This window comes from Dipodomys spectabilis, unplaced genomic scaffold (genome assembly GCF_019054845.1).
Source record: "Dipodomys spectabilis isolate Male_0828 unplaced genomic scaffold, ASM1905484v1 ptg000073l, whole genome shotgun sequence".
Classification (NCBI taxonomy): Eukaryota; Metazoa; Chordata; class Mammalia; order Rodentia; family Heteromyidae; genus Dipodomys; species Dipodomys spectabilis.
The window spans coordinates 8,328,355-8,471,312 of NW_024870750.1; the positions used below are offsets into that span (position 1 = coordinate 8,328,355).

General features: G+C 43.6%; 4 protein-coding genes across 11 annotated transcripts; 3 read left to right on the plus strand and 1 right to left on the minus strand.

The window, feature by feature from the left end:
- Nucleotides 1-17,693: 17,693 nt before the first annotated feature.
- On the minus strand, nt 17,694-40,018 carry Zbtb25 (zinc finger and BTB domain containing 25). Of its 2 annotated transcripts, XM_042682501.1 has the most exons (4): nt 38,953-39,055; nt 37,285-37,317; nt 22,531-22,710; nt 17,694-19,220 (listed from the first exon to the last, which is right to left on the minus strand). In XM_042682501.1, exons 3-4 carry the CDS (start codon nt 22,701-22,703, stop codon nt 18,086-18,088), a joined length of 1,308 nt encoding a protein of 435 aa, XP_042538435.1. In that variant the 5' UTR covers nt 22,704-22,710; nt 37,285-37,317; nt 38,953-39,055; the 3' UTR covers nt 17,694-18,085. The 2 variants fall into 2 exon arrangements, with proteins under 2 accessions (XP_042538435.1, XP_042538434.1); XM_042682500.1 differs by lacking the exons at nt 37,285-37,317; nt 38,953-39,055 and adding an exon at nt 39,906-40,018 and having other exon boundaries at nt 17,718-19,220.
- A 318-nt stretch (nt 40,019-40,336) lies between these two features.
- Zbtb1 (zinc finger and BTB domain containing 1) lies at nt 40,337-72,900 on the plus strand. Of its 5 annotated transcripts, XM_042682498.1 has the most exons (4): nt 41,058-41,154; nt 57,203-57,260; nt 59,957-61,872; nt 71,204-72,900. In XM_042682498.1, exons 3-4 carry the CDS (start codon nt 59,975-59,977, stop codon nt 71,238-71,240), a joined length of 1,935 nt encoding a protein of 644 aa, XP_042538432.1. In that variant the 5' UTR covers nt 41,058-41,154; nt 57,203-57,260; nt 59,957-59,974; the 3' UTR covers nt 71,241-72,900. The 5 variants fall into 5 exon arrangements, with proteins under 5 accessions (XP_042538429.1, XP_042538431.1, XP_042538432.1 ...); XM_042682495.1 differs by lacking the exons at nt 41,058-41,154; nt 71,204-72,900 and adding an exon at nt 40,337-40,360 and having other exon boundaries at nt 59,957-63,107; XM_042682494.1 differs by lacking the exon at nt 71,204-72,900 and having other exon boundaries at nt 41,059-41,154; nt 59,957-63,107.
- A 9,011-nt stretch (nt 72,901-81,911) lies between these two features.
- Hspa2 (heat shock protein family A (Hsp70) member 2) lies at nt 81,912-84,483 on the plus strand. Its single transcript, XM_042682543.1, has one exon. It carries the CDS (start codon nt 82,087-82,089, stop codon nt 83,989-83,991), a length of 1,905 nt encoding a protein of 634 aa, XP_042538477.1. The 5' UTR covers nt 81,912-82,086; the 3' UTR covers nt 83,992-84,483.
- A 5,247-nt stretch (nt 84,484-89,730) lies between these two features.
- Ppp1r36 (protein phosphatase 1 regulatory subunit 36) lies at nt 89,731-107,815 on the plus strand. 3 transcript variants are annotated; one of them, XM_042682568.1, is made up of 11 exons: nt 89,731-89,907; nt 90,439-90,503; nt 92,794-92,880; nt 93,952-94,049; nt 94,152-94,218; nt 97,022-97,120; nt 101,470-101,604; nt 104,524-104,566; nt 105,384-105,562; nt 106,034-106,222; nt 107,519-107,815. In XM_042682568.1, exons 1-11 carry the CDS (start codon nt 89,848-89,850, stop codon nt 107,697-107,699), a joined length of 1,203 nt encoding a protein of 400 aa, XP_042538502.1. In that variant the 5' UTR covers nt 89,731-89,847; the 3' UTR covers nt 107,700-107,815. The 3 variants fall into 3 exon arrangements, with proteins under 3 accessions (XP_042538502.1, XP_042538504.1, XP_042538505.1); XM_042682570.1 differs by lacking the exon at nt 101,470-101,604; XM_042682571.1 differs by lacking the exons at nt 97,022-97,120; nt 101,470-101,604.
- Nucleotides 107,816-142,958: the final 35,143 nt, after the last annotated feature.

The following is a 142,958-nucleotide window of genomic DNA, read 5'->3' on the forward strand; positions in this document are numbered from 1 at the left end:
GCCCAGTGTCTCCTCTTTTTTCGACCAATTCCCCCTACCAACCTGCCTCAACGACGGTCTCGACCTTATCAGGGACAGAGGAAAGGCTTCTTGACCTTGTAAAGGGAGCATATACTGCTTTAAACTATTCTGATCCCAGTCGCACCGAGAGCTGTTGGCTTTGCCTGGCCTCCAACCCTCCCTATTATGAGGGCATTGCTGTAAAAGCTAATTTTTCCATTCACTCCAATCCCCCTTCCATCTGCAGCTCCCTGCCTACTCACCAGCTGACTCTCCCAGAAGTGTCCGAAAGTGGAACGTGTTTGGGTAAAATTCCCACCTCCCACCAAGTTCTGTGTAATAACATTCAAGCCGTACCCGCTGGATCCCATTATTTGGTCCCCCAGACTGGGCTCTATTGGGCTTGCAATACGGGCCTAACCCCCTGTGTATCGGCAGCTATTTTTAATCAGAGTAAGGATTATTGTGTATTAGTGCAGATCTGGCCTCGCATTACTTACCATCCTGACAGCTTCGTCCTCCAATACTTTGACCGGCCCACTCATAAAGGCAAAAGGGAACTCGTGTCTATTACATTGGCTGTCCTTCTAGGTATAGGAGGAATATCGGCTGGGATTGCTACGGGAGCCACCGCCCTAACAAGAGTGGATCACTATTCGTCTCTCCAACAAGCCATAAATAATGACTTAAAGACCCTGGCAAACTCCGTCCAAACACTAACGGACTCTGTAAACTCCTTAGCCGAAGTAGTCCTTCAAAATCGAAGGGGGCTGGATTTACTGTTTTTAAAGGAAGGGGGCTTATGCGTAGCCTTAAGGGAAGAATGTTGTTTTTATGTCAATAAGACAGGAGTAATAATCAAGTCCCTAGATAAACTTAAGGAAAGACTAAACAACAGACAGCGGGAATTTGAGTCTCAACTAACTTGGTATGAAGGGTTGTGGAACAAGTCTCCGTGGTTTACTACCCTAATATCCTCATTAATGGGACCATTAATACTCCTCATGTTAATCCTTACTGTGGGCCCCTGCATCATAAATCGCCTAATGCAATTTGTAAAAGACCGCCTATCGGTCGTACAGGCCCTAGTATTAACCCAACAATATCATCAACTTAAATTGACGGAGGAATCTCCAGCTGAATGAAGGATTTCATTCAGGCAATAAGAAAATGGGGGAATGAAAGACCCCAGCCGTGCTTGCCCATTAGGTACCCCAAGAAAGACTGCTGCCCCTCACCCTACATACCTAAGAGAATGGGGCAGGATACGTGCAGGCCGCTAACCAGGAAACGACACCTCGGGCCTCTGAGTCACTGCCTGCAGACCCTAGCATGACCCCAGTACATGCCCTAAAACCAGGCATTCCGGTAAAATAGCCGACCACCACATTCCTTCCTGTAAAACTTAGCCTAAATACTAGGGTGAGGCAGGATGTGATAAATCACTTGTCAAAACTAGGGAACGAACAGTTTCGGTGCATAACGACCAGCACGGGCATGTCAGGGCAAGTACCGACACGTCAGCTTTCCCCCAACCCCACCTACCCCATCTGGCCAGCTTAACCTGACCAATCCTCACCCTGAGCGTAATTTGAACTTAACCAATCATCCCCCTGTAACCACGCATCTCGCTTCTGTAACCTCGCTTCTGCTGTCCATAAAAAGAGGGTGCTTTCAAGCACTCGGCGCGCAAGTCTCCCGATAGACTTTGTCGCCCCGGGTACCCGTGTAACCGGTTCTCAGACACTCAACCCGAACCTTGTGGATCTCGAGGTTGAGTGCACCTGGGAGCCGAAGGGCTTGCCCGAATAAACCTCTTGCTGATTGCATCCGCACAAGTGGTCTCGTTGTTCCTTGGGAGAGGGTCTCTCTAGATTGAAAGGTACCCCACCCTGCCGGGGGGGTCTTTCACTGTAGCTCAAGTGGTAGAGCACTAGCCTTGAGCACAAAGCAGCTCAGGGACAGTGCGTAGGCCCTGAGTTCAATCTTCAGGACTGGCAAATACATAAGTAAATAAATAAGCAAATAAATGTCTCACACACTTTCTGTCTGGGCTGTCTTGGAACCCTGATCTTCACACCTCTGATTCCAGAGTAGCTAGGATTGTAGGCATGAGCCACTTGACTTGGCTGGGCCTCTCCTTTCCCAGAAGAGCCAAGGCAGTGCAGTGGGAAAGTATCCTCCCATAACACTTATCATTCCTTCAGACTGATGGGACAGATCCAGCTGTTCTTATAGCCCGAGGGACACTTATTTCTGCTGTAGTGGGGAGGGGCAGTGAAGATGTAAAGATTTTGTTGAGTGAAAAGTGCTGATGCGCTAGGACTGCACCTGGAGTTGGGATCCCAGGAAACAGCCCGAGTGCCAGCAATTTGGACTAATATGGGGAAAGGGGGAGGCTGGGTGTTGGTTTTAGCCAATGATTGTTACAAGAAATACATACCTTAAGTTTAAATTTCCTGCTAAGGTTTTGCTGGTGGGAAGCAAGGGAATAGAACGAAGGGTGGTGATGGCCCGCTGGGTTAGGGCTCCCATTGCTCAGAAAACAGCAGAAGCAGAGTTACAGAGTTACAGGGTTAGGGAGTTACAGAGTTACAATTACAGTTACTAGCTAAAGCAATGAGTTACCAGGGAAGTCTTATCCACAGCACACTTACATTTACATCTTAAAAATCATTCATTATCCATTTTATACAATCCAAGTCAAATATCATATTCCACCTTTACATCCTCTACCATATCACGGCTATTTTAATATAACACTCAATTATTTCAATAGGAAGAGTTTTAATACTGTATAACCATTAGAAAATGGACTATTTCCCAAATTGGTTGTCAGCTATAAAATACACCTATGAAAGGCAATTGATGATTAGGTACTAAGTACTTGGGAAGTAGGTACTAAGTACTCAGAACAGGAAGACAAGAAAGTTTCAGGTAAGAGAACTCTTACAGTGGTGGCTGTGGCGAAAAGAAAAGAAAAAGCAAGAAATAGCAGATTTGGTATTTGATTCTAAGAGTTTGTAGGATTGGTTTAAAACTTCATGATATTAATGACTTGCAAAAATCCTCAGAAATGCTCCTCAGTGCTATAAATGTAATAAATATCTTCAAAAGTTATCTAAAATGTTTACATGTAAATCAGAGGCAATCGTTAAAATTTAGATAATCATTAAAATTTAGTGTGTTCAGAGTAACACTAAATTTGGATATAATGTACATTGTTAAAAGGTACATTGGTGCCACCTTTTGGCCAGATTAAAATATACACAAACTATAACTCCAAAATCTCATTTTATCTAGGCCCCAGTTGGGCACACATTTGGAATCCTAGTTCCTAAGACGGCTGAAATCTGGAGGATAGAGCCCAGATAGAAAAGTTAGCTAGGCTCTATTTCCAAAATAACCAGCAAAAAAAGCAGAGCTGGAGGTATAGATCAAGTGGTAAAGTGTCAGCAAGCACAAGGCCCTGATTTCAAATTCTAGTACTCTAATTTTTGTGTGCGTATGTGTAAAAATACCATACAGAGGGATTACAATTATATGGGAAAGGTAATGAGTGCATTTCTTATCAAGCACTGTTGCCTCCTCCTTTGTTTCCCCTTACCAACCTTTCCCATCTCTTCCCCAACCCCCCACCAAAGTTGTAAAGTTCGTTTTCAACATAATGTCTTGTACATCTCATTGTTTTTTCCCTTCCCCTCCACAAATTATACCAACATCAAGTACAGTGAAAACAGGGGTTATACAGAGGGGGAGGGACATACAAAGCAACTAAGAAATATCTTATAAATATATTAGAAACAATAGCAAGAAAGAAAAACCATTTGAATCCTTATCTTGGGGTTCATTTCGCCTAATAGCAACTTATCTGACCATTTCTGCTTGTCTCAGACATATGCTAGTTATTGCAAATAAGGGAAACCATGGGACCTATGTTTCTTTGGGCTTGGCTTACTTCACTTAATATAATTTTTTCCAAGTCTTTCCATTTCCTAACAAATGGGGCAATGTCATTCTTTCAAATGGAGGGATAGAACTCTAAATGAAAAAAATAATGATCTTAAGCCATCACATTAAAAAAATTTGTGTGTGTGTGTGTATACGTGTGTGTGTGTATATATATATATATATATATATATATATACATGTGTGTGTGTGTATACGTGTGTGTGCTGGTTCTGGGGCTTGAACTTAGGCTTTGGCACCATCCCTGAGCTTCTTCCCCCCCCTCCCCCAAACCCCCCCTCTCCCACAAAGTTAGCACTCTACCACTGAGCCACAGCTCCACTTTCAGCTTCTTGGTAGTTTATTGGAGATAACGGTTGTTAGGTTTTTAAAAAGAGGTAGCTGAATAAGAACAGCACTACGCACGTGGTATTCAGGTAAGGGATAGGTTTATTCATGGTTCTGGCAGGCACCGGGCCATGTTGGCCCTCCACGCGGCTGGGAAAGACCTAGGAAAGAGCTGGGAAAGAGAACTGAGAAAGAGAGCTGGGAAAGAGAGAGCTGGGAAAGAGCTTCTGGGCCTGGGCTAGGCCTTATCTAGGGTATGGATAGAGAAAGGTGTGGCCACATCAAATTCAGATGTGACCTCTTCCAGGTGTGCCAGCTGCCTAAGTAACGCAGGTACTGGGTGAAGACTTTGCTGTGAGGAGGGTGGAGTCTGCTCACCATCCAGGAGCGGACCTTACAAGGTTTCATGCACTTTCCTGCTGACTGACTTTGAACCACAATCCTCAGATCTGTCTCCAGGGTAGCTAGGACTACAGATATAAGCCACTAGTCCCTGGATCACTTTTTAATTTTTTTTTTGGTCGTGGGGCTTGAACTCTGGGCTTGGGCGATGTCTCTGTGCTCTTCAGCTCAAGGCGAGCACTCTACCACTTGAGCTACAGTGCCACTTCCGGTTTTCTGGTGGTTTATTGGAGATAAGAGTCTCACAGGACTTTCCTGCTCGGGCTGTCTTTGACCCTCAGATCTCAGCCTCCTGAGCAACTAGGATTACAGGCGTGAGCCACCGGTGCCCAGCTTTTTTAAACTTTAAAAAGCTGAAATATGAGCCTTTCTTTACTCTCATTTCATGAATGGAGAACATGAACATGAAGTATTTCTTTCTTTGTCCCTTTCCCCATTTCTTCCTGCTTTTATCCTGTTATAGTAAAATAAATCTGTAAGGTATATTAAGTAGGTAGGTTTCATTAGTTAGCCCATGAAGAGAACACCATGTGATATTCAGGCAGGAAAAGAAATTTATTTACCAAACTGCTGATCGCACCTTGCATGGTGGAGTGGCATGGCTGAAAAGGGAGACCCACCCCAGGCCAGGACTTATCTAGGCCAGGGACAGGAAGAGGTATGGCCAGGTGAGGGAAAGGTGTGGCCACACTGGATCCAGATGTGACCTCAAGACCTAGGACTCTCATGTAGTCAAATGGGAGGCATGTGAGCAGAGGTGGCCCAGGATGTGACCTAGCAGGAGGGGAAGGTGACTGCTTCCAGGTGTGCCAGTTACCTAGGTAACAGATACTGGGTGGAAATTTAGCCAAAAGGTAGGGAGGTGTTCCTGTGCAGACCTTACAAAATCCATGCTAAAACATACATTCTGTGGCTTTTTTATGTATGACATTCCTGGAGCTTGGGGCCTGGGTGCTGTCCCTGAGTCTTTTCACATAAGGTTAACACTCTATTTCTAGAGCCATAGCTCCTCTTCTGGCTTTTTGGAGGTGAATAATTGGAGATAAGAGTCTCATGGAGAGCTGGGCACTGGTTGCTTACATCTGTAATTCTAGCTACTCAGGAAGCTGAGATCTAAGGATTGCAGTTCAAAGCTAGTAGGGGCAGGAAAGTCTTTGAGACTCTTATTTCCAATTAACCACCAGAAAACCAGAAGTAGAGCTGTGACTCAAAGTGATAGAGTACTAGCCTTAAGCAAAAGAGCTCAGGGACACAGCCGAGGGCCTGAATTCAAGCCCCACAACCAACCAATAAAAAAAAAAAGTCTCATGGACTTTCCTGCCCAGGCTTTGAACTGTAATCCTCAGATCTCAGTCTCCCAAGTAGCTAGGCTTACAGGCATCATCACCAGCACTCAGCTTTGAGACTCTTATGAGACATCTTGAAACGCTTTTCAGATGTGGATTCAAGTTCTTGTGATTGTGGATAGAAACAGGAAAGCTGAAGAAACCCTTTTTCCCTCATATGGTAAAAGAAGATTGGTGAACCAGGGCCAGAGCTCAAGTCTCACAAATAAAAGAACAATATTGTCTTCTGGGGCTAAATCACAGCAGCCTGTCAACTGAATTTCCTGCCAACCAAATTCCCCTGAAATTTTTGCTAGGTAGGCCCAGCACTCAATTTCAGCTCAGAAACAGCTACAGAAAATGAACTATCAACCCTCTGAACCCCTTCAAGATTAAAAGGGACAAAAGTTGTTTAGGATAAATTAGAAATAGAAATAAATCAGAAATTAGAAATAGACAGTAAACTGAAAAAAGAAAGGAAATGCAGTTGTTTTTTCACCACTTCCTTTTAGGTTAACTCACAAGAATAAGGATAGAGAAGCTGCTCTTATCCTAGTCTTTGATAATTTAATTTGGAAAGAAGATACCACATATTCCATTGTATAACATTAATTCCAAAATCATGAGCTAGAAATCCTCAAATTACTGGCAACCACCATAAAGTATATTTGAGTTTTCAGATCAGGTTAAACACCTGCCACTACTGGTATTTTAGGTTGGACAATTCTTCATTGTGGGACTGTCCTCTGCATTGTAAGATGTTTAACAGTATCATTGACCTCTATCCACTAGATACCAGTAGCAACCTCCTTGTGCTTCATCCAACAATCAAAAACAGCTCACCCAATTTAAATAATTGTTGATGTGTGTGTGTGTGTGTGTGTGTGTGTGTGTGTGTGTATGCACATGCTGGTCCTCGGACTTGAACTCAGGGCCTAGGCACTGTCCTGAGCATTTTGCTTATGGCTAGCACTCTACTGCTTCAGCCACAGCTTCACTTCTGGTTTTTTGGTGATTAATTGGCAATGTCTCATAGACTTTGCTGCCCCAGTTGAGATCTTCAGATCTCAGCCTCCTGAGTAACTAGGATTATAGGGATGAGCCACCAGTGCCTAGCTCTGTTCCTTTATTTGTCTGGCACTGCAACTCGAACTCAGGGGCTCATGCTCTCATGCTTGACTTTATGGCAGAAGGCTGACACTCTACCATTGAGCACACTTCCATTTCTGGTTGTGTGTGCGTGTGTGGCGGGGGAGGGTACCCAACCTGGCGCTTGAACTCAGGGAGTGGGCACTGTCCCTGAGCGCTGTGGTCAAGGCTAACACTTTACCACTTTAGCTACAGTTCCACATCTGTTTTTTTTCATAGTTTATTTGTGAGAAGATTTTACCAGCCGGGGCTGGCTTCCAACTGCAATCCTCAGATCTCAGTCTCTTCTGAGTTGTTAGGATTAGAGGTATGAGCAACTAGGACCCAGCCACTTCTGACGTTTGGGTGGTTAAGGGGAGTTAATAATCTCATTGACTTGCTCAAGTTGGCTTCAAACTGCAATCCTCTGATCTCAGTCTCCTGATGCTGGTTCTTTTTTTCCTGGAGACCTCTGGCTATAATATACCCTGGTTAGGGACCACTGCAATAGATTGTTACTGGAGGCAGGAGATGCAGCAGAGTATAAACAGGTAAAACAAAAGAACAAAGCAAAAAACTTCTAGGAAATGACATCACTTTTCTTTCCAGAGAAGTTGGTTGGAAAACATTTACTATGACACTACTCTTGTATCACTGCAGATTATGGTTGTCAAGAATTGCCCACTGATGCTTTGTTGTTGTTGAGGGGCTTGAACTTAGGGCCTGAGTGCTGTCCCTGAGCTCTTTTTGCTCAAGGCTAGTGCTCTACCATTTTGAGCCACAGCTCTACCTTCTGTTTTCTGGTGGTTTATTGAAGTTAAGAGTCTCACAGACTTTCCTGACTGGGCTAGCTTTGAACCATGATCCTCAGATGTCAGCTTCCTTAGTGCTAGGATTACAGGCATGAACCACCAGCACCAGGCTCATCACTGATGCTCTTCCTCCTCCTCCTTTTCCTCCTCCTTTTTTTTTTGGTCAGTTGTAGGGCTTGAACTCTGGGTTTGGGCACAGTCCTTGAGCTCTTCAGCTCAAGGCTGGCGCTCCACCCCTTGAGCCAGAGCACCACTTCCTGTTTTCTGGTGTTTAATTGGAGATAAGAGTCTCATGAACTTTCCCTGCCCAGGCTGGCTTTGAACTGTGATCCCAGATCTCAGCCTTCTGAGCAGCTAGGATTACAGGCGGGAGCCACTGGGGCCGCCTCATTGATGCTTTCTTGTATCACACCTCCAAAATATTATCCATCAGATTCTTTACTGTAACACAAGAAAGACAATATTTGGCAGACGTTGTAAAATAAGAACACAATCTATAAGTTGAGCTACTAAAAAGATTTTGTTTTGATTAAATCACATTTTATTTGACTTGATAAAATACATGAACTCCACTTTTCCATTTCAACTAGAGGATACAAACTTTCTAAATTCACAAAGCAGTGTATCATACATTTGGTGGAAAAGCTCAACCATACAGAGTATTATTGATTTCTGTCTCTACTTTTTGTTATGTATTATTTTGAAATTTAAAGATTGCTTCATTGAGTCATTTATATTATACAAGATTTTGTAATACAAGTTCTTTTGAAGCATTTTTAGTTTATACTTTGATCTATTCTGACATTAAGTGACTTTATTTGGCACAGAAGAATTGATGACTTGGATGTCAATTGCACTGGAACAATATCTACTAAGTAATTAAATGTGGCACAGACACATATTGAAACACAATGATTTTTTCCAAGTCTGGAAAGTAACAATCACAATTTGGGATTACTTGTATTTCAGACATATAGGCTTGGGATTGTGTAACTTTACCGTAGTTTTCAAAAGACCACTATACAAGGACAGTTCAGCAGAGAATAGTCATTTACAGCAATATTACTCTTACACATTATGATAAAACACCACAGACACATTTGGTGTAAAACACACAAGGACACCAATTACATTATGAAAACTTTAAATGACCTGTTTTTATCTTAATTACTATAAAAAATGATACTTATTAGCAAAGATCCAAGTTTCAACATTAAGGATTTTTCTATACAAGCTGAGGCATCACTCAAGTAGTAGAACTCCAGCCTACCAAGCATGAGGCCTGAGTTTAAATCCTAGTACCATAAAAAATAACAATAAAAATGAATGTCTATATAAACAAATTTTAATGGAGTTATATATTTTATATATTTTTCAATTATTTATTTTGGTGGTACTGAAGTTTGAACTCAGGGCCTCAATTTTGCTTGGTTTGCTTTCTTGAATGGAGCTCTAGCACTTGAGCCAGGACTCCAGTTCTATTTGCGAGGGTTCTTTTGGAGACAGAGCTTCATGGACTTTTCTGTCCTCACTATCATCTTCTTAGATCCTCTAGTTCTCAGTCTCTTTAATAGCTAGTGTGAGCCACTGGCACTTGGCTTGAATATATATATATATATTCATATTTCTAGTTTATCTTTTTAAACCGCTGTGGGGCTTGAACTCAGGGTCTGGGCACTGTCTCTGCACTCTTCTGCTCAAGGTTAGTGCTCTACCACTTTGAGCCACAAATCCACTTCCAGCTTTTGAGTGATTAATTGGAGATAAGAGTCTCACTATGGGCTGGGAAGTTGGCTCAGTGGTAGAGCGCTTGCCTTGCATGCCTGAGGCCCTGGGTTTGATTCCTCAGCACCACATAAGCAAAAAAAGAAAAAACCTGGAAGTGGCACTATGACTCAAGTGGTAGAGCGCTAGCCTTGAGCTAAAGAGCTGAGGGACAGCGCCCAGGCCTAGAGTTCAGGCCCCATGACCGGACCCCCCCCCCCCCAAAAAAAAAAAAAAAAAGAGTCTCACAGGGACTTTTCTGTCCAGGATGGCCTTGAACCTCGATCCTCAGGTCTCAGCCTCATGAGTAGCTAGGATTATGGGCGTGAGCCACCAGCACCTGGCTATTTCTAGATTATCTTTTACCATGACTCATAGGCATTTCCTTCAGCTTTCAGTGAAAACATATCTAATACTATTTTCAAAGAACATTGTGGGTCTGGGAATGTGGTTTAGTGTTAGAGTGTTTGCCTAACATGCATGAAGCCCCGAGTTTGATTCCTCAGTACCACATACACAGAAAGATCTGGAAGTGGTGCTGTGGCTCAATTGGTAGCGTGCTAGCCTTGAGCAAAAGCAGCTCAGGGACAATGCCCAGGCCCTGAGTTCTAGCAAAAAGAAAAAAGAAAGAAAAAACATTATGTATTATACTTGCTCCATTTCCTGTCCCTACTATTTATCTTCAGCAAATAAATAAAATGATATTGATTCATTGCCTTTTCTTTTCTCTTTTTCTTTTTTTTTTTTTTGGGGTGGGGGGTCCAGTTGTGGGGCCTGAACTCTGGGCCTGGGCGCTGTCCCTCAGCTCTTCAGCTCAAGGCTTGCACTCTACCACTTGAGCCACAGCGCCACTTCTGGCTTTCTTTTTGCTTATGTGGTGCTGAGGAATCGAACCCAGGGCCTCATGCATGCAAGGCAAGCGCTCTACCACTGAGCCACCTTCCTAGCCCCTCATTGCCTTTTCTTTTTTGGTGCTGGTAACAGGATTTGAACTCAGGGTTTAGGTGCTGTCCCTTAGCTTTTTCACTCAAGGCTGGTACTTTACCATTTGAGCCACAGTGCCACTTCCAGATTTTTGTTGGTTCATTGGAAATAAAGAGTCATCGATATTTCTACCTGAGGTGGCTTAGAATTGAGATCCTAAGATCGCAGCCTCCTAAGTAGGATTATAGGCATGAGCTACCAGCACCCAGCTCTCAACTGCTTTTTGTTTCTTTTGTTATATAAAAACAATTAATTTGGGAAAACTTTCAATAACACTGAAACTGGCAAGGTTTCATTTCCAAAAATGCCAAAAACCTAATATATCCTTGATAAAGGCTTAAGAGAAATAAGGATAAATTGCAGAATAGAAATAATTCAACTTCTGCTGGGCACTGGTGGCTCACGCCTGTAATCCTAGCTACTCAGGAGGCTGAGATCTGAGGATCACGGTTCAAAACCAGCCCGGGTAGGAAAGTCCATAAGACTCTTATCTCCAATAAACCACTAGAAAACCGGAAGTGGCGCTATGGCTCAAGTTGCAGAGCGCTTGCCTTGAGCTGAAGAGTGCAGGGACAGCGCCCAAGCCCAGAGTTCAAGCCCCACCACCGACCAAAAAAAAAAAAAGAAAGAATGAAAGAATTCAACTTCTTGGGGCTGGGAAGGTGGCTCAGTGGTAGAGTGCTTGCCTTGCATGCATGAGGCCCTGGGTTTGATTCCTCAGCACCACATAAGCAGAAAAAGCCGGAAGTGGCGCTGTGGCTCAAGTGGTAGAGTGCTAGCCTTGAGCTGAAGAGCTGAGGGACAGCACCTAGGCCAAGAGTTCAGGCCCCACTACCGACCAAAAAAAAAGAAAAAAGAAAGAATTCAACTTCTGAAAGATTTGTAAAAAGGAATTATTGAATTGTCATTTAGTTAAATACTGCTGCATGCCTACTTTTATGGTTTTATTTATGTTTTGCTTTGTTTTTGTTGGTCCTCGTGTTTGAACTCAGGCCTTGCACTTGCTAAGCAGATACTCTACCACTTAAATCACAACCTCAGTCCCTAATATTTTAAAATTTATAAAATGGAATTCTGAAGTCAATAGTTTAGCTACAGAATAAGTGTTTTCTCTCTTTTATTCTTGCTTTCCTTTTTTTTTTTTTTTTGTGCTGGTCCTGGGGCTTGAACTCAGGACCTAGATTACTCTAACACTTGGGTCACAGCTCTACTTCTGGCTTAACTGGATGGAGATAAAGAGTCTCATGGATTTTTCTGCCCAGGCTGACTTTGAACCACAACCCTCAGATCTCAGCCTCCTGAATAGCTAGGGATTACAGATGTGAGCCACCAGCATATGGCTAATAAGTATTCTTTATATGGTTAGTTTTTGTCTTTAATGTTGACAAAAAATACTGGCTTTATCAGTATTTTCATATAAACCCTCACACCATTCTGTGATGAAGGTATTACTCATTCATGTTACAGTTAGGAAGGCAGAGCAAGACGTTACAATCACAAAAGTTATACAGCAAGACATTTCTGTTTTAAGACAGATTGTCCTTATTTCATAATGAGTTCTGATAATATAAACAAATCCTGAAACTTCCTGTAGTTTTCTCAAGCAATCAAGTATATGTAAAAACTGGACAGAAGGGAAAACCTATGAGCTGATACACTGAGAAAAGTATGTATGGCAATCCCAGCTTCAAGCTTGCTAATCAATATGTGAGCCAGAGTATATTGTTAAGATTCTAGCTAAGGGCTGGGAAGGTGGCTCAGTGGAAGAGTGCTTGCCTTGCATGCATGAGGCCCTGGGTTCGATCCTCAGCACCACATAAGCAGAGAAAAAAAAAAAAAGCTGGAAGTGGCACTGTGGCTCAAGTGGTAGAGCTCTAGCCTTGAGCTGAAGAGCTGAGGGACAGCGCCTAGGCCCAGAGTTCAGGCCCCACGACCAGACCAAAAAAAAAAAGATTCTAGCTAAGACTATAGCTCCATTGTCCAGATGAGATGGTCAGAAGTAAAGGTTTTACTTACATAAAAAGTAGGGGTTTATTTTGATTTAAAGTTAGGAATTGTGCCGGGCACTGGTGGCTCACACCTGTAATCCTAGCTACTCAGGAGGCTGAGATCTGAGGATCGCGGTTCAAAGCCAGCCCGGGCAGGAGAGAGCGTGAGACTCCTATCTCCAATAAACCACCAGAAAACCGGAAGTGGCGCTGTAGCTCAAGTGGTAGAGCGCTCGCCTTGAGCTGAAGAGCTGAGGAACAGTGCCCAGGCCCAGAGTTCAAGCCCCAGGACCGACAAAAACACACACACACACACAAAGTTAGGAATTGTATCTTAATAATAATAATACACAGAAGCTGACTATGGTGTTATTCCTGCATATAATCCCAGCACTTGGGAGGAGAGAGAGGATCACCAGTTCAAGGCCACATAGTGAGACCATCTTAAAAACCTAAATAAAATTAAAACTAAAAAGCTGATAGCTCATAACTATAATCCTAACTACTCAACAAGCTGAGATCTGAGGATCCAAGTTCTAAATCGGCCTGAACAGGGAAGTCCAGAAGACTCTTATCTCCAATTAACCAGCAAAAGCTAAAAGTGGAGTAATGGATCAAGTGGTAAAGTGCTAGCCTTGAACAAGAAAGGTTAGGGACAATGCCCAGGCCAATTTCAAGCCCTGCTAAAGAAAAAAAACAAAAAAGACAAAAATTAATCTTACTATTTTGTATATATCTAAATCATTGTTTACCCGGAGAAAATCTTTGTTTTAGAATTCGGTTCATTACACTTTACATTCTGAGCTTGACTGTGTTATGTTTTCAAAAGTGTGCATGGTCAAGGAGGGAGCCCAAAGATGTACATGTGGCTAAATGTCAGAAATCAAATTCATTAGATGTATTTAAACATCTCTGAGGCCAGATCTGGTGTACATGCCGATGGTGCTGGTTATTCAGTAGGCTGAGGCAGGAATATTGTTTGAGGACAAGATTTTGATGCTAGCCTGGGTAATACTGTAAGATCCTTTTTGAAAAGAAAGAAAGCAGAGAAAAAGAGAGAGAGAGAGAGAAAGAGAAAGAGAGACAGAGAGACAGAGACACAGAGAGATATTCTTAAATGTTCTTGCTTAGAATAGGGTGGCACAGAGAAAAAAAAGACTATTGTAGAAGCCTCTCCTATTTTCTTCTCCTCCTCCTCCTTCTTTTCTTCTGCTTCCTCCTCCTCTTCTTCCTCCTCCTCTTCTTCCTCCTCCTCCTCCTTTTTTGCCAGTCCTGGAGCTTGAACTCAGGGCCTGGGCACTGTCCCTGAGCTTCTTTTTGCTCAAGGCTAGCACTCTACCACTTGAGCCACAGAACCACTTCTGGCTTTTTCTTTTTTTTGTTTTTGGGTCCGGTCGTGGGGCCTGAACTCTGGGCCTGGGTGCTGTCCCTCAGCTCTTCAGCTCAAGGCTAGCGCTCTACCACTTGAGCTACAGGGCCACTTCCAGCTTTTTTTCTTTTTGCTTATGTAGTGCTGGGGAATTGAACCCAGGGCCTCAGCATGCAAGGCAAGCGCTCTACCACTAAGCAGCATTCCCAGACCTCTCCTATGTTATTCTTGACTATCTGTAAATGAAATTCCAATACTTCAGAAAAAATTCAGATCTATTTTTTGTGGTGAATTTTGTGGCTATTTTTAGGTACAGAGAATAAGAGAATCTGGCACTTATTCCTTCAATTTTTTTTTTTTCTGGAATTTTATTTATTTATTTATTTAGTCGGTTGTGGGGCCTGAATTCTGGGCCTGGGTGCTATTCCTCAGCTCTTCAGCTCAAGGTTAGCGCTCTACTACTTGAGCTTTTTCTGCTTATTTGGTGCTGAGGAACTGAACCCAGGACCTCATGCATACAAGGCAAGCACTTTACACACTGAGCCACCTTCCCAGCCCGAAGGGATTTTGGCTAAGCTAAGTCTAACCATTAAAAAGCAAAGTAGGTTTATTCAGAGAGAATGTTACCATCATGGATTTTAAATACATTTCTAAACACTGAATGTATCTATTTTGCTGGATTTATGGGAAAGAAAAGGTGAAAACTATGCTACTAAAAAAAAAATTACATTTTCAAGTGATTTTTTTGAAAACTAAGATCAACTCAAGCAGCCTGGAAAATCACTGGGGATAGAAAAGCATTTTCTTTTTTTATTTTTGGTTATGGTCTTAGGGCTTGAATGCAGGTCTTGGGTGCTATCCCTGAGCTTTTTTGCTAAAGGCTGGCACTCTACCATTTAGGCCACAGCTCCACTTCCAGCCTTTTGGTTAATTAGAGGTAAGAATCTCACGGACTTTCTTGCCTGGGCTGGCTTTAAGCAATGATCCTTAGATTTCAGCTCCTGAGTAGCTATGATTACAGGCACCTAGCTTATTTTCTTCTTTAAACTTAAGTAAACCTCAAATTGAGGCCAATAGGGAGAGGGCCATAGCTCAAGTGGCAGAAAGACTGCCTGGCAAGTATAAGCTCCTGAGTTCAAACCCCAGTACCACCCCAAAAAATAAAATCTCAAACTGTTCTTAAGGTTACTAGGAAAAGTTCTAGATTAAGGTGATGATCCTGAGTGTTAGGCGTTAGTGAATGTAGATACATCTGAATCCCCATCTCTATTCATTTTAAAATCTTTTTCTATCTGACTCTTGTCAAGATTTTCTTTTTTGGTCAGTTGTTGAGCTAGAACTCAGGGTCTGGGCACTGTCCCTGAGCTCCATCAGCTCATGGCTAGTGCTCTACCACTTTGAGCCACAGATCTACTTCTGGTTTCCTGGTTGTTAATTGGAGATAATTCGCAAGGATTTTCCTGGCTTTGAACAGTGATCCTCAAAGTAGCTAGGATTATAAGCATGAGCCACTAGTGCCCAGAAAGATTTTTTTTGCTAGTACTATAGCTTGAACTCTGTGCCTCAAAGGTTTTTACTAGGCTTTCTTGCTCATGGCTGTTGCTTTACCAATTGAGACATGCATCCATCATTTTCCTGGTTAAATGAAGACAGTCTTATAGACAATGATACTTGGGGTCTTAGACTTCTGAGTATGTGTGTGTGTGTGAGAGAGAGAGACAGAGAGAGAGAGAGAGAGAGAGAGAGAGAGAGAGATTAGTGGGGATTGAACTCTGAGCTGGCACTCCCTTTTCTGCTCAAAGCTGGCAGTTTGCCACGTGAGCCACACCACTTCTGGCTTTTTGCTGGTTAACTGTGTAAGAGTCTCATGGACTTTTCTACCTAGGCTGGCTTCAAACATGATCCTCAGGTCTCAGTCTTCTGAGTAGCTAGAATTATAGTGTGAGCAACTAGAACCCAGCAGTCTTCTTTTTTTTTTTTTGGTCGGTCATGGGGCCTGAACTCTGGGCCTGGGCACTGTCCCTCAGTTCTAGGCTCTACCACTTGAGCCACAGTGCCACTTCCGGCTTTTTCTGTTTATGTGGTGCTGAGGAATCGAACACAGGGCCTCATGTATGCAAGGCAAGCGCTCTACCACTAAGCCACTTTCCAAGCCCAGCAGTACTCTCTTTTAACTTAAAAAGTGGTTTTTGTTTTGCTGGTCTGAGGACTTGAACTTAGGGCCTGGGTGCTGTTGCCTCCTAAGTAGCTAGGATTGTACGCATAAGCCCTGCCACCTAGCTTAAATTTTCTTCTTAAAAAGGAGACATACTCAATGCTAAGTAAATAAAAGCTATGTAAGATGTTGCAGAGCTAGTAAATAAAAAGTTGAAACTACTTGTGATTTTGGTATAGCATAACCATGTCTTAAAATTCCCTTTTTTCTTTGGTCATGGGGCTTGAACTCTGGGCCTGGGTGCTGTCCCTGAGCTCTTCAGTTCAAGGGAAGCACTCTACTACTTGAGCCATGACACCACTTCCAGTTTTCTGGTAGTTAGCTGGAGATAAGTCGCATCGTCTTTCCTACCTAGGCTGGCTTTGAATCATGATCCTCAGATCTCAGCCTCCTGATTAGCTAGGATTACAGGTGTGAGCCACTGGCACTTGGCTAAAATTCACTTTTAAAAGTATAACACACACATAATAATTACCAATCTCCTCTGACAGAACATATTTATAAATAATCCTCATAAGAACTTAATTTATGTAAAATATGTCAATGGTGATATTTTAAGATATATTTATTTACTTATTTATTTATTCTCCCTTCCCCCATCCTATTTGGAAAGTGGACACCGGAGGATCACAATTTGAAGCTAGGTAAAAATTACGTGAGGCTAGGCAAAAAAAAAAAAGGTGAGAGCCTCTCAGTAGTAAGTATGGTGGGACATACCTGTAACCCCAGGTATTTAGGAGGCAGAGACAGGAGGACTATGGTCTGAATTTGGCTGCATGCAAAATTTGAGATCATTCCTAAAAAACACTAAAGCAAAAAAACGTGGGAGGGTGGTTGAAATGTTGGCTAACAAGTGCAATGTGCCAAGTATCAAGTACAAAACTCAGTACTGCCAAAAGAAAAAATAATATCTATGTATGGTTAATTAAAGGTTTGTTTTTTTAGTACTGGGTATTGAACTGAGGCCTCCAAACATGCTTACCGAACTACTACTGAGCTACATCCCCAGTCTCTAGAATATTGTCTAATTTTTTTCATATTTTCATCATATTCAAATTTACTGATTCTGCAACCTGGAAAACTTAATTACTCTGAAGTTTCCATATTTCTACTACTCCTGTTTTTTTCTCTTTTTTTTTTTTTTTTTTGTTACTTCATCAGCCCCTTTTTGTAGTATTTTCAAGACAGAATCCCTTTATGCTTGGACTGCGATCTTCTTTTTTTTTTTTTTGGGTCCGGTTGTGGGGCCTGAACTCTGGGCCTGGGCGCTGTCCCTCAGCTCTTCAGCTCAAGGCTAGCGCTCTACCACTTGAGCCACAGCGCCACTTCCAGCTTTTTTCTTTTTGCTTTTGTGGTGCTGAGGAATTGAACCCAGGGCCTCATGCATGCAAAGCAAGCGCTCTACCACTGAGCCACCTTCCCAGCCCCCTGCGATCTTCTTATTTGTACTTTCTTTTGATGCTTGGATGACAGGTATGCACTGCAGTGTCACTACAACCAGCTATTGACTGGAATGAGAATTGATATGCCCTGACTGACCTTGAACCACCATCCCCCAATCTCTATCTCCCAAGCTGTTAGGAGTAAAGGCTTCAGTTACTAGGACCAGCTTGAACCTCTGATTTCTAACATATGATTTAATTATAAGAAGTTTATAAGACTAGACTAAATGAAAGTTAATTTAATTAGCCATAGACTACTACTTAAAACCATGGATACATTGTTCTTAAAAGTCAATAGAATCTGAGGAAAATAATTTATGAATAAAAAAATGCCTTGGTGTAAAAATTCTGAAGAAGCTGCTACTCAACTAGGATAGTGTCCACATTTTCTTGTGTGAGTTCTGACTCTAAGGCGCAAGGCAAATCTAAATGTTCTTGTGATAAGCGAGCACTTTTCAGGGGGACATCAGACCAGTTGTCCCAATATGGCTGAAATCTCTGAGCCAATGCGTTACCCAACCTTTGGCATCGGTTGTATCGGTAAGATTTACCTTTGTGTATATACATGTGTTCTAGTAACTGACTCTTTCGAGGAAATTTATGACCACAGATGGTACAGCTGATTTTTCTTTTCCTTGAAAATGAAAAATTACAGTTCAATTCTACTGGCTCTGTGTCTTTGGAGATCAAAGACACCTGACTGATCTGCAAAGGCTCTGCAGAACCTCGATTTGAGTGATCAGGCTGATGTTCGTTCTCCTTCACAATGAAGGAGCTGAGCCTATGGCATTCAAGAGCCTCACTGTTTTCATTTAGTGGATGGACTTCACCAAGGTCATTACTTTCCAAAATGGAAGCAGGAACACCAAATGGGAGTGATCCAGACACGTGGGTATGGAGATGTTGTCTTAGGTTATTACGGGACTCGAAACGCTCCCCACAGTAATGACATATGTGGACTTTGATACTGTTTTCTGTAAAAGAAGGGCCTGTTACCTCTGGTGAGGGGGAGGGGCGGCCCTGGGAGATCAGAGACTCTGGATCACATCTTTCCTGCTTGACGGACACTGGAGGCTTCTGGGACTCCTCTAAAGCCTGAGTGGAAGGATGGGTCCTCTGCTGGTCTGCAGTACCATCATCCAGCCCAATAGCAAGAGAGAGTTGCAGCTGGGGGTGGTCACCCTGGACAGAACCTCTGTTTCCACTGTTATTGGCAGGAGTGTCTTTGACCTCCAGCCCTTGTTTGACAGCTGTTTTATGGGTTGTTGAAATCTGAATGCCATACAGATTTGAAGACTGCACCGTCTCTGGTGAGAACACTTGATTCATTTCAGTTGCAATATGAGAAAGATAGTCTGCGTGAAGAAATCGAATCCCTTCTTCCAAACGACTATGATCCACAATCTGTTTTGGGCCTTTCCCCGTGTACATAATATGCAACAAATAGCTGAATATGTCAGGTTGGATGTCAGTTGGTTGTATTTTTATGCATTCACTGTTAAAACAAAAACAGACCCACACAATATGAATCATAACCTATTGGCTGTTTAGTTAACAGCAGAATATTAAGTTAAAGCAATTTTTTGAAACACAGTTAACAGAAGCATACTGTTTCATTTTATGCCACTTTTATGATCTACCAACAAGCCTTCATGTATTCAATTCACTGACGACAGAAAGAAACTTAGATTCCTAAGCCATATGCTTTATACTAGGTACATGGGGTAGAAAAATTATGATAAAAATAGATACCCTGCTCTTAAGGATATAATCTATTAAGTACATAATTAAAAGAACTGACCACAGGGACCCCAACAGATGACAATGTTCAGTGAAGCATTATTACTACAGCCAACAGGTAGAAACAATCTAAATTCCATCAAAAGATGAATGGGTAAGCAAGATGTGGCTTATATATACAATAGAATATTATTCAGCCATCAAAAAGAATGAACTTCTGCTGGTGTTGGTAGCTCACATCTATAATATAGCTCACATCTATAATTCTAGCAAATCAGGAGGCTGAGATCTTAGTTAGAGGATCTTAGTTGGAGAAGGTAAGTCCTGAGACTCTTATCTCCAATTAACCAGAGAAAAGCAGGAAGTGGAGGTGTGGATCAAGTGGTTAGAGCACCAGTCATGAGAAAAAAGCCAAGTAGGGGAACTAGACCCTGAATTCAAGCCCAAGAAATGGGGTATGTGTGCATGCACACAAATGTGTGCACACAAGACACAGAATAAAGTTCTGATACATATCATCCTTATTGGATGAACCCCTAGAAACATTATATTATGTAAAATCAGCCAGCCATAAAAGGAGAAATATTGTTAAGATTCTACTTATATCCAGGCACTGGTGGCTCAGGCCGGTGATTCTAGCTAATCAGGAGGCTGAAATCTGAGGATCATGGTTCCAAGCCAGCCTGGGAAGGAAAGTCCATGATTCTCCTATCTCCAATCAACCACTAGAAAAACAGAAGTGGCTCTGTTTCTCAAAGTTGTAGAGCACTAGCCTTGAGCGAGAGTTCAGGGACAGCACCCAAGCCTGGAGTTCAAGCCCTATGACCAACAACAACAACAACAAAAGATTCTACTTATGTAAAATATTTAGAGTACAGAAATTCTTTTTTTTTTTTTTGGTTGGTCGTGGGGCTTGAACTCTGGGCTTGGGCGCTGTCCCTCAGCTCTTCAGCTCAAGGCGAGTGCTCTACCACTTGAGCTACAGCGCCACTTCCGGTTTTCTGGTGGTTTATTGGAGATAGGAGTCTCACAGTCTTTCCTGCCCAGGCTGGCTTTGAACCGTGATCCTCAGATCTCAGCCTCCTGAGTAGCTAGGATTACAGGCATGAGCCACCAGCACCTGGCTTAGAGTACAGAAATTCTAAGAGACAGGGCTGGGAAGGTGGCTCAGTGGTAGAGTACTTGCCTTACATGCCTGAGACCCTGGGTTCTATTCCCTAGCACCACATAAGCAAAAAGGAAAAAGCCGGAAGTGGTGCTGTGGCTCAAGTGGTAGAGCGTTAGCCTTGAGCTGAAGAGCTGAGGGACAGCGCCCAGGCCCAGAGTTCAGGTCCCACGACCGGACTCCCCCCCCCCCCCCAAAAAAAAAAAAAAAAAGAAAGAAATTCTAAGAGACAGGAATTAGATTATAGGGTATTCAGGGAGAGCACTGCTTAATGGGTACAGAGTTTCTCAAAACTGTGAATAGTAGTTGGGTGCCAGTGGCTCATGCCTGTAATCCTAGCTACTCAGGAGGCTGAGATCTGAGGATCGTGGTTCAAAGCAGAAAAGTTCATGAGACTCTTATCTCCAAGAAAAAGCCAGAAGTGGTGCTGTGGCTCAAGTGGTAGAGTGCTCACCTTGAGCTGAAGAGCTCAGGGAGAGTGGCCAGGACCAAAGTTCAAGCCTTACAACTGACAAAAACAACAACAAAACCTGTGAATGTAATTACTGCCAATGAATTTTGTTAAAAATGGTTGAGTCAGGTGGTGGTGGCTCATGCTTGCAAATCAGGTAGCTGAGATCTGAGGATCATAGTTCAAAGCTAGCCTGGACAGAAAAGACTGTAAAACTCTTTTTTTTTTTTTTTGTCGGTCGTGGGGCTTGAACTCTGGGTCTGGGCGCTGTCCCTCAGCTCTTCAGCTCAAGGCGAGCACTCTACCACTTGAGCTACAGCGCCACTTCCGGTTTTCTGGTGGTTTATTGGAGATAGGAGTCTCACGATCTCTCCTGCCCAGGCTGGCTTTGAACCGCGATCCTCAGATCTCAGCCTCCTGAGTAGCTAGGATTACAGGTGTGAGCCACCAGCACCCGGCAAGACTGTAAAACTCTTATCTCTACTTAACCAGTAAAAAGCCTGGAGTAGAGGTATGGGTACGGCTCAAATGGTAGATTGTCAGCCTTGAGCAAAAAATCCAAGGGCTTTGAGTTCAAACTCTAGTATGGGCACAAAAAAAAAAAAAAAAGGTTGAAGTGAGTGGGGTGCTGTAATCCTAGCGACTTTGGAAGTGGAGGTAAGAAGGACTGTGGCTCCTTCCAGGCCAGCCTAGGCATAAACAAGAGAGCCTGTCTCAAGTGGTAGCTGGATGCAGTACCATGTGCCTGTCATCCTAGCTACATGGGAAGTATAAATAGATGAATTACAGACCAGACTGGCAGGGCATACATGTGAGACCCAATTCAAAAAATGATGAAGGATCTGGGTGCTGGTGGCTTATGCCTATAATCCTAGCTACTTAGAAGGCTGAGGTATGAGAATTGAGGTTCAGAGCCAGACTGGCCAGGAAAGTCCACGAGACTTATCTCCAAATAACTACCCCCAAAAGCCAGAAATAGAGTGTGACACAAGTGGTAGAGTGTTAGCCTTGAGCACAAAGGCTCAGAGATAGTACGACAGCATGTAGGTCCTGAGTACAAGCCCCAGGAGCAATGCCCAAAAAAAAGGCAGGGGGGCCAGGCGCTGGTGGCTCACACCTGTAATCCTAGCTACTCAGGAGGCTGAGATCTGAGGATCATGGTTCAAAGCCAGCCCGGGCAGGAAAGTCCATGAGACTCTCATCTCCAATAAAACTACTAGAAAACCAGGAGTGGCACTGTGGCTCAAGCGGTAGAACACTCGCCTTGAGCTGAAGAGCTGGACAGTGCCCAAGCCCAGAGTTCAAGCCCCACGACCGACAAAAAAAAAAGGGAGGGGGCTCGGAGTGGGGAGTGTGGTTCAAGAGGTATAAAAATATATGTGCACATGTGCACACATACGTATCACAAGATTTAAAAAATTCTTATTTACAAAAATAATATACCCTTACCTTGTTTGGTGAATAAATATCATCTTAAAATAGTTAGAAAAAGCAGCAAGCACGGCTCTGTGGGCTTTGAAGTACACATCTCCAATAGCAACTGTGCAATCACAGAGAAAACCAAATTCTCGCTGCATGTTCAACTGCTGTAGAAGGACAAGGCTATGGCTGGTATTATCCATTGTGACTCTGAAAAAAAGAGCAACATAAACATACATGTTTGGATATATCTATATAATTTTATATAAAATTCATTATAAACCAAGAATACCTAAGTACCATAAACCAAGGAGACCTAAATTTAAATGAAATTATTCAATAATTTTAATATTGTTAATTTACCTCAAACTTAGCTAACATTACATTTTCCCCCTTATGACAACTGATACAAACTGCTAAGCCGTCAATTACGGACTGTTTCAGCATAGTAAGAAGGTAGCTTAATATAAGTGAAACACTAATGAAAGGAAGGCCTGTTCTTTTTTTTTTGGGGTCCAGTCGTGGGGCCTGAACTCTGAACTCTGGGCCTGGGCGCTGTCCCTCAGCTCTTCAGCTCAAGGCTAGCGCTCTACCACTGAGCCACCTTCCCAGCCCAGGCCTGTTCTTTTTCATCTATGTAATAATGTTTCTTTTTCTTTTCCTTCCTTCCTCCTCCTTTTCTTCCTCCTTTTTTAGTGTTGGGATCAAACCCAGAGCTTTGTACACACTACCACTGAGCTACAGCCCCCAGCTCAGGACCAGGCTTTTAATAATGTTTCCTAATTTAAAAAATGAAAATGAGGTAATGATTCCTGCCTCAGAGTCAAATGAGGTAACTCAGGTGGAAATCATGTTGTAATGGAAACTATGACTGAAATGCTAGCTATAAATGAGCGTAACATGACAGGGATCCTGTCCCAACTAGAGCTAGGACTAGATCTTAGTCCTCTCTAAGCTAGAGCTGTCACTGTTCTTAGGGAGGACAGACTTCCCAACTATTAGAAAATGTTTGTGGGAGCCGGGCACCAGTGGCTCACTCCTGTAATCCTAGCTACTTAGGAGATTGAGATCTGAGGATCAAGGCTCAAAGCCAGCCTGAGCAAGGAGTCTGTGAGACTCATATCTCCAATTAGCCACCAGAAAATGGGAAGTGATGCTGTGGCTCAAGTGATAGAGTACTAACCTTGATCTGAAGAGCAGAGGGAGACAACATGCAAGGCCAGCGTTCAAGCCCCATGACTGACCAAAAAAAAAAAAAGTTTGTGGGAACTTATCACTTATCACAGGAAGTTCAGGAACCCTTAATATATGAAGCCCAGGAATCCTACAAGGGAGGATCTAAACCCTGACCTCAACTATGATACGCACATAGGTTCCTGAAAGAGAAGGCAGAAGAGGCAAATAAGGGAGGGCAGGAAAGAATTTTGCATGCGGAAGAAAACGCAGAAGGATTCTGGCCACGATGCCCATTGTGAACAGCAAGGGCATTCCAGGCAGGTGAGAGGCCACACTGTACTACCTTTACTATGCTAGTTGGCAGAGAGCTTTGGATAGTTGGGAGAAGAACCTTTGGAGGGCTGAAGCTTTAAAAAGGGAATGAGGTTTCTCACCTAGCCAGACAGATCAAGGTCCCAGCATGGTGCAGGATAGGTTTAAGTGTCTGGAGACAGAAGCATGTGCAGCAGACGGATTGGCAATGGTATAATAAAAGTAGCTAATATTTAATTATACTTTTCACTTATTTTTTAAACTCAGCTTCTTCCCACCCCCATTTACCAAGCAAACACTCCACCACTTGGTCCATGCCCCCAGTCCCACTCATTTAACTCTACAAACAAGAAGAAAGGGAATACTGTCTCTCTTAGCCTCTCACAGGAGCTGAATGGACAGAGTTAGAAGTAATTTGCTTTCTGCTGGTAAAGTGGGAGAGCAAAGAATTCAAACCCAGGCTCGAGAGGCCAAACATGCTTCCTTCTTAGTACTTCCGGTTTGTTGTGGTATAATGAGCAGAGGGTTATCGACAAAATACCCCCTGGCTATAAATGCTTACTAGCAAGTCCAGAATATCTACTAGTAAAGACAATAATTTTACTGAGAAAAAGTAGAATATGTTTCTATTAAAACTACATATTTATTGATATATCTCTAAGATACACTATCAAGTAAAAAGCATAGTATAAAATTGAATAGGGAATACTCTATATAAAAGGACAGAGGGCTGGGAATGTGGCTTAGTTGGTAGAGTGCTCACCTAGCATGCATGAAGCCCTGGGTTTGATTCCTCCGTACCACATAAACAGAAAAAGCTGGAAGTGTCTCTGAAGCTCAAGGGGTAGAGTGCTAGCCTTGAGCAAAAGAAGCTTAGGGACAGAGCCCAGGCCCTGAGGTCAAGCCTCAAAACTGGCAAAAAAAGAAAGAAAGAAAGAAAGAAAGAAAGAAAGAAAGAAAGAAAGAAAGAAAGAAAGAAAGAAAGAAAGAAAGAAAGACAGACAGACAGACAGACAGACAGACAGAAAGAAAGAAAGAAAGAAAAGGAAGGAAGGAAGGAACGAACGAAGGAAGGAAGGAAGGGAAGGAAGGAAGAAAGAAAGGGAAGAAGGAAGGAAGGAAGGAAGGAAGGAAGGAAGGAAGGAAGGAAAGAAAGAAAGAAAGAATTAATTTATTTACTTAGTGCTGGTACTGGGGCTTGAACTCAGGGCCTGAGTGCTATTCTTTAGCTATTTTGCTCAATGCTGGCACTCTGCCACCTGAGCTACACCTCCATTTCTGGCTTTTTAGTGGTTAATCTCATGTACTCATGTACTTTCCTGCCTGGGTTGGCTCTAAACTGAGATCCTCAGATCTCAGCCTCCTGAGTAGTTAGGATTATAGACATGAGCTATCAGAAAAGGCTGGTTATTTTTACATTTGTCTATTCTTTTTTTTTTTTTGTCGGTTGTGGGGCTTGAACTCTGGGCCTGAGCGCTGACCCTGTGCTCTTCAGCTCAAGGCGAGCACTCTAACTCTTGAGCCACAGTGCCACTTCTGGTTTTCTGGTGGTTTATTGGAGATCAGAGTCTCACGGACTTTTTTTTTTTTTTGTCAGTCATGGGGCTTGAACTCTGAGCCTGGGTGCTGTCCTTAAGCTCTTCAGCTCAAGGTGAGCACTCTACCACTTGAGCTACAGCACCACTTCCGGTTTTCTGGTGGTTTATTGGAGATAGGAGTCTCATGATCTTTCCTGCCCTGGCTGGCTTTGAACCGCGATCCTCAGATCTCAGCCTCCTGAGTAGCTAGGATTACAGGCATGAGCCATTGGCGCCCGGCTTTGTCTATTCTTTTTTTTTTTTTTTTTTGGGTCCGGTCATGGGGCCTGAACTCTGGGCCTGGGCGCTGTCCCTCAGCTCTTCAGCTCAAGGCTAGCGCTCTACCACTTGAGCCACAGCGCCACTTCCGGCTTTTTTTTTTTTTTCTGCTTATATGGTACTGAGGAATCGAACCCAGGGCTTAAGCATGCAAGGCGAGCACTCTACCACTGAGCCAATTTCCCAGCCCCGGCTTTGTCTATTCTTAATAGTTGTACCAAGGAGTTTCAATTTCAGAAGTCAGGATGACTATAATGTATCTTGATCAATGTCATCCCCTTCCTTGTTCTCCCCATCTCTTCTTGTCCCATAGTTCAATTTTTATATAATAAATGACTTCATTTGTTCACCCTTCCTCCCTCCATTCATGTTCTTCCTCTTAGCCCCAGAACATGTTTCAACTTCTGGTATTCATTGTGATACAGTTTGTTACTTGAACAGAGCAGTTACATAATTGGATTCCTCCCTATAGTCAAGTTGTGTATATATACATATGATGACATAAATGTCATCATGTATGTTTGTATTCCACATATGAGAGAAACTGTGGTTTTGTCTCTCAGAATTTGACTTACTTCATTTAATGTTTTCTAGGTCCATCTATTTCCCTGCAAATGACATACTATGATAGATGAGTAAAATTCCATTGAATACATTCATGTTCCATATTTTGATTATTTTATTTTAAAAGTGGGATAATTTATAAATAAGCATGTTGCGGCTGGGAAGGTGGCTCAGTGGTAGAGCACTTGCCTTGCATGCATGAGGCCCTGGGTTTGATTCCTCAGCACCAAATAAGCAGAAAAAAAAAAAAGCCGGAATTGGTGCTGTGGCTCAAGTGGTGAGTGTTAGCCTTGAGCTGAAGAGCTGAGGGACAGCGCCCAGGCCCAGAATTCAGGGCCCCCAACCGGACCCTTTCCCCTCCCCCCCAAAAAAATAGAAGTAGATACTGAAAGCAATGAAAAATCCCCAAGTCCCCACTACTTGGAGAAGAAAACAAACATCACAAACTTGATGGTTACTCTTTAGTGTCTCTCCTTCATTTTATTCCCTGATCTATGTTACCCTCAAAGGTAGCCACCGTGCCAAACTTGGTGTTTATGATTTTTATATAGTATATCAAAATGCTCTTATTGGTTACATATACAATAATTTTTTGTTTTGTTTTTGCCAATCCTGGGGATTGAACTCAGGGCCTGAACCTCTCTGTGCTCAAGGCTAGTGCTCTCCCACTTGAGCCACAACATCACTTCTGGTTTTTTCTGAGTAGTTTATTGGAGATTAGAGTCTCATGGGATGCCTTTGAACTGTGATCCTCAGATCTCAGGTGTAAGCCACTGGCGCCAGGCAAGCATTTTTTTCTTTTGTTGGTCATGGGGTCTGAACTCTAGGCCTGGGTGCTCTCCCTCAGCTCTTCAGCTCACAGCAAGTACTCTACCACTTGAGCCAAAATGTCACTTCTGGCTTTTTCTGCTATGTGGTGCTGAGGAATCAAACCCAGGGCCTCATGCATGCAAGGCAAGCGCTCCACCACTGTGCTACCTTCCCAGCTTGAGGCAAGCATTTCTTTAATGACATGGCTCAAACTGAAGTTTCTTTCTTTTTTTTTTGTTGGTCATGGAGCTTGAACTCTTGGCCTGAGCGCTGTCCTTCAGCTCTTCAGCTCAAGGCCAGCACTCTACCACTTGAGCTACAGCACCACTTCTGGTTTTCTGGTAGTTTTTATTGGAGATAAGAGTTTCACGGACTTTCCTGCCTGGGCTGGCTTTGAACCGTGATCCTCAGATCCCAGCCTCCTGAGTAGCTAGGATTACAGGCGTGAGCCACCGGTGCCTAGCTGAAGTATATTTCTATAGTACTGAGAATTGAACCCAAGGCCTCATAGCATGCTAAACATTCTACCATTGAGCCCTAACCCTCAAATAGAAGTATCTTTACCCAGCTTTACAAACAAACAACCAACCATGTATCATAAACATTTTCACCAGTACTTCCTATCTAAATTGTGAATTGGTATAATGAACCACTGAGTAATATGGGAAAAAGTGCCACACACACAAAAAAAAATCTTGTAGTTAATGGTCTGAGTTAACAGTTACTTTTTTTTTTTTTTTTGCCTGGGTCAGTTCTGGGGCTTGAATTCTGGGACTGGGTCCCTGAACTTTTGTGCTCAAGGCTAGTGCTCCACTTGAGCAACAGCTCCACTTTTTGTGGTTAATTGGAGATCAGTGTCTCATGAGTGACATTCCAGCTTTTCCTGGTTAATTGAAGATAAGCCTCATAGATTTTCTTGCCTGGGATGGTTTCAAACCTCGATCCATAGATCTCAGCAACCTGAGTAGCAAGGATTACAGGCGTGAACCACTGGTGCCTGGCGCAGCTACTCTGTATGTGTGTGTATGCTGGTACTAAAGACTGAACACAGGGCCTTGAGCTTAGCTTTGTCATCAAAGGCTGGCACTCTACTACTTGAGTCACACCTTCACTTCTGGCTTTTGGTAGTTAACTGAAGATAAGAGTGTCATGGAGGGCTGGGAAGGTGGCTCAGTGGTAGAGCACTTGCCTTGCATGCCTGGGTTCGATTCCTCAGCACCACATCAGCAAAAGGAAAAAAGCTGGAGGACAGCGCCCAGGCCCAGAGTACAGGCCCCCACGACTGGACCCCGCCCCCCCAAAAAAGATGCAGGACTCTGAAGGGAAAATAAATGCAGAGAGTGATAAATATATGTGAGAAAATAAAAACAGTCATAAATACATAATTTAATAAATAAATGGGGAGTAAAGAACTTTAAAAAAAAAAAAGAATGTCATGGACTTTTCTGCCCAGACTGGTTGGAACCAAGATACTCAGATTTCAGCCTAACAGTTTTTGTTTTGTTTTGCTTTTTAGTTTACTCGACAAATACTCCTGAACAAATGTAACACAAATATTGAATGCATAACACTGTACAAGGCTTGTAGCAAGGAAAAAAATGACACAGATGCTAAAGTCGAGAAGATTACAGATCATGGAGATAAAACTTATTAAGGAATATGAAACAATAGTCAATAGGAAATAGAAGTGTTCTATGCCACCATCAGAGCAGTTCAGAGAGCATGTGAAGAAGGGGGGATAAGATAACTCAGAAAGAGAATAAAACATTCAAACTAATCTTACTTGAACAGACAAAAATGAATAAAATGAATGGAAGGAATGTGATTATTTAGGTAACAGAAGAATTCAGTTCGGCACAGAAAAACCAGTAAACAAAAGCTAGGTTTAGCTCAAGGGGATACTGAGTTAAGATTAAAATGTAGTTGTTTGCAATGAGAACAGCAGATGTTTGTATAAAAACAGCATCAGTTACTTATTGTGTACAAAGGTGAAAATCACAGTAGTGAAAGCTTGGACCTTGCAATCTGACAGCTTAAAATTTCCAGCTCTGCAACTCATTTAGCTGTGTGATCCAGGCAGGACATTCACTATTCCGTCTGAGCCTGTTTCACTTACAAAACATGGTAGTGACAGTATCTACTTTAAGGTGTTATGAGTGTAATCAGATGATGCATATAATAACTTAGAAACAGTGGAGCCCTTATTAGTAGTATTCAGTATGCTATCATCCAAAAGCCAATGAATTGATATTGCTCTAGTGGCAACACATAAAAGATTAGCAAAGTAAACCCATTTGCCTTTTCCTCAAATTTCTGTCTTCAGTAAAGTCGAAACACACACACACACACACACACACACACACACACGCAGGAACGCACGCACACACACATCACACACCACTGGTGGCTCTTGCCTGTTATTCTAGCTTCTGGGGAGGCCAAAACATAGAGGATCAAAGTTCATTTTTTTTTTTTTGGGTCCGGTCATGGGGCCTGAACTCTGGGCCTGGGCACTGTCCCTCAGCTCTTCAGCTCAAGGCTAGCGCTCTACCACTTGAGCCACAGCGCCACTTCCGGCTTTTTTTTTTCTTTTTGCTTATGTGGTGCTGAGGAATCGAACCCAGGGCCTCGAGCATGCAAGGCAAGCGCTCTACCACTGAGCCACCTTCCCAGCCCCAGAGGATCAAAGTTCAAAGTCAGTGAAGGGAGGGAGGGAATCTGGAAGACTCTATCTCCAATTAACCAGCCAAAGACACAGACTAGAGGTATATTTCTAGTGTACAGCACAAGCTATAAGCAAAAAAGGCCCAACTGAGGAACTTGAGGCCAAAAAAAAAAAAAAAGAATAATCAGGAGCCTACTACAATAGCCAAGTGAAAGCAGTTGGGAATAAAGGAATACATAATACAAGAGGTATATTTGACAGCAGACTAGATGAGGTCAGCCAGAAACTGAGTTGAAGGCAGGGTAAATGGGAGAATTCATCCATTTCTTCAGAATGTATTTCCAGAGTAGCTGTCACTTTGTTGACATAAAGGCGAAGCCCCACCAGAGCTAAAGCACAGAAACTGACTTTAGTAAAGGTTTCATTTTGGATACAGTGAGTTCAAAGTATATACTCCAGGACATAGAAGTAGAAATGCCTGATGATCAGTAGAAGGAATAGGTGGGACAAAGCTCATGTGAGAAAAACTAGACGGAATGACACAATAACACACAATGAGGGGCTGGGAAGGTGGCTCAGTGGTAGAGCGCTTGCCTTGCATGCCTGAGGCCCTGGGTTCACGATTCCTCAGCACCACATAAGCAAAAAGAAAAAAGCCGGAAGTGGTGCTGTGGCTCAAGTGGTAGCGCTCTAGGCTTGAGTTGAAGAGCTGAGGGACAACTCCCAGGCCTAGAGTTCAGGCCCCATGACCGGACCCAAAAAAAAAACAAAAAAACACACACACAATGAAATTAAGAGGGGAAAAAAATGGAAGCCCAGTGCTGGGGTAGCTCATGCCTATAATCCTAGCTGCTCAGGAACTGAGATCTGAGGATCTCGGTTCAAAGCCAGCCCTGGCAGGAAACTTTGTGAGACTCTCCAATTAACCACCAAAAAGTTGGAAGAGGCACTGTGGCTCAAATGGTAGAGTGCTAGCCTTGAGCACAAAGAAGCTCAGGAATAATGTCCAGGCCCTGAGTTCAAGCCCCATGGTGGGAAAAAAAAAATGAAATCTAAATAGGAATCTTTGCATAGAAAAGATACAATAAAACAGGGGCTAGGAAGATAGCTCAGCAGTAGAGTGCATGCCTTGCAAGCATGAGGCCCTGGTTTCGATTCCTCAGCACCACATAAACAGAAAAAGCCAGAAGTGGCACTGTGGCTCCAGTGGTAGAGCACTAGCCTTGAGCTGAAGAGCTGAGGGACAGCGCCTAGACCCAGAGTTCAGGCCCCATGACCAGCAAAAAAAAAAAAAAAAAGAAAAGATACAATAAAACAGAGGGAGAAATAAGAAAACACTATCATTGAGGGAAGAGAAGGAAGGTGAGAAGAGGCAAGAACTTCAGAGGCAGGAGGTGGCAATGAAACAAAGTATTGAAGAAAAATGCGGGTGAGGCCCACTAAAAACACCTCTAAGTGTGGGGACACAGAGATAACTGGTAGCCTCTGACAAGTTCAGGAAAGACAAACTATTTGACTCAAGGGGACTTTAGAAAGCAGATGGGCACAGATAGGATGGGATGTTGAAGGAGCTGCAGATCTAAGGAAGACCTGTGGGCTGAAGGAAGCAGTCTAAGAGCCACAAGTGAGGAGACCTGGTGCAGTAGTTATCTGTGGAGAAAAGAAACATCTATTTCTTATAGAAGAAAAGGACTAGGGTGAGTACAGCATGTAACAGGAAGAGTCTAGGACTTTAGGAAACCTGGAATAACAAACTTGACACCAATATAAAGCACTGATCTTTAGAGTTCATAAAAATTTCAGATTAATTTCTATTAATCTACCCTCAAATTCATACTCTTTGTCATTTATAACTGACTAAAGCCAATAACTGACTAAAGTAATACTTTATGATTTCAGATATTCTAATTTCAGGGCTAAATTTTCATTTCATTTCCTTTTTAAGATTTTACTTCTCTGCTACAAATTCCTATTCATTCATGTTTATTTTGCTTTCTCTTCTTATGCATTGCCATAATAACTGTTTTAAATCTTCTGTGTTAACCTTTTGGTCACTGTGGCATTAATCGCTATCATAGGTGATTTTTTTTTTTGTCATGTCTAGTCATTTTAGATTAAATCCTAAAAAGTGTGATTATGGACTATGGACTTTGTAAGAGTCCTCCAAAGAGTACTATTTTCATTTTTGTTAACTAACTTAGGCTGGATTTATACTGTTATGTGCTCTTCATGTGGGCAGCAGCTAGCATCTCTGTTCAGCTTTTTTAGCCTTAGATGTGCTACGTGGACACTGATCTACAGTATACATATAGGATGTCCCCTTCACTTCCCAAATGGTATTCTGAATTCTGGTTCCTTTTCAAGCAAGAGTCTGTTAGTTCTATTTTAGCCATTTCATGCCACCAACTGAGGGACTTTCTCTTAGACTAGAAGCCATAGAAATGGAAACATCTATGGCTAGCCAGTCCTGGAATTTGAACTCAGGGCCTGAACTTTTTTGGACATGGCTAGCACTCTACCACTTGAGCCACAGCTCCACTTCCAGCTTTGTGTGGTTAACTGGAGAGTCTCACAGACTTTCCTGCCAGGGCTAGCTTTGAACCATGATCCTCAGATCTCAGCTTCCTGAGTAGGTAGGATTACAGGCATGAGCCATTAGCACCCAGCTCATGTACTCATTTTTTAAAAAAATCTTTTCTTCAAGTTTATTGTTTTAGTCTGTGGAACTACTTCAATAGGAATTAATCATCTATCATTCTTTATCAACTGTCCTAAAGAGTTTTAGTTTCAGGATCCATTCACATTGTAATAAAAAGTATTGTCTAGTTGGTGGGAGGTAGCTCAGTAGTAGAGTACTTGCATAACATGAGCAAGGTCCTGGGTTTGATACTAAGCATTATTAAAAAAAGATTATGAAAATCTGAATAGCTGGATTACAGGCTAAGCATATTGAGAAGTTGGATTTACAAAAGGTAGATCCTAGTCAGGCACCAGCAGCTCACACCTGTAATTCTAGCTACTCAAGACACTGGTATCAAGATTGAGAAGTGAGCCTGGGCAGGAAAGTCCATGAGACTCTTATCTCCAATTAACCAACAAGCTAAAAATGGTGGTGTGGCTCAAGTGGTAGCATACTAGTCCTAGAGAAAAAGTTAAAAAAACAGCTCCCAGGCCAAGTTCAAGCTCCAGTAATGGCTCAACAAAAACAAAAAACCTTTTGCCATTTTAACACATAATCATTTTGTCTCAGCCTACAGTTTCGATCCACTGCAAAGCTATTAGACTTTTGTTTTCTTTTTTGTACCAGGACTTGAAGCCTCATATTCTCACTTGGCTTGCTTGCTCACTCAGATGGCACTCTACCACTTGAGCTATGCTTCCAACCTGGCTTTTTGTTGGTTAATTGGAATGAAATCTCTCCAACTTCTCTGCTGGAGTAAAAACCACAGGGGCTTTGAACCTGGTCCTTCTAGGTCTCAGTCTTCTGGGTAGTTAGAATTATAGGCATGTGCCACTACTGCCTAGCTTAGAATATTTTCTAATAAACCTATTTTGCAAATTATTAGATAAGTTTTTTCTTCCTTTCTTTTCCTTCCCCTCCTTTCTTTCTGCTGGGGAATTAACCCAAGCCTTTATGGTGCATGTTCTCTACTACTGAAAAAACTTCTAGAGGCTGGGAAGGTGGCTCAGTGGTAGAGCGCTTGCCTTGCATGCCTGAGGCCTTGGGTTCGATTCCTCAGCACCACATAAGCAAAAAGAAAAAAAAAGCCAGAAGTGGTGCTGTGGCTCAAGTGGTAGAGCGCTAGCCTTGACCTGAAGAGCTGAGGGACAGTGTCCAAGCCCAGAGCTCAGGCCCCATGACCGGACCACCCCCCCAAAAAAAAAAAACCTTCTAGCCCTATCTAGGATTTTTCTATAACCTTTGCTAATCATTTGACCATTCATGTTAGTTTTTGTGCCATGTGGAATGGCCAAAATTTCCCACACATATAGAAAGATCTTAAAAATTACATTTAAGAAATTTTGGTAGAAATTCTAAGATGCGAAAGAGATTACAGGAAAACTTACAAGAAACAAAACTTATTTAAACTTTATCTGTCATCAAAGCAACATTAATAACAACAGGCTTAGTACTAGTATTTAAAAGACAAAAAAACCTTATTTACCTTTTTTTTTTTTTTTTTTGGTTGTGGGGCTTGAACTCTTGGCCTGGGCGCTATTGCAGAGCTCTTCGTCTCAAAGAGAGAACTCTACAACTTGAGCCACAGCACCACTTCTGATTTTCTGAGTGGTTTATTGGAGATAAGAGTCTCACTGACTTCCCTGCCTGGGCTGGCTTTGAACCGGGATCCTCAGATCTCAGCCTCCTGAGTAACTTGGATTACAGGCCTGAGCCACTGGAACCTGGCTTTATTTACCTTCTAAAGTGTAGTAACTCTTGATCAGTTCAAACTAAGTAAGATGAAATAAGCTTATACTAATCTTTATGTTTAATTGGTTATTTGCTTGACAATCAACATCATTGGTTTTGTTTAAAAAAATCCACTGCATTGGACTGTACTCTCAGATCTAAGTAGCCAGAATGATATTCTGGATCACACTGCTCTTCATTCTGTCAGGATGTTAAGAATCCTTGTAAAAAATAAACAAAAAAGAATAAAGGGATTAAAGTGCTCTTTTTGAGGAAAAACTTATTTTCTTTGTGTCACTGAGATTTGATGGTTAATTAAGACGAGAAAATTGTCAGAGAAATGTTTCATGATTTCTAACCTACTTACTATGGCTATAAAATAAAAACTATTCCAAGTGCTATATTATAAAAGACATAATTTGCCAGGCGTTGGTAGCTCACACCTGTAATCCTAGCTACTCAGGAAGGCTGAGATCTGAGGATCACAGTTCAAAGCCAGCCCAGGCAAAAAAGTCCATGAGACTCTTATCTCCAATAAACCACTAGAAAAAACAGAAAGTGGTTCTCTGGCTCAAGTGGTAGAGCACTCGCCTTGAGCTGAAAAGTGCAGGGACAGAACCCAAGCCCAGAGTTCAAAGGCCCACGACCGATCAAATACTTTTTTTTGTCAGTCCTGGTGCTTTAACTGGGGGCCTTGCTACTGCCTCTGAGCTTTTTTTGCTCAATGTTAGTGCTCTACCACTTTGAGCCACAGCACCACTTCTGGTTTTCTGGTGGGTAATTGTACATAAGAGTCTCACAGACTTTTCTACTTCGGCTGGCTTTGAACCATGATCCTCAGATCTCAGCCTCCTGACTAGCTAGGATTACAGGCGTGAGCCACCCACACCCAGCTACACATATATTTTCTTGTGAGTGCTGGTTTTAGGGCTTGAACTCAGGGCCTAAGTGTTGTCTTTGAGCTTTTTTCTTTCTTTTTTTTCAAGGCTAGCACTCTACCACTTGAGCCACAGCTCCCCTTCCAACTCTTGAAGTTCACTGGAAGTAAAAGTCTCATGGATTTTCCTGCCTGGGCTGGCTTTGAACCTTAATCCTTATATCTCAGCCGCCTACATAGTGAAAATTATAGGCATGAGCAACTGGCATCTGGCTGAAAAAAAAATTAAGAAAAAGAATTATGTCCATATTCCTTTATACTTACTTCCATAATATCTAAAAATGATATAGCAACCCCATATCTGAAACTAGGACCTGAGGTAGAATTGGTCCTATATTCTAGACATATATTTATGAAAATGTACAAATGTTAGAGAAGTAGCTGTAGATGATACAGGAAGAGCAGTTACGCTCTAGCAACTTTTAACTGAATAAGGAAATGTTAGTATGGGCCTCCTGTCTGTTGACAGACACCAACAGCTTTCTCTGTCTCCAACTCTGCTGTGGAAAGCCTGATAAAGCCATAGCACCAGGTCAACAAAGGGTAACACAGAGTATAAACTATAAGAACTTAAAGCAAAACAAAACAAAAAATACAGAACCCTGTGAAGAAGATTCTTCTTAGCCCATAGATAGATAGATAGACAGACAGACAGACAGACGGATAGATGGATGTAGGTATTTCTAACAGAAAAAAAAAATTAGGTACTCACGCTAGTAAACCTGGAGAGCATAGTGAGCAAGAGCAATGATTATTTATGGGAGTAAGTCAAACAACACTTCTTTTGGCAGAGAATCACAGTTCCATGAACATATTACCCACGAAGACTAATGAAACCCTTTGCTTAAAGGGCCTACCTTTTTCAGAAGAAATGAAACATCTGTGTATAACTTATTTATAACCAGGGAAGAAATGAATTAGAAAAATTTAAAAAACTTAACACTATGAACACTTTTCCTCCAAATTGGAAAAAATATTTTTCAAAATGGGGGGTGGGGAGAGCTAGGAGCCAGTGGCTCACACCTATAATCCTAGCTACTCAGGAGGCTACTCAGATTTGAGAATCATAGTTCAAAACCAGCCTGGGCAGGAAGGTCTGTGAGACCCCCACCCCCTTTTTTTTTTGGTCGGTCATGGGGCTTGAACTCTGAGCTTGGGCGCTGTCCCTGTGCTCTTCATCTCAAGGCAAGCGCTCTACCGCTTGAGCCACAGTGACACTACCAGTTTTCTAGTGGTTTTTATTGGAGATAAGAGTCTCACAGACTTTCCTACCCGGGCTGGCTTTGAACTGTGATCCTCAGATCTCAGCCTCCTGAGTATCTAGGATTACAGGCGTGAGCCACCCAGTGAGACTTTTCTCCAATTAACCACCAGAAAACCAGAAGTGGCACTATGGCTCAAAGTTATAGAGCACTAACCTTGAGCAAAAAAGCTCAGGGATAGGGTCCAGGCCTTGAGTTCAAGCCCCAAGACCAGAGGGCAGTGTATATGGGAGAAACAAGTATAAATAAGACCAAGTAATAATCCTCAAATTTATGATTGCTTTACTTCTTCCACTCTTTTTCAAAAGTTCAAGTAGCAGTATCTTTCCTATGGTAGGGGAATATAGTAGTATTTCCAATATTTACTATTATGAAGAGTAATACTATATCCAAAGCCTTGTGATAAATGCCTTACATAGTCTTTTTTTTTTGCCAGTCCTAGGCCTTGAACTCAGGGTCTAGACACTGATCCTGAGCTTCTTTTGCTTAAGGATAATACTCTACCACTTGATCCACAGCACCACTTACAGCCTTTTCTCTTTATGTGGCATTAAGGAATTGAACCAATGGCTTCATGCATGCCAGGCAAGCACTCTACCACTGAGCCATATTCCCAGCCCATACAATTTCTTTCAACCCCCATGGTACTAATGTATTATTTTCACTATTTGTATTTTGCAGATAAGGATGAAATTTATATTTAGGACACACAACTAAAAATGCCATGAAGCAGAGATCAAAAAACCCCATCTAACTCCATTGCTTGTGCTGGTAACTAGCAAAAAGAACACCTTTTCCTCTCAAAGGGCTGGAGTTTGCAAGTTCTGTGGATTAAATAAACAGAAATGAGTGGTGTAAAAGTATTTTACATTTTCAAGGTCAGAGCACCTGCATTGTTTTTTGTTTGGTTGTGAGGCTTTAACTCTGGGCCTGGGCACTGTCCCTGAGCTCTTCAGCTCAAGGCTAGTGCTCTACCACTTGAGCTACAGCGCCACTTCCAGTTTTCTGGTGGTTAATTGGAGATAAGAGTCTCATGGAGGCCTGCCGCTGGTGGCTCATGCCTGTAATCTTAGCTACTCAGGAGGCTGAGATCTGAGGATCTCGGTTCAAAACCAGCCCGGGGAAGGAGAGAACGTGAGACTCCTATCTCCAATAAACCACCAGAAAACTGGAAGTGGCGCTGTAGCTCAAGTGGTAGAGCACTCGCCTTGAGCTGAAGAGCTGAGGGACAGTGCCCAGGCCCAGAGTTCAAGCCCCATGACCGACAAAAAAAAAAAGAGTCTCATGGACTTTCCTGCCCAGGCTGGCTTTGAAGCACAATCCTCAGATCTCAGACTCCTTAGTAGCTAGGATTACAGGCATGAGCCACCAGCACCAGGCTTGCACTTTAACTTTAAAAAAAGAGGGGGAGGGGGAATCTACAATATGAAATTTCCAACTCTTTTCTGGCCATTACTACTGAAATGGACAAGTTGGCGAAACACTACCTACAGATTATAGCGAATAAATCACTTTGGTTCAGTAGTAGGAGGGCATTATGCAATACTTCCCAGCACTGCCCTGGCTAGGATATTTTATGGCCAAGGCCCTTGGGCCCCTCCTCCCCAGCTAGACAGCCTGGCTCCTTAGCATTCCCCTCAGGAGATAGGGTGGAAGCACATAGCTCCACTTTCTAAACGTAGAGGGCAGCTGAAAGTCCTAGTTGGCCTCTCTGGGCAACCACAGGCGCCAATAAATCAGCCACAGGCGATTCTCTCACTCCCTTCCTGGTTTGAAGTGGGAGCTCGATATAATGCATAAGGGCACTGACTAGACTTGAAAGATAAGTGATCTAGGCTTAAATTCCTCTGCAAATGATTACATCAGCACAGTCAGGTAAATCTCTCTGACCTCATTTCCTCAGGCTCCTAACATTATTTGTAACACAGAGACAACAAGACCTTCTCTTTTTAGTAAGGCTTCAAAATTCACCCATGAAAGCAGCGGGAATGGAAGTTGGCCCACTGATGGTACTTAATAAATATGAACCAAACTTGAGAAATCATCTTTACTATATCCAAAAAGACGTCTAGGGTGGGTCTGGGCAAAAAAGGTAGGGTGGGTCTTGTGGACTCCCTTCCTGTTTTCTTGCTATCCCCTTATGCATTATGATTTCCTGATGGCATCTCTAGCCATCAAATTGAATTTATGTCTAGCACACCAGCATAATGGGTAAAGGAGTCTTCCTTTACCCTTAAGTCAAACACATCCAGACTACTAAGAGAATGTGATGCCTTAACCTAAAGGAACAACCAACTATCTGTGACAACTGTCTATGATTCTTGCAGACACCAGGAATGAAGAGATGTGTGGTATGGGCTCCAAAATCATTACCGTCTATCCTAGACACTGGGCCATTTCAACTGGCCGAGCCCGATTTCTCAATGAACTTGAGAAATTTTCAAGGCAACTGTAATCACCGCTGGTGAATACACTGCCCAGAGCAGGTTAAACTGGCAGTTTCATTCTTGGTACAGAGGTGAATGACACAACAAAAGTGACTGCAGGTGTCACGTTCAGCAATTGAGAGGTAAGACCCAGACTAAGCAACGAAGTGCTCATCAGGTCTGAAAAGGAAAAGGATGAACTGGATTTTATATGAGGTCTAAAGTTTGGCGAGATTCTAAAGTTGACAGAATATATGAGAGAATCAACAGCCCCTTCAAAAGCACTTGAGTTTCAAAGGAAAGAATGCCAAATTGGATCCCTTTGCAATGGAGGAAGAACACCGGTGTTAATTTATAAAACACGTTTGTTAGCTGCGGTCAGTTCCCAGATACTTTGCTAGGCGTTGCCAAAGCAACTGATAACAGCTTGATTTCTTCAAATAATGACGGCGATGATAAGATGGTTCAGGCTTCAAAACGAAACACTGGGTTTGCATGGGAGCCAAACATTTAAAAAAGAATAGTCGGAGTAGGTGGGCCTCCTCCCCTTGAATCTGGGAGCTCACACACTGGAGGGGGAGGAAGGGAGGTGGTCGCTCCGTCCCCGTAGCCCAGCCAGCAAATCCGCGCAGGCCCGGCGCCCAGGGGAAGCAGCCTCGGGCCTCGCCCGTGCGGGGTCGCAGCAGGCCCCGCAGCCAACAGGACTCCATGCCTCTGCGAAGGCCCCGCGCGCCATCCCCGCCAGCGTCAGGCCCCGGCGGCCCGCAGCGAAGGTAGGTCAGGGCATCCACTGCGCCCCGAGCTCTGCCGCGGTTGCCATTTTCCTCCTGCGCCCAGACTGACATCTCAAACGGACCAGAAACACCCTTCACCCCGGCTACTTGCATCGGTCCCCGCGACCCGTGCAGCAGCCGCCGCCCCGAGTGGTTCGCGGCGGGAGGGACTGAGCCCGGAGCAGCCCACAGGGGCTGGGCCGGGACGCTTACCCAGACTCCGCCGCGGCGGCGGGCCGGCTCCTCCGTGCGGGAGGGGCGGGCTCCCGCGCGGCGCACAGCACGCAAAGGCGCCGTTCACGCACCCCGGGGCCCGCTCTCGCGCGGCTTCCCGCGCCAGCCGCCGTGCGGTGGAACCACGTGACCGTGCGCCTGGTAGCCGAAGAACCCGCGGCGCCGGAGCTGGTGTGCGTGCGTACGTGCGTGCGTACGTGCGCGCCAGCCCGCCGGAGTGGCCGGGCGGGGGTCGGCCCGCGCGCAGAGTACCGCCGCCACAAGTCCCCTGTCGTGACTCTGGGCGGAAGCGTGGGGACGAGCCTGAGCGTCACGGGCTCCCCACACACAGCCGCGTGACCCGGGGACTTTCCCCGGGGTGTGCAAAAACACGGGCGCCCCTTCAGTCCGGGCGGGGGCGGGGAGAATGCGCCCGCGTGTTCGGCGGGACCGGGGTGAGGGCGCGGGGCCAGCGAGGCCGAGCGGCGGGGTGGGGAGGCGGGCTGGGCGGGGTGGGGCATGGCGGGGGAAGTGACTCAGGCCCCGAGGCGGACGGGCCCACGGAAGGCGGGTTGGGGGGGGGAGAGCGTGGGGCATGGGCGGCCCGGGGCGGGCGAGGGCGCCCCCAGAACACCCGGGGAGGGGGGGTACGGCGGGGGCGGGCCCAGCTGCGGAGCGGTGCGGGGCCGGGGTCCGACATCTGGGCGGGGTGGGGCCGCGGCCTCGAGCCCTTGGGGAGTCGGGAGGAGCCCCGCGCTTTCCAGCTGTGCAAACAGGAGGAGGTCCCCAGCCTAGCCTCGGGAGAGGAGAGAGAGGGGTGGTCAGGCCGCCCCGCGCCGGCCCCCGCCGTGCGGGCCGTGCCAGCCTCCCCCGCGCCCGACGCTGAAACTTGTTGCAACAAACAGGCGGCTGCGGGTGCCCCTAGCCGCCAGCGGCGGAGTGGGTGGGCGGGCGAGAGGGAGGGGAAGGCTGGCGGACGCCGCGGCGAGCTGGTGGGCAGACCCGGAGTCGCCGCGTAAGCGGGGCCGGCTCAGTGCGGTGCGGCAGGCGCGGCTGTGCGGCAGCGGAAGTCCTTTGTTGCAGCGCAGTCCCTGGCAGAGCCGGAGCGTCTCCGCGCCGCCCAGCCCGAGCGCCGCGCGCCGCCGCCGCCTCGGCCGCTCGCCGTCCCCGCGCCGCCGCCCGCCTCGCCCGCGGCCGAGTTGCCTTAAACTCCCTAAAATCTCCACAGCCCGGGTTCCTGCTGCGGCCGGTGAGTATTTGCCCGCCGTGGTGTTCATTTGCGCAACTTTAGCCCGGTCGGGAGGACGACGGGCCGCGCGGGCCTGACAGGAGTGCGGAGCCGGAGCGGCGCCGGACCCGTGCGGGGAGCCGGAGCGCGGCGGCGGACGCCTGGTGGGGACCCGGCGTCGGGCCGGCTGAGGGCCGCCTGCTCCACCGCGGCGTCCAGGTCCTGAGCGCGCGGCCTGCGCGGGTCGGAGGCGAAGCCCGGGTACCCACGACTTGGCAAATTAGTTACTGTCCTCCCCCACCCCCGCTCCCACCGCCGGTATTTTATTTTTTTGGAGGGGGGGGAGGGGAGGTGTAGCCGGGAGGCGGGAGGACTCGGGTGATTGACGGGCCCGGAGCCCGCTTCTCTCAACTTACAGCTGCGGCGGGTGGGAGGGGAAGCGTCCCGGAGCCCGAGGCCGCAGACTTGGGCGAGCTCCGAGGGTGGAGGCGTCCGAGCCGCGCGAATTCTGGCGACGCGCTTTCCCACCCTCTTCCTCCCCCTCCCCCCCCTCTCTGCTGGCCGGCACACTTGGGGTTTTGTTCCGTTAAAAAGTCGTAGGTCTGGGCAAGTTCGGGGGCTTCTCTCTGTGGGAAGAAAGTGCGCTGGCTTCCTCCAGCGGTGGCGCTCACTAGAGTTGAGCTGGAGTGTCGGGGAGCGCGGCGGTGGCTGCGGATCCGGCGGCGGTGGCGCTCCAGTGTGCGGGCCGGAGCCGGGCGCAGCCCCTTCCCGGCCTGTCCAGCTCACCGAGTGTGCACGCGGTGCAAGTTAGGAAGAGGTTAATGGCAGTCCGGGGCTGCTGGGGGTAGGGCGTGTGTACGTGTGAGGGTGTTCCCTAAGTGCGGAAGGAAGGTGCGCGCGGGTCTCCACGGGTTGCCATCCCTACGTTAAGCCTCGAGACAGGAACAACTTTTCCTTCCGACTTTCGAACCCGCACAGTGTTCCGAGTCCCTCGCCACCTACTTACGTTATCCACCCCCCCCCCCCGCCCCCGTATTGCTGTGTAGCCCAGGCTTCGAACTCGTCATCCTCTTCCCGGCCTGAGCGCCCCTCTCCAATCCCTCTTCCTAGGATTACAGGCGTGCACCATGACACCCCGATTTGTATTCGGATGACACGTGATACATTTAGAATTTTGGGGGGCGACCTCGAGGCACTTTGAAGCAGATTCGGGGAAAGAGTGCAAATCGGATGACAGCTTTAACTACAGTCTTCTTTGGAGAACGGAGACATTTAGATTCTATAAAATTTTGTCAGTGTAAACCACATGATGAAGAGCATTCACGCAAACTTCATTTTTGAGTCACTTTCTGATACTTAATGTCTCAGTAATAACTGAATGGCTTTGGGAACTACAGGTCACATCCTCCTCTTAAAGAAACAGTAAACAAGCATTTCTCATTAAGACTAAATTTCCACCAGGTGTAATCCCAGTACTTGGGAGACCAAGGTAGGATTGCATTTCCTAGTCAAGCCTGAGCTACAGAACTAGACTGTATCTCAAGCAAACAAAAAGAGACCAAAATTTCATGATCTTAACTCAGATTGAACAGTCATTGCCAAAGACTTTCTGTTCTTTCCATCTCTAACTAGTCTACTTACCACTGCTTGTGGGGGGGAGTGAAAGGAGATGGCAGATTGTTGTCAGAGAAAAAAGAGAAATCGTGTTTTAACAAGACCTAATGTGAACGACCACATGCTTTTGACCTTGTGTTTTCTCTTCCTGTTGATTTATTTAGGGACTAAACTTCACTATGTAGCTCTGATTGGCCTTGAACTTGCTTCTCTTTCTGCCTCTTGTCTCCCTAGGGCTGGGATTATAGGTCTGCTGCCACCACACTCAGCTTCTGACCTTGTATTTCGATTTCATTGTAACTTCTAAGTTTTTACTGCTTCCTGCTTCTTCTTTTTCTTCTTTTTTTTTTTTTTTGCCAAGCTCTTAAGACGGTGCATCAAAGGGATCTTTTTCAAAATGTGTCTGTTCTTTGCAATCCCGTTTCTCTGTCTAAAGTGCCTACTTTCACACTTGTCCTCTGGTCTGGAGAGGCATGAAGGCTTAAAGTTCACCTGCCTAGAGGGAAGGATACTATGTGTGATAGAAATTTACAAAAAAGTCAATACATTTATATTCTTAAGCTATAATCTGTTGGTATCAATGTATATTTGTGAAATTTCTGCTTGAGAGTTCACTTTGGTCTCTATAGAATGTTTCTTGCTGACATTTCTTCATGCTAGAATTTCTGGTGATAAAGTAATGAGATTAGCTTTCTTCTTTGTTCTTAAAGTCTACTGGAACCAAATTAAGTTACTTATGCCTATTCTCAAAGTAGAAACAGTTTTAAAATAATAAAATCCATGCTTATTGTAAAAATTCAACCTACACTAATACATGAAGTACAAAAAATGAAGCCTGACACGAGTAGCTCACCCCAGTAATCCTAGTTATCCAGGAAGTTGAGGTCTGAGGATTGTGGTTCAAAGCCAGCTCGGGCAGGAAGGCCTGTGAGAATCTTCTCTCCAATTAACCCCCCAAAAGCCAGAAGAGGAGCACAGGTGGTAGAGTACTAACCTTGAGCAAAAAAGCTCTGGGACTAGCTGGGTGTCAGTTGCTCATGCCTGTTCATGGTAGCAACTCAGGAGGCTGAGCTCTGAGGATAACAGTTCAAAGCCAGCCTAGGCAGGAACATCTGTGAGACTCCTATCTCTAATTTAAAAAAAAAGCTGTAAGTGGAGCTGTGGCTCAAGGGGTAGAATACTAGCCTTGAGCAACAAAGCTGTGAGTTCAAGCCCCAGATCTGTGCACACAGGCACACATACAAAAATGAAAGTCATTCTAACTCCCACTCCCCAGAGCTAATCACTGAACAGTTAGTTCCTTGTTTTAAGAGTGAGAGAAGCACCACTTGAACATAGCTGTGCTGCGGTGTGCCTACTCTTGGACTGACATGTTTCTAGGCTGATGTTCCTTTTTTTTTTGGTGGGGGGGGGGGGGCGGTCCGGTCGTGGGGCCTGAACTCTGGGCCTGGGCGCTGTCCCTCAGCTCTTCAGCTCAAGGCTAGCACTCTACCACTTGAGCCATAGCTCCACTTCTGGCTTTTTTCTTTTTGCCTATGTGGTGCTAGGGAATCGAACCCAGGGCCTCAGGCATGCAAGGCAAGTGCTCTACCACTGAGCCACCTTCCCAGCCCTCTAGGCTGATGTTCCGTATTACTACTTGGTTGGTGACAGTAGCCAGGTACATTGTTTTGCACTGGGCTGATATTTCTCTTGTTAGCTAACAGACATGAGAGTTATGTGTAATAGGGCTACTATTTTACGTTTGTTCTCATGCAGTATCCCTTGGTGGGCTGGTCCTCACATTTAATGTTAATACCCAGGCTCTAATGTATTGATTTATACCTTACATCAGCCAGACTGGCTAATAACCCCTTACATATGAAAAGTTCCCTAATTCATAATTGGGAATAAATATGAACACTTGTTACAGAGACCTTGTACATGATGTCCCTGTGCTGATAACAGATGGTGGGTCTCCTCCTGATGAGTATCCATAAGTAGCAAGCTAAATGTTGTGACAAAAAAATTAGAGGAAAGAGAGGCATGAGTGACTGTTGTTTCCAGATGTTGCACAGGAATGACTGGGATTGAGGAAGCGCGCAGGGACTCTGGACTGAATGCCACTTATAATAGGCATATATTTAAGGTAGATTCTGAATATATTAGGTATACTTGTGTATTAATGGCAAGAGACTAACATATAGAATTACTTATTCCTTAGGTTGTCACATTCAAGAAGAATGAACAGTGAAGTAAAGCCCCCAAATAGTCATAACATTTAGCCATAACATTATTTGAGGTGAAGATGATGTGGGTGTTGTATATACATTACTCTGTCTTTAAGTTGTTTTCAAATAAAATTTGAAGCCTAATGCCAGTGCTCACATTTGTGAGCTGTTCAGGAGGCTGAGATATGAGAATCTAGGATCAAAGCCAAGCCCGTGCAGAAAAGTCTGAGATTCATAGTCTCCAAGTAAGCACCCAAAAAGCATGAAGTGGAGCTGAGGAACAAGTGGTAGAGCACTACCCTTGAGCTTTAGAAAAGCTCAGGAACAACACCCAGAACCTGAGTCAAGTCCCAGGACTGGCATAATAAGTACTGAAGGCTGAAGCATAGTTCTATAGTAGAGCCCTTGGCTACCTTGTGGGTGGTCCTAGGTTCCATCCTCAACACTGTAGGAAAAAAGCACGTGTGCTAAAAGAATGAGATCAGCTAGATCTTTCTGGTAGCTGTCTATGTGAGATGTATGTAATCCTTTTTAGAGATAACTGACAAACTTTAGCTCTCCCCCTCCCCCTTTTTTAAATCTAGTATTAGAGGCAGGCATTTTCTGGTGGGCCTTAGAAGTCAGCAGATAGAGGAGGAGATAGAAAAAGACAGAGCACTCTGCCTTCCTGCAAAATGGGGCATTAAGAATGCTAAGTGTTGCCAGGTGCTGGTGGCTCACGCCTGTAATCCTAGCTACTCAAGAGGCTAAGATCTAAGGATCGAGGTTCAAAGCCAACCTGGGCAGGAAAGTCCGTAAGATTCTTATCTCCAATAAACCACTAGAAAACTGGAAGTGGCTCAAGTGGAAGAGCGCTTGCCCTCAGCTGAAGAGCTCAGGGACAGCTCCCAAACCCAGAGTTCAAGTCCCATGACCCTCCCCTCCCCCCCAAAAAAAGATGAGTGTTAAGATTTGTGGAAAAAGGTGACTAGACAGCTAAAAGATAGCTCAGTTAATCATCATGACCAAAAAGAGTGAGTGTTACACACTTTAAAAAGCTAAAACCTAGGACTTTGAGTCAAAAGACAGAGTTTTGACTCCTATCCTCTACTTGGACTCAATGATCAATTAACTAGTGGACCTATTTCTTCACTCACAAAATGAATATAATTTAAAAAATGCCTATCAAGGGTGATTCTGAGAGTCAGTTGAATAATGTATGAAAAATACTGTGACTTTTCAACTACTATATGAAAGTTGTAACTGAAAAAATGCCAAAAAATTGATTAGTAAAATAAAACTTAAACCTTGATTCATTCAAAACCTATCAACTAAGGGTTAAGCAACTATTAGAGGTTTCAAAGGTGACAGTAATGACTAAGACAGTGCTTTGGTCTCAAAACCTTACAGTAAAATGGAGGAGCCAAATAATTACAGTATTTGTCTTTAATGTAGCATCCCTGCTTGGATGATGCAGTCTTTGTCACCATATAGTTGCATGTATAATAGGCTACACAGAAGAAAGGCATCTGCCTCCTCTCTGGGACCAGAAAGAATTTCCCAAAGAGAATGAGTTAGATATGGAAAACATTCTAAAGAAAGGAAACAGGAAGAAGGAAAGTTTTCATTGTTAGGTAATATGGGATCAAGGGAAATCTTTTTTTTTTAAATTTTGTATTGAGATTAAGTGATTATATAAATTTCACAAATTTGGGGCTGGGAAGGTGGCTCAGTGGTAGAGTGCTTGCCTTGCATGCATGAGGCCCTGGGTTCGATTCCTCAGCACCACATAAGCAGAAAAAGCTGGAAGTGGCGCTTTGGCTTAAGTGGTAGGGTGCTAGCCTTGAGCTGAAGAGCTGAGGGACAGTGCTCAGGCCCAGAGCTCAGGCCCCATGTCCGACAAAAAAAAAAAAAAAAACATAAATAAATTTCACAAATTTCACAGTGAGATTTCATTGTGAGATAGTGATACTTAAAGTCACAAACACATTTTAACTTTCACGAGGCAAATTGTCATTATCATGGTCTGGTCTATGTTTGTGAATTCTATGAGCTTTGACAATACAACTGTTTCTTCCACACTGGGTGATATGTACATTTCTTTCCTTTTGCTTAGTGTGAGCTGTTCCTCTTTCCCTCTCATTCCCTCCCTCCCATCGCTGCCCTTGAGTTGCTTAGTTTGTTTTCATCAATGTCCAGTGCAGCTCTTGGCCCCTCTGTTGTATGTTTTCCCCTGTTTCCCTTGGATTCTGTGTCCTCCTCTTAGCTTCAAGGGAAATCTTAAAGGAGATTTAAAGCTTAAACATTGAGCTAGGATTCTTAAGATGAACACATTTTATGATCTTGTTTATTGGCTTCATTTCATTAAATTTTAAATTAAGTGAAATTTTCAAGATTTTGGTTAAGATTAAACACAAAAATTCCTGGGAGCCACAATATTGGGCATAATACTCTTTCCTCTTTTTTTTTTTTTTTGCCAGTCCAAGGGCTTGGACTCAGGGCCTAGATGCTGTCCTTGTACTTTTTTGTTCAAGCCTAGCACTCTACTACATGAGCCACAGCTCCAATTCTGGCTTTTTGGTGGTTAATTGGAGATAAGATTCTCATGACTTTCCTGTCTGGACTAGCTTTGAACCAGGATCCAACTTCCTAAGGAGCTAGGATTACAGACGTGAGCTACTGGTGCCCAGCAGCAATACAGTTTCTTTTTAAGTTTGTTATTATAAATATGTTTAGAGAGATTACTATTTCATAAGTCAGGTAATGAGTGCATTTCTTTTTAGGCAATGTCATCCCTTGCAATACAGTTTTCTAAAAGATGTATAGGGTCTGCTGAAATAAGGATAGTTTGTAACCAATGACTGACTAACAAACTCAAAATACCAAGAAAAGTTTCTACCCTCTCTTAGGTAGGGATTGAAACACAAATTGGTGGAGCAACCTACTCAAGGCCACATATCTAATAAGTGGAAGAACCAAAATTTGAACCGTGGTGCTTAGTCTAGTTAGTCTGTGCTTGCCGATTTTACATTGGTGTTTTGGTTATTAAGTGAAAAATGAAGAGATGTTACATGTTAATTCTTAAACAGTAGGAAAGGAAGTTGCTACAGAGGCTTTTAGGAGGAGGTAGTATACTGGTTCTTAGCTGATTCCTGGGAGGTTCAGCCAGAAGAACCAGTCAGCATGGGTAACACCAGAGATAAGAAAGTTTGATGCTGAAAGTAGAAGTAGCACTATAAGAATAGAGGGTGGCAAACCAGACACTGGTGGCTCACACCTGTATTCCTAGCTACTCAGGAGGTAGAGATCTGAGGATCACAGTTGCAAAGCCAGCCCCGGCTGGAAAAGTCTGTGAAACTTATTTCCAGTAAACCACCAGGAAACCAGAAGTGGTGCTGTGGCTCTAGTAGTAGAGCACTCGCCTTGAGCTGAAGAGCTCAGGGACAGTGCGCTGGCCCAGAGTTCAAGCCCCATGACCGACAAAAAAAAGGGGGAGGGCTAGGAAGGTGGCTCAGTGGTAGAGTGCTTGCCTTGCATACATGAGGCCCTGGGTTCAATTCCTCTAGCACCACATAAGCAGAAAAAGCCTGAAGTGGCCTATGGCTCAAGTGGTAGAGTGCTAGCCTTGAGCTGAAGAGCTGAGGGACAGCGCCCAGGCCCAGAGTTCAGGCCCCATGACCGAGCAAAAAAAAATTAGATGGGTGGGCACTGCTCATCTATGTCTGGACTAAGGAGTTTATACTTTAGCTTGAAGATATATGAAAAGGGAATTGTAGCAGGAGAACTGACTTGGCCTAATTTGTTTGTGTGTGTGTGCATGCCAGTCTTAGGACTTCAACTTTCAGGGCCTGGTACTATGCTGTCTGAGTTTTTTGCTCATGACTAGCACTCTACTACTTGAGCCACAGTTCCATTTGCAGTTTTTTTTGTGTGTGTGGGCAGGGTGGTGGTGGTAGTGAATTGGAGATAAGAGTCTCATGGACTGCTGGGCCTGGCTTTAAACCATAATCCTCAGATCTCGGCCTACTGAGTTAACTAGCATTATAGATGTGAGCCACTGGTGCCAGGTCTACTTTTTTGTTCTTTATCAGTCTCCAGATAATGAGTGGTAGATTGGTGTCAGTCCTGAGTTACGGGACTGATTTGAGGTTTTATGGGAGTTGGATAGGTAGGAGAGGAGAGGACAGAATAAAGAGCAAGTTTGGGAAATACTGAGTGGGAAAATTGTCAGGACTTAATAGTTATGAAGTTAAGTCCCAATCAGCCTGGGTATTTGCTGAGACAGGATGTAGAGAGCGAAGTGGTTTTCCGTGGGCCCCAGTCTGGGTACACAGAATGAGAAAGGGGTACTTTGAAATAGATAGTACTACAGAATGAACCCTAAAAATACAAATGCCACGTGCAAAAAGTCACTTCCTGGTGAACCTGCTTTTCGCTCAGAGGCCTGAGCTGTTTACGGAGTGCCCTCTGGTGGTTGAAGACACTATTCTACTTCTCTTTAGAATGTATGGCTAAAATACTAATTTTGAGGGAAAGATTATTCCAAGATTCTTCCCTCTGCTTTTTGTGTGGATGAATTCACTTCCTAGATTATAATTCAGGCTAACTAACGAGCCATCTTACTTATTCATAAGTTATCTGTTAGGCAACTTTAGCTATCCATTGCCCTGACATGAAGCAAAAGAGGGCAATTTGATTTCCTGCTAACGAAGTACAGGAATTAAAATCTTACGTCTTCCTCATAGAGTTCTCCCCTGAGTCCTCACAGAAAATTAAAACATGTAGATTTACCTTCAATGAGTTTTGCTTGGTTCCACAGTCCATAACATATTGAAATGGTGAGCAGCAGATTAGTATACCTTTTAGAAGTAATTTGTGGGCTGGGAAGGTGGCTCAATGGTAGAGCGCTTGCCTTGCATGCCTGAGGCCCTGGGTTCGATTCCTCAGCACCACATAAGCAAAAAAGAAGAAAGCCGGAAGTAGCGTTGTGGCTCAAGTGGTAGAGCACTAGCCTGGAGCTGAAGAGCTGAGGGACAGCGCCCAGGCCCAGAGTTCAGGCCCCATGGCCAGACCCAAAAAAAAAAAAAAAGAAGTAATTTGTCAGCTTGACAAAGAGACAAAAATATCAACAAACCAGAGTCTCAAAAGCATGACAAGTTTGAGGACCTTTCATGTGGTAGCAAACAGTTCTTGCAAGTTGGAGCAGCTTCTGCATGTCCAGCAAAAAAGCCTGATACAGAGAACAGAAACAAGTTGTACTATACAGAGGAGCTGCATTTACCCTGGAGCTGGAGAGCCCTAGGCCAGCATTAGAAAGACAAGGACTTGGGGCTGGGAAGGTGGCTCAGTAGTAGAGTGCTTGTCTCACATGCTTGAGGCCCTGGGTTCAATTCCTCAGCGCCACATAAACAGAAAAAGCCAGAAGTGGCACTGTTGGCTCAAGTGGTAGAGTGCTAGCCTTGAACTGAAGAGCAGCGGGACAGCGCCCAGGCCCACGACTGACCAAAAAAAAAGGAAGACAAGATCTTACTCGACAGCCATTAAAATTAGATGTGACTTCAAGCATGTCACTGAACATTAAAGAGCCTCAGTTTGCTGTCTGGTTTACAAAACACAAGAAGTGATGATGTGGTTCAAATTGTAGCAAAAACACTAAGGGACAGCCTCAGGCTCTTAGTTCAAGCCCTACTACTAGCGTGCATACACACACTCATATAACAACGGTGGACTGAACCTGGTCATTTCATATAGTTACATAAATCATGTCACAAGGACAATATTTAAAAAAAATTATAGTACTTGAAAAGGCAAAAAAAAAGTCTTAATTTATGAAAGAATCCTTTTTTTTGGTGGGGGGTCGGGTCATGGGGCCTGAACTCTGGGCCTGGGCGCTGTCCCTCAGCTCTTCAGCTCAAGGCCAGCACTCTACCATTTGAGCCACAGGGCCATTTCCAGCTTTTTTCTTTTTTGCTTATGTGGTGCTGAGGAATCGAACCCAGGGCCTTATGCATACAAGGCAAGCGCTCTACCACTGAGCCACCTTCCCAGCCCCCCAGCCCTACTTTTTTAGGCTCCAACTAATTATACTCCTCAAAGGATTCTTTCACGGAGCTGGGAAGGTGGCTCAGTGGTAGAGTGCTTGCCTTGCATGCATGAGGCCCTGGGTTCGATTCCTCAGCGCCACATAAGCAAAAAGAAAAAAGCCAGAAGTGGCGCTGTGGCTCAAGTGGTAGAGTGTTAACCTGGAGCTGAAGAGCTGAGGGACAGCGCCCAGGCCCAGAGTTCAGGCCCCATGACCAGACCCCCCCCCCCAAAAAAGTAGGGCTGGGAATGTGTAGTGGTAGAGCTTGCCTAGCATGCATGAAGCCTTGGGTTTGATTCTTCAGTACTGCATAAACAGAAAAGGCCAGGAGTGGTGCTGTGGCTCAAATGGTAGAGTGCTAGCCTTGAGCAAAAGCAGCTCGGGGACAGTGCCCGGGCCCTGAATCCAAGCCCAAGTCTGGGTCCCCCCAAAAAAAGATTAAAAAAAAAAGTTTGCTGATAAGTGGTAGAACTGGTATTTACATCTAGCAGTGCCTGTTTCCTATCATGGCTTTTAATTCTTTCATTTAACAAACTTGTACTAAGTGCCAACTGTGTGGGAAGAATGTGCTAGGCACAAGGAACACTAAGGCTATTAAGCCTCATCCCTATCCCCCTGTCCTTGAAGGCTCAGTATAGTAGGCAGTACTGTACACTATTGCTCCTTGGAGTCTTGTCAGTACTAACAACACAAGTCATAATATAGCATTGTCAGGATTAATACATAGCTACAGTATGTTTTAACAGATTTAGGGTAGGAGCATGAAACTGAGCCACCATTTACAGGATTGTTTCTATGGGAATATGTGTTTCAGCTTCCAAATAACTTAAAAATAAGCTTTGGAACATAATTATAATTTCAGGACTTCCTGTACTAAGTACTGAATCTGAAATCTAATAACTAGCCTGAATGCTAGGTTGAATAGTGAATAAAATTTTCTACATTTTATTGAATGTCACTTAAGTAGCTTACAATAATATCTTTTTATCTTCAGGAGTCTATACAACTGGTTATTCTCAGAAATTTCAAGGAGAGGGCTGGGAAGGTGGCTCAGTGGTAGAGCGCTTGCCTTGTATGCATGAGGCCCTGGGTTTGATTCCCCAGCACCACATAAGCAAAAAGGAAAAAAGCCAGAAGTGGCGCTGTGGCTCAAGTGGTAGAGCACTAGCCTTGAGCTGAAGAGCTGAGGGACAGCGCCTAGGCCCAGAGTTCAGGCCCACGACCGGACCCCCCAAAAAAAAGAAACTTCAAGGAGAAAACCTCTGGAGAATTTAGTTTCAGATATTGGTGTATACTCTGACAAATGGTATTCAAGGAAAAAAGTTTTGCTGATGTGATATCTTTTTTTGTTTTTGGGTCCGGTCGTGGGCCTGAACTCTGGGCCTGGGCGCTGTCCCTCAGCTCTTCAGCTCAAGGCTAGCACTACCACTTGAGCCACAGCGCCACTAACAGCTTTTTTCGTTTTGCTTATGTGGTGCTGAGGAATCGAACCCAGGGCCTCATGCATGCAAGGCAAGCGCTCTACCACTGAGCCACCTTTCCAGCCCGTGATGTGATATCTTTATAGGTGGTGAAAGCTTGAGAAATGTTGCTTGTATTCTGATCCCAAGAATTCCTCTTTGGGGCGTACATTTAACACTGTATACCTCTGTTTTGGTCAGTTTTTCATTTCTACAATAAGATACCTAAGGATGAGTAACTTACAAAGAAAAGCAATGTATGTCATAATTTTGGTGGCTGAAAGCCCAAGCAGCATGGTTCTGGCCTTACTGAGGGCTTCCTTGGTTGTGTTACCTTATGGCAGATAGGTTCCAACACCTCTTAAAATTGCCATGCTGAGGATGAAGTTTCTGACATATTAAACTTAGAGAGTGCACTTAAACCATATCTAAACCAAACTCTGCTTTTTAGTCTGCAAAATGGGTCTTATAGCCAGGTCTGGTGGTGCACATCTAATCCCAACTACTCAGGAGGCTGAGATCCAGAGTATTGTGGTTCAAATCTAATTGGGAAGAAAAATCCACAAGACTCCTATTTCCAAAAGTAATCAGCAAAAAGTCAGTGGTTCAAGAAGTAGAGTGATAGGTAGGCGAGCAGGCTGAGAAAGTTTGAAGCCTTAGGTTCAAGTTCTGGAGCTGGCAAAAAAAAAAATCATCTTAGGATAGTATACACTTTGTACAGTTTATTATAAGGATTGATTAAATGCTAAGTAGAGATACATGTATACATGTATGAACAATTACAGATGTATATGTACATGTATTTTATTTATTTTTTTGTAGGTCATGGGGCTTTGAACTCTGGGCTTTGGTGCTGTGCTTGCTCTTTTCAGCTCAAGGCGAGTGCTCTACCACTTGAGCCACAGCGCCATTTTCTGTTTTTTCTAGTGGTTTATTGGAGATAAGAGTCTCACAGACTTTTTTGCCTGGGCTGGCTTTGAACTGTGATCCTCAGATCTCAGCCTTCTGAGTAGCTAGATTACAGACATGAGCCACTGGCGCCCGGCTTGTACATGTATTTTATATATATTGTCCCTAGAATAATGCATGATATACAAGTGCTGGCTAATGTATTATAGTTGTCATTTATCCTAGTAAAGCAAAATCTACCTTTTCTTACTTTCCTTTTAAAAATCTTTTATCTATTTTTATTATTTTAGTTTGTACAAAGGTGTTTCAGTTTAATATCAGTCTATGAGTACAATGCATCTTGATCAGTGTTAGCCCTTTCCATTATTTTCTAGCCAACCTGTTGCATAGTCCTCCCTATTACCTACATATCTGTACAGATACCTGAAATGTCTTTCTCATTGCTTTCTGTTCTCTAACTCTATTTATGTATGTATGTGTGTATGTATTGGTCCGTTCGTGGGGCCTTAACTCTGGGCCTGGGCGCTGTACCTCAACTCTTCAACTCAAGGCTAGCGCTCTACCACTTGAGCCACAGTGCCACTTCCGGTTTTTTCCTTTTTGCTTATGTGGTGCTGAGGAATCAAACCCAGGGCCTCATGCATGCAAGGCAAGCGCTCTACCACTGAGCTACCTTCCCAGCCCCTCTAATCCTATTTATTTACCAATATCTCACCACAAACCTGTTCTGTTCTGGTATATAATTCATTGTTTTCTTTCAAACTTTTACTGAGCTTCATCCAACATAAGTTAGCATTCAGTTCTCAAATTGTTTCATGGTTTGAAATTTAACCCCTCATGTTTAAGTAGCTCTACTGTACTCTACCCTTGGCCTTTCACCCCACTGGTTTGTCTAGTGTTAGGCTGTTCAATACATTCTTTACTCTGATTTAAAACAAGGGAAAGCTTTCATTCCATTTCAGCCTTTTCAAGAAGATTGTATCTTCAAATTAAGTCCATGCATACATTCAGTCATATAAAACAGAAAAGTACTTGAAATTAGTGTATGTACAGGTCAAATATCCTTTATCTGAAATGCTTAAGACCAGATATATTTGAGATTTTTAGATGGAGTTTCCTTAGATTTCTGAATGTTTAGATAGTCTTTAATGGTTGAGCATCCCTAATCTGAAAAAAAAATTCTAAATTTGAAACTTTGGAGTTTTTTTAGTGCCAGTACTAGGGCTTAAACTCAAGTCCTGAGCATGTCCCTGACTTCTTTTGCTCAAGGCTAGTGCTCTACCACTTGAGACATAGCTCTGCTTCCAGCTTTTTGTGTCTAATTAGAGATTAAGAGTCTCAGACTTTTTTGCCCAGACTGGCTTTGAACTGCAATTCTCAGATCTCAGCATCCTGAGTAGATAAGATTACAGGTGTGAGCCACTGGCACCCAGCTCAAAATTCTAAACTTTTAAAATGACACGCTGGCATTAAAAACGTTGGGATTTTTTTTTTTTCTTAATGGGAGATAAGAGTCTTACTTTTCTGCCTGGACTGGCTTCAAACTGTGATCCTCAGATATCAGCTTCCTAAGTAGCTAGGATTACAGATATGAGCCACTGGTTCCTGGCTAGATCTCCCTTTTGACAGTCCAAATTCTCAGTATACTCAGCTTGTAATACCAGCTACTCAGCTCCTCATAATTTTTTTTTTTAAATAGTGCTTTAGGGTTTTAGAGTAGTTGGAATTCAGATTTTCATGTTATTGTGCTCACCCTACACTTTAATCCTCTTTGAGGTTCTGATGGTAACTATAAATGGTGCAGAAGGGGGTACTAAATTGGGAGTTCTCTGCTAGCTCTCCTCCAGACTATACAAATTACCTTGAGCCTGAAATATAATGCAAGCCTCACACAATTTGCAATGATTATTTATTTCTCTGGAGTCTCTTAAAAATTTTGTTACTTACTCATTCACGTTACATCCTTATAGACCTTGTCATTTTTCCCAGATAGTGTTATTTCCAACTTAAGAGATTTAGCCATAGAGGAAATTATTTCTGAAATCTTACTATGGGTAGAAATTTTCTGAAATGGCTTACTCAGTATGTTTTGGGAACATGACTGTTTAGTAAGTTTACATGGATATGTATGGATGAAACCACATCCGTAGTATTCAGTTGGGATAGATAGCAGCACCTGGCCAGTGACCACTGAATTAAGAACCCACACCTAGTACTTGAGTTTTCTTTGAGAACACCCACCTCACCTTATGAAAGAAGTGGTTGTTAGTACCCTGTAGGTGGACATAAGTCTCTTCTGTAGTCCTAGTACCTACTTTACCACATCTAACCATTCTGATATATTGATTATACTGTCCTATGAAATTAAGAATGTTGGATTAAGATCTAAGCTCTAAAAGTCTTATTACTAATAAATTACTTCATCTGTTGAGTGTGCTTGGCTTTGACTTTGAGATAAGCAGATAAAAGTTTTTCCAACTTTTTTTTTTTTTCACAGTTGCAGGGCTTGAACTCAGGGCTGGGAATGCCGTCCCTGAGCCTCTTTGTGTTCAAGGCTAGTTCTCTACCACTTGAGCAGTAGCACCACTTCAGGTTTTTGAGTGGTTAAGTGGAGATGAGTCTCATGGGGACTTTTCTGTCAGGGCTAGTTTCTAACCATGATTCTCAGAACTCAGCCTCTTGAGTAGCTAGGATAATAGGCATGAGCCACCATTACGTGTTTAATAAGTTTTTAAGAGGGGTTTTTTTTTTTGTAGTTTTATTAAGGATGTCAAGAAATTGAGAAAGCAAACTTGAAGTTTGAAATTACTTAATAAAAGTAAATGAATTATAAAAATTCTCTTCAAGAGATCAGCTTTTAAAATCTCTCAAGAATTTAGATGCTTATTTTTCCATGCCTCCTGGGTGAAACGATACAGTAGCATAATGACATTGTCTAGAAGTTATAGGTTAACCTTTAAAATGAAGTCTAGCTCTTGTTTAGCTTCCTATGCTATGATGGGAAGATAGAAATACTGGTAGACATCTGGAGGATTGATATCCAGCTCCATGGGACATAGACTGTTCTTTACAGCATGATTCTGTTTTTGGTAGGGTGGGCACTTATGTGCATGTTGAATGAAATCACTAGTCTGGAAAAAGTATTCATAGTATCCTGGAGATTATGCCCATGCTACTGCTGATTCTCAGTAGTTTAAACGTGCTTAATAATAAATATTTGTTGAGGCTGGATGCTGTGGTTCATGTTGTAATCTCAGCTTCTGTTCTCTGTGTAGAGATCAGAAGGATCATGGTTCAAGGCCAACCCAGGCAAAATATGAGATTCCCAAACCAATAAGGCTTCAAATGTGCACAGGGAATCATAGGAAGTTCACCACCCAAGGCTGATCCTAGGCATAAGCAAGAAACCCTATCTGGAAAAATAACTCAAGCCAAAAATAAGGTATGCCACCTGCTTAGCAAGTGTGTATCCGTCAAGTTCAAATCCCAGGACAGCCAATAAAAAAGTTTGTTTAGTATTCTATTTTTACTAATTTGAGTAGTGAATATAGCTTCAGATGTGCCTATATAGTTGGCATTCTATGTATTTTTGTTTAACTGTTATGTGACAAGCATTACATTTTACTCATCTGTGAAATACTATGTTTGATGTTATTTGAGGTCGTATTCTCACCTTGAAACTTGGGGTCAGTGAGGATACTCCAGTTGCGTAATTAGATTTGAACCCAGGTATGTTGGGTGTAAATGAGGCCTGTGCTCTTTGCACTGGGCTGTGTACTATACTGTTCTTAATAACATTTCCTTCTTGGCTTTAGTGTGATCATTCAGAATCCTCCAAGTTTGTTTCAGCTTTGAACAACTCATAACTAGAAAGTAAGTCTTTTCGTTTCCTTTTTCTTTTCTTTCTTCTTTCTTTCTTTGGAAAGGGTTGCTGGGGGGAGCTTGAACTAAGAACCTTGAGCTCAATCAAGGCTTGGTGCTTAATCACTTGACCCATACCTCCACTTCTGACTTTTTCCTGGTTAACTGTAGATAAAAGTCTCATATTTGTCTGCCTGTCTGGCTTCAAACCTGGATCCTCAGATCTCAGCCTCCAGAGTACCTGGGATTAAAGGAGTGAGCCACCAGCACTGTGCTTGGTTTTATATAATTTTAATTGTAACTAGTTTGTATTTATGCTTGAACCTCCATCCTGAATCATCTTTCTTCTGTTGTCTTCATAAATATTTTTGAAGGTTAGTGAATGTTAAAAGATGTATTCTAGGAAGATTTACTTTAACAGGCACTCATAAAAAAAAACACATTGATGAGTATGTGTGCATACATTGTTCTGAAGTTAGATGCATGGTGAACAGACTTCTTCACAGTTTGGGTACAGATATCCAAGATACAGAGGTTTGAAAAAATGTACCAACTTTAAGTCTTTCTTGTTGTTGAGGTCCAGGGGTTTAAACTCAGGGTCTGGATAGTATTCCTGGGCTTTTTTTTTTTTTTTTTTTGCTGGTCCTGGGGCTTGAACTCAGCCTGGGCACTATCCCTGAGCTTCTTTTGCTCAAGGCTAGCACTCTGCCACTTGATCCACAGTGCCATGTCTGACTTTTTCTGTTAATGTGGTACTGAGGATTGAACCCTGGGCCGCATGCATGCTAGGCAAGCATTCTAAGCCACATTCCCAGCCCATTCCTGAGCTTTTTTGCTCAAGACTAGTGCTCTTCCAGATGAGCCTCAGTTGCAGTTTCAACTTTTTGATGGTTAATTGGAGCTGAGTCTCCTGGACTTACCTCAGATCTCAGCCTCCTGAGTAGCTAGGCTTACAGGTGTGAGTCATTGGCACTGGGCCAGAATAAGAGGTGGTTTTTTTTTTTTTTGGTTGGTCGTGGGGCTTGAACTCTGGGCCTGGGCGCTGTCCCTCAGCTCTTCAGCTCAAGGCGAGCACTCTACCACTTGAGCTACAGCGCCACTTCCGGTTTTCTGGTGGTTTATTGGAGATAGGAGTCTCACGGTCTCTCCTGCCCGGGTTGGCTTTGAACCACGATCCTCAGATCTCAGCCTCCTGAGTAGCTAGGATTACAGGCGTGAGCCACCAGCGCCCGGCTGAGAATAAGAGGTGTTTTTTAGTCTGGATACTTTGCTTGAAGTTTTTCATTTGAAGTTTTTGTCGTATGCATGTGTTCTTTTGTACTTTTTTCTTTTGTGAACCAGTAAAAAGTAGGGCTTTTGAATTTAAGGCCTCCTGTTTACACTTGACTTTTTCACTCACGGCTGGCATTCTACCACTTGAGCCAGACCTCTACTTCTGTCTTTTTGCTAGTTAATTGTAGAAAAGAATCTTTGGGATTTTTTTTCTCCACGGGCTGACTTTGAGCCATAGTCTTCAGATCTCAGCCTCCTGAGTAGCTAGTATTACAGCCCTGAGTCACCTAGCTTGTGTTTTTTTTTTTTTTTTAAATAATTAAAAAAATAAAAGAAGCCAGGCACCAGTGGCTCACACCTGTAATTGTAACTATTCAGGAGGCGAGATCCAAAGATCGCAGTTCAAAGACAGCCCAGGCAGGAAAGTTCATGAGAGACTTATCTCCAATAAACCACCAGAAAACCAGAAGTGGTGCTGTGGCTCAATAGAGCATTAGCTTTGAGCTGAAGAGCTCAAGGACAGTGCCCAGGCCCAGAGTTCAAGCTCCACGTCGACATAATAATAATAGCCAGGTGCTGGTGGCTCCCACCTATAATCCTAGGTACTGAGGGTACCTAGTTCTGAGGGTTGCAGTTCAATGTCAGCCTATGCAGGAAAGTCCATGAGAGTGTTGTCTCCAGTTAACCAGAAAATTGCAAGTGGTGCTGTGAAGCAAAGTGGTTGAGCACTAGTTTTGAGGAAAAGAGCCCAGGAACAGCTCCCAGTTCCTGAGTTCAAGTGCCACAACCAAATGTATATCAAGAAAAACTTATAATCTAAGGATGGATACTTTCTTTCTAATAAACTCCTTTACTCCTTTATGTCTCAAGTTTAATGCTAATCAATATAATATTTGTTCTAATTACAGGATTATTGCTTCTCCAGTAATTCAAGAAAAGCATTAATCAAACCTATTTGGTGCAGTTTTTCTTTTTTTTTTTTTGGTCCGGTCGTGGGGCCTGAACTCTAGGCCTGGGCGCTGTCTCTCAGCTCTTCAGCTCAAGGCTAGCGCTCTACCACTTGAGCCACAGAGCCACTTCCGGCTTTTTTCTTTTTGCTTATGTGGTGCTAGGGAATCGAACTCAGGGCCTCATGCATGCAAGGCAAGCGCTCTGTCACTGAGCCACCTTCCCAGCCCCTTGGTACAGTTTTTCTAAATGGAACTATTTACATATACTTTCTTGAGTATATGTAAAAATAGAATTCTTACCTCCCAATAGTTACCACCAAAATGAAAAAGAGAAAATTCAGGTACATATTATTGGGTTTACATTAGGATGGAAATCCTACCTAATTATATAATAGAAAGTTAAACAAGTCACAATTGCTAATAAAGTTGTTCTCTTTTAAGTGTTTTAGATATCTTGTCTGACATCAATATTTTTGTTTTATATAGGTCTCTAATTAATAGAAGATGGCAAAGCCTACTCACAGCAGCTACGTCCTTCAGCAGCTAAACAACCAAAGAGAATGGGGTTTTCTCTGTGACTGTTGTATTGCAATTGATGACATTTACTTTCAAGCACACAAAGCAGTTTTAGCTGCTTGTAGCTCCTATTTTAGAATGTTTTTCATGAACCATCAGCATAGTACTGCACAATTGAATCTCAGCAACATGAAAATTAGTGCTGAGTGTTTTGATCTCATTTTGCAGTTTATGTACCTAGGAAAGATTATGACAGCACCATCTAGTTTTGAGCAGTTCAAAGTGGCAATGAACTACCTACAGCTGTACAATGTTCCTGACTGCTTAGAAGACATACAGGATGCAGATTGTTCTAGTTCAAAATGTTCGTCTTCTGCTTCCAGCAAGCAGAACAACAAAATGATTTTTGGGGTAAGAATGTATGAAGACACTGTGGCTAGAAATGGCAGTGAAACGAACCGGTGGTATACGGAACCAAGTTCAACAGTAAATACGCCACATATTAGAGAGCCGGAGGAAGAATCTATACCATTAGGTAATTTTCCTGAACCACTATTTGATGTGTGTAAAAAGAGTTCTGTGTCCAAATTATCTACTCCAAAAGAACGTGTGTCACGACGCTTTGGACGGAGTTTTACCTGTGATAGCTGTGGCTTTGGCTTCAGCTGTGAGAAACTACTAGATGAACACGTGCTGACCTGTACTAATAGGCATTCATACCAAAACTCAAGATCCTACCACCGAATAGTAGACATTAGAGAGGGGAAAGACAGTAACATCAAAGCTGAATTTGGTGACAAGGATTCTTCTAAACCATTTTCTGCACAGACAGACAAGTATAGAGGAGACACAAGCCAGGCTCCTGATGATTCCGCTTCAACCACTGGCACCAGAAAAAGTAGCACAGTGGAGTCTGAAGTAGTCAGTGAAGAAAAAAGCAGAGCAGCTGAAAGGAAAAGAATCATTATCAAGATGGAACCTGAAGATATTCCTACTGATGAACTGAAAGACTATAACATTATTAAAGTTAATGATAAAGACTGTAATGAATCCACTGACAATGATGAATTAGAAGATGAACCTGAGGAGCCATTTTATAGATACTATGTTGAAGAAGATGTCAGCATTAAAAAAAGTGGTAGGAAAGCCCTAAAACCTCGGATGTCTATAAATGTTGAGGAAAGAGGTGGTTTAGAAAATATGAGGCCTCCTACCAACAGCAGTCCAGCACAAGAGGATACTGAAAATGCATCTTGTGAGCTGTGTGGACTCACGATAACGGAGGAGGACTTGTCCTCTCATTACTTAGCCAAACACATTGAAAATATCTGCGCATGTGGTAAATGTGGACAAATCCTTGTAAAGGGCAGACAGCTTCAGGAACATGCTCAAAGATGTGGAGAGCCTCAAGATCTGACAATGAATGGGTTAGGAAATACTGAGGAGAAAATGGACATGGAAGAAAATCCTGATGAGCAATCTGAAATAAGAGATATGTTTGTTGAAATGTTGGATGACTTTAGGGACAATCACTACCAGATAAGCAGTATCCAAAAAAAGCAGTTGTTTAAACATTCTACCTGTCCTTTTCGATGTCCTAATTGTGGCCAGCGTTTCGAAACTGAAAATCTAGTGGTTGAACATATGTCTAGTTGCCTAGACCAAGATATGTTTAAGAGTGCCATCATGGAAGAAAACGAAAGAGATCACAGGCGAAAGCATTTTTGTAATCTGTGTGGAAAAGGATTTTACCAGCGGTGTCATTTAAGAGAACACTACACTGTTCATACTAAGGAAAAACAGTTTGTTTGTCAAACATGTGGAAAGCAGTTTTTAAGAGAACGTCAGTTGCGTCTGCACAATGATATGCACAAAGGCATGGCCAGGTATGTCTGTTCCATTTGTGATCAAGGAAACTTCCGAAAACATGACCATGTACGGCATATGATTTCTCATTTATCTGCTGGTGAGACTATATGCCAGGTCTGCTTTCAGATATTCCCAAATAATGAACAGTTGGAGCAGCACATGGATGTTCATCTGTATACATGTGGAATATGTGGAGCAAAATTTAATTTGAGGAAAGATATGAGATCACATTATAATGCCAAGCATTTGAAAAGAACCTAAGTGGTTTTCTACTGTACTAATGTCTAGTTGATAGCAGATGAAAACACCAAAGCCAACAGGATATGAGCTATTTAGAAATTGATTTTATAAGATGAATTGTTGCAAAAAAAATTTCAAGGCCCTTTTACCTTCAATATTTTTGTTTAGGACCTTAAGTATCCATATTTTAGGTGTTAAATGTTTTATCACTTTTGTTGTTTCTTAATAGCATTGTTTCTAGTTTTCTTAGCTGTGATAAAATTTAAATGTAGACTGTAAGTGGCTGTTACCCCCTTCATTGACTATTAAACTTTAGTTGGTTTTTTTTTTTTTATCAGTAAGGTGATAACTTCACTCTTTCTTTTCTTTTTCTTTTTTTTTTTTTTTTAAGATTGTCCTATGAAATTTTAAGCCCAACATCACTGGCCATTCTTATTTCAAGTTTTAGCTTAGTTTTTAGTTTTGGACAGTGGGTTAACTGCATCATTCTCCCTTATTAATGAAATTCATAGTCTTAAATTGACACACTTATTAGGCAAGTTAGGTGTACTAAATCTAACCTTTAAGGTTGACATGGGCTCTTACTTGGCCTAAGATGATTGATGGACCTGAGGAAATCCTATAAATGAATGCTTCCTATAATTGATAAAATATTTATCATTTAATAATCACATTTAAAACTTATATTAAGTGTAAATCCTAATGACTTTCCCTCACTTGAAAACTTAAGTGGGGATAAGCCATTTTGCTTTGTGATATTAAATTTAACTATGATAGTTAATTTTAATTAAAAAGACATCTTGTATTCATTAAAAGTATTTTAATTTAAAATATTCTGATTTCTAAAGTGTGTTAGTTTGTCAATTATTTTGTTTATAAATAGATTTTAATCTAGGAATATGACATCTAAAGAAAAATGATTTTTCACCTTTTAAATTACATACTTTTGGAACTTTGAGATTTGAGAAAGCTGCCATGTATATTGATAAATCTAATAAAATAATGAAATCAATTATTAATCTGGTTGTTCTATAAAAAGTAGAGTGCACAAAAATTGTGTTGTGTTTTATACTATGATTTGAAGATGTGTTGTGACAAATGCAGTTTATCACTATGCTTCATTTTTTTCTGTAAAGGCTATTAAATTTGAGAACTATAAGATAATCACAGCTTATAAATGGACCAGTTTATAATTTTTAGATAAAATAGTAGTATCGCTAGTTTTTGACATAGGGTCTACGATGAGTACATGTGACTTAAAACACTGGCAAAACTACTGACCCACCAATAAACACCTCTACTGAATAGAATGCCTTTTAATGTGAATTACTTGCAATACAATACCCTTCTCACAATGAAAGGGATTTAATTAACTCATTTAAAAACACAATCTTGTGATTATGAATAGACAGTTAATAAGACTTCTTTTTTATTCATTTTTTAAGATACACAAATCATTTTCTATATAATTCGCATAAAAGAAGAAGTTGCCAAAAGAGTTGAGAAACATTGGCTATTATAGATTAGTTGAGAATATTGTGCACAATGAGCACAAGAGATTTATTGGGGATGAGTTAAAATGTTCAGTGAGGACAGAAAAAGCACAGCCAGTGTAAAATTAAAATAATGGGAGCAGAGAGTCCCACAGTTGATAGTCACATGGCTAACAGGAAAAGTCATTCATCTTTGTCTGGATACAGTAATCTATCAGATAGACATAGTTAAGTCTGAAATGTAACTTGAAACCTAAGATACCTGTGTGTATACTGCTAGAAATCTGATAAAAGTTCTTAACAAAACCAGAGACCATCAGTACAGTATGAGAAAACAAACGCAAGCCAGATTTTTAAAAAATATAGTATCTCCTTGGACATAATTTTCTTTGGATCATTTTATTTCACCCTCACCGAAAATTTTTCTATTTTCAGTGTCTTTTTTTTTTTGTTAAAAAATATTGCCACTCTTTTATTCCAATAGGAAGAAGGTTTAATTTACATGACCTCTAAATTTACCTGAGATGATAAAGTCTCACAAAACCACACTTCATAATGTTTTCTCTGATTTTGTATTACATACAGAGATACACATTTATCTTAGAATTAACCGCAGGGTTAATGGAAGGTACAAGTGTTCTAATAGAGGCATGTTCATTTAAAGGTTACCTGGCTTTAATATTAAGGGGAATGAAAAAAAATAACCACTTCCTAACCAGTTTCCTTTCTCTCCTGAGATGGAGTTAGCTCTTTTTTGCTGTTGGACTGGGAAGAGAATGAACCAAGACTGGAAGTTCTCTGCTGCTTCCACCTTTTTTTCCCCAACCAATTAAAAAAAATATTGTTAAGTAGTTGTACAAAGTTCCAACTCTTTTAAGTCAGGGGATAAGTACAATGCATCTTGATGAATGTCACCTTCCATTCTAGTCTTCCACACTTTTTTTTTTTTTTTTTTCCCCGCCATTTCCAGGGCTTGAATGCAGGGCATAGGTGCTGTCCCTTAGCTTTTTCTCTTAAGGCTAGCACTCTACCACTTGAGCCCCAGCTCCACTTCGTGTGTGTGTGTGTGTGTGTGTGTGTGTGTGTGTGTGTGTAAATTGGGAGATAAGAATCTCAAAAGACTTCAAGGCTAGCACTCTACCATTCTATCACTTGAGCCCCAGCTTCACTTCCAGGTGTGTGTGTGTGTGGTTAATTAGGAGATAGAGCCTCACAAGACTTTCCTGCCCCACCAGATATCAGCCTCCTGAGTAGCTAGGATTACAGGAGTGAACTTCTGGCAACTCATATTCTTCCCTCACTTAAAGTTAGTTCCCTCCCTCCCTCCCTCCCTCCCTTCCTTCCTTCCTTCCTTTCTTCTTTCTTTCCTTTCTTTCTTTCCTTTTCTTCTGGTACTAATGTTTGAATTCAGGGCCTCCTGCTTTGCTCATGACTAGTGTTCCACCATTTGAATCACACCTCCCAGCTTTTTATTCATTTTGGAGATGGAGTTTTGATTTTTCTCCCTAATCTGGCTTTGAACCTTGGTCCTCTGGATCTCAGCCTCGTAACTAGCTAAGATTACAAGCATGAATCATCAACATCCAGCCTGTAGTATATAGCTTCCAAATCTTTAGTTTTGAAAATAATTTTGTTTGTGTTAGTGCTAGAAACCAGAGCAACTTGACATGTCAGGCAAGTGTTCCATCCCCAGCCCTCCTTTTGTTTCAACCAGAAATCCTAAGGGTATACAGTTGACTTAACAATTGCCACAGTGCAACTTTAAAGTTCTTTGTTTTAGTAACTAGAACTAAGAACTTCAGAAAGTATATATAACCAAGGCTGCTGTAGGCTTGGACTCAAGTTTTGTTTTAATTTCCCATTTTTTCTGTTTTTGAAGCAGTCTTAACTATGGAGTCAAGGCTACACTTCCTGAGTGCTGAGTGCTGAGATCACAGAGAGGCATTACGCTGTCATGCCTGGACTCCTGTATTCAGATTCAGAGAAATGACCCATATGAGTAGCATAGTATGTGGCAAATGTTTATTAACTGTAATTAACAAGTTGTGGAGAGAAATTAAATTCAAAGAAAGTATTCTAGAGGGACTCCTCAAAAAAATTTTAAATAAGCATAGTTTTGCTAGGGCAGGCAGAACACTTAATTAAAAGGAACAACAGGTAGAACACTGTAGTTAAAAATATGGCTAAAGCTGCTAGGTGTGGTGGCTCATGCATGTAATCCTAGCTACTCAGGAGGCTGAGATCTAAGGATCATGATTCAAAGCCAGTCCAGGAAGGAAAGTCAGTGAGACTCATTCCAATTAGGTACCAGAAAACTTAAGTGGAGCTGTGGCTCAAAATGATACAGTTCTAGCCTTGACCAAAAAGAGCTTAGGGACAGTGCCCAGGCTTTGAGTTCAAACCCCATGACCAACTCCACCTCCCCTCAAAAAAAAAGTGTGTGTGTGTAATATGGCTGAAGCCAGGTGTCAATGGCTGGAGGCTGAGATCTGAAGATTTTGGTTTGAAGCCAGCTGGGGCAGGAAAGTCCGACATTATTATCTCTCATAAACTACTCAGAAAAAGCCAGAAGTGACTCAGTGGTAGAGCACTAGCCTAGAGCAGAAAGCAGCTCAGGGATAACACCCAGTCCCTGAGTTCAAGCCCCAGAACTGGGGGGGGGGGGGGGGGGGGGGGGAACGGGGAAGGCCGGGTGCTAGTAGCTCACACCTATTCTCACTACTTAGGAGTCTGAGATCTGAGGTTGGATGTTTGAAGCAAGACTGAGCAGACAAGCTAAGAGACATCTCTCTAGCCAGGAAAAAAGTCTGAGGTATAGGTATGACTCGTGGTAGAGCACCAACATGAATGAAAAAGCTGAGCAAGAGTGCAAATATCTGAGTCTCAAGTCCTAGTACTGTCACCTGCATGTGTGTATACCACACACACACACACACACACACACATACATACATATGTGCTGAACTAAAACATTTGAAAATTACAGGTGAGATTAGAAGGAACTAATTTTATTAAAATAATTCTAATTAATTATAGAATTCCTAATGCAACGATGGTTTTGAACATGCCAACGATATACCTAGAAAGTGGGGAAAGTTGGTGGTAGTTGGCAATTTTCTCACTGCTCACATCATCTTCCACTTTATCATTAAGTAGCTTACATATTTAATCTATACAATTGCTTCTAAAGAATCAGTAGCAGGGAATGTGGCTTAGTTGGTAGAATGCTTGCTAAGCATGCATGAAGCCCTGTGTTTGATTCCTGAGTACCACATAAACAGAAAAAGCTAGAAGTGGTGCAGTGGCTCAAGTGTTGTGCTAGCCTGAGCAAAAGAAGCTCAGGGACAGTGCCCAGGCCCTGAGTTCAAACCCCAGAACTGTCAAAAACAAAAACACAAACTAGTAGCAGTTGTTAAGTAACTGGGCTCCAGTGGCTCACACCTGTAATCCTAGCTACTCAGGAGGTCGAGATCTGAGGATCATGGTTCGAAGCCAACCCGGGCAGTAAAGTCTGTGAGACTCATCTCCAATTAACCACCAGAAAACTGGAAGTGGCACTGTGGCTCAAAGTGGTTGAGGGCAAAACCAGAGAAAAGGCTCAGCTCCTAAGCCCTGAGTTCAAGCTCCATGACTGACAAAAGTAAAAGAAAAAAGAAAAGACTTGCTATTGTTAGTGAAAAGCTAAATGAGTAGCAAAACTAAAACAAACCACACAAAACTGTCTGGAACTGGTGGCTCATGTTTTTAATCCTAGCTACCCAGGAGTCTTAAGATCTGAGGTCATGCTTCAAAACCAACCTGGTCAGAAAAGACTGAGCCTCTTATCTAAAATTAACCACTAAAAGCAAGAAGTAGGGCTGTGGCTTAAGTGAAAAAGCCAAGAAAGAGTGCCTTTCCTGCTGGATACTGGTAGCTCACTCCTGTAATCCTAGCTACTCAGGAGGCTGAGATCTGAAGATCACAGTTCAAGGCTAGCTTGGGCAGGAAAGTCCATGAGACTCTTCAATTAACCACCAGAAAACCAGAAGTGGTGCTGTGGCTTAAGTGGTAGAGTGCTAGCTTTGAGCTGATGAACGGAGCTACAGCAGCCAGGCCCAGAGTTCAAGCTATAGTTGAGAATAAAGAAATTGGCATATCTACTTTTATGGTCCTCACATCTCAGCCTTCTGAGTAGATAGGATTTCAAGTGTGAGCCACTGGTGCCTGGTGAAAGTCTTATACTTAATATCACAATTGCTCCTCGTTCTATTAGGAGCAGTTCTATAGATCTATTAAATAGGGAAGCTACTTAGTGATACAGTGGAATGAGTGTTACTCGAGCAGTGAGAAAGTTGCCAACCACCACCAACCTTTCCCACTTTTTAGAATATATTTAGGTATATCCTTGGCATGTTGCATTAGGAATGGGTTTTATGAATTAAAAATTTTGGCCATTAATCTATTTTGGTGAGTTCAACTTTTCCATCCTCTTCATTGTATGTCATTTATAGAGTCCTCCTTGTAACCTGATACTTGAGGTTAGTAATGCAGTCAGGAAACTAAGTAGACTACACTTAGTGTTAAGTACTTGAAAGTTTGGGGACGGGGAAGGTCTTTTTTTTTTTTTTTTTTCTGGCTTGAACTCAGGGTCTGGGCATTGTCCCAAAGCTACTTTTGCTTAAGGCTAGCATACCACCACTTGAGCCATGGCTCCATTTTTGGCTTTTTGCTGGTTAGCGATAAGAGTCTCACAGACTTTCCTGCCCAGGCAAGCTTCAAACTGCAGTCCTCAGATCTCATCCTCCTGAGTAGCTAGGATTACAGGTGTGAACCACTAGTGCCCAGCAGTACTTGAAGTTTATATTCCAAACTTGGGAACGTGTAAGGTAACACTAGGACTCTCAGTAAGCCCTACACTCATTTTTTAGTACTCCATACTCAGAACTTTACAGGCATAATTTTAATTCCTCACAATCTGAGGTAAGTGTCATACTAACTTTCTAGATGGTGGATCTATGTTTAAAGGTAATGTTTTCTCTAAAATCACTCAGAAACTATATATTAGGCCTGGATTTTGAACCTATAACTCTACTTAGCCTACATTTCTTTGCCATTAAGCTACCTGCCCCACCTACCAGTACAAAGAATGGCCTTTTCAGAATAGGGACACATGGTAAAGGTCCTGTGAGGCTGTGCTCCTAAGGCATGCCTGGTAATGTGGGTGTTAATTGTGGGCACCTAATGAACATTCTAGGATCATGGTTCAAAGTCAACCTGGGTAGGAAAGTACATGAGACTCTTACCTCACATTAGCCGCAAAAAAGTGGGAAGTAGAGCTATGGCTGAAGTGGCAGAGTGCTATTGTTGAACAAAAAAAGAAAAGCTAAAGGACAGCACCCAGCCCCACGTTCAAATCTCAGGACCAGCACTCATTAAAAAAAAAATTACTTGGAATTTCCATATTTCTATGTCTGTGACTTTTCCCTTTTATTTTCCTTTGTGTTTTTAAAATTATTTATTGTTGTATGCCAGTACTAGGGTTTGAACTCGGGCCTGGGCGCTGTCCCTCAGCTTTCTTGCTCAAGACTAGCACTCTACCACTTGAGCCACAGCTTCATTTCCAGCTTTTGGTGGTTAATTGGAGCTAAGAGTCTCACGACTTTTCTGCCTAGGTTATATGCTACTGTGCCAAACCTACTACTTTAATGATTTTTGGTACCATCTGTCAGATGTTATTTTTCAAGATGGATGAAATGGAGATGATTCTGTGAACAATGTCTAAGGATCATTTGCATGGCTCACTTTCCACTTCTATCAACTACAATGATATTTTACTTGGTAACATGGACATAATTTCACAAAAACCAGATGAAATTTACACTTATTCTCTAGCAAGAGGCAAAAAAGTGAGAGTTTGGAATGTAAATGACAATTGGTAAATGTAAAGTAAGCAAATGACAGTAACAGCTTGTAAAATCACGCTGGTTTTGAATAAATACAACTTAATATGCATACAGGTAGTTGAATTTAACATTAACTTTAACTCATTTCTTTATGTTCAGGAGACCAAATCATTCGAGTTAGCAGTAAAAATTATTCTTCCTTCTCCCACTTTTCTATTGAACTTGCTGGCAAAAAGGAATATTATAATTTAATACTGAGCATGAATCAAATGTATCAATGTATCAGCCATCACTATACTAAGAAGTCACAAGAAAGGCTAACTTGAAGGACAATAGAAATGTCATTCAAGAGCTAGAAATGTTAATGATGTTATGTGAGAAAATGAGCCTAACACTACTGACTTGAGAAAATAACTATACAGTCAACAAAGTTTGTTCTCAGGCTCCATTTAAAAAGAAATTGTTAAGGAAGGGGCGCTATGGCTCAAAGTGGTAGAGTGCTAGCCTTGAGCAAAAGAGCTCAGGGACAGTGCCCAGGCCCTGAGTTCAAGTCCCACAACTGACAAAAAAAAAAAAGTGTGAGCCAGGTGCCAGTGGCTTATGCCTATAATCCTAGTAACTCAGAAGGCTGAGATCTGAGGATTGTGGTTCGAAGCCATCCTGAGCAGAAAAGTCTCCAGTTAACTACCAAAAAATCCAGAAGTGAGCTATGGCTCAAGAAATAGTCAGCCTTGAGTTTAAAAAAAAAAAAAAATGCCCAGGGACAGCACCCAAGCACTGCATTGAACCCCTAGGACTGGCACAGTACTTAAACCAATAGTATATACCAGTTGAAACAGCAGAGCTCAGGTCTCAGGGTGTTTTTGTTTGTTCAGGTTTGTGTGTGTGTGTGTGTGTGTGTGTGTGTGTGTGTGTGTGTGTTTTGCTTTGTTTTGTTTGCTTTTTGGCAATATTGTGGTTTGAACTCAGGGTGTTGTGTTTGCCAAGGCAGGCTCTATACCAAGCCCTTGCCCCAGAGCACCTGAGTTATGAAAAGTCACTTTGTTTTCTAAATGATTCTTCCCTGATGTGAGGAAAACATCCTAAGAGACAGGTCATTTTTTAAAAAATCATTGTTATTAGTGCAAAACATTGCTTCAAAAATATATTTCCCCCAGGAATCAATGGGGCAGTTTTGGAGAGATATAAACCTACAGATTCGAAGGAAAACTTGTCCTCCCTTCATACCTTCCCCACTTCTGTGTGCACTTGACTCATTGGCCGAGTATACAATACTGCACTTTAGGAGAAAGCAGTGTTAGTGTGATGGCTTGAGACTAAAAAGAACATGTGCTTTACATTTTATTATATGTTTGAAGCAGAATTTTGCCACTACTAAATACATTATAAAACTTTTGATAGAAAACACTTAGCTTTTTCCCTATCCTTTATTTGTATGGTACATATTTATGTGCCTATCTATTCTAGCTTAGACTATGCAAAAATAAAAATGTTGCCTTATGGTTGAAGAATTATATTAGTAATAAGCACATATTTGAAAGGTACAATGAGTTAAGGTTAAAAAGTAAGTAAATTTAAATTTTAGGACCTATTCTTTGTTCCTATTCTCTTAACAATGTGCTAGCTTGGTGCCAAAAACTAAGAAATTCTGACCTAAGAATATGTTGTTATTTTGTAGAGCAGTCACTTTGTAATATTATTTTTCTTGAGTTTTGTCTTTTTCTGTGTGGCAGTGGTGAAATAGGGCCTTCTAACCCCCTGGAGAAGTGACAGATCTGAATTTGGAGAGGACATGGGGAAGACTCAATCTTCATATCAGGTCTGAAGTGGCACCATCTTTTCTGTCTTCCTGACAAACTTCATCAACTCTAAAAGTTCCAGTTTGCAGAAATCCAAGAAAATTCAATAAAAATTACTTTGGGATCACTTGGTTATAACATAACTGATTCACAGTGACTCTCCTAGTATTTGTGGAAAATCTGCTAAAGAAAAGTTAACTGTAAAATTCATATGATATCAGTGGTTAAAGCTACACTAAAATGAATTTTATATGCTAATTATATTCAAGAGTCCCTTGAGAAATAAGAGGGCTTACTAGGCTACTGTAAATATGTTATAAAGAGAGATAATCACATATCTGTAAACACATACAATTCCAAACTTAAAATAACCAGAATTATAGCTTATGTATTATGCAATGATTGTTAGGCAACTTAAAATTATACTCAAACTGTGTAGCTTAGAATATAAGTAAAAATAAATTTGTACAATGAAACAGATTTTAAGGCCAATATTTTAATAAAATAATCCATCTATAACACTTGCCCCTCTTCCTTTTGTGCTGTATATTCCAGTCACATGTTTGATTGTTGATAGAAATGAAGCTCTTTTTTAAGGCTGTTAACTTAAAGGAAGAGCATTGTTTCAACTGCTAGATTTTCACAAATCATACACATTTTTTTCTGAATTTAGCAATATACCTTAAGTAGGTAGAATTAATAAACGTTTACTATCAACAGTAATATATGATGTCATGCTTTCAGCTTTGAATTTCAAGATAAAATTCAACTAAGTACTGCATGAAAGAATGGTTAACATGTTCTTAAAAGCCTTTTGGAGAAAAAAAATAGTAATATTTTAACCTACAAATGCTTTGCTATAGACACACACACACACACACACAAATACATCTTTCTTAACCATATGCATCTTGTGGCCACATTATTTCCTTATTGTGAGTATACTTGTACATTTTTATTTTTGTTAACTATTCAATTCCTTATTCATATTATTTTGTGTAATATCAAAATGTTATATTTTTTAAAATGCCTATTTTATTTTTATGCCTATTTCAAATGTTTTAGAGAGCTGCACTGGGATCTATCTTAAGGTATAGTGAACACACAGAAGTTGAGTCACTTAAAATTCTAAATGTAAGTTAGGATAGTAACTTGAACATTCACTCTAACAACTAGACTAACTGAAAATCAAAGGAGTTACAATGAGATAGTGGGTACAAGAGGGAGAAGGGAGACTTCAAATACCATATGAAATGCTTTAAAAGAAAATTCATAGGTGTTAGGGTCTAAGAAAGTACTAGAGTTGATCTCTTTGGGGAACATATAGAATTGTAGGCTTCGTAAAATAAATAGGAAATATATAATATTATTAAAGGTACACCAAATAGAAATAATTCAATAATATTTTGATTGACTAAACTATTGAATTAGATTTACCAAAGAAAAGTGGCTTAAGTTTTGACTATACTAACTATAAGTGTAATGAATTACATTAATTATAAATGGTATTAATGCACGTATAATGTGGTTTTCTATTAGTATAAAATGGACTTTTTGAATTATAAAGTACCTTTGTTACATTTTAAATCTATTGCTTTTATCTAATAAAATTTCCTCCTCAATGTTCAGAAGTTAAACTGTCTGTATGTTACTTTCACTTATGCTTTTTTTCAACTTGGCTCTTGTAAAAAGTAATTGGGTCTGGACACCAATCACTCACGTCTGTAATCCTAGCTACTCAGGAGGCTGAGATCTGAGGATTACAGTTCAAAGCCAGCCAGGGCAGAAAAGTCCCCATGAGACTTTATGTCCAATAAACTACTCAAAAAAAAAGCTGGAAGTGGTGTTGTGGCTCAAGCAGTAGAGTGTTAGTCTTGAGCACAAAGAGGCTCAGCGACAGTGCTGAGTCCCAGGACTGGCAAAAAAATAATAATAATAATAATAATTGCAGAGCTGGACACTGGTGGCTGACACTTGTAATCCTAGCTACTCAGGAAGCTGAGATCTGAGGATAGTGGCTCAAAGCCAGCCTGGGCAGGAAAGTCCATGAGTCTTATCTCCAATTAACTACCAGAAAACTGGAAGTGGTGTTGTGGTTTAAAGTGGTAGAACACTAGTCTTGAGCAAAAAAGCTCAGAGACAGTGCCCAAGCCCTGAGTTTAAGCCTCACAACTGACTCCCCGTCCCCCCCAAAAATTGGTCTGAAAAGTTACCAACTTTTCCACTCTCTAATGCTATAATAATGGGATAAATGGTATAGTAACTATGTTGTTCTTGCAGAATTTAAGTGTACAAAGAACTAGTTTAAAATTCTTATTGCTAAATCCTAATTTCTTTCAATATAAAATGATTAGAAAAATACTTTATGGCAAACACAGATGGCAACAGATTGATTGGGTTTCCTTCCTTTTTTTTTCTTTTGTGCCAGTCCTGGGGCTTGAACTCAGGACCTGTGTGCTGTCCCTGAAGCATTTTTGCTCAACTAGCATTCTGCCACTTGTAAATGTGTATTGTACTGTTCAGTTACTCTCCTCCAGGCAGGTCTTATACTCATTCGTATGGCATCAGACCTCATCTCATATTCTCAGATATGAATTTGCCTCAATTTTTGTTATTTGTGATGTCTTTTAGTACAGAAACATAAGAGGTAGGCAGTGTATCTGGAGAAAAGTGAAGTTATCATTTGTAGTTTTTGGTTAAATATTGTGCCTCAGGGTAACTTGTAATGAACACTGAGGGCTTGGAGATATTGAAAGCTCTTATTTTTTACACTATGGCATCTGTGTGAAACCTGTCTTTGGATTTCAAAAGTGTTTTTTGTTTTGGTTTTTGCCAGTCCTGGGGCTTGAACTTGGGGCCTGGGCACTCAGAGCTCAAGGCTAGCACTCTACCACTTGAGCCACAGAACCACTTCTGGCTTTTTCTATTTATGTGGTACTGAAGAATCGAACCCAGGGCTTCATGCATACTAGGCAAGCACTCTACCACTAAGCCACTAAGCCTGTCAAAAGTAGTTTTTAAATATTCTAGTAGTTAAACAAGTGGTTTCACTTGGTGAAAATCAGTATTAGTTTCTGCATAAGTAATCAGATGAGTTAATACTGTTTCAATTGAATGTTAACTACCATTTAAAAACCAATTATAAGCCAACGCTGGTGACTCATGCCTGTAATCCTAGCTACTCTGGAGGCTGAGATGAGGATTGCGGTTCAAAGCCAGCCCAGACAGGAAAGTCTGTGAGACTCTTATCTACAATAAACCACCAGAAAAACCAGAATTGGTGCTGTGGCTCAAGTGGTAGAGCGCTAGCTTTGAGCTGAATTGCTGAGAGACAGCACCCAGGCCGAGTTCAAGCCCCATGACCAGCAAACAAAAACTATTATAGGCAGGAACTGGTGGCTCATGTATGTAATGCTAGCTACTGGGGAGGCAGAGATCTGAGGATTGTGGTTCAAAGCCACCCTGGACAGAAAAGTCCCTGTGAGACTCTTATCCCCAAGTAACTGCCCGAAAACCAAAGTGGAGTTGTGGCTCAAAGTAGCAGAGCACTATCCTTGAGGAAAAGAGCTCAGGGACAGCATCCAGGCTTTTAGTTCAAGCCCACAACCACCACCACCAACAACAAAAAATATAGGACTAGAAAAGCATGGTTCAGTGGTGCCAGGCAAAGCTTACTAAGCCTGAGGTGCTGAGTTCAAACCCTAGTACCACTACCAGGTACTAGAAAAAAATAAATCAGCTGTAAAAATACAAGGAAAAATTGCTGATAATCTTGTCATCTAGACTTTTATTGACTTTTCACAAGGTTACATACATAGGATAACATACAAATGCATAACTTTAACTTCTCACATATTTTCTATGCCCTTAAAACAATTTTTATGGCTGCATAATAACTCATATGCATGTATTATAGCCTATGTAATAATTCTTAGTGATAGATATTTAAAACCTTTATATTTTCTTATTGACATAGTACTTATATTTTTAATTATTTTTTTCTGCAAAGCAGCACAATACTTCATTTATTTATTATATTATTTTGCCAAACAGCACAAAATTCTAGCAACATTTTAAACATGTAAAAAAGTCAAATGTTGGGGCTGGGAAGGTGGCTCAGTGGTAGAGCGCTTGCCTTGCATGCCTGAGGCCCTGGGTTCGATTCCTCAGCACCACAAAAGCAAAAAGAAAAAAGCCGGAAGTGGTGCTATGGCTCAAGTGGTAGAGCGCTCGCCTTGAGCTGAAGAGCTGAGGGACAGCGCCCAGGCCCAGAGTTCAGGCCCCACGACTGGACCCAAAAAAAAAAGTCAAATGTTAAACAGTATTTTGTTTAAAACAGCATTAGAAATAATGAATACACTTTAAAATTCTAATTATTTCTTTAAGATGAAACCCAGAGAGTAATTTTAAAGGATATCATCATTCTTTACAAAAATATTGTCACATAGCCTTCCAGGAGTATTGTACTACTTGACATTTTCACTGGTAGGGTTTACCTATTTTGCTGCAACAAGGAATGTTATTTGATTAATATATTTGATTATAAATTTGCTTATTAGATCATTTATAATTGTTATTTATGAATTGAGTCAAAACTTTTTTTTTTTTTTTTTGGGTCCGGTCGTGGGGCCTGAACTCTGGGCCTGGGCGCTGTCGCTCAGCTCTTCAGCTCAAGGCTAGCGCTCTACCACTTGAGCCACAGCGCCACTTCCGGCTTTTTTCTTTTTGTTTATGTGGTGTTGAGGAATCGAACCCTGGGCCTCAGGCATGCAAGGCAAGCGCTCTACCACTGAGCCACCTTCCCAGCCCCAAAGCACTGATTTTTTTTTTTTTTTTTTTGTCGGTCGTGGGGCTTGAACTCGGGGCCTGGGCGCTGTCCCTCAGCTCTTCAGCTCAAGGAGAGCGCTCTACCACTTGAGCTACAGCGCCACTTCCGAGTCCAAACTATTAAAAATAAACAATTTTTAAAAATCAATAAGGAAAATGCAATAAAATAAGAAACAATATTCCATGATTAAAGAACTTTCTAATTGTTATAAAAGTGCTATACAGTCAGGCACTGGTGGCTCACACCTGTAATCCTAGAGACTTAAGAAGGCTGAGATCTGACGAACACAGTTCAAAGCCAGCATAAGCAGGAAAGTCTGTGAAACTCTAGTCTCCAGTAAACCAACAGAAAACTGGAAGTCAAGCTGTGGCTCAAAGTGATAGAGCACTAGCCTGGAGCACAAAAGCTCAGGAAAGCATCCAGGTCCTGAGTTCAAGCCCACAAAGACCCCCCCCCCAAAAAAAAAGTCATGTTCAGGGGAGTTACCATTTCATAACTTAGATAATGAGCACATTTCTTTTTTGATAATGTCACCCCTTTTCCTAAAGAAGTTCCTTTTTTTTCTTTCTTTTTGCTGTTGGGACCTGGGTACTATCTCTGAGCCTCTTTGTGCTCAAGGCGCGCACTCTACCACTTGAGCCACAGTGCCAAATCTGGCTGCTATTTCTTTTTGGCCAGTCCTAGGGCTTGAACTCAGGGCCTGAGCATTGTCCCTGAGCTTCTTTTGCTAAAGGCTAGCACTCTACCACGTGAGTCACAGTGTCACTTCCCTTTTTTTCTGCTTATGTGGTACTGAGGAATCGAACCCAGGGCTTCATGCATGCTAGGCAAGCACTCTACCACTGAGTCACATTCCCAGCCATGGCTTTTTTATAATTGGTTAATTGGAGATAAGAGTCTCAGGAACTTGGGCTGGGAAGGTGGCTCAGTGGTAGAGCGCTTGCCTTGCATGCTCAAGGCCCTGGGTTCGATTCCTCAGCACCACATAAGAAAAAAGAAAAAAGCTGGAAGTGGCGCTATAGCTCAAGTGGTAGAGCGCTAGCCTTGAGCTGAAGAGCTGAGGGACAGCGCCCAGGCCCCGAGTTCAGGCCCCACGACCAGACCCCCCGCCAAAACAAAACAAAACAACAACAACAAAAAAAACAAAAACAAAAAGAGTCTCAGGAACTTTGCTGCCCAGGCTGGCTTCAAACCATGATCCTCATATTAGCCTTCTGAGTAGCTACGATTACAGGCTTGCTGGCACTGGCAAAAGTTTTTTTTTTTTTTTTTATTACTATATCTTGAAGTAGTTGTACAAAGAAGTTCCCATTCTATAAAACAGTATATGAGTACAGTATCTGACAACATTGTCACCCATCGCTCCTAACCCATCCCCTTCTCTCACTTTTTTTTAAAATTGAGATTAGGTGTTAACATAAATTTCACATATTTCACAGTATAAAGTTTCTTTTATATAAAATTAAAACATACAGCCAGGTGCTAGTGGCTCATACCGGTAATACTATCTACTCTGGAAGCTGAGATCTGAGGATTATGGTTCAAAACCAGCCAGGATCTGTGAGATTTTTTTTTTTTTATCTCCAATTAGCTATCAAAAAAGCCATAAGTGAAGAGCCTAGATGGCCCACAATAAATGAGTGGATCAAAAAACTGTGGTACCTGGGCTGGGAAGGGGTTCAGTGGTAGAGCGCTTGCCTTGCATGCATGAGGCCCTGGGTTTGATTCCTCAGTCCTAGATAAGCAGAAAAAGCCAGAAGTGGTGCTGTGGCTCAAGTGGTAGAGCGCTAGCTTTGAGTTGAAGAGCTGAGGGGCAGCGACTGGGCCCAGAGTTCAGGCCCCACGACCGACAAAAGAAAAAAAAAAAGTGGTATCTATATACAGTAGAATTTTACATAGCCATTAGAGTGAAATAATGTCATTCGCAGGGAAATGGATGGAACTAGAACAAATAATGTTCAGAGAGAGAAGCAGTGCAAGCTCTGACATGTGGAAATTAAAGCTAAAATATACTGGGATATGATAAATTATACAGGATTCTAGATACTCATACAATGAGACCAAAAGAGGATATTCTGGAGAGAGAAGCACAAAGATGCAATGCCTAAGTGCCTCTTCCTATGAACATAATTAATATATACATATTGAAATGAGCTCCAAGATATGGAAACAAGTGACTTCTCTTTTCTGATTTTTTTTTAATTTTTTTATATTTTTATTTTTCAGGCGATTCTTCTTTTCCTTATATATGGTATATTCAAGTGTTATGCCTTCAGGAGGGTTGTGGGAATAGTAAAGAACTAGAGGGAAAAGAGTGAAGTGCAGCAGCAGTGGAGCTCACTGGATACTGGTGAAAGAAGCATACAACTTGTGGGTAGAGACAGAAGAGGGTCTGGGAGAGAGTGAGGGATGGGAAAACACTGTATGAAAGGGAATGTACTCATTACCTGACTCATGTAATTGTAATCCCTCTGTACATCACCTCTATAATAATAAAGTAAAACAAAAAATTTAAAGCCGTAAGTGGAGCTGTGGCTCAAGTGGTAGAGTACTAGCCTTGAGCAAAAAAAAAAAACTCAGGGACAGTGCCCAGCTCTAGTTCAAGCCCTGGGACTTGAACTCAAAATCAAAACATAGATACTGCATCTTTTTTTTTTCCCTAGGGGGGTAGGGAGGGAAGTTCATGATGCCATGTAAAGTATGAAACATGAAACCACACAACAAATTAGAGCAGAAATACATAAATGAAAATGAAGAAATAGTTGCTGTGATTTCAGAAAGCTATGTTGAACTACAAGATTTGATTACAAGATTTGTAATAACTGTATACAGAGGTAAGACAGAGGACACAAAAGAACCTCTCCTTTTAAAGTTCTAAGTTTAGCATTTGTGTGGGAGAGGTTGGGCCTGCCTGCCTGATTTTTTTTTTTTTTTTTTTTTGGCATGTTGCTTTGCTTGAAATGGGGGAGGGCTGACTGAATATAAGAACTTGGGAGAGTTGTAGTTGACTCCCTATTCCTAAATCACATTTAGTACTGCTTTCCAGCCTACTATTTTCCTTCTTCCTTTCTTTTTTCCTTCCTTCTTTCCTTGCTTCCCTTTCTCCCTCCTCTCCTTCCCCAACTCTTGTGAAACAAACTCTCATTGTGCAGTCCCGGCTGGCTTTTAACTCTGATCCTGCTGTCTCAGCTTCCAGAGTACTGGGATCACATGCACCAGGAACATCACACTTGGCTAAGTCCCTGCTTTCTTAAAGAAAAACAAAATAATAGACTAAAGACAAGAATTTCCATGAATAAAATCGAGAGATCGATATGATTAGTTATGTAAGTATATACAGGGTGGCTTCAGTTAGAAATGTTTTGGTTTTGTGCTAGTTTTCTTAATATTTTCTTTAAACATTTTCTATTACATCTTTTTGTCCCTTTCAGTTTCTTTCATGGAAAAGACGGTGGGAATTGCTGTTGAAACTAGTACTGTTTGAGGGGTGCCAATCACTCATGCCTGTAATCCTAGCTACTCAGGCGGTCGAAATCTGAGTATCTCAGTTCAAAGCCAGCCTGGGCAGAAGTCTCCATCTCCAATCAACCACCAGAAAATAAACAGAAGTGGCGCTGTGACTTAAAGCAGTAGAGTGCTAGCCTTGAGCAAACAAACAAACAAAAAGACCCTCAGGAACAGGGCCCAGGCCTCGAGTTCAAGCCCATGACCAAAAAACAAACAAAACAAAACAAACTTCCCCAGTACAGTCTCGTGCAACTATTGTATGGGTAACACTCACATTACCAGTCTGCTTGAAGCATTGCCCTTCCCACCTTTAGCTTCAAAGAAAAAAGACGGCATTAAAAGGCAGCAGGTGAGCCTAGCATGCATGAAACCCTGGGTTTGATTCCTCAGTACCACATACACAGAGAAAGGTGGAAGTGGCCCTGTGGCTCAAGTGATAGAGTGCTAGCCTTGAGCAAAAGAAGCTCAGAGACATGCCCAAACCCTGAGTTCAAGCCACAGGACTGAAAATAAAATGTTCCTAATGTATGCTGTCCACATGTGGAGAATTTGTCAAGATCTCTCCCTCCACCTGCCACTCATCTTCAATTTAGAACTCTACTACAACAATGTGTTTCTCAATCGGGCACTGGGGGCTTACATTTGTAATCCAAGCTACTCTGGAGGTTGACAGCTGAGGCTTGCTGTTCAAAACCAGCCCAGGCGTGAAAGTCCACGAGACTCTTACCTCCAATCAACCACCAAAAAGCCAGAAATGGAGCTGTGAATCAAGCGGTAGAGTGCCAGCCTTAAGTGGAAAAAGCTACGAAAATCAGCGCTCAGGACCTGAGTTCTTCAAGCCTCAGAACTGGCAGTAATCATGTATTTTCTACCAATCTGCTGGCAAACTTCAGCACTGGTGTAGTCTCCATGGCTTCTTCCAAGAAGCCCTCGGGATCACATCTCCCACAAATCGCGTGCTTCTGTGTTCTTCTGGAATCTCTCCCTCCTTCCCGCCCCCAGAACCTCCCTAAAATATCCGACAGTCAACCTCACAGGAGCAGATCACCCCCCCCACCCACTTGTTAGGGGTGTTAGGGATGACCCCCAGGAAGTGACAGCCGCGGTCACTCCCGTCACCAGGTGCCAGGTAGTACTTTCCAGAGCTATCTTCCTCGTCCAGTTCAACCACAGCGAAAACATTACTCTTCATCTACCGTCCCTAGCCAGTGCGCCCAGACTGCAGATCCCTCGTGGCGCGGTCATAAACACAACTCGGTCATAAAGGCGATCGCGTGTGCACAGGCCGGGGGGTGGGGGGGAGAAAGCACCACGCGGGGAGCGGGGCTGCCACGCGGGACTTGGGATTGGCTTCCCCGTGAAGAATTCAAAATCGGCGGGGACCGCATTTAAAAGCAAAATTAAGGAAAGCAGCGCCGCGAACCGGGTGTGGGGGGGTGGGGTGACAGGCCAGGAAGGGCAGGGGTCGCCAGGGCGTGCAGGTCAGCTTCGAGGCGGTCCCCCAGCCCTCTCGGGACAGCTGCCCGCCCCGCCCCGCCCGACACGCCGCTCACTGCCCCCCCCTCCGAACACACACGCCGCTCACTGCCCCCCCCTCCGAACACGTGACCTCCCGGACCCACTGAGCGCCCAGCCCACTTCATTTTCATATTCTGTCCCCGCCCAAGGGGGCCGCCCCCACGTCCCAGCCTGGCCCGGGCCGTGTCCCCTCAGTTGGAACGGCACCGGTTCCGGCCGTATTTATTCAGTATAACCAACCCCAGACGGGTTCCCCCTCTTCTGCAAGCTAGGTTAATCCATACACCCAGTGACGAATGCCCACTTGAAGCCTTAGCACTGAGCCAACAGTCCAAGACAAGTTCGCCACGTCCAGCTCCCCTTCCACGTTCTCTCCGCCCAGCAGGCCCTTTCTTTTCCCCCACCCCCCGCCTAGGAGTCTGCGCTACTCATTGGCCATCTGCCCTGTCAATCCATTGGACGTAGACGAATCCCGCTTTAGAAAAGTCAACGATAGTGGGGGAGCGGGGCAAAAAGCGAGTACGCCTGGCCTTGGGGGCGCGCGCCTAACGCCCCCAAGCGGCCGACGGCCCTGGGGGAGGATCTCATTTGCATAACGGCCGCCCCTGGGTTTCCTGGCTCGGGCTGGGGTCCCGCCCCTCACTGCACTAGAGGTCTGTTGAGCCCCGGGCGGATCCCTGGGGAGCCGGGCAAGCCGGAGGCGGGGCCGGCAGGGCTGGTGGGGGCGGGCCCGGCCGCAGATTGGCTCTGGGAGTTCGCCGGAGGCGGTGGCGGGGAGGCGGCGGCTGGGAGGAGGCTTATAAGAGCCGGGCACCGCGCCCGGGGAGCGGGGAGCGACTGAGGTGGTGGAGCTCGCGGAGCGTGGTGCCGGCGGCCGTTAGGTGGGCGCCGCAGGGCGGGGGACTTTCTTCCCTACTTCGTGGTCTTCACGTCGCTTGCTTGTTGGTTCGCCTTTTCAGTCAAGATGTCAGCCCGCGGCCCGGCTATCGGCATCGACCTGGGCACCACCTACTCGTGCGTGGGGGTCTTCCAACATGGCAAGGTGGAGATCATCGCCAACGACCAGGGCAACCGCACCACCCCCAGCTACGTGGCCTTCACCGACACCGAGCGGCTCATCGGCGACGCCGCCAAGAACCAGGTGGCCATGAACCCCACCAACACCATCTTCGACGCCAAGAGGCTGATCGGGCGCAAGTTCGAGGACGCCACGGTGCAGTCGGACATGAAGCACTGGCCGTTCCGGGTGGTGAGCGAGGGGGGCAAGCCCAAAGTGCAGGTGGAGTACAAGGGGGAGATGAAGACCTTCTTCCCGGAGGAGATCTCCTCCATGGTCCTCACCAAGATGAAGGAGATCGCCGAGGCCTACCTGGGGGGCAAGGTGCAGAGCGCCGTCATCACCGTGCCGGCCTACTTCAACGACTCGCAGCGCCAGGCCACCAAGGACGCGGGCACCATCACGGGCCTCAACGTGCTGCGCATCATCAACGAGCCCACGGCGGCGGCCATCGCCTACGGCCTGGACAAGAAGGGCTGCGCGGGCGGCGAGAAGAACGTGCTCATCTTTGACCTGGGCGGCGGCACTTTCGACGTGTCCATCCTGACCATCGAGGACGGCATCTTCGAGGTCAAGTCCACGGCCGGCGACACCCACCTGGGGGGCGAAGACTTCGACAACCGCATGGTCAGCCACCTGGCCGAGGAGTTCAAGCGCAAGCACAAGAAGGACATTGGGCCCAACAAGCGCGCCGTGCGGCGGCTGCGCACGGCCTGCGAGCGCGCCAAGCGCACCCTGAGCTCGTCCACGCAGGCGAGCATCGAGATCGACTCGCTCTACGAGGGCGTGGATTTCTACACGTCCATCACCCGCGCCCGCTTCGAGGAGCTCAACGCCGACCTCTTCCGCGGGACCCTGGAGCCCGTGGAGAAGGCGCTGCGCGATGCCAAGCTAGACAAAGGTCAGATCCAGGAGATCGTGCTGGTGGGCGGCTCCACCCGCATCCCCAAGATCCAGAAGCTGCTGCAGGATTTCTTCAACGGCAAGGAGCTGAACAAGAGCATCAACCCCGACGAGGCGGTGGCCTACGGCGCGGCTGTGCAGGCGGCCATCCTCATCGGGGACAAGTCTGAGAACGTGCAGGACTTGCTGCTGCTCGACGTGACTCCGCTGTCGCTGGGCATCGAGACGGCCGGCGGCGTCATGACTCCGCTGATCAAGCGGAACACCACGATCCCCACCAAGCAGACGCAGACCTTCACCACCTACTCGGACAACCAGAGCAGTGTCCTGGTGCAGGTGTACGAGGGCGAACGGGCCATGACCAAGGACAATAACCTGCTGGGCAAGTTCGACCTGACCGGGATCCCCCCGGCACCCCGCGGGGTCCCCCAGATCGAGGTCACCTTCGACATCGATGCCAATGGCATCCTCAACGTCACCGCCGCCGACAAGAGCACTGGGAAGGAAAACAAAATCACCATCACTAACGACAAGGGCCGTCTGAGCAAGGACGACATTGACCGGATGGTGCAGGAGGCTGAGCGGTACAAGTCGGAGGATGAAGCTAATCGCGATCGGGTCGCAGCCAAAAACGCCGTGGAGTCCTATACCTACAACATCAAGCAGACAGTGGAAGACGAGAAACTGAGGGGCAAGATTAGCGAGCAGGACAAAAACAAGATCCTCGACAAGTGTCAGGAGGTGATCAGCTGGCTCGATCGAAACCAGATGGCAGAGAAAGACGAGTACGAACACAAGCAGAAGGAGCTTGAAAGAGTGTGCAACCCCATCATCAGCAAACTTTACCAAGGCGGTCCTGGCGGCGGTTCCGGAGCCTCCGGGGGACCCACCATCGAAGAAGTGGACTAAGCTTACACGCAGTCAGCAGCGTAAAGCTCTTTTCCTTTCTCCCCTCCCCCCCCCCCCCCGCCCCTTTTCCCCCTTTCCCCTTTTTGTTTTGGTTTCTTTGAAATATCCTTGTGCCAAGTATGAGACCTATTGTTGGAAGTGTATGCATATGAAAGGAAAGGTGCAACAACTTAGTTTATAAAATTTTATCCTTATAAAAGGTTAGTTCCAAAGTTTGATTTTGAAAAAAAAAGAAAGGTTTCTCTTTAATGCATTTTGAATGCTGATTTGAGTATTTCTTGGTTAGTGCATGGAGATTTGTTTGAGCTGAGAAACCGACGTTTGCACACCTGTCCTGTGGAAGCTTGGTAACAAGATATAGAGAAGCTTGAATTGTTTATTTTATGTACGACTTTAAGATTAAAGCAAATCTGCAGTAATCTTAAGGACAGGTATCTTTCTGCAAACATGCATAAATGCAAATTTAAAGTAAAGTTGAACTTGATCTCAAAATTACTGTCTTGGAGTTTTCAATTTTCTCTTTCCAATGTTTTAGTTATTGATCTTTACCATAGTAGAATAACAAGAAATTTATCTAATGCAATCTTCTCTAATTCTCAGATGAAGTTCCTGCCTTGAAATACCAGCAACTTAAGGGGAGAAGAATCTGGGTAAAATTTTCTCCTCCTTTGATACAGAAACCTGAATGGGTTTTGTAGTGTACCCAAACTCCTGAGACCTGTTTAGGTGAAAGTCCACCTGAGTATTTTGGGGTTCTCTACAGTAAGAAAAATGGGGTCAGGAGTTAACTTTTAGTAACTTGCAGAAGTATTGGGGAAACAGGCTGTGTTTGTGTGACATCAGAGTGCTGGGGACAAGAGCCAGCAGGCAAACTTTAAAATGTCTTTAGATTCTAAATCTAGTGAAACTTGTTTTAACTTTAATTTTCTAATAAAACAGTTCTGAACTTATGACTAAGAACATGTTGTAATTATATAAGAACAGTTGCAATTTTACTCTCTTGGAGTTTTCAATTTGGAGGTATACGTATTTTCTCTCATCCTTTTCCTTTTCCTTTTTAGTAGGTATTAGGGATTGAAAGCAGAACATGCTAGAGAAGCACTCTCTGCTGGGAGTGTCAGCCTCTCTTTTCCTGTTTGAAGAACAGAATGACTTTGTAATGCCTGCCTTAAATTGCCAGACTAGATTGTTTTGTTTACTTTTAAGTTATCTTTAAGTAGTAGATTTATTTTTTAAAGGTGTACTACAAGGTGGTACTAGGCTTTGTTCATATCCAATTTGATAATTTTCCCATATATCTGATTATAGGTAGAAATATCTCAAATTTTGGAGGGGCTGGGGGTTTAGCCCAGCGGAAGGGCTCCCGCCTGGCGGCACAAGGCCCTGGGTTTGGTTCTCAGCCCTGGAAAAAAAAAAAAAAAGACATATCTCAAATTTTGGAGATCCATTTTCCTGGGTTTAAGCTTTAAAGTTAGTCACATCCTCTGGAGAAGGAGGTTGGGTTTGATTCTTTAGTGGAATGACACTTCTGCTTTCTTCTGCTTTACTTTTTATTTTTTTTTTTGCCTTTTTTTTTTTTAAGGGGGACGTGGGAGAAAAAAAGTAGGCTGATTTGAAATATATAGTTTTAACCTAATATTCCTCTTTCATTGTACATTTCTTTTGAAATGATAAAGGTTTGCATTATTTTGTTCTTAATAGTGAATTATACAAGTTGTTTTCAGTTTGGAAGTGGAGCCTTCTATCTCATGCAGAAGCATTAAATTTTGGGATAGTTGTTTATTTTTGCACTGGTCCTGGGGCCTAAACTCGGGGCCTGGGTGCTGTCTCTGAGCTTTTATGTTCAAGGTTAGTGTTCGACCACTTGAGCTACAGCTCCACTTCTTTTTGTTTGTTTGTTTTGTTTGGTGGTTAATTGAAGAGTCTCATGGACATTCCTGTCCTGGCTGGCTGTGAACCATGATTCTAAGATCTCAGCCTCCTGAGTAGTGAAGATTATAGGCCTTAGCCACCAATACCCAGTCTTGGAGTGACTTTTGACATGAGTTTTAATACAAGATGAATTATATTACTTTTTCTAGTCCTTTATTTTTTAAGATGTTTTTCCTGCTCTGTCTTCAAAAATATAATGGCTTCTTTCCATTTTATACCATTATACCACAATTTGGTATTGGTATGACGCATTTTAGGACTCAATTTAGAAGAAATTAGCCTCTGAAATTTCAATGACTCATAGTAGGTAATCTCTGATCCTATGGCCTGACTTCCTATAACTTAGTATATACTAACCTGTTCTATTTCCTGTTACTTTGAAAAGTAATTTGTAAAACTAGGCTTCTTAAGTTTCATTTTTGTTTTGTTTTAACTAAAGCTTACTCTAGTTATACAGAGGGAAGATTTGCTTGCTTGTTTTTTAAAATTTAAATCTATCGCCTCAATTTAGATATAAACATTACTAAGATAAAAACCAACAAAGTGGCCATAAGAGCTGGTAACATAAGAACTCCTAGGAATCTTTAGCAGATGCTAGGCCAGCCATAGTCAAATAACAATGGAAAAAGTACTTGATGTTACAATTCGGGTAAATTTCAGTTCACTGATTAGCATCACTTGAATTTAAAAGTAATGAGTTAGGGTACTTATTAGTAGTCATGACTAAAGCAAATACACACACACACACATATATAACTATGCTATATATAACATATATGCAAATATTATCACACACACAACAGACACACACAGATATTTGGTAAGTGCTGGTGGCTCATGCCTATAATACTAGCTACTAAGGAGGCTGAGATCTGAGGATTGTGGTTCAAAGCCAGGAGGACCATCAATGTCTGTGAGACTCTTATTTGCCAATTAACCAAAAAGCTAGAGGTGGCTTATAGAGCACTAACTAGTCTTGAGCAAAAAAGCTGAGGGACAGTGCCCAGGCACTGAGTTAAAGCCTCAATACTAAGAACCAAAAAAAAGAAGAAACAGAATATTCAGTTGTTTTTGTGTGTTTGTAAGTAGGCACAAGTAAACTTGAATTACAGAATTAACTGCAGAATTAATGATACTGGGGCTTGAATTCAGGGCCTCATGCTCTTGCTTGGCTTTTTGTTCAAGGCAGGTGCTGGTTAGTTGGAGGAAAGAGGCTTTTAAGATTTGTTGGCTCCGGATAGCTTTGAACTGAGATCCTCAGATTTCAGCCTCCTGAGTTGCTAGGATTATAGGCATGAGCCCCTTGCACCATGCTACTTTATAGCATGACTTTTTTTTTTTAAGGAATAACTTGAAAAATTATAGTTCCTTTGTTATGAGTTTCTAATATGTTTCTAATATGATTTTTATCTTAAAAAAACCTAATTCTTAAAAAATACTCAGTAAGATAGGTCACTTTTTAGAATAAGTGATTTAGAACTATTATAAATCTCTCTTTTAAGGTAAGATAACATTTCTGTTATCTTAGGTAAGATATCTTACCTAAGATAACAGAAATGTAAGAGTTACTGAAGTTTTCCTATAGAAAGCAGAGAGGTTTTTTTTTTTTGCCTGACAGCAGTCCATTTTAACATATACACAACACCTCATGTACCTTTTTTTGAGCAAGGTAGCAGTTGTAGTTCAGGCTAGCCTCCAATTCACCATCTTTCTCCCTCACTGTCAAGAGATGTAATCTGTAACTTATAATCCCACTATGTAATCTGTAACTTATAATCCCACTGTGTAATCTGTAATTATAACATGCTCAAGTATTTATATTACTTTTAGTAGATAATGTTGTTTTTTGGAGGTATTGAGGTTTGAACTCAGAGCCTAATGGCTTGCTGGGCCTGTGCTCCACCACTTGAGCCACACTCGTAGCATAAGTAATTTTTTTTATTATTGTCGTTGGTTGTGGGATTGAACTCAGGGTCTGGGTGCTGAACCTGCGCTCTACCACCTTGAGCCACAGCTCAATTTTGAATGGTTAATTGGAGATAAGAGTCTCACAGGGACTTTTCAGCCTGAGCTGGCTTTGAACTGAGATCCTTAGATCTCAGCTTCCTGAGTAGCTAGGATTACATGGCATGAACCACCAGGGCCTAGCAATAACTCTTTTTTTTTTTTTTTTTTTTGTCCTGAGGCCTGGGCACTGTCCCTGAGTTTCTTTTGCTCAACACTAGCATTCTACCACTTGAGCCACAGCACCACTTCTGCCTTTTTCTGTGTATGTGGTACTGAGGAATCGAACTCAGGGCTTCATGCATGCTAGGCAAGCACTCTATCACTAAGCCACATTCCCAGCCCAACTCTTACTTTTTAAATCTTAGGTACATTAGACTGAATTTAGGCCATGATGAGAGATATAAGACCTTTGGTTTCTACTAGCACTTGATGGATTTTGAGGGTAAATTGAAGAGGTTTACTGAGCACACTCTAGTAACAAATGTGACATAACTAGATTCCATCCAGATTCCTTGGTGGTCTTTGTATCCTCTGGAACTTTACCTTATTTTCTTGTAATTCTTACATCAGGTATTAAACACACTGGTTGGGGAAAAGCCCTTGGTATGTTGGTTGTTCTCATTTCTTCCCAAGTTGTAAGCAAGCTTGTCCACAGCTGCAGGCAAGCATTGCCAGTCCATTTGAGCCAATCTGACAGCACAGGAGCAGACTCAGTTGAGTAGAACACGAATCTTGAATGTGCAATTTTTTTTGCCACTAGAAACAGTGATTGTCTGTTACCAAGTAGATTGGGAGGGTAGAGGAAGCAATGGGGTGTTTATTATCATTGTAAACTGTGTGGAGTGTGTACTCACTACTACCCAGCATGTCATGCACAGTAACCATGGGGATGCAGAAGCAGACTACATGAAGCATTCTCAATCATGGCATCATCTACATTGTTTGTAATGATGTTGGAGAATACAATCTGCACAACGCCGCCATTACAAAAGGAAAGCCCAAGCTGGGTGTCGTCTCATGCCTGTCAATCCTAGCTACTCAGGAGGCTGAGATCCGAGGGTTAGGGCAGGAAAGACTCATCTCCAAGTGGTCACTAGAAGACCGGAAGTGGTGCTGTGACTCAAGTGAGCATTCTGCTCACCTTGAGCTGAGGAGCACAGGGACAGCGCCCAGGCCGAGAGTTCAAGTCCCACAACTGGCAAGAAAAAAAAAGTCAATTGAGTATGCACCAGGCTTCCCCCCCCCCCCACGTAGAAAACACTTTAAGCTGGAGCGCTGCATGTATTGCTCCTTAAGAGTCGGCATGCCTTGAGTTCATTTTCAGCAGCAGCCTCCGAGTTGTCGTGGCGGATATTCCACAAGTAGTTACAGACAGGAATGTCTGCAACTAGTCACCACGCCCCAGGCTTCTCCCACCTCCTCTCCCCCAAGCCCCAGCAAACCGCGCTCGCTGCGGCGACGTGCAGCTCGCTTTTACCGCTTTTACCGAGGTGCTCTGGGAGTCCCTGTAGGGCTTTTCGGTACACCTCCCAAGCACCGTTCCTGCGGGACAACCGAACGGCCTGGGCCGGAGCAGCCAGCGCGGAGGCGCCCCGGGCGGGTGTGGACGCGGGCGGTAGCCGGGGCAACCAGCGGGGACGCCGAAGCCTAGGCCGGGGCCCCAGCGCCCGCGGCGGTTGGAAGCCGCGCCTCCCCCGCGGGCCGAGCGGAGCGCAGCCGCGCAGGGCCCCAGGGCCGCGGGGGAAGCCGGGCCTGGCGCGCGAAGCCCAGAACCCCTCGGCCCAGCGGAGCGTCCTCGCCCGGTCCGCCGGCGGGTCGTCGCGCGTCCTGAGCCCGCGGACCCCGTGAACAGGCGAAGGTGAACTCGGCAACCGGCCAGAACTGAGGTCCGGCCCCCACGGGTCGTCTGCGTCCCCGATGAGCTACTTGAAGACCAGGCCTCCTCCCCCGAGCGGGATCATCATAGAGGACAGATCGGTGGGTCGCCCTTTCCTACTCACTAAGGGCGACGTGGAGGCTGCCTTGGACAGGTTAATTTTGTCGAAAGGCCTTGAGCTCCGTGCAGTCTAAATTTTCCTCCTCCCTTTCCATCCCCTCTCAGCTCTCCCTCCCCCTCCTCCTCAAGAGGAGGATTTAACGTTTGTGAGTACAAGCTGCGAGTTCAAAGTCACCCGGCCATCCTTAGCCCCTTCTCTCCCAACTCACCCATCCCCTCAATTCACCTAGTTCCACTTTTACATATGTACCTCGAATAATGTGATGACTGCATTCACTTACCCTTCCTCTCTCTATTCATCGGCCCCCCTCATCCTTCTCCTTTTCCTACCTTGCTTCCTTCGTACAGGTGGGTCCCCCCTCCCTCCCCCTCACCCGAAGTCATGCCTAAAAACAAAAAGGTTAAAGTCCTGGTTTGTTAAAAACACAAAGATTCTGCTAGGGATTAGTAATGGCTTATTGTGTATATGGATTGTGAATTTTTATTTTTGCTACAATTATTTCATCTTTCAGCAATTGGGATTACGATTAGGGATGTGGTACTGGAAAGATGACACCAAAACCCTCGAATTCAGAAGGTAAATTTTATGCAAAACTTTTCTCAAGCTTTTGTGAAGATGACTTGTGCTTGGGATGAAAAAAGATGAAGCAATAGATAAGAGCATAAAGGATAATAAAACTGGGGTGAAATTCCCCCAATCCCGAGATGCTCACTGTGCTGCAGAGCCTCTGAAAGCTCACTTTCTATCAGTGCCATCTCAGCTTCCTAGGAACCAGTTACTGTGTCAGTCACAGGCTGTTTAACCAGCCTTTGAAACCACTGCAGGTTGAATGGTTTACAGAAAAGGAAAGAGGTTTTAAAGGGCTAGTCGATTTGAGGAAAGTGTAGGGACACATTTTCACACAGCTCAGAAGTGACCAAGATGATTTAAATCCAGGAAGATAATATTTCATTCCACATTTACTTAGCAGGGGTGTTTCTAGAGATTGGAGCTGCTGGGTGGAGCTGGGATGACCCCAAGCTGCTTTTGCCTGATTGGAAATTAATGGCCTTGGCCATTAATGGTTCAAGGATAAACACCACTTTGTCTTGATTAGGATGGTTATATTAAAGGACAGATGGGGCTGGGAAGGTGGCTGGGTGGTAGAGTGCTTGCCTTGCATGTATGAAGCCCTGGGTTCAATTCCTCAGCACCACATAAGCAGAAAAATGCCAGAAGTTGCACTGTGGCTCAAGTGGTAGAGCCACTTCAGCCTTGGGCTGAAGAGCTGAGGGACAGCGCCCAGGTCCAGAGTTCAGGCCCATGACCCAAAAAAAACAAAACCAAACAAACAAAAAACAATTTATAAAGAACAGATGGTAAAAAAAAATCTGTACATTATAGACATCCAGTAAGAGCTATTGAAATATGTCAAAATGCTTCAGAGATTTGAAGATTTTATTGAATACTTTCTAAATGGTCAGTAGACACTACTCATATTTCTTCCTCTATATCTGTCAACTTTTTTCAGTTATGTAATAAACTGGCATATTCTTATAAAAATTCTAGCAATGCACAAGTATACAGATACAGAAGATAGCTCTCTTTTTTGGGAGGGGGGCAGTCCTGGAGCTTAAACTCAGGGCCTAGGCACTGTCCCTGAGCTTCTTTTTTCTTTTTTTTTTCTTTTTGGGTCCAGTCGTGGGGTCTGAACTCTGGGCCTGGGCGCTGTCCCTCATCTCTTCAGCTCAAGGCTAGTGCTCTACCACTTGAGCCACAGCGCCACTTCCGGCTTTTTTCTGCTTATGTGGTGCTGAGGAATAGAACCCAGGGCCTCATGCATGCAAGGCAAGCACTCTACCGCTGAGCCACCTTCCCAGCCCCCCTGAGCTTCTTTTTATACAAGGTTACTGATCTACCACTTGAGCCACAGCACCACTTCTAGCTTTTTTCTGTTTATGTAGTACTGAGTAATGGAACCTGGAGCTTCATGCATGCTAGGCAAGCACTCTACCACGGTGCCACAACCCACATTCCTTTTTTTTTCTTGCTTCTACCGCAAGTATTTAAGCACACTCCCATTCATGAACCCATTCCTTGTAGACAATAGGGGAAACACCAGAAAGAATGAAAAGCTTAGAAATCATCTACTGCAAACTAGGTGCCAATGGTCTGAAAAGGAAAGAGAAGGTACAAGGGTACCACTGCCTTATGCCTATAATCCTAGCAACTCAGGAGGCCGAGATCTGAGGATCATGGTTGGAGGCCAGCTTGGCAGGAAAATCCATGAGACCTTTATTTCCAATTACCCACTATCAAGCTGGACGGGGAGCAGTGACTCAAATGGTAGAAGGCTGGCCTTGAACAAAAGAAGCTCAGGGATAGCACCCAGAACCAGTACACACACACACACACACACACACACACGTACACACGTACACACACACACACACACACACACACACACACGAATGAAAGGGGGGGAGAAAAGGAGCAGGAAAGGAAGAAGGAAAGGAAAAGGAAGGAAAGGAAAGGAAAAGAAGAAGGGGAGGAAAGAGGAGAGAGGTGGAAAGGAAGGGAAGGGAAGGAAAGAAGGGAGCTTGTATCTAAAAGCTCCTGGCTCCATAGCAAATACTAGATACGTTTTGTTTTTTTTTTAATTTTGAGATTTCAAATAGAAATGTTTTGTAAATGGTGGTGGTCTGGAGGCTGCCAAGGCTTATAGGCTGGATGTAAAGGTGAAGCTCTAATCTTCCCCCAGCTAATGGTCCCTAAGGTGATAGATGGGTGCTGCTGTGCACTGCAGAGACGCAGACTCTGCTGATCATGTGATTAGTTTCCCCTTGGGAAGGGTTCAAGTTCCTGATTATCTCCATTTCTTTTGCAGCTTTGTACCTGCGATAGAATACAGGGAAAAAGGAAAGAAAGGCAAAGCAATTCACTTTGCTGAAATGGATGGCTCAGCTGCAGAAAGGTGGCTTGACTTCTCATCCATCCAGTGCGGCTGACTGTGCTTCTCGAAGGAATCTCTTAAGCCTTTATATATGCTACCAGACCCCAGGCACCCTAGACTGAGAGTGCAAAACCCTATCAAAGAAAAAAAAATGCAGAGTTTTGATGCGAATTACAAATAGTCCCTACCAGTGTGTCTCTGTTATAACAGCTATTTTCATTTGTTTATTTCTCGTACTAGTATTGGGGCCTGAACTCAGGGCCTGGGCACTTTGTCACTTAGCTTTTTCACTCAAGGCTGGTGCTCTACCACTGGAGCCACAGGCCCACTTCCAGCTTTTTGCTGGTTTGTTAGAGATGATTTCACAGATTTTTTTTCTGTCTGGGTTGGCTTTGAACCAGGATTCTCAGATCTCAGCCTACTGAGTAGCTAGAGTTATAGTTGTGAACCACTGGCACCTGGCTCACTACTTTCATTTCGTACAGCTTTTTTGTTTTTGTTTATAAATCTGAAACTGGTAACTACATCAGAACTAAATGATTATTCAGTGATTCTGGGTATTGAATCCAGATCCTCATACATGCAAGATAAGTGCTCTTCCAGTGAGCTCTATCTGCAGCTCTATACATGATTTAAATGATCTAGTTCAGATGCAGTTTATGGTTACATTTGTATCAGCCAGTATGCACACCCCCTACCCTGATGTCATGAATATAATGTTCAATGAAGTACATTGTGGAATGATCTATATTCAATGAGGTCCATGCAGAACAATCATAAACCCCCCTCCTTTTTTTTTTTTTTGCCAGTCCTGGGTCCTGGGGCTTGAACTTAGGGCCTGGGCTCTGTCTCTGAGCCTCTCTGTGCTCAAGGCTAGTGGTGGCACAGCACCACTTCTGGCTTTTTCTGTTTATGTGATACTGAGGAATCAAACTCTGGGCTTCATGCTAGGCAAGTGCTCTACCACAAAGCCACATTCCCAGCCCAAGGATCTCATTATTTTTGAGTCCATGCTTCATGCACCTCAGGATAGATTTAGATACAACTAAAATCTTTTCAAACCCTACTAGAGATTGTTATATTCCAAACCAGGTTAACAGATAAAAGGCATCCTTCAAGAGAGGACAAGTCATCAAAAGCCCTGGAGAAACGAAGCCATCAGGGGCCCGTCACACTGGACGATGTTAAATGTGAGACACTTTCCTCCTCACAGATGCTACTGGATTTTGAACTTCTAACAACCCATTTCTCTAATCGTCTCTCCTCTAATTGTCTGTCTTTTCTCCTTTCAGTTGTTGCTTTACTTTCATTAGAAGCTACTGAGATGCAGCGGATCTGTTCTTTTACCACATTTCTGAGGTATGTCATGCTTGAACTCTGTATCTCTTCCCTTTTTCTTTTGCAGTCATTTTTGTCTGATAAGTGATAATAGAATGATGTTTAGAGAAGAAGCTCAAGGTTCCTCTCAGCGCTGGGTCAGGATCCAGGAGAGGAAGTCCGAAGTCATAGAAGCCCCCTAGTCCCAGATTACACAGTGCAGAGAGTACATTGTCGGAGTCCATACAAAGTGCAGTCTAAACATCCAAAGATATACCCAGTTGCTGGAGAGCAGTTTGTCTGCCAGTAATACTTTGTAGATTCAGTGAGTACCTATATGACTCGGAGTGTTTCTTTACCTTTCTTAAACATAGGTTCTTCAGCTACAAAATTGGGAAGGAACAGGGTGTCCTTTACATAGCAGTATGTGCCTCGTGTGGCACCTCCACTGTGAGTGTTCTGTGAGCATTGGGTACCCAAGGTATTGGCAGTCCTCTGCATCCTCTGAGCCATTATGCACTCACATGAAGGCTGCCTGTGGTGAACATCTCAGACTGAGCCTGGAAGGTCCTGTTCCACCACAGGAGCAAGGTCATCCTGAGCACAGGGCAGAGCAGGTGGAGGCCATGTCAGAGGAGGAGTCAACAGGCAAATAAACAAATGTTGTTTTTTTTTTTTTTTTTTTTGTGGCATCTCCCATCCTGTTGTGGTAGGATGGACTCCCATTTGTCTGTGGTGATAACTAGTTAGCCCCCTTTCACAGGCTTCTTCCCTGCCCTATCTCATTTCCCTACTTCCCAGCTGATTTTTCCAAGGTTATTACCCCATCAACTACCCCATCAACTATTTACCCTCAGGTCTTTGCTTCAGGGTCTGTTCTGGGGAAACCCAACCAAAGACAAGTAGCCATTAATATCTTGAAAAAGAAAAATCTGGCCAAATGCCCATGGCTCACACCTGTAACCCTAGGTCTTCCGGAAGCTGAGACATGGAGGATTGAGGTGTGAAGCCAGCCCAGGTAGAAAAATATCTGAGACACTCTATCTCTGATTAACCAGCAAAAATGCTAGACTGGAGGCATGGATCAAGTAATAGAATGCTAGCAATGAGGAAGGAAGCTGAGTTAATACAAAGCCCTGAGTTCAAGTCCCAGTATTAGCACACCAAAAAAAAAGTTTTAAAAAAATGGCCTATCATTTTAAGTCAGTACAGTGTTTCTGGAAAGCAAGACATGCACATTTAATGTGCACAAGCTCTGTGTTCTAGCAATTTCACTTCTGTCTGTAATTTTTTTTTGCTCAAGGCTGGCTCTCTAGTATTTGAGACAGGCCTTTACTTCCATACCTATAATATTTTTAAATACCTATGTATCAAGAAGAGGACCAGTTAAATAATTTACTATGCAAATGCTATATTCAGCTGTTGAACAGAATAAGGAAGGTTTATACATAAGATTGCAGAAGAGAGTTCATTTGCTATAACTGGCAAAAGCAAATTGCAAACGATCATGCCTATAGCAATATACTATTTATTGTCAAGAAAAAACCAAGAGCTTTAAAGGCCTATCTTCACACAAATGTATGTTGGTAAGAGAGAATGTTATATGTGAATGCCTCTGCTTTTTGCTCTTGTTACTTGAAATAGGGTCTTGTTTTATCTCCCTGTCAGCTTTGAACTATTTTCCTTCTATTCACACTTCCTGTTGTAGCTGGGATGACAGATACATAGGTTTATTCCCAGTTGGTGGTTGAGATATGGAGTCTTGTGAACTTTGTGTCTTCGTTGGCCTCCAACTATCATCCTCCTGATCTCAGCCTTCCCAATAGCTAAGATTATAGGTGTGAGCCACACCTGGTTTCATTTCAGACTCTTCTTCTTCTTCTTTTTTTTTTTTTTTTGTTGGTCATGGGGCTTGAACTCTGGGCCTGGATGCTGTCCCTCAACTCTTCAGCTCAAGGCAAGTGCTCTACTACTGGAGCCAAACACCACTTACAGTTTTCTGGTGGTTAATTGGAGATAAGAATCTCATGGATGTTCCTGCCCAAGTTTGCTTTGAACCATGAATCTCAGATCTCAGTTTCCTGAGTAGCTAGGATTATAGGCTTGAGCCATCGGCACCCCCTCGATTTTAGACTCTTAATAGTAGTTGTGACATTAATTAATAGAATGATGACAGAGAGGTGGGGGTTTTACTTCATACATCTCTGTGCCTTTTGTTGTTGCTGGGTTTTTTTTGCCAGTCCTGCGGCTTGAATTCAGAGCCTGGGCACTGTCCCTGAGCTGCTTTTGCTCAAGGCTAGCAGTCTACCACTTGAGCCACAGCACCACTTCTGACTTTTTCTGTGTATGTGGCACTGAGGAATAAAATCCAGGGCTTCATGCACGTTAGGCAAGCACTCTACCACTAAGCCACATTCCCAGCCCCATTTCTGTGCATTTTTAAGACAATAGAAATATTACTTACATAATAAAAACAACAATAAGCATAATTATTAGAATTTAATGTCTATCTCAAATTTGCTTTTTTAAAGTAAAAATCAGATGTCTTGCATCATCAAGAATTCAGTAGATAGGGATAGGAAGGTGGCTCAGTGGTAGAGCGCTTGCCTTGCATGCCTGAGGCCCTGGGTTCGATTCCTCAGCACCACATAAGCAAAAAGAAAAAAGCCGGAAGTGGTGCTGTGGCTCAAGTGGTAGAGCTCTAGCCTTGAGCTGAAGAGCTGAGGGACAGCGCCCAGGCCCAGAGTTCAGGCCCCACGACCGGACCCAAAAAAAAAAAAAAAAGAATTCAGTAGATAAAATTTTAAATTGTAAATTCTTTTTTTTCTTTCTAATTTCTCCATAGAAATAAGAATCTTGACAGTTTCCTCATGGCATTATTATACTATTTATCTCATTACTTGGAAAAAAACTCACTGGAAAAGAAACCCAAAAGCTATATGGTGTAAGTAAGATTTTGCAGTGTGTTTTAAAGTTTATCATTGACAGTTATCAAGGGTGAAAGGATGCTGGAATTAAAAAAAAAAATCAGGTATACAGAGGGTCATTTTACATGGGAAGTTTTTGCCTGTCTTTAAAGTCACCGAATGACTCATGTGGGAATTATCTAACAAAATATTCTAGCTGAAATAGACCAGTATTGCCCAATAATTAGATTTTGAACTGATGGACTAGGTGCTGTCCTTAGCTCTTTTGCTCAAGGCTAGGGCTTTACCACTTGAGCCACAGCTCCACTTCCTGCTTTTTGCTGGTTAATTGGATATAATCATCTCTCAGATTTGTCTGCTGTGGCTGTCTTCTAACCTCAATCCTTAGATCCCAGCCTCCTGAGTAGCTAGGATTGCAAGTGTGAGCTGCTAGTGTCTAGCTTACTACTTTGATTTCTTACCAAGTTTTGCTGGTTAATTGGAGGGAGATGAGAGTCTCTCAGATATGTCTGCCCAGGCTTGGCTTAAAACCTCAATCCTGGATTATTCTTATTTTTTATTTTTTTTATTTTTGGTCTGGTCGTGGGGCCTGAACTCTGGGCCTGGGTGCTGTCCCTCAGCTCTTCAGCTCAAGGCTAGCGCTCTACCACTTGAGCCACAGTGCCACTTCCGGCTTTTTTTTTCCTGCTTATGTGGTGCTGAGGAATTGAACCCAGGGCCTCATGCATGCAAGGCAAGCACTTTACCACTAGCCACCTTCCCAGCCCTCAATCCTGGATTATAATTGGCTGGGAAGGTGGCTCAGTGGTAGAGTGCTTGCCTTGCATGCATGAGGCCCTGGGTTCAATTCCTCAGTACCACATAAGCAGAAAAAGTCAGAAGTGGCACTGTGGCTCAAGTAGCAGAGCGCTATCCTTGAGCTGAAGAGCTGAGGGACAGCGCCCAGTCCCAGAGTTCAGGCCCCACTACCAACAAAAAAACAAAACAAAACAAAAAAAATCCTCAATCCTCAGATTTCACCTTCTTTTTTTCCTTCGGTTGGTCCTGCTGCCTGAACTCTGGGCCTGGGCGCGGTCCCTCAGCTCTTCAGCTCAAGGATAGCGCTCTACCATTTGAGCTACAGCACCACTTCTGGCTTTTCCTGCTTGTGTGGTGCTGAGGAATCAAACCCAGAGCCTCATGCATGCAAGGCAAGCGCTCTACCACTGAGCTACCTTCCCAGCCCCAGATTCCAGCTTCTTGAATAGCTAGGGTTATAGGCATGAACAACTGGCACCCACTGAGATGAATTTTACTTGCCCCAATGACTCTATTGATTAGTTTTGCAGCAAATGTGTTAATACTAGAAATATAGTAATGAGCTGTTTTACTTTTGTTTTTTTTTTTGGTCGGTCGTGGAGCCCGAACTCTGAGCCCGGGGGCTGTCCCTCAGCTCTTCAGCTCAAACTAGTGCTCTACCACTTGAGCCACAGTGCCACTACCATTTTTTTCTGCTTATGTGGTGTGAGAAATCAAACCCAGGGCCTCATGCATGCAAGGCAAGCGCTCTACCATTGAGCCACCTTCCTAGCCCCCTTTATGCGCTTTTTATGCTTACAAAATTCTTGCTAAAGGACTTGTAAGCATTTAATACAAAAAGCTAAGGTTTTTTTCTTTTGGGCGGGGGAGGGGGGGGGAATGTTATTAGGGTTTGAACTTAGGACTTTAGCATTTTCTAGGCAGGCACTGCTTTAACCACATTCCTATCGCCTTTTTACCTTTTTGTTTGTTTATTTATTTTTGTCAGTTGTGGGGCTTGAACTTTGATCCTCCCAAATTCTTCCTTCTCACATAGTTTAAATTATAGGTATAAGTCACTGAAACTGGCAAGAATTTTTTTAAAATAGTGGGTTTGGTCAAAATGACATCCTACATCATAGTAAAAACTCCAAGGCTTTTTTTGGTACTACTTGAAAAGAACTTAATATCGTTAGGCAGAGGTGGCTCAGAGACTTACATCCTGAGTAAAAATCAGGAAACTTGGAGCACAGAGCAGAGTGGTGCCTCTCAGACTTGGTGACCTTGTACAAGCCATGGAACTTTCCATGTACGCAGACTGCCCTCCCCAGAACACGTGGAGCCAATCCAATGATTTTGCTGTTAGGAATGTGGGGAGAACCATTAATTTGCTGTAGATTTTTTTTTATAAGTGAAAATCTGTGAAGTAGCATTATTTTTATTATTATTTTGTGTATATTGTAGATTTTTTTTTAAATGCAAAACTCTTGTGTAAAACCAAGCAGGCTGAGGAACATTTCATGTATAGATAACTGTTTCTGGCAAGTTTTGTGAAGCCCAGATGCCCTTCAGTAGATAAGTGGATCAAAAAAAATGTAGTACCTATACACAATGGAATTTTACACAACTATTAAAAAGAATTTTATGTTATTTACAGGGAAATGAATGGAACTAGAACAAATCATGTTAAGTAAGATAAGCCACTCTCAGAGAGACAAATGGCCCAGAGTTTTTCTCTCTTATGTGGAAGCTAGATCTAAAATATACTGAGACATGATAAATCATACAGGACTCTCAGTGAAAGCAAAGGAGGACACCGTTAGGGGAGGAATACAAAGGCTCACTGCCTACGTGCCTCTGATCATATCAAATATTTATCACAACGAATTCTAGGAAATGGAAACAAAGAAACAAAAGAACCAAATAAATCATTCAAATGCTGCTTCCTAGGTGAAGCCCTTATAATATACAGCAGGAATGTTATTTCAGGGTGACATTTCACAGCAGGAAAGCATCAAGTGTGTTCATGGTGACAACCCAGCCAGCTGTGGCTTAAAAGGCCTGAGGGTTCTAAGTATCCCCGAACCAGACCTAGTGGACTTTGATGGCATTTTTGGCTTTTTTTTTTTTTTTTTTTTTTGATGGGGTCATGGGGCTTGAACTCTGGGCCTGGGCACTGTCCCTCAGCTCTTCAGCTCAAGGCAAGCACTCTTCCACTTGAGCACAGCTCCACTTCAGGTTTTCTGAGTGGTTTATTGGAGATAAGAGGCTCAAGGCTTTTCCTGCCTGGGCTGGCTTTGAACTGCGATCCTCAGATCTCAGTCTCCTCAGTAGCTAGGATTACAGGTATGAATCACTGGCACCCAGCTGGCTTGTCATATTTTATGTGGTCATTTCTAACTTTTTATGTTTTGTTAGGTTTATTGCTAATCTAGTAGAGTTTTGTTTTATATTTTAGTTTACTGCATTTATGCATTGGAGTGAATTGTGAATAGTATTATTCCCTATTCTACTGCACTGCAGAAACTTTAAAACTCAGGCTTTAGATATGCTGTAGCCTAAGAACAGATTATCTTTTAGCGAGTCCATTTGCAATTCAGTTGGAACTCCATCTGTGTTTTCATAGCAAAGCAATTTCACTATATTTGATGTCAACGTTCCCATAATGGTGGTAGGTAAATGCTTCCCTACTGGCACAGGTAGGCTGAATGCTGGGAACACGCCTGTGTTCAGACATGGTGCACCAAACTTGAAAAGAACACCTTGGCCCTGGGGAAGCAGAGGCAGCAGAGTCTCTGAAGCTGCTTTAGAAACAGGCAGGAAGGTAGCCAGGTGGCTACACAGTGGCTCAAGCCTGTAATCCTAGCTACCTGGGAGGTGATCAGGGGATCATGATTTCAGGCTAGCCTGGGCAAAAGGGTTAATGAGGCTCTGTCTCAACCAACAGCCGGGCACAGTGGCATACCTGTTATACCAGTTACCAGGGAAGCATAATAGTTGGGGTGTGGTAATGTGGGCCTGTCACCCCAGTGATACAAAAAAGCACAAACAGGAGGCTCATAGTCTAGGCCTGCCTGAGCATGAAGCAAGATCCTATCTCAAAAATAATCAACTGGGTAAAGAGCTGGTAGAGTGGCTCAAGTGGTAGATCACCTGCCTTGCAAAACAAGGCCCCGAGTCCAAACTAGTAATTCAACAAAACCAAACCAAACCACAGGAACTTGAGCTACCAGCTACTTGAGCACCCTGTGTACAGTAACTCGTTAGCTGAACTGTTCTGAAGAAGTAGGACTAGTTATATATAACACTGAGGTTATCTAGGTGGCATAAAGTATAGCAATGTGTACACAAGTGAAAATTCACTGTAAAACTTGAGATGCACATTCCAGTGAATGATAATTATCAAGGGACTTGGACAATTTGTTGATATCACTGATTGAGTAGAACAAATTGATAGCTATGAAGTCTATTGACTCAGGTGCATTTCTTTCAAAGTAGTTTAGTAAACTGACATTTTTGCTCATAAGTATAGATATTTGCCCCAATTAACCCATAATTTTCTCTCTTCTCCCCCATCCTCCACCCCCAGGGGCCTAGTAGAGAAAAAAGAGTTGGAGCTGGTTTTGAGTAAGTTGGAAGCAGCCCAGAAATACTTGGCAAAGAAATACTGTTCCCTGGTGCTGGGCCTGAGCGTGCCCGACAGGCATCACATGGCCTGTGGAAAGTGAGTCATTTTGTCATCACAGCCTTAGGATCCTCCCCCATTTGACTTCTGGTGCCTGGAGACACTGTTGCCCTTTCTGTTGTTCAGAATAATTGGGCTCAGTGAGAATCTGAGCACGTGTGATGTCTACTTTGGGGAAGCCAAGGGTCTATGGAAGGAATTCCAGAGTCTGGGCTGATAGCTTAAACACTGCTCCCATTGGGAGATTAAATAACTCGATAGCTTAGTGGAATCTTGCACTCAGCTGGGCAACATTTCTACTGCCAGGCAAGGGCAGAGGCAGAGTGACTGCCCATGCTGGGGTGGGGTGGAGGTGGGGGTGCAGTGTCTGCTTATTTTTCAGTTGTGAGGGGTGGCTGCCAAGCTGGGAGTACTGAATTGACACCTGCGACCTTGCGGTGATCATGTCTACACAGATCTAATTAAGACAGAATAAGAACACTCATCACAGGACCATTTGGGATCACAGCATAGAAAGATCCAGTCCTTAGCCCCAGAAGATCTGATCAGGCTCACAAGCCCACAAGCCACACCATGTTAGAGCCAGAAGCTAAAACCACAACAAACAGCTGGACAAAGAGTTCAGTACACGATGTCCTGACATTTTCAGAAAGCTTACTTATAAGTTGTTGCTGTGTACTTGGCTGTGCTCTGCAGTGCCTATGTGCTTTCTTCCTCTCTTCTGAGTACAGAATCTTTTCATTGCCATTTCCAATGGCAGATATCATCTCTGTAGTGTGTAGTAGGCCCATTTGCTTAACTATTCTTTATTTTTTGGTGACCATTTATATGCATCTATTTTTTCTGTTATATAACATGTTTCTATTGAATATCTTTATACAAATCACATGAGCTATTTCCTTATAGCTTATTCAGAATGAATTTACCTAAAGGACACAAAAGTTCTTTTGGGAGAGGGTTCCTGGTGCTTGAACTCAGGGCCTGATGCCCACTTGGCTTTTTTTTTTTTTTTTGCTCAAGACTGATACTGTATCATTTGAGCTACACCAACACTTCTGACTTTTAACTGGTTAATTGGAGACAGAAACTCACAGACCTTTCTGGCTAGGCTGCCTTCAAACTCTGATCCTCATATCTCTGGCATCCACTGGCATCTGGCATTTGTGCAGACTTTTAAACGGACCTGTGAGGTTTGAAATTAGGCAATTGTCTCTGGTTAGCACAGCTCATTCCAAGAAGTACTGGTCACTTTTCTGCAGTGTCATCTGTTTGCCTATTGGATCACAGAGAGAAGCATCTTAGGGTTCACTACCCATCATCCACAGACAGAAAAAGCTGTGGGGGGAAAATGGAACAAAGTACTCTTACCAATGAGTTCCTTGGCTCTGGGTATTGTTATGTTCTTGAATCCAGATTGTTCTTGGTGCTCTTTAAGGAAGAAAAGATAAGGATGTTTTTTGCTGATAAGTGGGTATCTGGTTTTAGTATATATCATTATCTCACTTCTTTTCAGTGTGAATTAGCTAACCTGGACAGGTTTTTCTCTGGAATATGTGCATTCTGAATATTGCATAAACACCTTATGCGATTTATCTTTGGGGTTATGCTGAAGTTTGAGTAGAATTGGTCATTTGGGTGTTGTTATTATGATGCACTCATCTCTCTTGAGAAGTAGGCGAACATGCTTCTATTCTAAACACATCTGTGAAAGCTGGGGCATCTCAGTGCTTCTGCAAAATTTTGGTGAACACATTCAGTACAAGTCTCTGTGGCTTTGTTTTTCCTTTGGGTTCTGGTTTTTCCTCCTGGGATTTGAACTTGGAGCCTGGTCACTGTCCCTGAGCTTCCTTTGTTCAAGGCTAGTGATCTACCACTTGAGCCATAGCTCCACTTCTGTTTTTTGTTTTGTTTTGCTTTTTCTTTTTGGCAGATAATTGGAGATAAGAGTTTCACTGACTTTCCTTCCCCAGGCTGACTTGGAACTATGATCCTCAGGTCTCAGCCTTCTGAGTAGCTAGGATGACAGGTGTGGCCTCTGTGCTCTTGGAGAGACAAGAAAGCATCTTTTGTTTGGGCAGTGCCTGTTCTGACTCCACTCCCAACAGTACTTTGGTACAGCTGTCGACACCTGTTGGGAAACAAAAAGGAAGAGGGTGGTAGGAGATGTGGGAAGGTGGAGAGAAAGGAAATTTCTTGGAAGCTCACACCTATAAATCATCCTTTGTATATGTGCTGATACTCAGGTCCTCGAGTTCTGGCTTGGCTTCTTTGCTCAAGGCTGGCAGGCTACCACTTGAGCCATGTTCACCTTCACCCACCCTCTCTAATCGCCCTCCCTCTCTTGCTCATCCAGCCTCCAACAGAACCTGTTTTGCTTTGCTGTCATTCTTTATTTTTGTGGGTATAGCAATTGGCATTTCACCACAGTATTTCACATGTGCATGTATTATAGTTTAATAAGAATGGCTTCTTCTGTTCAGGCCTGGGTTTTAGTACAAGATCTGGTCCTAATTAAAATATGTCTTAGGATTTCAGCCTCACCTTCAGTTTCTTGTATGTTAAGTGAGTATTGTACTGACTATGTCATAGGGGTAGCAGGAGGAGTAACTATGAGATAAAGGGTGTAGTGTATTTCTGAGCCTGTCCTGAGGCAGAACGTCGTGGGGGGGAGGACATGCTCCCTTCCTGAGGCCCAAGAAGCAGAGAGAGGAAGGGACCAAGGACAAGCCCATCCTTCCACAGAACTTCCACCTAGACCCCACAGATGAAAGTTGCCTCTGTGTTCCAGTAACACCATCAGCTAGCAACCAAGGCTTTAGCCCATGAGCCTTGGGGACGTTTCAGATCTCAACCACAGGTCATGGTCCTATTTTGTTTTTGGAGTGGGAAAGGAATAAGAGCTAATCACTAAAGATTGAGCTTCCTTTTAACCTGAGGTGGTGATTTGTTATATTGTAGGGAAAAAATATCAGACACACAAAAAGACTGGAAATTCTTTGAGGTAAGTCATTTTCTGAGGGTTTCGCGTGCGCTCATGCATGCGTGCGTGCGTGCGTGCGTGCGTGCATGCATGCGTGTGTGTGTGTGTGTGAATACTGGGGTATTGAATTCAGGGTCTCATATTCTCACTTGGTTTTCCACTGAAGGATGACACTCTACCATTTGAACCACAAGTGCACTTCTGGCTTTTTGCTGGGTAATTAGAGATAAGAGTCTCGAGTTTGTGCTGGCATTGAACCTAGATCCGAGTCTCAGCTTCCACTAGGATTACAGGCATGAGCCATTATGTTATGAAATGTGACATACAGTAATCACCAATAGCCATTTGTTAGGCACTTACTTTTGGTGACTTATCTTTTCTAAAATGAAGAATGCTGTGTTGCCCTTGGAATTTCAGTCTGACTTTCATCCTGTGAAGGTGAGCACAGGGACAACTTTGCACAACTTTTCAAGGATGTTGAGAAATTGGATTGTCTGAGCTTAGAAGTATTCTATAGTAAGGTTGTTTTTTTTTTAAACATAATTTCTGGAGATTGTGATTCAAAACTCTGTTTTTTCTTTTCTTTCTTTCTTTTTTTTTTGGGGTGGGGGGGTGGTCGTGGGGCCTGAACTCTGGGCCTGTGCTGTCTCTCAGCTCTTCAGCTCAAGGCTAGCACTCTGCCACTTGAGCCACAGCGCTGCTTCTGGTTTTTTCTTTTTCTTTTTTTTTTCTGGATTTTTCTGCTTATGTGGTGCTGAGGAATCGAACCCAGTGCCTCATGCATGCAAAGCAAGCACTTGCCACCTTCCCAGCCCAAAACTCTGTTTTTTCTTTGTAGTCCTTTTATACTTTCTGTACACATATAGCCTGGATTGTCTTCAGACGTCAGAATTTGATAGAAATTGAGGATGAAGTAGGAAGGCTTTTCCGTACCAACATGTTCAACATTGCTCGAAGGAAGCGTGAAGATGCACAATTGGGAGGAGAAAAGAAACGTATGACTTTGGTACAATTCAGGTATGACCTCTGTTTTCTCCCCTCCCTCTCTACTTCTTGTCTTTTTCTTTTTCTTTCTTTCTTTTTTTTTTTTTTTTTGGGTCCGGTCATGGGGCCTGAACTCTGGGCCTGGGCGCTGTCCCTCAGCTCTACAGCTCAAGGCGAGCGCTCTACCACTTGAGCCACAGCGCCACTTCCGGCTTTTTTCTTTTTGCTTATGTGGTGCTGAGGAATCGAACCCAGGGCCTCAGGCATGCAAGGCAAGTGCTCTACCACTGAGCCACCTTCCCAGCCCTTCTTGTCTTTTTCTATAGCCTCTGCTGACCTCCAAACTTGCAAGCCTCCTACTCCAGTCTCCTAGGTAACTGGCACTACAGGCGTATGCCACTGTGTTGAGTTCAGTTAGGATAGGACCTGTTGACTTTTTTACGATAAAGAATGCTTGTCAAAAATAGGACATTGTGACCTAAATGTCATTTTTTCCCCCCACAGGAGAATGATGGCAAAACGCCCAGCAATTAAAAAAGCCATGGACATGCGCTCTCCAGTCATGTCTACCCTGCTACCATCTCTCAGAGAGAAAGCTCAGCATATCATTGAGAGAAAATACCACTCAGGCACCAAACCCCCCGCCTACGCATCCAAGCATGTGATAAGTCCAGAAGCTGTGCCCATGCCAGTGTGAGTGGCCCAAAGAGAGAAACTGCAGGGTCCTGACTACTGCTGCCTAGGGCAGGGGCCGGGCCGGGCTCAGGGCCTGTTCCAGTGCCAGAAAGATGAAAGCACCTGTTTCTCCATTGCACTCCACCACACTGCCCCCTCCTCTCCACGTATTTTCTGGTGGGAAGGGCAACGTACTCTTTAAGGCTGCAAATTTTCTCCCCTTCCTCTTCCCATTCTTCCTCCCCTCCTCTTCCCCTCCTGCCCCCTCCCTCCCTCCCTCTTCTCCCCCCCTCTCTTTTTCTTTCCCTCCCTCCCTGACTTCCTTCCTCTCCTCCATTCCCTCCCCCTCCCTCTCTCCCCTCCCTCCTTTCTTTCCTTCCTTCCTTCCCTTCTTTCTTCCTTCCTTCCTTCCTTTTCTTCCTTCCTTTCTTTCTTTCTTCCTTCCTTCTTTCTTCCTTCCTTCCTTCCTTCTTCCTTCCTTCCTTCCTTCCTTCCTTCCTTCCTTTCTTCTTTCATCATAGTGGAGTTTGGGACACTCTCAAAGCCCAGGCTATGCTTGAACTTGCAGTCCTTTGGCCTCTGCTAGAAAACTGAGGGTTTTCTATAATAATTTTGCAGAATGTGGGGAGAGCTAGAAGAATCTGGTACTGTGGGTTTAGTTTTCAATTTATGTTTAAGACCATTATGGTAGTTCAAGGAAGCAAGTGTAGAATTTTTAAAAAGTGGGTGTATTAGTCTTCACTTTCTTTTTTTAGAGCTTTATTTTTTTAATAAGTTTTTTACTGTGAGAATACTGTACAGAGGAGGAGGGGTTATGAGCAAGGTAATGAGTACATTTCTTTTTTTTTTTTTTTTTTGTCGGTCGTGGGGCTTGAACTCTGGGCTTGGGCGCTGTCCCTGTGCTCTTCAGCTCAAGGTGAGCGCTCTATCGCTTGAGCCACAGCGCCATTTCTGGTTTTCTGGTGGTTTATTGGAGATAAGAGTCTCACAGACTTTCCTGCCCGGGTTGGCTTTGAACCGTGATCCTCAGATCTCAGCCTCCTGAGTAGCTAGGATTATAGGCGTGAGCCACTGGCGCTGGCAATGAGTACATTTCTTATCAAGCATTGTTGTCTCTTTTTTTGTTTTTCCCTACCATCCCTAGTCTTCACTTTCTTACACACACACACACACACACACACACACACACACACACACACACACACACACACACACACACACACACACACACACACACACACCACAGAAGCAACCACACTGTGTACATCCGTCTTTGTCCTTGCTGTTCAGCTGTATCAATAATTCTCTTCACAGAGTTGGCATCCTGGGGGAGCCTCGATACATGTTCAACCTGCACACTCTTACCCCCCTTGATCCAGAAGAGAACATGAAGCCATCGGGAAGAAATGCTTCCCTGATAGAGAGAAATAACATGCAGGTGCAGGACTTCCTGGACATGGCCCTGCACACCCTGACCTTCCAAAGCCTCAAGTGACGCAGGGCGCTCCCCTCCCTCGCCTCCCTACTGCTGCTGAACTCAACTACTTTTGACCAAATTCATGTAGAACTACTACTACTTCTTATTATGATTAAAATAAATCTTTAAGCTTGTAAGCTTGTTCAAGTTCTTGTATAGCCCAAGTTATTTTGTTAAAAGTTCAACAATAGGGCTGGGAAGGTAGTTCCGTGGTAGAGTGCTTGCCTCGCATGCATGAGGCCTTGGGCTTGATTCCTCAGCACCACATTAACAGAAAAATCCAGAAGTGGCACTGTGGCTCAAGTGGTACAGCACTAGCCTTGAGCTGAAGAGCTCAGGGACAGTGCCCAGGCCCAGAGTTCAGGCCCCATGACCGATGGGAAAAAAAAAAAATTGCTAACCCTTTTTTGCTGTGGTTATTTTTGAGATAGCATCTTGCTTTAGATCCTCAGGCTAGCCTGGACTTTGATCCTCCCAAACTTAGCCATCTGCATATAGGGATGATGGATATGTGGGGCTAGTAAACTTTTTGTCTGGGTTGGCCTCAGAAATTTATCTGATTTCTGCCTCTTGAGTAGCTAGTGAGCTACCACTCCTGGTTTAGTTAGCTAGTGTTCTAACCAAAGCCTTTTGTTCATTTCTAAGTGTATCTTTGCCTATTGGGAAAGCAACTTTGGTACACATGTGAACAAAAATTTCATAAAAGACAAGCTAAAATAGTTTAACATTAAATCTCATAGCTACATTATTAATGACATTGAGATATAAAAAACTCTTTCACTGAAAAGCTCTTAGCATATGTGATCTATTCTTTCATTTATTTTGTAACAAATATGTCTTTGCTTTTCTAAGAGAGAATATGTAAAATATAAGGAACCTATTCTCGGGCTGAAAAGTTGGCTCAGCAGTAGAGTGCTTGCCTCGTATGCATATGGGCCTGGGTTTGATTCCTCAGCACCACATAAGCAGAAAAGGCTGGAAGTGGCTCTGTGGCTCAAGTGGTAGAGCACTAGCCCAGGCCTAGAGTTTAGCCCCACAACTGACAAAAATAAAGAAACCTATTCTCAAACATCTTCAGTGGGTCTCCCAGATATAGATACAAGTTTTTCAAGCATGAAGAAGTGATATAAACTCCAAGTATAAGGAAGCTCAGACAAGAACAAATGTAGGCCTTGCTTTAACAGTGGTAGATTACTTACTAGAAATGTTAGCTATTAAAAAAATCTGCATTTAACTCAGCTAGGACTGACCATTTCCACCATGTTTCTTTATCCTTATTAAATACATAGAAAACATAAAGCAGGAGATAGTAATGCTATGTGGTAATTAGATGTCTTTCAATTCATAACCTTTTGATAAAGAGGAAGATTGTAATATAGGACTCGACGTATACAGATATATATAGAGATATGTAATCATGGATATATGTAGACATAGATCTAGGTATGTTTTCTTATTAAGTTCCAAGTGGATTTTTTTTTTCCTTACTTTTTTTTTTTTTTTTAATTGTAAAGCTACTATACAGAGGGTTACAGTTACATGAGTGAGGTAATGAGTACACTTCCTCTTGAACATTGTTACCCCCTCCATTGTTTTCCCCCTACCATCCCCTCCCTCCCTCCCTTCCCTGAGGTTCTTTTTTTTTTTTTTGATTGTGATTAAATGATTACATAATTTCAAAGTCACAAGTTCATTCTAACTTCCCTGGAGCAAATTGTCTACCACAGTCTGTAATATATAACAGTGTTCACATGTTATATACCATATTTGTGATCAGCAGCATGGGGATATTTAGTAGTGGTTCAACCAGATGAGCGGGAGTTCTTTGTTTCTTAAGTCCTGTTAGTTTTGTCGTATCACCTAACCTTTTGGATTTAGCATCCACTTATCAGGGAGACCATGTACCGTTTATCTCTTCGTTCTTGGCTTACCTCGCTCAACATGATTCCTTCTAGCTCCACCCATTTCCCTGCAAATGCCATTATTTTGTCATTTCTAATTGCTGCATAATATTCCATTGTGCCAAGTGGATTTTATATAAGATGATCTTATTCATGTTTAGATTTTAATATCTTGCAAATACTTTCCTCAGTTTCATTTTGCTTCAGGTATTTTAAAATATAATAATAAATATATTTTAAAGATTTTTCAAACATAAAGAAGGGTTACTATTTTCTTGTGATGTTTTAGGCTTAGAAATATTGATTTAAACACTAAAAACTTTCCTTATTTTATGTTATTTTGTTATTTAATACATAGCATGTGTTTTTATATAGTGTGATAATGAAATTAAACATTTTCTTCATTCAGAAAAAAAAAGAAACCTATTCTCAAAGGCATCCCAACTCTTCAGTTCATAGTTGCACTGGCTGGCTACCAGAATGCAATAAGTAATAGGAATGTCAGTGTAGGAGCTGGCCAGGGGGCAGGCAGAGCCCTCTCTGTAGCTTCCAGCTCGCCAGGCCAAGCCTTTGCTTCCCAAGAGCATTGCTGTCCCTCCTGTATTTAGAATAAATCCAGCTTTGGTTGTCCAGCAACTGAATCATGGCCTATCCTCAGTATTTCTTTGGATTTGGAAATGAATTTCCATGGCTTCTTCATAAGAAGGAGTACAGTTCAGATAATCAACTGCAGTTCTTGGAAAGGATTAAAATATGAACTCAGCTCACCACTCACCAACTATCTAGAAGCCAGAAAAGTGTATGTATGGGAAAAGAGGTTTATATAAATACTTCCTTCAGTGACCCACACGATAGAGTTAAGAGCAGCAACTTGTGTAGAGTGGATGATACCAAATTTGGTGGAGTTGCTAACACCCCAGGCAACAAGAACCAAACTCAGTATGACCCTTCCAGACAGGCCTTGACAAATTAAGAATAGAACACAAGTCATGCCACAAATTTGAGATTGGAATTGACTCATAAGATCTGTTGTTTAAAAAAGACTGTCCTAAGCACAAAATCAATCAGCAATGGAGAAGTACTAGGAGACAAAGGAACACAGTGTTAGAATTTTTATCTTGAGACGAGGTCTGCTATATAGCCAGGAGAGGCCTCAAGCTCCTGATCTTTCTGCCTCAGCCTCCCAAGGATCGGGGTTATAGGCAGGTACTACCATGCCTGGCTGGTGCTGGGAATATTAATGAGGAAAAGATAACTAAAGGGCTGGGAAGGTGGCTCAGTGGTAGAGCGCTTGCTTTGCATGCTCAAGGCCCTGGGTTCGATTCCTCAGCACCACATAAGCAGAAAAAGCCGGAAGTGGTGCTGTGGCTCAAGTGGTAGAGCACTAGCCTTGAGCTGAAGAGCTGAGGGACAGTGCCCAGGCCCAGAGTTCAGGCCCACGACTGGACCCAAAACAAAAACAAAAAACAAAAGATAACTAAAACTTCTGAGACCTTTTCCCATATATGACATTGATAAGACCTTAACTGGAGAACATTTGTGTCCATTTTTAGGCCTTATAATTTGGATTTGTTATTGTTGTTGTTGGTGGTGGTGGTGGTTGTGGAACTTGAACTCTAGACCTGGGTGCTATCCCTGAGCTCTTCAGCCAAGGCAAGTGCTGTACCACTTGAGCCACAGCACACTTCCAGTTTTCTGGTGGTTAATTGAAGATAAGAGTCTCATAGACTTTCCTGCCCAGGCTGGCTTTGAACCATGATCTTCAGGTCTCAGCCTCCTGAGTAGCTAGGATTATAGGCGTGAGCCACCGGCACCCAGCTAGAAAATATTTATTAAAAAAAAAAAAAGCATGCCAAAAAGAAATAGGGGTGGCTGGGAAGATGGCTCAGTGGCAGAGTGCTTGACTTGAATGCAGGAAGCTTTGAGTTCGATTCCTCAGTACCACATAAGCAGAAAAAGCCGGAAGGGGTGCCGTAACTCAAATAATAGAGCAATAGCCTTGAGCTGAAAAGCTCAGGGACAGCGTCCAGGCCCAGAGTTCAGGCCCCATGACCGACAGAAAAAAGAAAAAGAAAAAAAAAGAAAGAAAGAAATAGGAGTAACTTAAGATATGGAGAGGGGAAGATGGAGAAATTAAAAGCTAACTGGAATTACCTACAGAAAGAAAACTCAGAAATAACTGTTCAAGTATTCACACTGAGATGACCAGAAGAATGTTGGATATGTTCTGCTCTCTTGGACTCGAGGACACAGTGGAAGTTAAGGGCTGAATATGAAAAGATTTAGATTACAGCCAGGCACTGGTGGCTCACGCCTGTAATCCTAGCTACTCAGGAGGCTGAGATCTGAGGATTGCGGTTCAAAGCCAGCCCGGGCAGGAAAGACTGTGAGACTCCTATTCCAATAAACCACTAGAAAACCGGAAGTGGCGCTGTAGCTCAAGTGGTAGAGCGCTCGCCTTGAGCTGAAGAGCTGAAGAGCTGAGGGACAGCGCCCAGGTCCAGAGTTCAAGCCCCATGACCGACAAAAAAAAAAAAAAAAAAAATTTCAGATTACACTGAATTCAAAGAAGTGCTGGCTTGGGGCAGCTCAGAGGCCTGGTAACTTAGTGTACAGCATGTGCTGGTCTGCAGTATGTACAGTCTGAATCCAGCCCACCTAAGTTCAGGTCCCAGCACCACCACTTACCCCGTGAGCTCTTGCATAAGTTACTTCGCCTAAAGCTGCCTCAGTTTCCCGAATTGGAGAAGCAGGGATTGTCTGGGGTGCGGTATGGCAAGTGATTATTGAGTTATCACGAAGTATGGAGATTTGCAGAATGGAATCCCCAGAGGGTTTCCTTGAGACTATTCTGGACGTGTGAAAGACTGTCCTAAACATAGGGTTGAATTCCTAGCTCTAATTTAAATCGAGTCTGTCAACAACACACCATGTCTATGTTAAACAGCTCCCTGTTTCAGTTATCATTTTAGTCATACTTTCAAAACTGCCTCATTCTATCACATTTTTCTATCACAAAATTAGAAATCTTGTACCCTTCTCCAGGCTGGAGCTGCCTTGCTTGTGGTGTACATAAGTCAGCCACATGGCTGCATTTCAAATGTGGAGGAGGCTCTGACTTGTTCCTTGGCCTTTGACTATGACAGCAGTATTAACAGTGTTCACAACATACTGTGGATCATACTGACACCTGAGTTCTGTTAGTGATCCACTTTAATTCAGATAAATTCCCTCCAGTTCAACTAACCATTATTGAGAGCCAGGGTTTGGCCCCTAGAAACACAAACAACTTGTCCTATGACTTCAGAGATGTCATAGCCTGGCAAGAAAGAGAAGAAACAGGTACAGTTCTATTAATGTCATGTTATAGGTGCCCTATTTCAGATGCAAATGGCTATGGAAACAAAGATCTTCACTGATGATTTTTCATGGGGAAGTCACCAAGGGCCAACAGAAACCCAGATGCTTAGTGGAGGTAGGAGAGCATTAGGGGGGAGGAGTTTGAACTACTGGAGTTGGAACTGGGTCTACTGGAGTTTGAACTCAGGACCTGTACTTGCTAGGTAGATGCTCTACTGCTTGAACCACATTCCCAGCTTTAGTTATTTTATCATTTTTTTTGCCAGTCCTGGGGCTTGAACTCATGGCCTGGGCACTGACCCTGAGCTGTTTTTGCTTTACCACTGAGCAAGGACTCCACTCCAATGGAGGTTAATTGAAGATAATTTCAAGACTTTCCTGCCCAGGCTGGTTTCAAACTGTGATCCTGAGATCTCAGCCTCCTGAGTAGCTAGGATTACAGATGTGAGCCACTGGTGCCCAGCTGGGTCACTTTTTGCCCAGGGCAGGCCTCTCTATGCCTCTCGCGTTACTGGGGTGTCAGGTGAATGCCACCACATGTGGTTGGGGCGGGGTTTTTTTTGTCCTGGGACTTGAGTTCAAGTGTACAACTTAAGACACACTTCCATGTCTAGCTTTTTAATGGTTAATTGGAGATAAGAGTTTCATGGACTTTCCTGCCTGGGCTGGCTTCAAATCCTGATCCTCAGATTTCAGCCTCTTGAGTAGCTACAGGTGTGAGCCAACAATGCTCCAGGTTAATTCTTCTGAATAGATGGGCTCCATTGACTCCAGTGGCTCTGTAATTCTACCTACTCAGGAGGCTGAGATGTGAGGATTGCAGTTGGAAGCCAGCCTGGGCAGGAAAGTCCATGAAGACATCTCCAATTAACCAGCAAAAAAAAACTGGAAGTAGAGCTGTGGCTTTAGAGTACCAGCCTTGAATGGAAAGGCTCAAGGACAGCACCAAGGCCCTGAGTTCAAGTCTTAGTACTGGCAAAAGGATCTCAAGGGGGACCAAGCAGCATAGATACTCCTGGGCATCAGCAACTCCCAGCATTATTGGCAGGAAGAAATTTCTCCCAGTGCTGGGCTGGGGAGAGGCAGCTGAATGAAGGCTCAGTGCTTTGCTAGGACACAAGGTCAAGGCTCATGTTCCAAGCAAAAGACAGATGGCCTTTTGTCCATCAGGAGCTAAACCATACCCAAGACCCCAGGAGGAATGGCTGGTGCCTGTCAGGATATGCCACACCCTCCTCACATGCTGTGTCTGGCCCTGAAATGAGAATGTGTTGAAACTGCCCAGAGCTCCTGCCCCCCACCTCTGCCGTCCCCCCTACTTCCACCCCTTTCCCCTCTTGGGTGTTTGGTTTCACAGTGCCAAATAAAAACCTCATTGATTCAGCATTTTGGGATTCTTGGAGATGAACAAAGAAGTTTTCTTTTGCAATTCCTTTCAAGAAGGGTTTGGCAAACAAATGAACGAAGCAAAAAGTTGTTAGAAGGGAGGGATTTGACCCAATTAAAATAATAAATGTATTAAAAAGATGGAGTAGGTTGATGTGTTGGCCTCTGGTACTGGTAGTCAATAGTTGTTCTTTAAAAATATTATTACCAGGTACTGGTGGTTCAGGACTGTAATTCTACCTATTTAGAAGGCTAAGATCTGAGGATTGTAGTTTTAAGCCAGCCCAATTAACCAGTAAAAAGCCAGAAATGGAACTGTGGTTCAAGTGGTAGAGTGCTAGCCTTGAGCAAAATAAAAGCCCAGGGACTGCCCAGGCCCTGAGTTCAACTACAGGCCCAGTACGACAGAAAAACTACTATGGCCTGACTCCTATTGACCAAAAAAATACTGAAAGACTGCATTTTTAAAATGGAAAAGAGGGAGGGAGGAAAAGATTGCATCTGAGTGTTTAGGAACATCTCTGTGATTAGCAATGCCTGCTCTAGACTCAGGAAGGGAGGTCCAGTAATGGCAGTCAGAGCAGGTATTTACCTCCTTGACAATGCCTAAATCTTTTAGAAACAGAGATGTATAGAAAACAATCACATAACTAAACCAAAAGAAAATAACATTAAAGAAGCATTTATTATATTCTAGACCTATGTTGATGTTGCACCACTTTAAATTGACATTAAATTGACTTGGTGCTCTGAAAAGTATCAAATGGAGAAAGAGAATCCTTTAGATATGAAGTGGATAAAGGCATATAACCAGTTAGTAGTAGAGTCAAATTTTAAATATAGGTTTGGTGGGCTCTAAAGCTCATATTTTAATTAAAGTAAAATAGGCCTCTCTTGACAGTAAAGTGAATCATTAACTTGGCTTAGTTGGTATGAGACTACTTTCAATAAAATAGTTTCGGTGAAAATAAAATAGGATAATAAAGTTTACTCAATACAAAAGAAGACAGTGAAAAAAAGAATAACATGAAAGAGATACGACAAAAACAAGTAGCAATATTTGACATAGTCTAAACCATTCCAAATTAACACAAAGAATGTCACATATATATGTATATATATACACACATTGTGTATATATACACACACACACACACACACACACATACACACACACACACACACATATACCCAGGTCTCTATATACAGTAGTTAGGCTTAGCTATATAACTATCTATAACAAGGACACTTTAAGTATAGAGATGACTAGATTCAACTAGATGCTGGTAGTTCTTGCCTATAATATTAGCTGCTGAGGCAGTTGAACTGAAAAACTCAGGCTTGCAGAAAACTCCTCAAGACTCCATCTCTAAAATAACCAGCAAAAAGTCAGGCTGGAGGTAAGGTTCAAATAGTAGAGTGCCAGCCTAGCCAGCAAACCAAGCAAGCACAAAGCCTCAAGTTCAAACTCTGAAAAAATAAGTAGATTAAAAGTATGAAAGATGGGGTTGGAGGTGTGGCTCCATTGGTAGAGTGCTAGCCAGTGAGCAAAAGCATCAGGTACTAAATTCAAGTCCTGGCCTTGGAACCCCCCCTCCCAAAAAAAAAAAGAAAAGTATAAAAGAAGGAGGAGGCCATGTGTAATATCTATACTTTCAGCATTTGAGAGACCAAGGAAGGAGGCTTGTGAATTCAAGGCAATCTGAAATACAGATTTTTTTTTCTCTTAAGATCTTGCCTTAAGAAAGAAAAGTAAGAATGTAGAGAAGAATAAGTCATAGTAACAGAATATTAAAAACAAAAGGGAATATTAGCCAGACACCATTAGCTATGCCTGTAATCCTATCTGCTCAGGAGGCTGAGATCTGAAGATTGTGGTGTGAAGCCAGCCTGGACAGGAAAATCCATGAGACTCTTCTTGCTAATAAACTACTGAGAAAAAGCCAGAAGTGGCACTGTGGCTCAAGTGGTAGAGCACTAGCCTTGAACAAAAGAAGTTCAGGGACAGTGCCCAGGCCCAGAGTTCAAGCCTCAGAAAGGGCAAAAAAGGACTATTATCCAGGTAAATACATATTATTATATATTACATAATGAAAAAGGAGGATGGGTGTGAGTGGTTCACACCTGTAATCCTTGCTATTCAGGAGGCTGAGAACTGACTATCAAAATTTGAAGCCAACCCAGGAAAGTCCCTGAGACTCAATTAACCACCAGAAAACTGGAAGTGGAGCTGTGAGTCAAAGTGGTAGATTATTAACTTTGAGTAAAAGAGATCAGGGACAATCAAAATCCTAATGATGTTCTTTACTGAAATACAGAAAATCCAAAAATTCATATGGAACAACAAAAGACCTAGAATAGCCAAAGCAATTCTAGGTAAAAAAACAATGTGGGAGGGATCATGATACCAGATTTCAAGCTCTACTATAGAACCATAACAAAGATAGCTTGGTATCTGCACAAAAACAGACCCGAAGACTAATGGAACAGATTAGAAGATCTAGAAATAAAATCACATACCTATAGTCAGCTGATATTTGGCAAAGGAGCCAAAGATATACAGTGGAAGAAGCAGAGCTTCTTCAACTAATGGTGCTGGGTGCCACATGCAGAAACTAAACGTGGACCCTAGCCTGTCACCATGCACTAGCATCAACTCACAATGGATTAAAGACCTTAACATCAAACCTGAAAGTCTGAAACTACTGCAGGACAGAGTAGGAGAGACACTTGAACTTACAGGCACAGGCAGGAACTTCCTGAACAGAGTACTAGGGCCACAACAAATTGGAGAGCGAATTGACAAATGGGACTACCTTAAAATAAAAAGTTTCTGCTAAAGACATAGCTACCAACTAGAAAGACAGCCAACTAACTGGGAAAAATATTTACCAGCAATATAGCAGACAAAGGCTTAATATCAACTGTATACAGGGAACTCAAGAAACAAATCCCTTCCAAATCTAACAAACTAATCATTAAATGAGCAAGGGAGCTAAAGAGAGACTTTTCAGAGGAAGAGATAAAAATGGCAAAGAAACACATGAAGAAATGTTCATCATCTCTGGCTGTAAAGGAAATGCAAATAGAAAAAACCCTGAGATACCACCACCAGAATGGCCCACATCCTAAATTCAGCCAACAACAAATGCTGGCAGGGATGAGGAGAAAGAGGAACCCTATTGCATTACTGGTAGGAATGTACACTTATACAGTACACTAATACAACCACTTTGAAAAGCAGTCTGGAGGTACCTCAGAAAACTAAATATAGACCTCCCCTAAGACCCAGCCATACCACACCTAGGCATCTATCCTGAGCAACAGGAACCAGATACAAGGACACATGCACCTCCATGTTCATTGCAGCACTGTTCACATAGCCAAGATATGGAAACAACCCAGATGCCCCACTACAAATGCATGGATCCAAAAATTGTGTTACCTATGTACAATGGCATATTATGCAGCCATTAAAAAGGACAAAATAATGGCATTCACAGGAAAATGGATGGAACTAGAACAAATCATGTTGAGCGAGGTAAGCCAAGAGCAGAGAGACAAATGGCACATGGTCTCCCTGATATGTGGATGTTAAGGCCAAAATGCAAGGAGATATGACAAAGTAAACAGGACTCAGGAAACAAAGGACCTCCACTCAATTTGTTGTATCATTTCTAAATGACTCTATGTTCTTGACCACATATATGGTATATACATACATACATACATACATATATATATACATACATACATACATACATATATATATATATATATGCACATCTGAGGGAAGCTAGGAGGAAGGCACAGAATCAGAGGGAAATGGGAAAACATACAACAGAGGGCCCATCAGCTCCACTGGACATTGATGAAAACGAACTAAGCAACTCAAGGGCAGCGATGGGAGGGAGGGAATGAGAGGGAAAGAGGAACAGCTCACACTAAGCAAAAGGAAAGAAAAGTACATATCACCCAGTGTGGAAGAAATAGTTGTATTGTTAAAGCTCATAGAATTCACAAACATTATAGACTACGATAATGACAATTTGCCTCATGAAGGTTAGAATATGTTTGTGACTGTAAGTATCACCATCTCACAATACTGTAAAATCTGTGAGATTTATGTAATCACTTAATATCAATAATTATTTTTAAAAAAGAAATTCTAGGGCTGGGAAGGTGGCTCAGTGGTAGAGTGCTTGCCTCACATGCATGAGGCCTTGGGTTCGATTCCTCAGCACCACATAAGCAGAAAAAGCTGGAAGTGGCGCTGTGGCTCAAGTGGTAGAGCACTAGCCTTGAGCTGAAGAGCTGAGGGACAGCGCCCAGGCCCAGAGTTCAGGCCCCATGACCGATGGAAAAAAAAGAAGAAGATCAGGGACAGTGCCCAGGCCCTGAGTTCAAGCCCAACAACCAACAAAAAAGAAAGAAGAAAAAAGAAAAAGAAAGAAAGAGATTTATCCATTCCAAATATATATGCATTTGATAACAAAACTTCAAAATACATAAAATAAAATCTGATCCACCTGAAAAAAGAAAAAGAAAATCCATTCAGATGGAAGGACATCACAGCAGAACAAGTAGACAAAGCATATGCCAAAATGGTTCAGATGGATGAGACCTGAACTGCTCTACCAGCCAGGTCAGCCTACTTGGTATTTATTAGTCACCCCACTGCACTACAGTAGATGCACACAGAAGATCCCTCACTATAATTTGGGCCATGAAAAAACATTATTGAATTTACAAAGAATTGAAATCAAAGCACGGTCTCTGGCTAGAATAAAATTAAGCTAGAAAGCAATAAAAAGGAAGATATTAGAAAATCCTTTATTTGGAAATTAAACAACTGGCTTCTCAATATCCCTTGAGTCAAAGAAGCAACTTCAAGGAAAATCAGAAAATGTTTGGAAGTGAGCAAAACAATTTAAAATGCTAACACTTTATATAAAGTCAACCTGGTTTGAATTAATACAGCCTGTCTGCAGGTTATAAAACAATGCAGCATGAGAGAGATTTTACTAAAACACAGAAGGCAAGGACACTGTTCTCTTCAGTCCTCAGAATGAGGAGCAGACGGGCATTGTCTGGTGGACTTCTTCCTCCTCTCTCTGCATTCCTGACTCTGTTCTTGTTTGGGAGCATAGGTGCTGCTTTTCTGGTGGTTAATTAGAGATAAGAGTCTTATGGACTTTCCTGCCTAGGCTGGCTTTGAATCATGATCCTCAGATCATGATTCCTCCTTGAGTAGCTAGGATTACAGACATGAGCCACTGGTGCCCGGCTTATGAGTCTTAACATACATAATGGAAATAAATTTAAGCATATTTATGGTCTAGCAACTCTACTTGCAGGCATTTAATCAAGAGTTAGGAATAGGGGTGGTTCAAGTGGCAGATCACTTGCCTAGTAAGTGTAAAGCTGTGGGTTCAAATCCCAAGTCCACCAAAGTGGGGGAAAAGACACTTGTACAAGTACCAGCAGCACATTCTCAGGTAGATGTCCAAGAAAGTGAGAATGACTTGCTTCAGCAGTGTGTACCCCTGAAAAGTATCTCTCTATGGGCTGAAGAAGCAGCTTAAGTAGTAAAGCACCTGTCTAGTTAGTGGTGTAACCATTAGACAAGTTCAAGTTAGAAAAAGAGTTAATTTCTAACTGCCCAGCTAATGCACTAACTATGTTACAGGAAATTCAGAACCATTAGATAATCTCTGTCCTTATATCCAGTACGACAATAATTCAGGCAAACAGAAACATCAGTAAAGGTTATAGGAAAGCTTATTAGAAGAGAAATATGAAGAGGAAGAGCACATGGCATAGACATGCTATGGAGATGATGGTCTTCAGTCCATCCCAGCCATCTTGGTTTCTTCATTACCCGGCTTGGCCTTGGGTTAAACAGTGAGAACTGGAGTCCTTGAAAATGGTTTTCTGATTGGTGGGTCTTCTTTCCGTTTCCTGTGGCATCAAAGACTTACCATCTCATTCTTATTTCTTCATTCCTTCCTTTGTCTTTTTAACTTAATTTTTCTGGCCCTGGGGCTTGAACTCAGGGTCTACATGCTGTCCCTGAGCTTCTTTAGCTCAAGCCACTTCTAGTTTTCTGGTGATTAATCGGAAATAAGAGTCTCACAGACTGACCTGCCCGGGGTGGCTTCAAACGGTGATCCTCAGATCTCAGCGTCCAGAGTAGGTAGGATTATAGGTGTAAGCCACCAGCACCTGGCTTTCTTTTATTTTTTATTTCCTTATTCTTTTATATCCCCCAGCTCTATATTTTTAGTTTGTCAGCAGCACAGCCACATGCAAGCTGTATAGGTCACAAGTCTATAACTGTCTGTCTAGTAACCTGTATCAGTGGGAGTCTCTGAAGTTAAACCCCAATAATGCCACAAAAAAAGTAAATAAAAACATTTCACACATCTGTCTGTACAGAGTTGCTCATGGCAGCTTTGGTCATAATTGCTCCAAACTAGAAAAAACCCAAATGGCTCTCACTGGGTAGTCACCTGGATACAGCTGCATTTATATCTATTTGAGGAAAGACTGCGGGTTGAGCTAGAGGAATGAAACAGTAGGAGTGAATCTCAAAACATGGTGCTGAACAAGAAAGCCTCAGGCATGTCTATAGCTTCATCCTATTTGTGTAAGACACTAGAAGGACAAATCTAATTGGTAGGGACAGAAAGCCAATCAGTAACTGCTGACAGGTAAGGACTGAAGGACTACAAAAGGGCATAAGGGAACTTGGGGAGGCAGGGGAACAGTATTGGGGAGGCAGGGGAGCGTTGGGGACACAGGGACATTGTATTCATTTGAACAAATATCAGAAGGATCAGACTCAAAACTTAAATCCAGAAAGTAAACTGAAAAAGCAGAGAAGCTCCCTTTTTCACTATACTTTTTTAAAAACTTATAAAAAGTGTAAGATTAGAAGAGAAGCTATCTAAATGGCTTATTCTTTAAAATATAGCAGGCCTACATAAACCTGATCCTTTGAAATGGTGGAAAGCCAAGAACTTTTCCTGGCTGGGTAAAGGCAGAAAGAATGTAACGCAAGTTACTGTTGTTGTTTTTTTTTGTCAGTCATGGGGCTTGAACTCTGGGCCTGGGCGCTGTCCCTCAGCTCTTCAGCTCAAGGCGAGCGCTCTACCACTTGAGCTACAGCGCCACTTCTGGTTTTCTGGTGGTTTATTGGAGATAGGAGTCTCACAGTCTCTCCTGCCCGGGCTGGCTTTGAACCTCGATCCTCAGATCTCAGCCTCCTGAGTAGCTAGGATTACAGGCGTGAGCCACTAGCACCTGGCCCGAAGGTTACTGTTTTGAGTGGACTTTACCCATCTTCCCCACCCAGAGCCCTTCCTCCTTACAGAGGAAGAGTTAACAGACAGCTTGGTGCTGGTATCATTCTAGCTACTCAGGAGACTGAGATCTGAGGATCATGGTCTGAAGCCAGCCTGGGCAGAAAAAGTCTGTGATTATCTCCAATTAACACCCCCCCACACCAAAAAAACCCAAATGCAAAAACAGACAAAAACCAAAAGTGGAGCTGTAGCTCAAGTGGTGTAGCCTTGAGCATAAAAGCTCAGAGACAGCAACCAGGCCCGGAGCTCAAGCCTGGCACACAAAATTTAAAAAAAAAGAAAAGAAAAGAAAAGAAAAAAGTAGACCACATGTATCTATTCAACACAAAACCTATAAAAGCAATAGATAAGAACCGCCATTTTGCCAGGTCCCAGTGGCTCATGCTTGTAATACTAACTAATCAGGAGGCTGAGATCTGAGGATTACAGTTTAAAACCAGCCAGGGCAGGAATGATTGTGAGACTCTTCCCTCCAATTAACTAGAAAACCAGAAGTGGTGCTGTGGCTCAAGTGGTAGAGTACTATCCTTGAGCTGAAGAGCTCAGGGACAGTACCCAGGCCCAGAGTTCAAGCCCCACAACTGACCGAAAACAACAACAATAACAAAACTGCCATTTTAAGTCTTGAACTCCTATTTCCTGCCTGGGAAGCAGGAAATGTTTCTCTTTTAAATTCCTCTCTGATTTAACCTTGTTGATTAAATCCTTGTTGGAATGGTTCCCTTATGACAGTCTTCTCTTTGTAAGACATGCAAAAATGCCTTTCTGGAATGAGTGCTCCAAACAAAATGGGAAATTCAGATGAGGCCGGTACATGCTAATCCCTCAGTACTCACCAAGGACCATCCCTTTCCCAGAACCTTTAGGGAGCACAGCTGAAGAAATCTCTGAGTTGATCCTTTGGGAGCCCGGATCTATAAGTGACTCTCTAGAAGCGCCTGGCTATGATTGTTAGGGTATATTAAACTTTGCCAGAAAACCACACAGACATCCAGGTACAAAGAACAAAGAAAAAGTTTATTGCATCTAAAGGGACTGGCAAGACCCTTTTTCACAAGAGAGAAGTGAGAAGAAGCACCTGCTATTGTGTGAGGTGACCTATATAACCTAGGAGATTCAAGAGGGGGTAGAAGGGGCTAGGAGGTGGGGACCCCAGAGTGGATGTGTGCACCAGGGGCTTCATCATGGTAGATTAGGATATATGGCTGCTGGTCAATTAGTGGATTAGGGGCCTGCAGCTGCCCAGACCTGAAGGCCTTCTATGATGGTAGCTGCCCCAGAGGAGAGCCATCCCAGGGTAGAGGATGGGGTGGAGGCTGATTCTTTACTGCCTTTGCTAAATGGGCCTAGTATTGCACAGGAAAGGAGCATGCTAAGCTATGGGAATGGGAAGGAGCGTGTTAAACCATGGGAAGGGAGCGCATTAGGCTAACAATGACCCTCTCACCAGTCACTTGGGCAGAATGAGGAGGGCACCCTGGGGCCTCATTCCATGGGGTGATGACTCCTTTTCAGAGGGTCACTCTGAGAGCTGGCTTCCCTGAGAGCTATCACCTTCCTTGTGGGATCCCCTCAAAATCATAGGGACCACAGTTTCCTTTTTGGTACTCCTCCACACCCCTCAAGGATCATAGGTAGCCCACGGGTAATTTTATTGCACTAAGTCATTTGTAAAGCTGGTTTTGTGGGAGAAGAAAAGGAGCCATCTTTGATAGGCTTTGATGTTAGGCTCATGGGAGAGGGGTAGCCATGAACCCCAGAGTAGATTGGGTGGAGCTATCACCTCTGTCTAGATCCAAACAGACAGTTTCTGGTCCTTTCCCTCCTCGGTCTATTCATCGACCAGATCTGTTTCTACCCAGACTGGCTCCATCTTGGGAACAGGTTCTCTGGCTTGGCTCCAATCTACAAACAAACTGGCCATTCTGGTTGAAACCTGGCCCAGCAGGCTCAAACCACTCACAGTAGCTGGCTTTGTGTTTGCTGACCTCACCCTCTGGCCCTTTCTAACTCCCTCCTCAGAGATAGCAGAGCAAACCCGGGCATCTGTGTTCCATGGATCCCTGCTGCCCACCACAGGAAAATGGATGTGGCCCTGAGAACACAGAAAGGCCCGCCCACACCACATGATTACTGGTTATTTGGATGGTCTCTCCGGTACTTATAGAAGCCAGGATGTGAGCCCTTATCTTTTCTTCCAAGACAAAACCTTTCTTCTCTGGTCTGCCTTCCTTTGATGAGGTTCTCCTGGGTCTGATGGGTTACTGTGGACTCACCTGACCTCTAATTACTGCCCTCACTTGCTTTCCTCTGTGGCTGGGCATGCAAATGGAGGTGCATGTTCAATTGTCACTCTGCAACACAGGCCTACAAAAGCAAGAGCCAGGCGCTGGTGGCTCAGGCTTAGAATCCTAGCTTCACAGGAGACAGATCTCAGGATCACAACTGAAGCCATCTCCAGCAGAAAAGTCTTTGAGAGACTCCTATCTCCAAGGGATGGGCAAGAAGCCAGAAGTTGGAGGTGTAGCTCAAGAGTTGGTATCAGCCTAGAGTGAAAAAAACTTAAGGGACAGCACCCTGGCCCTGAGTTTAAGCCCCAGTATAGGCACAAAAATGAAAGAAAGAAAGAAAAAGAGGGGACAAAATAACCCAAAGGTTTTCCTGTATTCTCTACCCCTCCTGGGTTCCAGTCAGCGTGGGTTTTGCTGAAACTGTGCATCAGGCAAAGAACTGACAGGTACTGGCCCCTCCCCAGAATGCCACCTACCTCCTGGTTTTATCAGAAGAGTGAATCAGATGATGGAGCAAGTTTCCACTTTGACATTCCTCCAGTCAGCAAAGAAGCAAACACCACCTACCCATGAAGCAGAGGCCAGAACGGTTCACAGCATAGAAGCTGCCCCCAAGAAGCTCACTCCTTCCCCTACACACCGGAACATATTGTCACTCCAGACCTTTGTGGTTCAGGAAGAGCAGGCGTGTAACCAACCCAAGAGAAGACGCTCAGCCACTTGGAAATCAATGTGTTGCATTTTCAGTGTCAGCTTTATGGATTCAGCAACTGGAAGTTCCTGTGGACCAAGGAAGGACTCAGAGAATGAGAAGAAGGACGAGTGAACTGAATCTAAATAAGTAAATAATCCAAGATGAGCCAGGTGCTGGAGGCTCACATCTGTAATCTTACTCAGGAGGCTGAGAACTGAGGATTGGTGTAGTTCGAAGCCAGCCTGGACAGGAAAGTCGGTAAGGCTTTTATCTCTAATGAACCACCTCCAAACTAGAAGTAGAGCTTTGGCTCAAAGTGGTGGAGTGCTAGTATTGAGCAAAAGAGCTAAGAGACAGTGCCCAGGCCCTGAGTTCAAGCCCCATGACTGATCAAAAAAAAAAAAATCAAAAGCTAAATGTGATGGGCACACATTTATAATCCCGGCACTCAGAACTGAGGCAAAGAATCAAGGATTCCAAACTAGCCTGGACTACATAGTGAAACTTAGTCTGGAAAAGAAGAAAACAACAACAAACAAACAAAACCTTCAAGGATGAAGATATTTATTCTTATTTTTTGTCAGTCATGGGGTTGAACTGAGGGCCAGGTGTGGGCATTGTCCCTGAGCTCTTTTGCTCAAGGCTAGAGCCCCACCACTTCAAGCCACAGCACCACTTCTGGTTTTCTGATGGTTAATTGGAGATAAGAGTCTCACACTTTCCTACCCAGGCTGGCTTTAAACCATGATCCTCAGATCTCAGCTCCTGGCTAGCTAAGATTACAGATGTGAGCCACCAGTGTGCCCAGCAAGATGGTGTGTGTGTGTGTGTGTGTGTGTGTGAGTATGTGTTTTATTCTTTTGAGATGGGGTCTTTCTGGGTAGCACAAGCTAGTCTGGGACTGGATTCTCCTCTCTCAGCCTCCTGAGTGCTAGGATTATAGGCCTGCATATCCATGCCCACTTCAAGAATGAACATTTAGGTGGCAGGGGAGGAAAGACCACGTGGCCGCTCCATGCTACACAGAAGTAGGTGAGCTGAGCACTTCTGGGCTCTCATGCTCTGGCCACTCCTTGACTGTGAAATTCTCCCAGACTCTCTCCATTACCTGGCTCAACCAAGTAGGAGAAGCCTGTTGGGCTGCCAGTCTCTAGGAGCGAATCTGGACTTCTGAGGGTGAAGAAGCCCTGAAATTCCAACTCCTTTTGCTCCTCAAGTCACACAGGTGTGCATGTACAACCACTGAAGAGTCCACTGCAGAAGCTGGGGTTGGGGGGGGGGGGGGTAAAAGGAGTACCATGAGGTGTTGAAAGGTGGTCCAGGAGGAAAGTGGGGGGTGGAAGAGTCCCCCCAAAAGAGCTTCTGAGGTACACAGAGAATAACTGATCAGATCACTTTTTGCCTGAAAGAAGTGGGCAGAGCAGCAACTGGAAGAGAAGCATGAAGGACTGATGTGATGCACTTTGTTAGTTTCCATTACTGTAACAAATCACCTGAAGGAAGGTGTGCATTGACTCCAAAAGCTTCCAGTCCCTAGTTGTTGTGTGTGTGTGTGTGTGTGTGTGTGTTTGTGTTTGTGGTTTTGTTTTTGCCACTCCTGGGGCTTAACTCTGGACCTGGGCACTCTCCCTGAGCTCTTTTGCTCAAGGCTAGCACTCTCTCACTTGAGCCACTGCACCACTTCCAGCAGCTTTTTCTGTGATTTAATTCAAGAGTCTCACAAACTTTCCTTTCCCGGGCTGGCTTTGAACTGCGACCCTCAGATGTCAGCCTCCTGAGTAGCTAGGATGACAGGCGTGAGCCACTGGTCCCTGGTTGCTCCATTCCTTCTACACGTGCTTGTGATAAAACAGCCTATCAATGTGAGCGATAGTGTCAGAGAAAGTCTCCCCTCACTGCCGGGTGTGAAAAAGAGAGAGGAGACCTATAATCTCCATCCTTGGTGGGATGCCACCAACAATCTAAAATCACCTACTGTGGACCACCGCCCCTGTAACAGAAAAGGCAAGGTCTTTAACACTTGGGCCTTGGGGAGACGTTCTAAATCAAACCATCCAGAGAGCATCTGCTGTCTGAGTGCTGTCTGCATGCAGCCTTCAGAATCCAATAACTATGCCTCCTCATCCCTTCCACAGCTTCCAGAAACTTCACAGAAGCAAAACAAGCAATAAGCACACATGCACAGGCTCGGAACCTAGGGTCGCTGGTCAGACTCAGTGCCTCTGCAGTGTTTGCTTGCCTTTGACCTTCAGTGTCCCAGTTACTGCCAGCTTTGAGCCAATTCTCCCCTCAGCTTTCCAGCTTCCCCACGCTAGAAACTTGGCTACTCTTCCCCTCTTTGATTCCCAAGCTAATTAAGCAATCCAAGCCAAACGCAGTGTCATAAAGCCTGCCTGGAGTTCTGCCTGGGTCCTGTGTGGAGGAAGAGGGGGCAGGGCCACTCCTCGCTACATAGTTTCAAGGGTGAACTCTAAGAAGGCTGCCTGGAGCCTTTCCTGCTCCTGAGACAGAAGCCTGAGCCGTCCGTGGGTCCGGCCACTATACTGGGTTAGCTGGTGGGCGAGGAGAACTATTTTATTGTTCATCTGCATTTTATCTCTGAGAGGACAGACCTTTTTTTTTTTTTTTAAATAAAAAAATGTATTTTCTTGTCAGTATAAATGTGATGTACATCAGGGCTGGGAAGGTGGCTTAGTGGTAGAGTGTTCCTCTAGAATGCATGAAGCCCTGGGCTCAATTCCTCAGTACCACAAAAGCAGAAAAAGCCAGAAGAGTTGCTGTGGCTCAAGTGGTGAGTGCTAGCCTTGAGCAAAAGAAGCTCAGGGACAGCGCCCAGGCCCTGAATTCAAGCCCCAGGACTGGCGGGGGGGGGGGGGGGGGGGGTTGATGTAAAGAATAATTATAGGGGCTGGGAAGATGGCTCAATGGTAGAGCGCTTGCCTTGCATGCATGAGGCCCTGGGTTTGATTCCTCAGCACCACATAAGCAAAAAGAAAAAAGCCGGAAGTGGCACTGTAGCTCAAGTGGTAGAGTGCTAGCCTTGAGCTGAAGAGCTGAGGGACAGCGCCCAGGCCCAGAGTTCAGGCCCCACAACAGGACCCCCTCCCCCCCAAGAATAATTACAATTACATGAGTCAGGTAATGAGTACATTTCCTTTAGTACAGTATTTTCCCATTCCTCAGTCCCAGCAGGGCAGATCTTTTCTATGGCCCCAGTAAGAGGTACCGCCAGTGGTAGGGAATGATGGAAAGGGAAAAGAATCTCCAGGGTATTTCCTTGATTTATTTTACTGTGTATTTTCAGTGCTTCAGAAACTGAAGGCATTAAATAAATGCTCACTTAGCAGGGCATCACTGGTTCATGCTTGTAATCCTACCTACTCAGGAGGCTGCGATGTGAGTAGAGCACCAGTCCTGAGGGAAAAGGCACAGGGCCCGAGATCAAGCCCCACTGCCAGCATAAAAACAATACAAACAGCCGGGCGCCTGTAGCTCACACCTGTAATCCTACCTACTCAGTAGGCTGAGATCTGAGGATCGCAGTTCAAAGCCAGCCTGGAAAGTCCAGGAAAGTCCATGAGATTCTTTCTCCAATTAACCACCAGAAAACCAGAAGTGGCGTTGTGGTTCAAGTGGTAGAGCACTCGCCTTAAACTGAAGAGCTCAGGGACAGCGCCCAGGCCCACCCAGAGTTCAAGCCCCACGACTGACAAAAACAAACAATCAAGCAAAGCCAAGTGACTATACATGCCAGTCTTTGAGGCTGGTGGGTCTCCTACCCTGGATACCAGGGTCCAGGACACCTCTGTTAACTTGCTGGGCTCAGGCAGGGGCTTGCTGGAGGAAGCAGGCAGGGGAGCTGGCGAGAGGCTGTGAGGCTGGAGCTGTGCCGAGCAGCTAGGGCAGCCTCCAGGCACTGCTCAGTCCCTCTGGCCCAGTGCTCCAGTGAGGAAAACACTCACTTCAGACTCTGAATCATCCATGCTATTTCTTTACATATTTTTGCAAGAAAAGAAGGCTTTATTTGGAATGATTTCCTAGTAACTTATAAATCAAGAGACACACAACAGACTCCAAGGAGCTACAGAAATTTACAGACACAGGAGGCTATAAATATGAACTTCTGCCAGGGTCCCCACGCAAGGCATGTAAACTCCTCTCCTGAGAACATAGCAGAATGCAATTAAAGAACTGGTCCAGGGGAGAGAGATTAGAGATCTAGCAATGGAGTGTAGTGATTTTCTTTCTTTCTTTCTTTTTAAAATTGGATACTTGGACAGGATGCAAAACTGAAAAATGTAGGCAGTCCAAGCAATGAAAGGGAGCAGCCACATCTCTGTCCACACAGAGTCCCATACCTTAAAGGTTTCTGCTTTTTTTTTTTTTTTTCCTGTCAGTTATGGGGCTTGAACTTAGGGCTTGGGCGCTATCCCTGAGCTCTTTTTTTTTTTTTTTTTTGCTCAAAGCTAGCACTCTACCACTTGGAGCCACAGCTTCACTTCCAGATTTTGAGTGGTTAATTGGAGATAAGAGTCTCATGGGGATTTTTCTGCTAGGGCTGGCTTTGAACTGCCATCCTCAGACTCAGCCTTCTGAGCAGCTAGGATTACAGGTATGAGTCACTAGCTCCTGGCTAGGTTTCTGCTTTTTTTCTTTTCTTTTTTTTTTTTTTTGGTTGGTCATGGGGCTTGAACTCTGGGCCTGGGCACTGTCCCTCAGTGCTTCAGCTCAAGGCTGGTGCTCTACCACTTGAGCCACAGCACCACTTCCAGATTTCTGGTGGTTAATTGGAGATCAGGTCTCACAAACATTTCTGCCCTGGCTGGCTTTGAACTGTGATCCTCAGATCTCAGCCTCCTAAGTATCTAGGATTACAGGCGTGAGCCACCGGCACCCAGCCTAGGTTTCTGCTTTTATTTATTCTGTAAGTGCCATTTCTGGGGCTATCTCCTAATCTTTAAATAATGTGCTTAATATCTGTTGTACTACTCTGATAGGCAAAAATTAAGATATGCCATGTTTCCTGTGAACTATATCTTCCTTCCTTCCTTCCTTCCTTCTTTCCTTCCTTCCACTTAAACTAGGGGCCCTCAAACTGTTTACTCACAGCTGGTATTCTACCACTTGAAACATGCCTCCAGTCCAGGTTTTTTTTGTCAGTCATGGGGCTTGAACTCTGGGCCTGGGCACTGTCCCTCAACTCTTCAGCTCAAGGCGAGCGCTCTACCACTTGAGCCACAGTGCCACTTCCAGTTTTCTAGTGGTTTATTGGAGATAGGAGTCTCACAGTCTGTCCTGCCCGGGCTGGCTTTGAACTGCGATCCTCAGATCTCAGCCTCCTGAGTAGCTAGGATTACAGGCATGAGCCACCAGCACCCGGCTTCAGTCCAGGTTTGCTTTGTCTTTTTTTTTTTTTTTTTTGGGTCCGGTTGTGGGGCCTGAACTCTGGGCCTGGGCGCTGTCCCTCAGCTCTTCAGCTCAAGGCTAGCGCTCTACCACTTGAGCCACAGTGCTACTTCCGGCTTTTTTCTTTTCTTTTCTTTTCTTTTTTTTGCTTTATGTGGTGCTAAGGAATCAAACCCAGGACCTCAGGCATGCAAGGCAAGCGCTCTACCACTGAGCCACTCCCAACTCAGTCCAGGTTTTTAATGGTTAATCAGAGATAAAATCTCATGGACTACGCCAGGCGCTGGTGGCTCACGCCTGTAATCCTAGCTACTCAGGAGGCTGAGATCTGAGGATCGCCGTTCAAAGCCAGGCCGGGCAGGAGAGACCGTGAGACTCCTATCTCCAATAAACCACCAGAAAACTGGAAGTGGCGCTGTAGCTCAAGTGGTAGAGTGCTAGCCTTGAGCTGAAGAGCTGAGGGACAGCGCCCAGGCCCAGAGTTCAAGCCCCACGACCGACAAAAAAAAGAAAAAAAATCTCATGGACTTTTCTGCCTGGTCTGGCTTCAAACTTTAATTTTCCAGGTCTCTGCTGCTTGAGTAGCTGCATTTACAGGTGTGAGCCACTGTTGCTTGGCTCTGCCCTGTTCCTTTACAGTTCAATGACCATTTTTGTGAGTATCGCATCAGTTAATATTGTAACTCTGAAACAGACTTAAATCTTTATCTCTTCATCACCCCACTTTGGGCAGGTTCCCTTGTCTCCTTTCTGCACAGATGAGAAATGGAAGCTTGGAGCAGGTGTCTCTTGCCCTGCCTACATGGCTGGGGAGTAGACAGGCCCAAGTGTCCAGGCCCAAGTCAGCCCTTTGCCCTGAGCTATGCCCCACAGAACAGCTACTGTGCTTCCTAAAACATCTGCCACTGAGTGGGGTCACCTGCTATTTTTATACCTGTCACTATGCAAAAAGGGCAATTACCCACCCAGTGTTGTTGTGTACGCCTGTCATGCCAGCAATAGGCAGGTAGGGGCAGGAAGATCCTGAATCCACAGAGAAACCCTGAATCCACAAAGAAACACTGTCTCAAAAAAGAAAAAAGCAGCAAAACAAAATAAAAAAAGCAAGCTGGGCGCTGGTGGCTCACGCCTGGAATCCTAGCTACTCAGGAGGTTGAGATCTAAGGATCACGGTTCAAAGCCAGCTTGGTCAGGAAAGTCCATGAGACTCTTATCTCCAATAAACCACCAGAAAACCAGAAGTGGGGCTGTGACTCAAAGTGGTGGAGTGCTAGCCTTGAGCAGAGAAGCTCAGGGACATTGCTCAGGCCCTGAGTTCCCAGGACCAACCAAAAATAATCAATTGCCCCAAGACTAGATTCTTACCTAGAAGGGTGGAGGAGGTGCATGCACTGAGTGCTGTGCAGAGGTACCCTCCCGTTGAGTCCCCGCATTCTCTAGGAAGCAGACTCAATGTCCCTCCAGGTATCGGACTGCCACAGGACTGTTAGGCAGACACCATCCACCTCTCTGCCCAATGCTGTCGTTCAACAGCAGCTCAACAGCAACGAGGGCTCTTCTGTGAGCAGCTACTTGTTTCGTATCTTTGCTTCCCCAGCAGTAGGAAGGCGCGGCTCCTCCGTGTTGTGGCCCTGGCTGGTGAGCACCTCCTCCCAGGAAGCGTGGGGGACTGTGCTTGCTCTCTAGGATTGAGATCCCAGATCAGACCCAGGCTCCACTGAAACCTTGTTTCTCAGCTCGCCCAGCTGCTCAGCTATTTCTTCAGAACACAGGGCCCACAGCCCACGTCGGCAACCACGCACTTCAGGGCTAGAGAATGGTTCACAGCGGGCTCTCCTTCCGATCGGGGGTAGGTGTGTGGCACTTGCTAATTCCCACAGTACAAATATTCTCATTGTGGGTGATCTGAGCCTCCCACCTGACATTACTGCACATGCGCCCTGAAGAGGCCTTGCTGTTGATTACCAGTGTGCCACCAGGAAATCATTAGAAATAGCTCAAGAACATAAGGAAGTTGGATGCCAGTGGCTCCCACCTGTAATCTTGGCTCCCCAAGAGGCTGAGATTGGGAGGATGGGGTTCAAGACCAGCCCCAGCAAAAAGTTTCTGAGACTCCATCTCAAGGAGCTAGACAAGGTGACAAGTGTCTCTTATAGCCTAAGAAGACTAGGTAGATAGCAACTCAGGCATATGCCTGGGCAGAAAACAAAAATAACCAGGACAAAATAGGCCTGGAGGGATGGCTTGTAATAAGTGCTCAAGGACCTGAGTTCAAATCCTAATACAAAAAGCATAGGTAAAAATGGTACTACGGCTCAAAGTGCTACAGTGCTAGCCTTGAGCAAAAGTGCTCAGGACAGTGCCCAGGTCCTGAGTTCAAGTCCCACAACTGACAAAAAAAAAAGAAAGAAAGAAAGGAAGAAAGAGAGAAAGAAAGGAGAGAGAGAAAAAAAGAAAGAAAGAAGGAAAGGAAAGAGAGAGGGAGAGGAAGGAAGGAAGGAAGGAAGGAAGAGAGGGAGGAAGGAAGGAAGGAAAAATAAAGTTAAAAAATGCTGGGTTCTAGAGGCTTACACCTAGAATCCTAGAATCCTTGCTACTTAAGAGGCTGAGCAGCATGCTCACCTTGGCTTTGAACCATGATCCTCAGATTTCAGCCTCCTGAGTAGCTGCTAGGATTACAAGCATGAGCTACATTCTCCTGGATCTCACTAAGAGAATTTTTTTTCTCTCTCTCTCTCTCCTTCCTTCCTTCCTTCTTTCTTTCTTTCTTTTTTGGTCTGAGACTGAAACTTGAACTGTGTACCTGATGCTTTTGCTCATTGGCTACTGCTCTACCAACTGAGCCATGTCTCCAAGCCCTAAAGAAAACTTTGTTTTTGGTGCTGGTCCCGGGGCTTGAACTCAGCACCTGGATGCTGTCCTGAGCTTATATTCTCAACGTTAGTGTGCTACCACTTTGAGCCAGAGCTCTACGTCTGGCTTTTTGACTCTTTAGATAAGAGTCTCAAGGATTTTACTGCCCAAGCTGGCTTTGAACATAGATTCGCAAAGTTCACAGCTCCACTTCCAGTTTTTAGGTAGTTAATTGGAGATCAGAGTCTCATGACTTTTCCTGCCCGGGCTGGCTTCGAACCTCTATCCTCAGCATTCAGCCTCCTGAATAACTAGGATTATAGGTATGAGCCACGGGCACCCCAGCCCAAAGGACACTTTGAATAAAGGACTTGGGCAGCCAAAGCTGAGCTGTTATCTAATTGCCTCCGTGGCGTCTCTCTTACCCTGAAGCATGGAAATCTGTGGGGTAAATGGGTGGAGCATGCCGAGCGTCGTGACTGAAGCAGGAGAAACAGACTCATGCTTGGGTTGAATGCATTCAGAGGTGCCAGGCCCCAGCTCCATGGAAACCAAATGCCACTCCCTGCCCTGACTAGGGAGGCCTTTGAGCAGGCCACGCTGCCTGTGCATGCTAGACAACCTGTGCTCTGCTGTCATGTGAGGCCTGATGTGTTAATGCTTGTCATCCCCTGCCCTACTTGGAACTCCAGGGCAGCTAGGCCACCACTGGACCTGTAGGAAGAGCCTGTAGGAGGCAGATCCAGGCAAGGACCAGGGAGTCACTGCCAATATGAAAGGACCCAGGGCTTAGCTACCCTGCTCCTTGTCCCACAGTCCAAGCAAATCCCCGCCCCATCCCCTTTTTTGTGCCAATCTTGGGGTTTGAACTTAGGGACTGCTGGGACTTTTTGCTCAAAGCTAGCACTCTATCACTTGAGCCACAGCTCCATTTGTGGCTTTTTAACTCGAGCTCAGAGTCTCAAAGACTTTACTAACCAAGCTGGCTTTGAACTGCGATTTTCAAAGTTTAGCCTCCTGAGGAGCTAAGATTATAGGTCTGAGCCATGGGTGCCTGGCTTGTAAATCTCCCTGTTGAATGCTGACCACTTGCTGGTCTACCTGGAACTTTCCAGCTGTGTGATGATTGTAGGTTCAGAAACAGGTCATCCTTAGAAGCACAGTGTTTCCCACATGGGAGTTGTGAGAAGCCTGGAGTCAAGGGAATACACAGTACAAACACTACTATTGCAAGAGTAGGATACTTTGGAGATTTCCAGTAACCGGTCACTTCCCCAAGGCTTGTTATGTTGGTTTACTTTGGCAGTGATTGCAATGTGGCCAAGTAGAAAGAACAGGGAGCTCTTTGCTTGCTTGCTTTGGTGGTACTGGTACTTTGGTGGTACTTAGGCTTTTGTGCATGATAGGCAGGCACTTTCTACATTTAGTCCCCCCTACCCCAATCCCTTTCTCTCTTTCTTTTTTCTTTTGTTTTGTTTTGTTTGTCGGTCTTGGGGCCTGAACTCTGGGCCTGAGCACTGTCCCTCAGCTCTTCAGCTCAAGGCTAGTGCTCTACCACTTGAGCCACAGGGCCACTTCTGGCTTTTTCTGCTTATGTGGTGCTGAGGAATCGAACCCAAAGCCTCATGCTTGCAAGGCAAGCACGCTACCACTGAGCCACCTTTCCAGCCCCTCCCTTTTTCTTATTACAGGGTCTTACTAAATAATCCAGTCTTGTTTGAAACTTGTGATCCTCCTGTCTCAGCCACTTGAGTGCTGAGATTACAAGTGGGTATTACCATGCCCAGCTTTAAGAATAGAAAAGTTTTGGCTACTTCTTATAAATTTGTTGACTTTGGGCAAGTTACCTGCATTAAACCTCTGATTCCTATTAATAAAATGATCTAATACAAGAATACAATGTATCCATAGAGTTCAATATACAACAGCTGCACACAATAGACGTTTAGTAAACCTTCTGATTAAACTGTAACCCCTTTGTACATCACCTTTATAACAACCATTTAAAACAACTAACAACAACAACCCCAAAGAAGCTGGGTTCTGGTGGCTCACACCTGTAACCCTAGCTACACAAAAGGCTGAGATCTGAGCATCATGGTTCAAGGATAGCCTGGGCAGTAAAGTTTTGGGACTCTTATCTTCAATTAATCACAAAACAGAAACAAACAAACAAAAAACCAGAAGTAGAGGTGTGGCTCAAGTGGTAGAGGGCTATCCTTGAGTACAAAACTCAGGGACAGTTCTCAGACCCTGAATTGGAGCCTTAGGACCAGCACCAAAATTATAAATGTTTTAGAGGGGCTGGGAATGTGGCTTAGTGGTAGAGTGCTTGCCTGCATACATGAAGCCCTGGGTTTGGTTCCTCAGTGCCACATACACAGAAAAAGCCAGAAGTGGTACTGTGGTTCAAGTGGTAAAGTGCTAGCTTTGAGCAAAACAAGCTCAGGGACAGTGCCCAGGTCCTGAGTTCAAGCCCCAGGACTGGCAAAAAAAAAAAAAAAAAAGTTTTAGGTTTTCACTAGAAAAATTACCACAGAGTTTCTTGTCATGTTTACCTGCACTTTGCCTCATGAACTGTTTTCCTAAATTACCCTTTCATTTCCACACTATTTATGCATCCAAGCCTGACACATTTACAATTTTGGTAGGAAGACCTTGTAAACTTGACAGTCTTTCAAAATCAGAGGGAGTATAATGTCTACATGGTGACCTCATATACATATATGAATATGCACAAGAAGGCTGAGCATGGAGGGGAGACTGAAGTTTGCGGTTGAGCTGGCATGGCTGCCTGTGGACATCAGGCACAGAACTGGCAAAGCCCCTGTAGGTCCTGAAATATCTTCCTCACAGCACACAGTGGCCACTTTTGTTGATGCTCTTGAGTGCCAGGATTGTCCTCAGACACCTTTCTTCCCAGGCTCTCTGGAGGTGTGAAAATTTGAGGATGATGGGCCTGAGGGCTAGAGCTGGCTTGCAGATTCCCACACAGCTGGCTTGCAAGCAACTGGGCAGTAAGTGGCAGAGGGAACAGTTGAGTGAAGCTGAAGACTGGAGCAAATCACCCCAAAGGCTTTTCTGATCTGTGGGGACCATGACCATGGGGACATGGGTAGCTTGTGACATGCAGAAAAGGCCCTGCTCCTATTTTGACCTTTTCCACTAATGACTATCCTCACTGTTTTTTGGGTTTTTTGTTTTTTAGCCAAAACTGTTAAAATAAAATGTATACATAGGCACATTTTCAAAAATGAGGGCTGGAGGTGTAGGTCAGTGATACAGCACCTATTTAGTATGCACAAGAATGTGGCTTCCACCCCCAACACCTCAATTTGAAAAAGAAAAGATGCAGAAAGATGCTGTGATCACTCTGTCCCCACAAATCTATCTTCATGTCTCCAGGTCTCTGCACAGAAAAGGTGGCTCTGCTGGTGTGGATAACACTGCCACCTAGTGACACTTTTGATGTCAGCAACCTGGCCCTCCAAATGGAGTTCCAAATCTTTCCCTGTAAATTTGTGGTTTTTTTGTTGTTGTTTTTGGGTTTTTTTGGGGGTCGGTCATTGGGCTTGAACTCTGGGCTTGGGCGCTGTTCTTGCACTCTTCAGCTCAAGGCGAGCACTCTACCTCTTGAGCCACAGCACCACTTCCGGTTTTCTAGTGGTTTATTGGAGATAAGAGTCTCAAGGACTTTCCTGACCAAGCTGGCTTTGAACCATGATCCTCAGATCTCAGCCTCCTGAGTAGCTAGGATTACAGGCGTGAGCCACTGGTGCCCGGCTTAAATTTGTGTTGTTGTTGTTGTTTTCTTTTTGCAGGTCCTGAGGCTTGAACTCAGGGCTTGGGCACTGCCCTTGGGCTTTGTTTTGCTCAAGGCTAGTTCTGCTTCTGGCTTTTTTGGTGTTTAATTGGAAATAAGAGTGTCATGGACTTTCCTGCCTGGGCTGGTTTATTGACTGGGAATCCTCAGATCTCATCCTCCTGAGTAGCTATCATTATAGGCCTGAGCTACCAGCATGGAACCCTCCTCTCTTTTATTCTCTTTCCTTTCCTTTTTAACCTTTCTCTATTTTCTTTATGTCTTGTTTTCCTTTTTTTTTTTTTTTGGAACTCAGGCAGGTGCTCTATACCTTGAGCTGTGCCCCTGGCCCTGTTACTGCCTTTTCTAGTAGCCCCAGTGAGAAATTGCTTAACAGACAAACTTAGCTAGACCTGATTTTTAACCTTTAAGAGAGCTATATGAAACAAAAATTCCAACAGTTTTTCTTAAAATTATCTATTTGTCCTATAATTATATTCTCCAGCGCCGCCCCCCCCCCCCCCAATGAAAACAACCAAATAACATTAGGATAGATGAGAAAAACAGACTTTTCTCCCCTCCTTGTTATACCTTTACCAATTATGGAATGTGGGAGAAGCCTTAATTCAAAAACACTAACTACCCCACAGAAGTGTTGTAAGGACTTAAAAACTCTGGTACATAGTAAGTATTAAACCAACAGTGGCCTTTATTCTTCATTTGATTCTAAAATTCGATGGAACCTAAAAACATAGTAACATCAACCTAAGTCTCTGCTCTCTGGCTGGCTTCCGGGTGAGAAGCCATGGAACATCCTGTCCCAGGCTACCTTACCTGTTATTCCAGCCCTGCCATGCTTTACTGTCCTGGGATTCCTGAGAAAGAAAAACACTCTACACCCCATCCAGTAAACACCAAGGATTCTGCCCTGAGTGTGTGGGAAACCGCCATTGATCCACTGGAGAAAAAAACCTCCAAGGATTTTTTTTTTTCTTGGACCATTGGAGGCCATTCTGCTTTTAGCACTTCCATTTCTGGACTTCGAATTTTAATTTAAGCCTTACTTTATTAAAGCTTCGATGCGACCCAACCGCACAGAGAAGAAAAACACCTTGCAAACAGATAGCAAATCAAACAGTAATTTGCAAAGCCATTTAAGGGAAAAGCTCTGGGTGCTGGGGAGAGGATGTGGGGAGTGGACTTGGGGCCGTGGGAAATGACAGAGATTGCAAGTAGGAAATTCTCTTTGCCAAACATCTGTCCAGACAGTGAAAGAGAAGAGGAGGGGGAGGAACCAAAGGTGAGGAGATGCAAGCATAAAATTCTGTAGGACCAGGAAGTGATCTCCTGCGTCCACTCTTCCTTCCACAAACCCTTTCCTGGTGCCCTCTCTGGGCTAGACTTAGTATGTGGGCGTGAGCTGAACCAGATGCCTCAAAAATGAAGTGTTCGCTGGGCGCTAGTAGCTCACGGTTGTAATCCTAGCTTCTCAGGGGGCTGAGACCTGAGGATCACCGTTCAAAGCCAGCCTAGGTAGAAAAGTCTGTGAGACTCTTTTTGTTGTTGGTGGTGGTGGTGGTGGGGCTTGAACTCTGGGTTTGGGTGCTGTCCCTCAGCTCTTCAGCTCAAGGTGAGCACTCTACCACTTGCCTCAGCATCACTTCTGGTTTTCTGGTGGTTTATTAGAGATAAGAGTTTCACCGACTTTCCTGCCCAGGCGGGCTTTGAACTGTGATCCTCAGATCTCAGGCTCCTGAATAGCTAAGATTGAGCCCTGCAAACCTATGACTCTTATTAACCACCAAAAAGCTGGAAGTGGCTCAAGAGGTGGAGTGTCAGCCTTGAGCAGAAAAAGCCAAGACAGAGTTCAAGTCCTTGTGCTGTCCCCCTCTCTCCCCACCACACACAAAGTCTTCTGGCTGGGAGCCCCTGGCTCACACCTGTAATCCTAGATACTCTGTAACCCTGACCCATGCCCTGACTCTATTTAGGCCTGAACCAGCCCAGGTACCATGATACCATACCTCATGTCTCCTGCCTCTCCTCCTCGTCACCAAAGTGTGCCACTTCACCTCTCCACTGGGGATGATCTGGGTTCTTGATATTGTTTTTCTGCTCTTTCTTTCCTCTCCTACTCTCATGGCTCAGTTTTCTAATAGTGTTAAGTATATTTGAGGGCTGCAGGTCTTTGTGACTAGGTCTCTGGCTTTCCAATAAAGGCTTGCAATTCAACCTCTCAAAATGTGGCTTTTCTGTTTTCTGGAGACTGAGTTCTCATACAACACAAGGACCTAAAAGTGGGTAGGGTCACAAAGCAGAGGAACTGGTGAGGACCCACATGGAAGGCTTACCTGGTCAGGAAGATCTACTCTGTACTGTGGTGTGAAGGATAACATCTTTTATTGTTGTTAAACCATTGAGAAAATGGGTGACAGCAGATGGCATCAGTTACCCAAGGTCGTTCACTGGCCAATACTCAATTAGGGTGCAATGTCAATATGCTGGAAAAGTTCCTAAGAATTGACTGGGTCAGAAAAGGCCTCTTCCCCTCTGGGGAGCTGGATTTTGCACAGAGGATGGGGCTTTGTGACAGGCTAGGATCTTTCGCAGTAGGGGTGGTGGGCGGATGGATACCTCTGGAGCGCTCTGTCTAGTTTGTAAAGGGAAATTAGGGAGGATCATCTTCTGCTGGAGCCTCCACCCGGAAGGGAAGGAGCTGGGGAGGGACGGGTCAAGGGCTGTTCTGGGTAGATCCACTACAGTGGGTGGAGATGACCTGGCTGGGGCGCTTAGATTCTTGTACTCTGACAACACAGCCCGGCCGTCCGTCTCCCCTCTGTTTCCAGATTACGGTATCTATTTTTTTTCTTGGTCTTCTTATTAGTTTATTTGGAAAGTTCCGGGCAGTTCTCACATGAAGGCAGAATGGTGTACTGCTAGTAATTATGGGATGCCTACGTGTTCTGCGTCTCCCCAGCCTTCCGCACTAAGGCTAAACACATCTTTCTATTTTTTTTCCCCCAATCCTGCCCGGTTCCCTTTCAGCCTCTATTTCTTTTTCCTCCATTCTTTCCTTCTTTCTTCCCTCCCTCCCTCCCTCCCTCCCTTATCCCTTCCTTCCCTCCCTCCTTCCTTCCCTTTTTTTTTTTTTTGTTCCAGTTCTTGGACTTGAACTCTGAACCTCATGCTCTCTCTCATCTTTTTTTTTTTTTTTGCTGATGGCTGGTGCTTTACTACTTAAGCTACACTTCCTCTTCCAGGTTTTTTGCTAGTTAACTGAAGATAAGAAGCCCATAGCTGGGCTGGGAAGGTGGCTCAGTGGTAGAGCGCTTGCCTTGCATGCATGAGGCCCTGGGTTCGATTCCTCAGCACCACATAAGCAGGAAAAAAAAGCCAGAAGTGGTGCTATGGCTCAAGTGGTAGCACGCTAGCCTTGAGCTGAAGAGCTGAGGGACAGCACCCAGGCCCAGAGTTCAAGCCCCACAACTGGACCAAAAAAAAAAAAGAATCACATAGCTGGGCACCAGTGGCCCATGCCTGTAATTCTAGCTACTCAGGACGCTGAGATCTGAGGATCGAGGTTCAAAGCCAGTCTGTAAGACTCTTATCTCCAGTAAACTACTCAGAAAAACTGGAAGTGGTTCTGTGGCTCAAGAGGTAGAGCACCAACCTTGAACAAAATAAGCTGAGGGACAGTACCTAGGCCCAGAGTTCAAACCCTAGGACAGGCAAAACACCCCCCACCCCCAACAACAACAACAAAAACCAAACCTTTCAATGTTTGTCTGCTTAGCTGGCTCCAAACAATTCTCAGATCTCAACCTCCTGAGTAGCTAGGATGACAGGTGTGAGCCACCCGTGTCTAACTCTGCTCTGTTCCAGGCAGGAGCCTCTCACTAACGACTCTGAGCCACAGTATCTACTTTTAAGAGAAATCATGGAGTCTGATGAACAGCTTCTACCCCTCCCCCCCCCTCCAACTCCCAGATGTTCTGACCAGATTCCAACTTGCAACCCTTCCCTGAACTGTCTGGTTACATTTCTAATCCTGCCCAGGGACATTCCTGTTTCCTGCTGAGAAATGAGAAAAACAACCCTGCTTCCCAGAGCCTGCTGTGTTTCAACCCTGAGGACTGGAATCTCCATTTTAGGAAAAAATGTTTACCAGGGAAATGCTCCGAGTCTCTGGGGAAATAACTCAAGACCTCTCACCCTCACCCTCCTTCCAATTGGCTGCAGAAGTGAGCTCCAGCGCCCAGTAACCTGGGAAGCTCACTACTTAAACAATACCTTGAAGAAGCATGTGTGGACTGGACATAGGTGTCTGAAACAGAGAAAAGACAGGCAAAATTATAGGATATGAGGGAGATAATAGAAGAGTGAAATAAACCACCATACACCAATCCAGCCTACCTCCTCTGTTACGGTTTTCTTGGAATGTAGTCATGTCTGCTCATTGATAAGTGGCCCGGGGCCTGCTTTCTGCATCTCTGCAGCAAGAATGAAGAGCTGTAACAGGGCACTGTGGCTCTCCTTGGCTTATTAACATTAGAGTCTACATTAGAGTCTTAAAGAAAATACTGTGAGGGGCTGGGAAGGTGGCTCAGTGGTAGAGTGCTTGCCTTGCATGCAGGAGGCCCTGGGTTCGATTCCTCAGCACCACATAAGTGGAAAAAGCCGGAAGTGGAGCTATGACTCTAGTGGTAGAGTGCTACCCTTGAGCTGAAGAGCCAAGGGACAGTGCCCAGGCCCAGAGTTCAGGCCTCATGACCAACAAAAAAAAAAAAAAGAAAGAAAATACTGTGAGGTTTGGATAAAAGAGATTTCTAGGTGGTGGTTCATGCAGAGGTGAGTTTATTAGCAGAACCCAACCTGCCCTGCCCTGCACAGAGATGGAGATGTGCAGAGGCTGTGCCAGCTGGAGGTGTGCAGAGAAGGGGGGGGAGGATTAATCATAGAGACTGATTACCTAGGGAGAGGGCAGGAGGAGGTGTGGCCACAGTGCCGCCCCTGACCTTGAACCCCATCCTTTCAACCTCTACCTTAGGCCACCTTGGGGGGAACGGGGTCTGGGCTGCTAGGGACTGGCCCAAGGTCATGTGGCAGGCTGGTGCCAGCCAGGGGTGGTTCTCCTGCTGGCCTGCTCTGGGCCCTGGCCACAACTCCTCATCTCGTTTCTTGATTCCTCCTCTCACCACCTCCAAAGGGTGGATGAGGATGTGATCTCAGAGGAAGAGGAAGGGCACCAGTTACCTGGTTTGCAGATGCTGGGCAGGGATTCTAGGGTAGGGGCCATGTGTGGGTGAAGGACAAAAGGGCCATTTTCCCGGGCAGACCTAACAAATACTAGGTATTTCACTGAAAGTGCTTCTGTATCTATGTCTAATCAATAAGAATCTTACAAGTATTATAACAACAATAGAACTACACTACTTAATAAAAATAATCCTATCATCTCATCAATAACAATGTGTGTTTAACATCCTCCTGTTAGAAAAAAATATGTATCTATATTTTTAATATATATTTTTTATTTTTTCAATTTTTTTTATTGTGAAAATACTGTACAGAGGGGTTACAATTACATGGGCAAGATAGTGAGTACATTTCTTATCAAGCATTGTAGCCTCCTCCTTTGTTTACCCTTCCCATCCCTCCCCATCCTCCCTCCCCCCCAATCCTCCCCCCCCCAGTTGTAAAGTTCGTTTTCGACATGACAACTTGTACTTCTCATTGTTGCAACAGTTCCACCTGTATCCTTATTTAAACGACTTGTTTTTCCCCTTCCCCTCCACAAATTATACCGACATCAAATACAGTGAAAGCAGGGTTTATACTGTGGGGAAGGGACATACAAAGCAACAAAGAAATAATCTTATAATTGCGTTAGAAACAAATGCATGAAAGAAAAAAACATTTAAAATACATATCTTAGGGTTCATTTTCCTAACATCACCTTATCTGACCTTTTCTGCTTGACTCATACACTAGATATTGCAAATAAGGGAAATCATGGGACCTATGTTTCTTTGAGCTTGGCTTACTTCACTTGATATAATTTTTTCCAAGCCTTTCCATTTCCTAACAAATGGGGCAATGTCATTCTTTCTGATGGAGGCATAGAATTCCATTGTGTATATATACCACATTTTCTTGATCCATTCATCTACTGAGGGGCATCTGGGTTGGTTCCAGATCTTAGCTATGGTAAATAATG

Bases quoted from the DNA above. Each gene is read 5' to 3' on its own strand.
- Ppp1r36 (XM_042682568.1), top strand. From the start codon at position 89,848: ATGAGCTACTTGAAGACCAGGCCTCCTCCCCCGAGCGGGATCATCATA. The intron at 90,504-92,793 runs GTAAATTTTATG...TTTCTTTTGCAG, and splicing joins AAAACCCTCGAATTCAGAAG to CTTTGTACCTGCGATAGAAT. The intron at 94,219-97,021 runs GTATGTCATGCT...ATTTCTCCATAG, and splicing joins TCTTTTACCACATTTCTGAG to AAATAAGAATCTTGACAGTT.
- Zbtb25 (XM_042682501.1), bottom strand. From the start codon at position 22,703: ATGGATAATACCAGCCATAGCCTTGTCCTTCTACAGCAGTTGAACATG. The intron at 19,221-22,530 runs GTAAGGGTATAT...TTGTTTTAACAG, and splicing joins ATATTTATTCACCAAACAAG to TGAATGCATAAAAATACAAC.
- Hspa2 (XM_042682543.1), top strand. From the start codon at position 82,087: ATGTCAGCCCGCGGCCCGGCTATCGGCATCGACCTGGGCACCACCTAC.
- Zbtb1 (XM_042682495.1), top strand. From the start codon at position 59,975: ATGGCAAAGCCTACTCACAGCAGCTACGTCCTTCAGCAGCTAAACAAC.